We start from the raw sequence: 144,179 nt of genomic DNA on the forward strand, positions 1-144,179 counted from the left end.
GGATAAATTTGTACATCCCATTTAGGTTATTCTATGGTAACATGGCTTGTAGTCCTAATAGCGTGCATAGCCTATTTCTTTCTTCACTCTTACTCTATTAGCCCATACTGTGAAGGGTAACTTGGAGTCCCAAGTCTTCTTGTTTTCAGAAAAAATCCTTTTAATGATTTCCAACAGGCTTTTGTTACTATATTATGCCTATCCATTCCCTTCAGGATGATATGGGAATCATGTAGATATTGTAATGCTATACTTCTTAGAAAACTTTTCATATTCCTTTGATCTGAAGTAGATAGAATTAATATGTGATAATCTTTTTTGGACAACCAAATCTGATGATAAGGTTATTTAAGACAAAATCCATCACTATTTTTCTAGTTTCTCTTTTGGTGGGGAATGCTTCAACCCACTTTGTAAAATAATCCATTGCAACTAAGATCTATGAATGCCCACCACTGGATTTGTTCATAATTTCTCCGAGGAAATGAATTCCCCATTGTTGGAATGGTGTTTGCACCTCTACTAGTCTTAATGGTAAGCTGCTAGAGAACTTTATCTTCCCTATGAATCTTTCAGAAACATCACATTTCTTCACAAGTTCATGTGCATCTTTGAATGGTGTAGGCCACTAGAATCCAACCCTAGTCACTTTATGAGCTATTATTGTAGCCATAAAATGGCCTCCACATACTCAACTATGCATTTCTTTTAAAATCTTTGTTGGTTGTTCTTCATCAACACATTTTAGTAATACGCCTTCCATGTTCCTCCACCGCAACTCCCTTTTGACAATGACATATTTAATGTCTTGTAACTTCAATGTCCTCTTCTTATTATCATTCATCTATGGTGGAGTCTTCATATGCTACAAATAATGGATTATACCCTTGTACCATTCACAATCATCCATATCACACAAGTTACTTTTGCAATCATCATCAAGTTGGTTTATCTAATTTGCTTCTAAATTGGCAGTTGTCATTAGCTTTGTTAGTCATTTCCCTCTAACCAACTTCATGAGCTAAATGTCTATACTGAATTCTTGGATCCTACTAATCCATCTACATCCTCTTCCTTACACCTGCTACTAAGTTAAAATGTCTTTTATTATCGCACTTCAGGGACAAAGGCAATTATAGTAGTCCCCATGAGATAGCATTTGAATGCGTTCACAACTTTGACTAATGTATGTGCTTGTTTTTCATTTATCTCATATTTCAGTTTTGCAGCTTGCAAGGATTTACTAAAGAATTCTATGGATTCCTCAAATCCTTCTTCATTTTTTTGTAACAGTGTGAAATGAAGCAAATGATAATATGTGCATGGATTTAAATAATCAAGGGATCTTAAAATAGGGGCATCATTAATTTCTTGCTTTATTTTTGGAAAATCACTAAATGGGTCACCATCCCATTTAATTTCAAAACCCTTCTTGAGAATTTTAGAGATAGGTCTACTTATGTAAAATTAGTAACAAACCTTCTCGAAAAGTTAATCTGTCTAAAGAAAGATTGAATGTCTTTTACATTTTGTGGCCTCTAAATTTTATCAATGGCTTCTACCCTTTTAGGGTCTATTCTTACTCCTTTTCCAACAATATGTCCTAAGATTTTACCTTCAATAACTCCAAAAGCACACTTTCTTGGATTCAAAGAAATACCATACTCCAAGGCTCTTACAAACATTTTCTCCAAATGCATATAATGATCATCTTCTTTCTTTGAATATGTTCTCACATTGTCTTGATACAATACTAGGAACTTATCAATAAAGTCTACAAAGGCCACATCCATGGCTCTCTAGAAAGTAGCCCCAGCATTAGTTAAACCAAATGGCATCCTACTATACACATATGTTCCCCACGATGTTGTAGATCTAGTTTTATAATGTTTTGATTCTTTGACAACTACCTAGTTATATCTAGAGAGACCATCCATCATGGACATTAATTCTGATCCAGTAACCCTCTACAGCATGGTATCCATATTAGGCAAGTCATAACTGTCCTTTAATGAAGATATATTCAGATTTTTGAAGTCAAAACACAACCTTATGTCTCCATTTTTCTTTCTAATAGGGACAAGATTGGATACCCAAGAGGAATGTTATTGGCTTGATAATTCCAGCACCCCTTAACTTCATTAATTCCTCTTGCATTTTGGCTACCAGGGTTGGATTAGTAGGCCTTTCCTTCTACCTAAAAGGTTTGGCAGCTCTCTTCAATGGGATTTCATGATGAAACAAATCTTCTCTATAGGCCTTTAAGTCATCATAAGACCAAGAAAATGCATGCTTATACTTTCTTAACAAATTGATTAAGGCCTTTCCTACTCTAGGAGATAATCTCTTACTAATGTATACCTTTTTTGGCACATCATTAGTCCCAAGATTAATCTCCTCTAAATTTTTAGCGTCATGCTCCTTTGCATTCAGCTTAGACCTGTCATGATTATCAAAAATAGTCTCTAATACCACTGATCCTTTGGGAATCTTTTTTTTTTTAACTAAACCACTTCTTTTCCAAAGATGGTATCCTTACCTTCTATTCAACCAGTGCAGCACAATCAATTTCCTAACCCCAAAACTAGTCTTCACAATTTAAGAATCTCAAGATGTCACTGTCATCTTCAAAGACTTGCCAATTTTTTATGTTGTCAGGGATAGATGGTCAGGTGTGTACCTCTAACCTTGATATACTAGCAAATGTGATATCATCAGGATTTAGAGAAATGTTTGCTAATAAATTAGCCATCTTGTTATTACCTCTTTCCACCCAAGATGTCCCAAATGCATCAAAATTTTCTATCATGTCTCATACAACATTTATATACTGCCTTAGCCTTTTGTTCTTAGACACATAGATAGATTTCACTTGAGAGACAACCAATTTAGAGTCTCCAATTACATGCAAACATTTAATTCCATGCGTATATGATAATCTTAATCCTAACAATGAAGCTTCATACTCTACAACATTATTTATGCATGTGAAACTCAAAGTGAGAGAAAAAAATATAAGTAACTCCATTAGGGGATATCAAAAGAATACTTGCTCCAAGTCCATCCTTGTAGCATGCTCCATCAAAATACATGGTCCACAAGTCCCCTTTGTATGATTTTAAGTCAGCTTTTTCTGTAATAATTGATTCTTTCTTCAAAACTAACAGCTCAGCAATGAATGAGTTAATATTAGTGTCCACAAAGCACGTCATTTCATCATCAACATTTTGTTCAATCATATAAATACTCTTTGGTTCTCTATTAATTTTAACCAACTTGTCATCAATTTGAAATGTTACATGAGATAGGTCACACTGAAGAATTCCACCCATTATTCCACTCCACTTTCTAGATAGTAGCATACCATATTGAGGAGGAATGTCCACAACTAAAACACTCATTGTCAATTCTTTATCAGGATAGGCAAACAATCTATAAGGAAATGCAGTTATTGTCCCTATGACCAATGACTTCTCTTTCTCCATAGCACAACATCTACCTTGAGTAGTATCTACCTTCAATTCTAACTTTTCCATAACCTCAAAAGGAATTACTATATTTGGTGCACCAAAGTCTCATACAATATTTCAATGTCTTTCCATTACAATAATGCTTAAGAAAAATGGACCTATATTTCCCAAGCATTGATTTATTGTATCATCCAAGTACATAGATGGAATTTGAGATACAACACCCTCCATTTCTACCAGTTCCTTCTTTTCCTTAGAAGATTCATTTGAGTTATAATTAAGGTCAACGTTCTCACTAACACTCTCAACCCATGTTAAGGATTTATCTTTATGTTATGGGATTCTTAATAATTCTGAGAGTGGAACCTTTACTATAATCTGTGATAGAATAGACAACATATCAACATGAAGGATGGAAGGAGTTTCTATTTGCATATCTTTTGTCTCCTTCTGTTTCTCAGAGATAATAGCAACGCCATGATTCTTCTGCTCTTTATTTTCAACAATTGCATTAGATTATTTTTCTTCTCCTTTTTTCCCATCTTTATTTTGAACTTTGGGAATTTTGGAAGTATCTGTCTTCTTGGGTTCCCATTTCTTTCTCACATTATTGATCTTGATATCATAACCATATTTAGGTTTATTTGTCTTGTATTCATTAGGATTTGTCTTCATGACAAAAATACTAGTTGCTTTACCACCATCATTCCTAGATAAAATACCTCTTGTTTGTACTTGTGCAACCATGTTAACACTGATCTCATCAATTTACTCCTTAGTAGGTCTTCTCAAAACTACTTCATCTTTCGAATATGTCATGTTACAAGTTACATCATTCAATTTAGCTTCGTTTGAGAAATCATGTTGATGTACAGCATCATGAATCTGCCTCTTAACATATACATCATCATAATAAGATTCAACCATGTTACAACCTATATCATCATTATTATCTTCTCAGTCATTTTGTTCATCATTTCCACTCTGAGAGTTAGAAAAAAACATACAACAACACAATGCTCTAATGAATGGGGTAACTGACATATCATGCACCATTGAGAATCATCTGTCATGTTGACAGAGGCTCTTTGCAAAGGATCAAGGGTGAATTTCTCATTTTTTTTTTTGGGAGGAGGAAGAATAGGTTTACCATCCTTCCATTGGGTATTTTAGGGGTAGTTTTGAAGCCTACTCTGCCTATTGTAATTCCCTTAGATTTGAGGTTTATTTGTGGGAGGACCTTTGTGATTTCTATTTGTGGGGATTTTTAGATCCTTGATGGCATTAACAACTTGATCTATTTTATCTACCTCTTGCTTCTTATTTCCTAGAGGTTTATGATTTTCTTTATTATTTCCTTTACTCCCAAGCAGTCTAGGGTCATCTCTCTTATTCCCCAACTTACTAGAGATCCTCATATTGTTTGCAATATTTATTGCAATCCAAATGATGGGGACACAACCCAAGAACAAAATGGACACAACAGAAAAGGGGAAATTATATTCACTGAGAAAATAAGCTAGTACAAACAGTACAGAGAAAATGAACTTCAAAACATGACCTAAGGGCTTACAATAGCATAAATCTGGAGATAATTTCTCCTGTCAGTACCTCCTCTCAAACTCCACTTCAAACTACCTTTTACAATGCCAAAAATCTCCTTAAATAGACCCCGGAGGGTTAAGGACTAGGAGTACATTCTAGAAAGTGCTAGTAGGCATCCACCGACCAAATAGAAGGTTCCAGAAGGTGCATTAGAAGTCAGTGCAAATCTAGAAGAATCCAGAAATGGTAACCGAACTTTCAGGAGGCATAACTTTTGAACCGTAGCTCCGATTGACGAACCGTTTACATTTTCGAAAAGCTCTCGAAGCGCTCTATAGCCCTATGGACAAGCTTCGCTCGTCCCCCTTTTTTTGCCCTTTTCGAGGTCATTTAATGCCCCTAACCTGACTTTGAAGCATTCTTAGGAGGTCTCCAAAACCCAAAAAGTTGCAATATCTTTCAAACCGTGGGGCCTATTCTTTTTTTGGAATGCTCTAAATCATGATTACATTCATCTGGCCAATTCACACCTTCTAGTTTACCAAAATGATGGCCCAATTACATGCTCCTATTTTTTCGAGATTTTCAAACACACTGATAGTGGAACTGTGAGAGTTGGAACCTTTATTTGACCCAAATGGGTATCCAAAAATGAAAACACATGAAACATAAACTAAGTCTAAGTATATTTTTTTGGGGGACACAGGATTGCCCTTATACCTCTGGATGCTCCTGCATCACCCAAATGTATCTCTTAGAGTTCTTGGGTCTTTGTCTCTTAACAAGTAACCCATATTACCATCAAAAGCATTAAAATAAGGTGTAAGACACACCTTATCATCAAGTCTCATACCTTGAAACAATTTGTACATCCCCTTCTTAAGTCTAGCATTGAATTTAGGGACAGGTTCATTCTGGAGTTTCTTTATATTATTGAATTCATTCAAAATGTAACTAGCATTTGGTTTATCACCGTACTACTCCTTGAAACAATGCTCCAACTCTCTCCATGAGGATATGGATCCCTCAGCCAATCTCTTGAACCACTCCCTTGCATCTTCAGTTAGTGACATCAAAAATAATTTCATAACTACATCCTCATGCTCAACTTCATAATCATTTGGCAAGTCTAAGAAACATCTCAAATGATTTTCACAAGTAATAACATTATTGCTAGAAAATTTTGTCAATTTGTTTCTCAATTCTTGTAGAATAATATTTGGATAACCAGAGATCCCATTAAAACACAATAGCCTAAATCCCTCTAATTGAATTGGTCTCCATTATGTTCCCACCCCAATATTACCACTAGAGCTAGATGTGTTATCTCTACTAGTGTTTGAAACTACCTTAACATTAGTATCCATTTTCTGAGAAGATGAAGGAGAGACATCAAATGTAATAGTCTTATTAGCCCTTTTTTTTTTTGCAAGGAACCCTAAGGTGTACCTATTTTAGGAGTATTTATTGTCTCAACATTTGAAGAGCTTGTGAGAAATTGGATTTTTCTTTTCATTTCAGCAATGGTGGCCTCATTCTCTAATCTCCTTAATTCCTTTGCCAACTCTTCCCTCTCTTTTTTCTTCTTCTCCAAATCTATATCAGAGGCTAACATAGTAGCTTGAGCTATTATCTTTATAGGCTCATTTATTGTGATACCAGTCACCTTTTATTTTCAACTGGTATGGTTTTGTGACTTTGCACATGTCTAACAACAAGGCCTTCCTTTTCAAATTCCTATTTACTCAACAAACGTTCATACTCCTTCCTTATATCGGCAACATCATCCAACATTACAAGTTTCTAAGGAGCAACAACTTTCTCATTTTTCTTCTTCAAAGTAGCAATGTATCGAGTAAACTCTCACTTTCTTCTATCACTTTTCTTATCTCCTCCCTTTCCTTTTGAAGACACCTCACTATTTCCAATTGCTCAACAAATTGCATTCTCAATATGCTCAAATCATCTAGATTTGGCGTAACATCTTTGGAACTAGAAGTCATGTTTGTATATACATGATATACACATATTGACTCCTTATGGAGAGGATTTGAAAGAATGTGATCTTGGTGTGTTTAGAACAAATCATTATTTCTTCTTTGTTCTACATTAACTAGGTCTTGCTGTATTACCTTCTCCTAGCCTATGACTTCAGGGGTGTCATAAAAATTGTCATCAAAGAGTTGACTAATGGACTTAGAACATTTGTAACAGGATTCCTTTTTACTGAGAGAAAGATGTGACTGTCTACTAGTGCTAACTTGCTCCTAAGGGTCTAGTTCTCTTGGTGGCTCACTCTTTTTTGCTGACCAACCCTTTCTTCATGTTGGAGGAAGATCTCCCTAAAGATTTACTTCTAGGTTCTTTCTAACAAAGGCTTGTGTGTTCTTTCTTCTATCTATGGTTTTAAAAATAAAATGGCACTAGTTCTATAACCTCTGAGTTGCCGCCCACTACTTGTGGGAAATGTGAGTTAAATAAAAAGACCTTGAGAATTATCCTAAATAACTTACTACAAAAAACACAGATATGACTTTTACAAGACAATACTTATGGAACAAATTTTTGACATAAAATAATCCTGTTCTACCCCAATAAGAAAAGGACCTGACATGTATTATAGTATTTTCAATATACCTCCACAATACTCCCCAATAGAGTCATCATTTTTGTTGGTTTCTGATTTAACAAATTTTCAATTGAAACCAGGGAAAATAACAAATAGGATATTACATAGGGTTTAGCTACTTCGCATGATTGGTATACCCTATTTGGTCCTGGACCAACTTAACAAAGCACTTATGCTTGCTACACTTTAGAATCTGCTAAACCAAGCTGGGTCAACCTAAGGATTTGACATCTTTTATAAGTAATGCTCTATACTACAAACCCTTCACAATAGATTTTGGCCTTGAAACTTCTTGAAATTGCAAAATAAATGACAAGTCAACAATAGTTAATGTGAACTAGATAGATTCATGCAACAAGCAATGACCAACTTTACACTCCATTATGGTAGTAATTCTTTAATGATTTTGATTTATGAAATGTGTTCATGTTAAGGCAAGATTGATGTTGCTTGATTTCTTCAACCTAAAGACCAGTGCCTTAATCCAATGTCAAAATAAAGTCACATTAGTTATCATTTAGATCTATTTAACTAACTTGCAATTAAATGTATCAACTTTTAATCTTCAAATCCTATACTTATCATGTCCCTTTGATACCCTAAAAGATCCTATCATTCCATGAAAGAATTTACTTAGTTCTTTAAATTAAAAGAAACTTTGAAATGATATACAACTCACTTTGTTACATTCGAATAAAATGAAACTAAGCATGAAATTGGAGATAGAATTATGAGACGCAGACACCCTGCAATGCTTTCTTGTATTAACTTCTTTGAAAATAATACATGGTTTTGATATGATATTTGATGACAGAGATATAAGACTAAAACTAGACTTTTATTAATTTTGAACTTCTATAGAAAACACATTGAATACATCAACACTTAGCACAAAACCTAGGACCTACTCAAAATGATATGTATCACCACAAAATAAGAACTCGAACCTCTCTTCCTAATCTTGGAAATCCTTTTATAGAATAAGGATTGCAACAAGCTATGGATTGGGAAGACATGTGTCAAAGAATAACATTAAAAACAAAATACACAGAAGACAAAAATAGTTACAAACATTCTCTACACTTGAGAGATATGGGAAGTAGCTCAAAACTAACAACTAGCATTCTGGTATTTGGGTACAGTCTTTGTTTAAAATGTAGGCATGTCCATAGCAAGAACATGCAAAGATAAGAAACCCTATTGTGATCATGTCCTTCCTCTATTTTTTTCTTCATTACATTCATCAATTGTCTTCTAACTACTTCCCATGGGCAGAGCTTTAATCTCTCCAACTCCCTCCCATGCATATATCTCCCTTTTGGTAGGCCAGTCAATGCCTCTAACAGTCTCCAAGTCACCAACAAACTTGCTCCACCTGAAATTTGTAATGGCTCTTGATTCAACCACAAACCAGTTCATGTCAACCTCAACCTTGAATAGAGCATCAATGAATTCATAAAAAACCACTTCATCAACATTTCCATCAAATCTAATCGGATTACAAAATGGCTCCCGTGAAGGTTCCCGCTCATGCTCGAGTTCAAACTTTTGCTTCTCCCGCACATCATCTATTGATTGCTTCAAGAAATTGTCTTTGTTCCCAAGGTGCAGTTGTGGATGCTCTACCTACTGCAACTCAGATTGGTGATGCAGTTCCTTCACCCGCTACCCTTGTTGTTCCTGTTCCTCACCATTTTTCTAATGTTCCTAGGTCTCGTGCTACTGTGGGGAGATCTATTATCTCCTATATGGATGTGGTTGCTTATGAGGTGGGTATTGGTGGTCGTCCTGTTGTGAGGGAGGGGGAGGGGGGGTGCATTTAGCTATGCCTATTTCTGTAAGTAACCCGCTTGTGCTTCATCTAGATTTAGAAATTGTTGATGAGATCAATACATATGAGGTGGATTGCTCTGCTACTGCTGCTATTTTTTGTTTTAGGGTTTTTTGGCCCACTCTTTCAGATTTGCATGCTTGGATTTCCAAATATTGTTTCATATGTAGTTTAGATTTACCCTATGGCAAGAAATTTTTTTATTGTGAAATTTGTCAATGCTAATGATAGGAATTCCATCCTGTGTCATGGTTTCTCTTGGGAACAAAGGTTCCCCCTGATGGCCAAACCTTGGTATCCATCTTTTAATCTGACTATTGAATCCTTTAATAAAATTCCTCTTTGGGTAAGGTTATCGAATATTCCCCTTTGCTTTTAGCAGGATTTAGTCTTGGAGGCTGTGGGGGATGCCCTTGGGGATTTCTTGTTGGTTGATTCAATCTCTTCCAATGTCTATAGGACAAAGTTTGCTTGCATCCTTGTGGAGATGGATGTCTCCAAGGGGCTCCCTGCAATATTGAATTTGGCTTCTCCAAATGGTTCTTAGATTCAACTTCTTGATTATGAGGGTATTCCCTTCAAATGTAGGAAATGTCATATGAGCGACATCTCATTGTGTGATGCTCCTCTAACAAGGTTAGATCGTAGAAATCACCTTCTTGGTGATTGGGGGGTCAAATGATCACTATACAGTTCAGAAAGTATCCATGGATATGGATGGGTCAAATAACTCTTCTCATATTGATCTCACTTTGGCTGAGGATTCAGTTGATGTTTCTGATGATTCGAATGTTGTCCCTATGATGGTCTTGACTCAGATTGTTGATGCTGACCCGTTTCTTGTTGTTGATTCTATTGATTTGATTGCTAACCCTTTGGTGGCTTTAAGTCAGAATGTTGATGTTGTCCCTTCTACTACTAACCCTGTCCAAAACACTATTGTCAAAGCTTCTCCTACTGCGAGGCTTTTGGGGGTTAGTGGGGATTGGTAAAAGGTTGATGGGAAGGTGGAGGATGGGTGGACATCAGTTAAAGGAAAAAAAGGCAAATCCTTTAAACCTTCATTTGATATGTCTTTACGTTCTCAAAAGACTAGACCAAAATGTAAATCTTGATGGTTCATGGCTTCTTGGGTTGTTTGCCCTCTTGCTGGGAACTTTGGTGTGTCCCTCTAGTTTGTTGGGTGGTTTTCCATAGTTCTTTTAAGGTCCTCATTGTTATATCTTTCTTGTCCCTTTGTACAAGGTTTTGAGTCCTTTCAAAACATTTTTTCACTTAATCAAAACATTTCCATCAAATATTGTTACATTATTTTCCAGTGTGAAAATATGATCAAAATATCCAGACCACTCCTGCCAATCCTTTAACTTACTGTCACAATCAATAATGGAAGGAATGAATTTTTCCACACCTTCATTCATATCTTCATTTTATGATGTATTACTTGTAGTTTTCTTGTAAAAAGCCCAATCAACTCTTTAACTGACTCTAAAGCCTCTTTCACTAAGAAGATCTTGTTTGGTAACTCTGGCTTCTTAGCCATCAAAATAATCAATTTGCTAAAGAATTGAATATATGGACCCCACTGATTAAAAATAGGGGTTAACCATGTTAGGGCTTCATTGCATTTATGCTCTACACCTTGCAAGGATATGAAAATGCTTTGAACATTTTGGGATGTCCTTTTTAGTACTTCCACCCTATGATTCAGCATTCTCTTTAATACATTTACCTTAAGCTAGTTATCTTGTGTACGAGCCTCAATTTCCATTACAATAACTCATTGATCAATCTCAACGGCTTTATCTTCTGTCAAGGGTGGCATTTGTTCAATGGATCCTTCTCTTTCATCAACCCTCATTTATGTCATGCTCAACTCCATCTCGTTGAGTTGTTCTTTCAAGGAGGCAACTTCATTCTCAAGCCCTTGTACTTTTTCTTCTAGCTTCTTTACCCTTTGTCCAAATACATTGCTCTTTTTGAGTTCTTCCTCATATAATTTTCATGTGTCTATGTATTCTTTGAAGGTTTCAGTAGGTTGATCTTCAATTTGTCCTACTTTAGCCTCATTCATGCATGCAAAGTGCTTCAAAGCACTTGAAATCTCACTGCCAATGGTAGAATCCAAGGTCCATATTATAGCACTACCTTGAGTTGTGTCTTAGATATCCATAAGCCTGGGCTTATTTGTCTCAGGAGCAAAGCTCTACACAGTTAATGTCTTGCTATCTATATTAAATCCTAAGCGTCTTTGTAGGCCTTGATTGGCAAAGGCTTCCTAAGACACTGCCTTATCCTGTATTCTTATTTCATCCAGCATAAAGGTTGTTCCAAAATCCCATCCTCTTACTAATAGCATGCCACTTCTTTACACAAGGTCCTTGGTCTCATTAACAATCATAGTCTCACTGTCAAGGTCATAAGCCAAAATATTTCAATAAGATTTTTTTTTCTTCACTGTATCTAGGTTTTAGTATCAGAGTTAATTCACTATGTTTGACCTTTTCTAAGAAACTCTTGAACACTAGAGACTTGATGAAATCATCATCCTCCAAAAACTTCACATCTAGGATGATCCTATGATCCAGTCTTCCTGCAGTTAATTGTAAATCTGTTAAGTAGCTCTCTGTTGCCTTAACTCTTTCTTATATAAATCTTTGCCTCATATTAACAAAGTACTAGGTCTTGTCAAGCATTAGTTGCAATGTCCTTTCCTTTACCTTCTCAAGCATGTGAACAATTTTTTGCCTTTTTTTCTCTTTTGCTACCCATGCAAAGGCTTCAAGCTTATCTTCCTCTTCTTCCTCCAATTCCACATCTAGCTCAAGGGAATCTAGATGTGGTCTCTCGTCAAACATTAATATATTTAATTTATCTTATCTAGCCTAAAAGGATAGGCCACCTCTATGCAAAAGCCCTCAAAACTAGGATCCTTCTTCTTTGTCTCTTTCTCTACTCTCTAGATGTCCTCAAATTTCCTCAATCTATCTTCTACATCACTTTCAATCAAATTATTCCTAATGATGTCTTCCTGAGGTAGTTCTTTGTTGTTAGGGAGAGTATAATTTCTAGTTTCTTTCAATGGATTTCTAACCATACTCTCAGGATCAGATTCTATATGGTGTAGAAGATAGGTTGTAATGTCTTAGATATTCATGGATTTGGCCAATTGACTCCTTCCCAATTGTGAAATCCCCTATCTTGAGACATCTACACTAAAATGTTCCCTTGTGCAATTTGAGGCATCACTATTTCCTATCCATCATCATAAGTTTCCATAAAAATTCCATAATCCCCAACCTAAGAGGTATATACTTTGGTAAAATATGTGGGGTTGTGGGCATGCATATACTCTCATAACTAAAACATGTTGAAAGAGAAAAGCATCCCCTAGTTATGGTCTAATTTAGCATTATCATTTAACCATGATGGCCTCAATTTTATTCTCATAAATTTAGGGAGCCTATCTCATAAGGCACCTAACATCCTCATGACAACCAAGCTAAAATTACTTTAAAATGAAACAAAAGAATAATAAGGGTAATGCTTATCCCATACTTGAGCCCACAATTGCACTGGCAAGTCTCCATCCAAGTCTGAAGCTTGATCAATGAAATTAGTGCTAAAGTAGCCAACATTTTGTACAAAATGAGATGCATTAATAGTGAATAGTGATGGAATTTGAAATTCCCAAATTCCCCCCTTTGAGTAGCAACAATTTATTCTTGCATCTTCTCAATAGTGTACCTTACATAGTCATATTCAACATTAGTAAAGGGATCCTGGATGTTCAAATCCATAAGGTAGGGTCCTTCATACACCACGTATGATCGATCATTTCCCAAAGCCTTATGCATACCATATATTGTATTGTGCATGTAGTTCTTAAACTTGTCAACTAGCAACATCTTGTCCACCCTCTAAGGAATTTCTCTTGCAGACTTCAACTCATATGGAATGTGGTGAATCATCACCTTGCTAGTATAAAATCTTACACTCCTCTCAAATTTCTCCTAGAAGTCTTGAATATCTACTTCCACACTCATATGTCCTTCAAGTCTAAAAGCCTCTATGAAAGATGCATAGTCCAATGTGCATAGAATGCTCTCATCCTATTTGTGGAAAGATTTGGTTGTAGGGTTATATTTTCTATTAGGGTTTTCAATAAATCTACGTCCACGTAGACCTCAAGAAAGATGAGCTTAGCCAAGTTCCTCCTCCATGGATTCGAAGTTGGTGGCTTCTTGAATCTGTTGTTGTAAAAGAACATGAGCAACTCATACCCGTTTGTGTTTGGGCATATGGCATCTCTACAATATATGTATGGGTCACTAAAGCTATGGCTTTCTCTGCCTTGTTTTTCCTATCTTTAAAGATGATGCCTAAACAATTTCCACTTCTTGAGATTGTGCCTCATCACCTCCCACTTCTGACATTTTTTCTTCTACAACTAAGCTTTGGATGTCTGAAATCTTCTAGAAATATCTCTACAAATCTAAAAATTCAAGCGCTCTACAACTCAATGATTATTTTGGCTTTGGCAACTAGTACTTTTTTGGTTACAGAGAATGTCTTTATGTAAGAACGTGCACCATGAATTCCAATTATTAGACTAAATGCTTGCATGCATGAGGATTCAAATTTTACAATTGGAGTGTCGTTTCAAAAATTTGGTGATGTTAGCTTCCAAATTAACATTCTTATTTTATGCTAGAAACTTTGATTGGTCAAAACCCTTGTCCTTTTCATAATTTTGTGAATTATATTTATGCACTTTTTATCTTTTAGAGTTATGCTTTTACACTCAACAAGATTTCCCTTTGATCATAAATCCACAAGCTCACTTGTTGGAGACCTCCGCTCTTACGCTCAACAACTTATCAGATATAACTCTTATGTCTCCTTTTGATCGGAAACTTATCTTTAACTATCAATAACCTTCAGTGTAACATCATAACCTCCTTGAAATAGACCTCCGCTCTTATGTTGACCTTCAATCATAACTTCGGGAAACTTCATAATGGGTCTTATGATGTTATGCTTAACCCTCAATCATAGCATCGAACACCTTTGAAAATAGACTTGCAACTTTATGCTAGCCTTTAGATCGTAGCATCTTGACAACCCTTAAGACATACTTGTGAACCTACACTCTCCTTCAGAACATAAGTTCAGAAGACTGAAAACCTTAATAAAAAATCTTTTATGAACTTATGGCCAATATCTAGGTCATATCTTTGGGTGACCCTTTCAACATGCCATACGCACTTACGTTCTCTCTTTGAGTGAATCATTGTAACTTATTTTGCACATAGGCATTTTTAACTTACAATGATACGTTCAATCTTCATGTTGTAAGATTAGGAGAAACTTTTACCTTTGATAAGATAAGATAAGATAAGATAAATATATTAATGTCCAACAAAAGACCACAATGTGGGTCTATGGGACTGGAAGCTTACAACAAGGAAAAAAGTAGACAAACAGAGCACCAAACGGTGTCCAAAAAAGAAAAAGCACAACAAAAGAAGAAGAAAATAGGAAACATCATGGAAAAGATTAGGTATCCGTCTTCACAGGGAAAAAGTCCAACAGTGACTGATTTGTGCGGCTACCAGAAGCCTTGTGATGAAGTTGAGTGCCATGAGAGGAGTGTTGCTCGCAAAAAGGTCCCCTACGGGGTCTCACCGATCTAGAAAAGCCCATGTTAGGGAAACTGTACGGTCGCTTCACACCCCGAGCTGGAGTTAAGGGTGAGAAGAAGTTCGTAATAAGTTGTGCCTGAGTCTGACTCCTGGGAAATGAAAGCTGTAAAGTATGGTCACGAAGCTGTAAGGACTCACAGAGATAAAGTGCAATGCAACACTGATCGGTGTACTTTAAAAAATTTGAGAAGGATCTGCAATCTCTAAATAGACAGTAAAATCTCCCTCTAATCTCAGATTCTGCCTCTGCTAAGGTACACAGTGTACACACCCGATCCTCTCTAGCAATATGGCGATCGACTTGAATCCGAAGTTTGTGCGAGCCCACCCTAAAGGAGCCAAGGGAGATATGCAGGGCGTGAGTCCAATATCTATGTAAGTACTCAAGGCGTACAATAATCCCATCTCGGATAACTATGAAGTGCTCAGCGTAGAAAGCCATCCTTGGATGTAGTCCCCCTGGAGGATCCACCCAGGTCCGTGTGATATACTTCCTATAAATGTCAAGTCTGACATGCCTATTCAACTCCTGTCGAGAAGGGAGTAGATGAGCAGGGCCATCCAATGAGAACTAGTAGGGAGGAAGATGATCAATGTCGATCCCCACTAAACACAGTAGGATAGTAGCCTGAGCATACCAACCACGGGCTCTAGTGGCAAGATCGACATCAGCAATCGCAACTGAGGAGCAGTAGGCTAAATAAGGGTATCTGTGTTGGCCTTCCTTCGAGTCAGCAAAGCCACGAAGACGGCAAGTCAAAAATGGTTGCAAGTCTGAATGGGTGAGCACCGAACTCAGCCAAAATAATATTGTGAGGGGTAAAACTGTGACATCTGATAATCTGACGAAGGAGCATAATCTAGGTACACTCGATCATGGCCCAATCCGAGTCTAAAAGAGAAGGACCCCAAACCACCGAACCATAGAGCATTGTGGGTCTTACTAAGGAATCCAAGAGGGATAGCTTAGACGATTTATCCTGAAGGTGGTGTCTGAAGCATTGTCTCTCAAGCATGGCAAGGGAACCCAACCCTTTAAGTATCCGAGGCTAAATAGCTAATCTCAAGCTAAAATGAGATCCATAAAACTTAACCCCAAGGTATGTGTAGGATGATGTAATCTCAACTTCCCGACCCTGGAAGTGAAAATGGAGATGTGAAGTCTTCAGACCGTTGAAGACCATAACCCGAGTCTTCTCAAGGTTCACAACCAGCTGTCTCATATCACAAAAAGATGCAAGTCTATCTAAAAGCCTCTGAAGACCCTCAGGAGAGGAAGCAAGAAGAACCACATCATCAGCAAAGAGAAGGATGGAGATCAGTACCTGGTGTAGATGACAACCATCACCTGGAAGCGAGGAGACACTAAGAAAAGCCTCGAGTTCATCAATGTAGATCCCGAACAAGGTGGGCGAGAGAGGGCAGCCCTACTTCACCCCAATGGTGCTCTGGATAGGATCAGAGAGGCCCTCTGTGGTCCTAAGTCTACCAATCACCGTCTCATATAACCTCATTATAGTCGTCAATAAGATCTCAAAAATACTAATATCTCTCAGTCTCTGAAAAAGGGTTGCTCTTGGGATGGAATCAAAAGCCTTACGAAAATCCACAAAACAACAGAAGACTTTCTTCGAGTGATGTCGAGCCTCCTCGATAATAGCTCGTAGTGTAAAGATATGATTTATGGTCTAGTAGTTTGTCCTGAATCCTGCCTGATCCTTAGCCTTGCAATTCCTCCTATCAAGCTCACTGGATAAAATAGTATTCAAAGCTGTAGCATAAAGTTTGGCAAATGTATGCCCAATCATGATGGTCCTATAGTTTTTGAGATCAAAGGTCAGCCCAAACTTATGGATCGGGTGAATAATGTGTCTCGACCAAGAGTCTGAAAAACCAAAACAAACCACTCTATTAAAGAGCGTAGAGAGATAAGGGCCCAAGATCGTGGTACCGAGTTTGAAGAGCTCCGCCTGAAAACCCTCCTCATCAGCCGCCCTACTGCATCTCATAAGTCTGATGGCCTCATAAATGCTGGAGGTGGAGAATAAGTGATAATGGGGGAGCGGGTTGGGAAGGGGGGCGAGCTGACCCGGGATGTCATACAATGTGGAGATATGGGAAGCAAGGAGATGAAGGTCGGGGGTGGACTAGGGTTGGCTACACTTGGGGAACATGATGCACCAAAACAACTTGGGATACTGAATAAGCGTGTCTCAAAGGGATCTGACCTGTGAAGCAATAAATAATCGCTTCTTATGGCAAAGAAAGTGTTTGTAAGAGAGTCGTAAATTGGTGAAAGTGGGGGAATGAGTATCAAAAGCCAAGCGCAAGGAGCGGTGAAAAGTTTTACAGTCATCATCAAACCACTGATTCATGGGACAAGTATTTCATCAAGCCGATTTGTGAGTGCTAGAAATGGAGCGGTGAGGGATAGAGAGGAGAGTTGACTCCCAAATCGCGATAGCTAGTGAGTGAAACATGGTGAACACCTTACTGTGATTCGTGAAGCTAGCTATTGGGCAGAGGAATCTTCTCAAATGGAAAATGAAGAGGTCTTGATCACTATCCTTGAAACAGAAACGAGTGTGGGGGCAGAACTGGGCAAGGTGAGTAGAGATGGGTGATAAAGGGTGGGAAGAAACACAGACTGAAAGGCTAAGAAGGGCATGATCAACCAAGGGAAGACGGGAGATAGTAAAATTTTGGATGGAGGGGAGGAAGGAAGCATCAATGAGGATGTAATCCACCACGCTCGCACCCCCACTATGAGGCCAACACGTAAAAAGCTCAGAACCTGGGAAACAATAGAGGCCATTCAGAATCACCAAGTTGGAGAACTCACAGAGCTAGAGAAGGTGGCGACCATAACGAATTAGAGGTCCACTGTGATCCTCGGATAAACGTTGAAGCCCCATACTTGTAAGATCCCTCTCAGTAGTACAAATCAAATCGGACCCACGATCATATTGGGGGGTTTGGAGATCTTTAGTTCGTGCATTAAAATCTCCTAAGATGATGATGTCGCCCATAGCCCCAAACTTGGAGATGCTCTCAAATAGGTCTAAAAAAGGGTTCCCATCCTCAACACTATGAATGGCGTAAGGTGAGGTAGTTGGCAAGAAGTAACAAACAGCAATGAAGATATCTTTTTTACGATGACTGGTACCTCCAACTTGAATCCACATAAATCTGGCATAAGTGTCAGAAAGAACCAATGTGGTATTACTAAACAAAGCATCTCTAATCAAACAAGCAACTCAACCGAAACCACGCACACCACCCAAAGCTCAGACCTCCTCTCTGCAAACTGAAAGCCACTGATACCCTATATAACCTGGAAGGGGCCGAGCAAGACTCTCATGAGTCTTGGTAACAGCTAACAAATCAGCATCCCCAACTGCATCATGAAGTAAGCCTGGAAAAGACCACAGGGAACCATTGCCATTCCAACAGTTGACAAGCAAAGAGCCAATGGAGGGCTTAGACTTGCCCAACTATTGGTGCTCAGACTGTCATTTGGCTTGGGTATGTCTCTCATTCCAACCCTTGGGAGGTGAGTCACAAATAACTGCCTTTAGATTCCTTATAACTGCACATTTCCCGTTACTCCTTGCTTCTACCACAAGACTCCTAGAGTGCTTTAGTTCAGCTACCTGTGATTTTGTGAGGTCCTCATCAAGAAATATCTTTGTGGGAAGAAGGAAGAGCTTCTTCTTTGCCCTGAGAGCTTGTAGTCGATTAGCCAATGAGAGAAACCTAAGAAAAAGGGTGCCATCATGTCCAAACCATGCTCTGTCTAATGTAATAACTGAAATACCCAGTTGCTCGTTGAGAAATGAGTAGCCTGTGGGGAGAGGATCAATGGAGGACAAAGGAAGACCTCTAACCTAAAGGTTGAGTTCCCTAAAGCGCCTAACTCGGTCTTCTGCCAACTTCTCTTCGACAATTTTTTCAACCACTGGCAGAGTCGTAGTGCTGGAGTTTTTGCAAGTAGAGGCCCAAGTTTTAATTTGCTGCTATGTTTCAGTCAAAAGAGATGATTGTTTTTTAACAAGCTCGGTTTGCTTATCCTTGAGGTTTCCAATGTCTCTGAAGTCTTCGATAATGTAGTTGATATCTTTTGTAATGCCTATCGTTTGTGTGGTAAAAGTTTCAGAAAGGTCCTGGATGCGAGAAGAATTAGCTACAACCTACTGGTTCAAGTCATTTAATGATTGAGATAGGGAGTGAATAGTATCCTGGAGATTTTGATTCACTGATTCGAACTTTTGGAGCTGCACTAAGAGACCTTGGGAAATTGCTGAGAGAGAAAGAGTTGTGACTTTCAGAGCTGCATTATCCTTCTCTAATAATGCTAAGCGGTCAACAATCTACTGTAATGTTGCTGGATTGGGTGGGGGGTCCATGATTGAAAACAATATTAAACAATATATGAATAAACAATACTAAGTCGTATTTGAATAAAACAAAGAAGAAATGGTACCGGACATTCTGTCAAACAAATCATGATGCTCAACACTTAGAACATATGTTCAGGAGACATTTTACTTTAACCAAATCTTCTTATGATCTTATGATTACAACCCTGGGCATAAGATTGGAAAATAATGAAAACTCTTTTATGATGCTACGCTCACATCTAATTGTGAGATTGGGAGGGAATATGGAATAGTCTTATTTGATTTATGAACACCCACTAAGGCAAAGGATTTAGGAGACTCAAATCAAACCTTGGATAAGACATTTTGAGTAAGTCTTGGCATGATTAAAATATTTTCAAAATAAAATTGGGTTACAAACGATGATTTAGAAAACTTTCCCAACTTAGGGTAGGGGTCAAAATCTAGGGTTTCTCTACCAAAACCTTTGCAACACAACATGGAAATGCTAACTTCACATATTTCACCTTAAATTTCACAGTAGTTTTCAAATTTTAGAATGGTGAAAATATAGGCCATTAGTACGAGAGGTATTCTTATCGTCTTCTTGCAGCCAATTAATTTGAGCATTTTGTTTCCAATAAATTTATTTACGTAATTCTCAAATCCTCCACATAGTGCATGGTTCAAGATTCAGCTTTCCCAAGAAAATCTAAAAAACCATGATCCCAAATTTGGCGAGTAATATGTGCAAGACGGTCAAGAGAAATCTACTTTTTGAAATGCAGGTTACAAAAACAAGTCATATTCCATATTTTGAGGTGATACTTGACATGTTGAAGTTTCTTCATAAAGACAAACATAGTTGTGCCATAAGAAAGTTCCCCTCTTCATCTACCACTTAGCCTCTAGGTCATTTAAGGAAGAATCTCTAAGCCACATGAGCTGGAATTTAAAAGGAAGATTCTTAGGACTAGAAAATGGAGAGGCGAAGAATCTAATTGGCCAGTGCTCAGAACCTCTCTGGTCAAAAATTTCAAAGCTGGTAAATATGCCAACATGGACCCAAGAGCAACGGACAAGAAACTTATCCAACCATTCAAAAATTGCCTCCAATCTACTTGGACTATTATTCCAAGTAAAAACCCCATTAGAAGGATTAACATCTAATAATGCCGAAGAATTACCCTAAGGTTGAAAAAGATCAGAAGTCGTACCCAACCTAGGTAGGCCCCCTCTTTTTTGTATCAAGCTCAAACATGGAATTAAAATCACCTCATCAGATCCAAAGACAGTATGGAGAAAATGACTGTATATATCTTGTGTGAGCCCAAAGTTAAGTTTTACCTTGGATGTTAATAAGAGATTAAACATTATAAATAAGAGTAGTCTTGCTAGAATCCAAGGAGGAAGCAATCATGGAGATGGAGGATTGACTACATATCCACCAAAGGGTAAAAATCTTGTGAAGATCCCATTTCCACCAATAAATCTCTAGTAGATTTTATCTTGTCTTGATCCTTTTTACGACCTCTCTAGAGGGATGATCCACTGAAGCTTTCTTAAGAGGGTGTTGTTGCAAACATAAACCCAGAGAAGAACCTATCCATTTGCTAGCCAACTAAACTTCCTTAGCGAAATATGTTAAGATAATGTCATCCTACAAATGGGAGTGCAAGGGCCTCCCAACATCAACATATGAGAAGAGCCATCCTATGGTGGACCAACATGTTGACTCAAAGCAAAAAGCTTTTTCTCATGCACAACATCCATACTCATTGTAGTTGTCCCCATGAAACCTCAATTGGAATCTCGTCCTCTAAGGCCATAGTATCCAACACCTTGTACCTATTAAAAATGTTCATATGGTTGTCTATCTTTAAAGGATCTATTTTGGCCTCGCCCTTTGTCATCATGAATCTTAGCCATAATCAAACCATCCTGATCTAAATCATTTGCATCGATAGGGGCCTTACCCTTATCACCTTGAACTTCCTTTAAGGATGGAGGGGGAGGAGTGCCTCCAACAAAAATATTGGCATTGTTAGTAGTATGAGGACATTGATGTTGGAGATAGCCATACTCGTGACATACACGATAGCAAAAATGCAAAGATTCATAATTAATCTGTTGAATCTATGAAGTAGAGCCCAAGGAAAATTCCAAAGAATTAGACAAAGGACTATTTAAACCAATCTCAACAAATATGCAAGAAAAATAAATCACCTTCTTGTCCTAGGTTTGTTGAGCAACCGTGGCAAGCTTACCAAGCAGAACACCAATTTATTTTAAAATATCTTCTTGCCAAAACTCAAGCAACAGCCTTGGTAAACAAACCTAGATGGGAACCTTTGAAGGCATCTCTTCGAATGAATTAAACCAAGCATGTTAGGATTTGAAATACAAACCAACATGGTTATAGAAATAAGGCCCTCCTTCAAAAACTTGATTCACGTTGACCATATTTGAAACAACTGGGAAATAGCTATTCACAACTATCATAATCTCCAAATCACCTTCAACATGCCATGTATGACATCCATTCCTCAAAAAGTCGACAAAGAAATGTGGAATCCTAGGAGTTTACAAACCAATGCATGTCAACACCAATAATCTACATCTTCCATAACTACTTCAAGTGGAATAATTAGAACTAGACAATCATGGTTGGGTGGAAGACAACCATTCACCTTTTTCTAATTTAGAGCTCTGTTGTAAGAAAAGATTAAAATTTCTTTCCATGCACTCTAGAAAACAACCTCAAAGGAAAATTGGAGCTCGCGATCAACAAAATATTTGAGACTCCAAACTCCCCAATCAAAATTTGAACAAAATCACTAAAAAACCCACAAAAATGCCCCCTTGTAAAACTTGCACACTCCTCACCTCTAAACAAAACTCCATCCCAAAATAACCACAACCACCTACACACACAAGACAAAATCCATGTCGTAGCACTAAACAGAACCTCTGAGCACATAGAACCCAACACACCAGAATGCGAGCTAGGGCATGAAGACCTAGCACATGTAGTAAATCTCGTTGTCATCCTCAGTTCCCACTCTTGGTATCTTTATCATATGATTTGTATAGATATAACTATTTTTAATGATTCCATTATTTTCCATGGCTACTAACTTATACTCTTTAATTCTTATATTCATGATGATTATCTTTCTTTAAACAAGTTTATCATGCTCACATTTAACACACTCGTGTATTGACAAGATACTTCTTATGACTCACTAATGCAATTGTGGTTGAAAATCAAATGAAATAGTTACTAGATACAATATTTGTAAATTTAGCTTTGGGGAGATCTGCTTGACTCACCCCCTACTACTATAAAGGGTTCGCAAACATGATTGCATAACTATAGTACCACCCAACTTATCGGGCCCCTTCCCTCACCTTCACTTACATTCAAATGACGATTAACCTTAGACAACCATCAAGTAGTGAATATATTCTAAGTACACAACAAAAAAAAACAAAATTAATAATTATGGATAAAGTATAAAATGAATTTTATTAACTAGTAGAAATATTTTAGATTACAAATTGGCTACATGTTCATAAGGGGATTATAACTCATGTAAAGACTCTTTGTATTAAAAATTCTAACCTTATTTTTCTATAGCCTCACAAGTCTTAAACAATACAAATATATTCACTAATGTTTTAAGTTGATAGAACAAAATGATAAAATCCAAACTAAATGATCCATGTTCCAAACTCTTTCTACAATTTTTGGCCTTTGGATTTATTAGTTACAACCTTCATCTATCAACTACCCTCTTCAATTGCAAATAAATGCAAACCAACTCTCTTTGTCAACCAATCACTTCAAGATCTAACATTCATATTTAGAATCGACAAAAGAAATGCATAGGAGAAAACTTGTATTTCTAAATACAAATCAAGGTCTAATACACTATCAAATTAACATAATCAATCTTAGTAATTTCATGATATATTTTCTCTTTCTCAATGATCAACTTTTCTTTCTATATTAATATGGCTGATCTACACATGTGAGAATCCTTTTTTGATTTTTGCATGTAGACTCTAGAATCAACTATGCATTGGACTTAGGTTGATGGGTGAAAATATGTGTGGGTGGGTATAAATCAAAAGCTTGAGATCTAAAATCACTATGCAAGCAAAATAGAATAGAATCTTTAAAGATCTATCTATATAACTACATGACACATCTACAACAAGCAAACCTTAACAAAGACATTACTTCCAAACCAATTGTGTGAATTTTATAGGTGAGACAAGATTTAAGCTACATACTATAAATTAAGGCTAAATGGAATATTGTTTTGGCCAGGCAAAGTCAATCAACTTCCAATTCAAAAATTCACAAGCCTTTATCTATTCCTCTACCCTTCTGATGAATAAGTTATTGAATCTACAATAGTTATATTGACTTTTCTTTGCAATGCATATGTCAAAAATTTATGCAATCTCCCATTGGTTATTTTTTAGTATTTATCTTCTCCAATTCAACATTCCTACACCTATGTCCCATATTTGGTCCCATGCACATAGCAGGGATGCAAATCTTGGACATTAGAGATTGGTTATAGATTTAATTCTTTATAGAACCTCATTTCCATGTATTTCTAAGAAACAACAACAAATTTACAAGGAATAGTTTTCTTGGGTTTAAAGTTATTACATATTCCTATAAGGAGCCTTTCATTCCTCAATCATGTTGTGCCTCGCTCTTTGAGTAAATATTTTTTGTAAATTGATCCCCCCTTTGCATAATTTGTATCTTGTAGTACCTTCTAATAGTTCCATGACTTAACCACAAGTCTGCTTCATGTTTTATATAGTCTTTCGCCTTTGCCCTAATCAACTTATTATCTTCAACAACCAAAAAAATAATGACATCCTTTCAAAATATTCCATATAGCACTTGGAAAGATGCTTTCTCCACGAACCTACTCATTGAATATCAAAAATAAACTTAGCTTATACTACTATGGAGTCAAACATGTCTTCCTCTCCCACAAAATACTACTGAAAATCATTAATGCCCTCATTAACAACCTTGGTTTAAACATTTTCTTGTGGATGATATGTAGAACTATAATTTAGTTACTTGTCCAACTACTTCAATAAAGTGTGTCAAAAATAACTAAGGAACGTTCGATTCCTATTGGATGTGATCCTCTATAGTAGTGCATGTAATATCGTTATCTCCATAGAAAACAAGCCAAAAATCCATGACATATCATTCAAATTCTAACAATTAAGCAAATGCCCAATTTTTAAAAGCATTTGAACAACAATAAATTTACAATCACTACCTATCAAAATGCATGGTGTCCCAATGATAAAATCTCTAGATAGTTCCTCCAAAGGCACATAGAACATGCATAATGGATTACATTCATAATTAGAATCAATAAAAGAAATTCAAAGGAGAAAAATTGAATTTCTAAATACAAATCAAGGTTTAAGACACTGTCAAATTAACATAATCATTCTTAGTGATTTCATGATATATTCTCTCTTTATCAATGATCAACTTTTCTTTCTATATTAATATGAGTGATCTACACATGTGAGAATCCTTTTATGATTATTTGTTTTTGTATGTAGACTCTAGAATCATCTATGCATTTGACTTAGGTTGATGTGTGAAAAAATGTGTGGGTAAAATCACATGCTTGAGATCTAAAATCACTATGCAAGCAAAATAGAATAGAATCTTTCAAGATCTATTTATATAACTACATGACACATCTCCAACAAAAAAACCTTCACAAAGACATTACTTCCAAACCCATTATGTGAATTTTATAGGTGAGACAAGATTTTAGCTACATACTATAAATTAAGGCTACATGGAATATTGTTTTGGCTAGGCAAAGTCAATCAAATTCCAACTCAAAAATTCACGAGCCTTTATCCATTCCTCTACTCTTCTAATGAATAAGTTAGTAAATCTACAATAGTTACATTGGCTTTTCTTTGCAATGCATATGTCAAAAATCTATACAATCTCCTATTGGTTATTTTTTAGTATTTATCTTCTCCAATCCAACATTCCTGCACCTATGTTCTATATTTTGTTCGATGCACACGGCACGGATACAAATCTTGGACATTGAAGATTGGTGATAGATTTAGTTCTTTGGAGAACATCATTTCTATGTATTTTTAAGAAACAACAACAATTTTGCAAGGAACAATCTTCTTGGGTTTAAAGTTATTACATATTCCTATAAGGAGCCTTTCATTCTTCAATCATGTCATGCCTCACTCTTTGAGTAAGTATTTTTTGTAAATTCATTCCCCCTCTACACAATTTATATCTTGTAGTACCTTCTTCTAATAGTTTCATGGCTTGACCATGAATCTACTTCATGTTTTATATAAATTGTTTAGCCTTTGCACTAATCAACTTATTATCTTCAATGATCAAAAAAGTAATGGCATCCCTTCAAAATATTCCATATAGCATTTAGAAAGATGCTTTCTCCACCAAGCTACTGATTGAATATCAAAAATAAACTTAGCTTATACCACTAGGGAGTCAAACATGTCTTTCTCTCCCACAAAATACTGTTCAGAATCACTAATGCCCTCGTTAACAACCTTGGCTTAAACATTTGCTTGTGGATGATATGTAGAACTATAATTTAGTTATTTGTTCAACTAGTTCAATAAAGTGTATCCAAAATAACTAAGGAAAGTTTTATTCCTATTGGAGGTGATCCTCTAGAGTGGTGCATGTAATGTCATTATCTCTGTAGAAAACAAGCCACTAATCCATGACATGTGATTCAAATTCTAACAACTAAGCAAAGGTCCAATTTTTAAAAGCATTTCAATGACAATAAATTTACAGTCGCTACCTATCAAAATGCATGGTATCGCAAGGACAAAATCTCTGGATAGTTCCTCCAAAGACACATAAGACATGCATAAAGGATTACATGATGTTGTATTTTATGACACTCTTTTCTCCTTGACATGTTTGACAATGCTCAACAAACATTTTCAAATCTATATAAAAAAAAATCAAGATCTTTCTTCCAACATAGCCAATATCATGCTTGCTAACATGAACTACATAAAATGCACAACTGTAATATTTTTGAGCAAGTATATCCCCTAGATGAAGTAATCTTCATATAGGACTATTTTAAACCCAAGCTTCTAAGTAACAAGCAATGAATGCACTTATGAATAGCTTGAACAATAGCATAGAATTGTTAGTCGTAGACAATATCTAACAAGATTATATTTCATTAAACTATGTGAATTGTTTACCCTCTTGAACTATTCAACAATTATATGGAATTTATATGGATCACTATGTAATTTATCTTAGACATAATGAATTCAAAGTTTGGCATCTCCTTTATGAAACTACTCTTATTTTCGTCTGTGTATATTTTACTTCTTCAATGCATAAAGACCTATAATAAGTGTACAAGATGCTCCTCCATTATCATGTTGAATAACAATATATCACTGGCATGCATGACCACATAGTTGCCTTCAAGTGAATGTCTAAATACAATTAGATAGTGATTAATGACACACTTCTATGCTAGGTTCAACTCCTTCCCTAATTCTTGCCCACCATCTTCTCACTTTCACACATTCTCATTTATCTAATTATATATTAACTCTTTTAGCATCAATTTTCATATATATTCCACTAATTTATTACCCCAAACTACTATACATTCATTTTTTTCTTGAGATTCCAAATTCCTTGTGTAAAGTCATTTTTTATAATGTAGAAGTGATCCCATCCAATGTAAATATGACCTAATAAACAAACAAATTGTAAACTTCCCTCTCCTCATGACTATTAGTAGTTTGTTATCTCTTGGCATTTGAATAAATTAATAAGCATTTAAGCACATTTTATAATTAGTCACAATCCTAGAGCATACAAGGAGGAGCATTCATATGAATAGTTCTCTTTGAAGTACTAATTTGAATATTGTGCAAAACCTATAAATCACTTAAACGCTTCTTGTTATTTGTTGATCTTTATCACAACCATAAAATCGTTATAATCATGGTAGTAGACATTAGACAATTTGGTTTCTTCCAAATATGTATAAATATCACAAATCCTTATTATCAATAACAGCATATCTTATGTGAGCCCAAAGTTGAGTTTTCTTAAAAGGATGTTGCTTTTAACCTAAGCCCAAAGAAGAACCTATCCATTTGCTAGCCAATTGCACTTAATTAGTGAAATCTGCTAAGATAATGTCATCCTACAAATTAGTGGGAGTGCAAGGGTCTCCCAACACCAAGATATGAGAAGAGTCATCCTGAGGCAGATCAACATGCTAACTAAAAGCAGGGAGCTTTTTCTCATGCACAACATCCATACCCATTATAGTTGTCCCAAAAGAAACCTCCATCGGAATCCCTTCCTCCAAGGCCATAATATCCATCACCTCAAACCTATTAAAAGTTTTCATACGGTTGTCTATGTTTAAAGGATCTCTTTTGGCCTCGTCCTTTCTCACAAATCTTAGCCAGAATTAGACCATGTTGATCTAGGTCATTTGCATCCATAGGGGCCTTAACCTTATCTCCTTGATCTTCCTTTGAGGTTGAAGGGGGAGGAGCCTCCAACAAAAATATTAGCATTCTTAGTAGTATGAGGACATTTATGTTGGAGATGACCAGATTGATGACATACGCGATAGGAATAATGCAAAGATTCATAATCAATCTGTTGAATCCATGAAGTAGAGACCAAGAAAATTTCCAAAGAATCAAACAAAGTATTATTTAAACCAATCTCAACACAGATGTGAGCAAAAGAAATTACCTTCTTATCCTAGGTTTGTAGAGAAATCGCAACGAGCTTACCAAGCAAAGCAACAATTTCTTTCAAAATATCTTCTTGCCAAAACTCAAGCAAGGGCCTTGGTAGAAAAACCCAGACGAGAACCTTCGAAGGCATCTCTTTGACTGAATTAAACCACGCATGTAGCACATAAAGCCCAGCACACCAAAACATGAGCTAAGGCACGAAGACCTAGCACATGCAGTAAAACTCATCGTCATACTCAGTTCCCACTCTTGCTATCTTTATCATATGATTTGTACAGATATAATTATTTGTAATGATTCCATTATTTCCCATGGCTACTAAACTTATACCCTTTGATTCTTATGTTTATGATGATTATCTTTCTTTAAACAAGTTTATCATGCTCACATTTAACACAGTCGTGTATTTAAAGGATACCTCATATGACTCACTAATGCAATTGTGGTTGAAAATCAAATGAAATAGTTACTATATACAATAGTTGTAGATTTAACTTTGGGGAGATCTACTTGACTCACCCCCTACTATTATAAAGGGGTCACAGACATGACTGCATAACTATAGTACCACCCAACTTATTAGGCCCCTCCCCTCACCTTTACTTACATTCAAATGAGGGTTAACCTTAGAATATGGCAACCATCAGGTAGTCAATAGATCCTAAGTACATGACAACAAAAATCAAAATTAATAATTATGGAGAAAGTATAAAATGAATTTTATTAACTAGTAAAAATGTTTTAGATTACAAATTGACTACATGTTTATAAGGAGATTATAACTTACGTAAAAAAATCTTTGTATTAATAATTCTAGCCTTATTTTTCTATAGCCTCACAAGTCTTAAACAATACAAATATATTCACTAATGTTTTAAGTTGATAGAACAAAATGATATAATCCAAACATAACGAACCATGTTCCAAACTCTTTCAACAATTTTTGGCCTTTGGATTTATTAGATACAACCTTCATATATCAACTATCCTCTTCAAGTGCAAATTAATGCAAATTAACTCTCTTTGTCAACCAATCACTTCAAGATCTAACATTCATAATTAGAATCGATAAAAGAAATTCACAAGAGAAAACTTGTATTTCTAAATACAAATCCAGGTCTAATACACTATCAAATTAACATAATCATTCTTAGTAATTTCGTGATATATTTTCCCTTTATCAATTATCACCTTTTCTTTCTATATTAATATGGTTGATCTACACATGAGAATCCTTTTGTGATTATATGTTTTTGTGTGTAGACTCTAGAATCAACTAAGCATTGGACTTAGGTTGATGGTTGAAAAATATGTGTGGGTGGGCATAAATCACAAGCTTGAGATCTAAAATCACTATGCAAGCAAAATAGAATAAAATCTTTAAAGATCTATCTATATAACTACATGACACATCTCCAACAAGAAAACATTCACAAAGACATTACTTCCAGACCAATTGTGTGAATTTTATAGGTCAGACAAGATTTAAGCTACATACTATAAATTAAGGCTACATTGAATATTGTTCTAGCCAGGCAAAGTCAATCAACTTCCAATTCAAAAACTCACGAGCCTTTATCTATTCCTCTACCCTTTCTAATGAATAAGTTATTAAATCTACAATAGTGATATTGATTTTTCTTTGCAATGCATATGTCAAAAATCTATGCAATCTCCTATTGGTTATTTTTCAACATTTATCTTCTCCAATCCAACATTCCTACACCTATGTTCTATCTTTGGTTCTATGCACATGGCAAGGATACAAATCTTGGACATTGAAGATTGGTGATAGACTTAATTCTTTGGAGAATTGCATTTCCATGTATTTTCTAAGAAACAACAACAAATCTGTAAGCAACAATCTTCTTGGGTTTAAAGTTATTACGTATTCCTACAAGGAGCCTTTCATTCCTCAATCATGTCGTGCCTCACTCTTTGAGTAAGTATTTTTTGTAAATTGATTCCCCCTCTACATAATTTATATCTTATAGTACCTTCTAATAGTTTCATGACTTGACCACGAATCTACTTCATGTTTTATATAGAGTCTTTAGCCTTTGCACTAATCAACTTATTACCTTCAATAACCAAAAAAATAATGACATCCTTTCAAAATATTCCATATAGCACTTGGGAAGATTCTTTCTCCACCAAGCTACTCATTTAATATAAAAAATAAACTTAGCTTATACTACTATGGAGTCAAACATGTCTTCCTCTCCCACAAAATACTGTTGAAAATCAATAATGTGCTCGTTAACAACCTTGATTTAAACATTTCCTTGGGGTCCTTGTGGATGATGTAGAACTATAATTTAATTGTTTGTCCAACTACTTCAATAAAGTGTGTCCAAAATAACTAAGGAACATTCTATTCCTATTGGAGGTGATCCTCTATAGTAGTGCATGTAATGTCATTATCTCCATAGAAAACAAGCCAATAATCCATGACATATCATTCAAATCTTAACAACTAAGAAATTGCCTAATTTTTAAAAGCTTTTCAATAACAATTAATTTACAATCACTACCTATCAAAATGTATGGTATCCCAAGGACAAAATCTCTAGATAGTTCCTCCCAAGGCACATAGAACATGCATAATGGATTACATGATGTTGTATTTTACAACTCTTTTCTATTTGACATTTTTGACAATGCTCAACAAACATTTTCAAGTCTATAAAAAAAAATCAATATCTTTCTTCCGACATAGCCAATATCATGCTTGCTAGCATGAACTACATAGAATGCACAATTGTAATATTTTTGAGCAAGTATATCCTCTAGATGAAGTAATCTTCATATAAGACTATATTCAGCACAAGGTTCTAAGTAACAAGTAAAGAATCCACTTATAAATAGCTTGAACAATAGCATAGACTTGTTAGTTGTAGGCAATATCTAACAAAATTATATTTCACTAAATTATTTGAATTGTTTACCATCTTGAACTATTCAACAATTATCTGAAATTTATATTGATCAATATGTAATTTATCTTAAGATGTAATAAATTGAAAGTTTGACACCTCCTTAATGAAACTACTCTTATTTTTGTTTCTGTTTTTTTTACTTCTTCAAAGCATAAAGACCTATAATTAAGTGTACAAGATGCTCCTCCATTATCATGTTGAATAACAATATATCATTGGGATGTTACAAGATTCAAGAAGAGTTGGCAGATTAACGGATTTTCGGATGATTTATTTTAATTAACAGAGGAACAAATGTGTTCCTTATAAAGAATTACAAGGACGTTGTTTCTAAAAGAAACAACGTAGACTGAAGACGGAATTAGAAACAAAACTAGAGACAGGATAGGAAACATTCCTATCTGGACTGAAGAAAAAAGAGACAGGATAGAAAACATTCCTATCTAGACTGAAAGACGGACTACAGACAAGTAGTTGACTATTATAGAAAGTATAAGATATTATCTTAATACCCTCCCTTAATGGTTAACGTACGGATGTTGGAACATTCTAGGATAATTGAGACCCTCCCTGGATCTACAGAATGTTGAAACCAAGAAGCTTTGCCAGAAGAGTGCTATGACTCAAAATAAGTTGCAATTACAAAACTTCGTTTTTGTGGAAAAAACGGTAAAACCCAGAATCTCACACAACCTTGCGTATTACAGACAACTTGAAATGATTTTTGAGGAGAAAATCAACAAACCCAGAATCTCACGCAACCTTGCGTATTACAGACAACTTGAAATGATTTTTGAGGAGAAAATCAACAAACCCAGAATCTCACGCAACCTTGTGTATTACAGACAACTTGAAATGATTTTTGAGGAGAAAATCAACAAACCCAGAATCTCATGCAACCTTGCGTATTACAGACAACTTGAAATGATTTTTGAGGAGAAAATCAACAAACCCAAGAAAAACAAAAACAAATTCAGAAGGCAAAAAATGCAGCTTCGCCTTGATCAAGACCCAGAGAAGTCGGACGTTGCTTAACACCCAGAACAAGTTGATCGGTGTTTCGATATTCGAAGATTGCGATGATGCGCTGCTTCCAGGTTCCATAATTGCGACTATTGAATTTGGAATTATGTTCGAGCAGAATATTTGTCAGAGATGCCATGGCACGTTTTCCAATGAAAACTGTGAAAATCTGTGAAGGCACGTTCTTCGAGGCAAAAATATGAAAGACCCAAAAGAATCAGAGAATGACTCAAAAGAGAGCTTGAAAAACCCAGAAGGAATTTGCTGTCGTTTTTTGGATCCGCTGGCTCAAAAATCGAGGCACCCAGAAAAAAACGAACGACAACCCAGTTGAGCTCTCAAAAAACCCACCAAGAATCTGCAAACAAAATATTTTTTCGACCCCAAAAATTAGGGTTTCAAAAAAAAGGCCCTAGCTGAAAAAAGCTTGAAAAAACTTCAGATTTCTTGATAAAAAATGGCAGATTTTTCTTCAAGGATCGATGTGCATGGACGAATGGGGCTAGAGTGTGCTGAACAAACACAGGCAGACCCGAGTTCGAGAATTTCTCTAGGCCAAAAACCCTAAGCGAGTTTTAGAGAAATTCAACAGAAATAATTTTGAAAAAATTTAAACAAATAATTTCAAGAAGAAATTATAATTTTTTTCGACAAAATTTAAGTAATACCTCTGATACCATGTTACAAGATTCAAGAAGAGTTGGCAGATTAACGGATTTCCGGATGATTTATTTTAATTAACAGAGGAACAAATGTGTTCCTTATAAAGAATTACAAGGACGTTGTTTCTAAAAGAAATAACGTAGACTGAAGACGAAATTAGAAACAAAACTAGAGACAGGATAGGAAACATTCCTATCTGGACTGAAGAAAAAAGAGACAGGATAGAAAACATTCCTATCTAGACTAAAAGACGGACTACAGACAAGTAGTTGACTATTATAGAAAGTATAAGATATTATCTTAATATGGGATACATGAGCACATAATTGCCTTCAAGAGAACGTCTTAATACAATTACATAGCGATAAATGACACACTTATATGCTAGGTTCAACTCCGTTCCTAATTCTTGCCCACCCTCCTCTCACTTTCACACATTCTCATTTATCTAGTTATATATTAACTCTTTTAGCACCAATTTCCATACATATTCCACTCATTTATTACCCCAAACTACTATACATTCATTTTTTATCTTGAGATTCCAAAGTCCTTGTGTAAACTCATTTTTTATAATGTAGAAGTGATCCCATCCAATGTAAAAATGACCTAATATTGTATACTTCCCTCTCTTTGTGACTATTTAGTAGTTCATTATCTCTTGGTATTTGAATTCATTCACAAATATTTAAATGCATTTTTCAATGAGTCACAATTCTAGAACATACAATGAGAAGCATTCAAATGAATGGTTCTCTTTGAAGTACTAATTCGAATATTGTGTAAAACCCCTAAATCACTTAAATGCTTCTTGTTATTTGTTAATTGTTATCACAACCATAAAATTCTTATAGTCATGGGAGTAGACCTTGGACAATTTGATTTCTTCCAAACATTTATTAATATCACAAGTCTTTATTATCAATAAAGAAGGAAAAAAGTATTAAATCAAATAATATAAAAAAGTGATTGAATCAAGTAACACAAATTTATGATGTACCAAATCAAAACTTTTCAATATAGAATTGATCCATAATAATATAATTAATCTTTAAATTCAATACTACAAAGTTTTATCGTTATCATTATCATACAACCTAAATAACTGATCCCTTCACATTTACTTAATATAATACTAATTTAAACACTAATCATTCCCAATCACCATTTATACTTAATTTTGCTTACTGTATCCTGAAAATTATATTTTCTTTTATCATCCTACCTACATAGGCTAGATGCGTATCTTCATGGTTTATACCTGACCACCCTTTAAAATATAGTATTCCATCTGCTATATTAATTATTCAAAAAATAGAAGCAGCCTGCCCAGTAAACTAACTCCCTCAGACAGAAATATGGGTTAATTTCAGTGGAAAGCTACAGGTTTGTGAAAAATGGAAAGTTTGAACGGCAAGAGACGAGTGTAAATGCTCCCTTTTCAGACAACCCACAAGAACATCAGCCCAAGCTAATCCAAGTGAACTCCGAAGAATAATCCCAGCCATTGTAAGGGCAGAACGTTAAGCCTTGTCTTTGGCTAAAGAAGGATACAATCCGGTTGATCCAGAGATTATACTTAGTGGCAAGAGGAATCAAAAAAGTCCACACCGTGAAGGCTTACTAGTCTTGCTTCTGTATAGATTGGTTTTGTCTGTCTGATAGTATGGCTACTGTGGTGCTCGAGTCGAGCAAGAATCTTGATGGTGGTCACGATCACATGAAGGGCGTCAAAGATCTGATGGATGCAGGTGTTGTTGATTCAGTGCCTGCTAAGTATGTGTTTCCTCAGGACAAACGCCCATCAGCCGCTGAAATCTCACAAGGAGAGAGTATACCAATTATTGACATCTCATCCCTTGATGGATCCCAACTGGAACGACTTCAAACCATTCAATCTCTTGGGGAGGCTTGTGCAGAATGGGGAATCTTCCGGGTAACACTCTTCCTATTTTCTTCATTTGGAATTGCCGATGAAAATACATAATGAAAAATTCCAGTGACCTTAGCAGACTGAGTACTGTGAACAAGGAGTTAAGAAAAGGATTTGAAATTTTTTGTGTTTTATTCAAGTTTCAGATCAAACCAAATGAGAAAACAGAATTAGGAGGATTCCAACCCCAGCTTTTAAAAACATAGAATGCCAAAGGAGAAGTTCAGTAAGACTGCATACCTTCGATATCCTTGAAAGTTTTCAAAAATAGTACCGAGTCATCTTTAGTAGCTAAATACCCACCTGCAAGATCATTAGATTGTGACATTTGTTCACTTTTCATAATTTTAAGTGGTGCAGGTAATTAACCATGGAATTGAAGCATCTCTGATAGCCAGCATGTTAGATGTAGCCCATCAATTCTTTTTGCTCTCCTCGGAGGAGAAAATGAAGTATAGCAAAGATCTTTTGGATCCAGTGAGATATGGAACCAGCTTCGACCCCAAAGTTGACCAATTTTTCAGTTGGAGAGATCATTTGAGGCATTTCTGCCATCCTGTACTGGAGACTCCAGATAATCCCCCAAATTATAGGTAGTATTTTTCCCAACTTTATTATCAGCTAAAATAATATTATATATTTCTAGATTTTTAAATCAGTAAGGCACAGTATAGACACAAGGTCTACAAGTACAGTAGGCCAACAGAAATTTTAACTTCGAAAGATTTCAACTATTATTCTAAATAAACTAACCAAATAAAATAAATGTATATACTTCAATTTCTATCTTTTCTGGATCAGAACATCCAATAATGAAATTGAGTACCAACTGAAATAGCATCGAAATAAAAGACCAGAACTGTCTTGAAGGATTTCAAATATTTACTGTGCTCTGGATTGTTGAAAAGGAGCATGCAGCTCTGCCTAATACAAAATGCCCAAGCCAAGACTTAAGGACTCTGCCCACTACCAATTAGATTTCGCCGGCTAACCCAAACCACATTTGCGTAGGACATTCATTTCTAAAGACTGATCATTTATATTTTTCATTTATCTTTATTCTATTATTTTCAGCATTCTATAAAAGAATTATAGTCTAATTAATTGAATATAAAAAAAAAAATTTGTTTCGGAGGGCATCCGGACTCCCGTTCTTCCCACACCCTCAAACCAACTTGCCTAACCTGTTGGGGCAATTGAATATAATTATTCAAAGATGTTATGTTCCATGTTTCTTGATAACATCATTTATCAAAGTTTAAAATTTCTAGAAATATGATATAAGTGAAGAGGCGGGATCAATTTTAGTAAAATAGATATTTCTCAATTTTTAACTTTTATATGAGAAAATATCAATATTATCTTATTTCTTATACTGAATAAGAAAACGAAGTTATAATGGATATAAAATCCTCCATCAGAAAATGCAGCATCCCTCCTCTCATGCTCAGGTGGAGAAGCTAAATGGAAATTCTATAACCAGTCCATTAGCATAGGCCATCCTTTTATGAGTACTGGGGTATTGTAAATGTCAAGAGAAACTCAACCACGGCAGAGCCATAATTTAAAAGCTCAGACAAAGACAGCAGTAAACCAAAATCAAATAGACCCAGTACGAAAATTAGTTACCAGGGGCTAATGCTCAGAAGTAAAGCACAAAGGAGGTCCTTCACTAGAGGAGACTACGTGGTAATTTTGTTTGAACAAAATATATCTATCTATTTTTCCTTTGGTGAATGATAAAGAAATTCTTTATCTAATCTATTTTTCTTTGGGTTAATGATAAAGATATTCTTGTAAACCCATGTATGCAACTGATCAATTATTGTAATTTTCATGAAAGTAGAGATACTGCTGGACTGTACTTCAGGGAGACCAGAAAATTGGGTTTAAAATTGATGGCAGCGATATCTGAGAGCTTGGGATTGGAGCCAACTTACATAGAAACTGTCTTCGGAGAGGGCCATCATGTCGGTGTCCTGAACTTTTACCCTCGGTGCCCTGAGCCAGAGCTTACAATGGGCTTTGCACCGCATTCTGATCCTGGAGGGCTTGCCGTACTGTTACAAGATGAGGTGGGAGGCCTGCAAGTGCGCCATAATGGCCACTGGATGGCAGTGGAACCAGTTTCAAATACCTTCGTTGTCAATGTTTGCGACCAATTGGAGGTATGAGTTTGAAATCTCACAGATCTAAATAATTTGATTAGCTAAATCGGTGCTGCTGAGAATAGATATATGATTTTATTTTTCGAAAACAGATTGTAAGCAATGGAAGATACAAAAGTGCAGAGCACAGAGCATCAGTGAATGCGGAACGAGCAAGAATATCAATTGTGGCAGTCGAGGGACCTGCTTTGGATGCTTTGATATTTCCCGCTCCACAACTAGTTGATGAAACTCACCCACCCATGTACAGGTCCCTGCTGTATAGAGAGTTTCGTAGGATCCGGCACAGCACGCAACTTAAAGGTAAAAATGCCCTAGAACAGCTAAAGATTGCAAAGCCAGAATAATGGATCTGAACTTTTCAAAAGGGGTTACACTAATTACGGTGTAGACAAGGCAATGCAAGTTTTCGGATTTAGTACTAAGATTTGTTGGCTTTCGAGCGGTGTACAAGTTTACTTCTTCTTGCCGTGCAGTGATGCCCCTCGTCCTCTCCCTTTCTGCGTGCTCTCTCCGTCGCCGTGAAGCTTATCTTGAATGTAGTGATGCATTGGAATAAGAGTTTGCATTAGCTTATTGAGAGTGATATGTTAATATTTTAGTAGTATTTATATGTATAAAATTTCAGAAATAATATAATAAATATTATTATTTTTCATAGTAACGTGGAGATGCATCCTCTTTTTTTTGTCCTACGTCTTGGAAACTTGGATGCACCAAGGACTTGGGGTCCCCAGTCCCTAGTGGTGCCACTGGATTCTGCCACCTCCATTCATTCAATGTTGAAAGTATTTACTCTTTTACATCTTTATATCTTATATTTCAATACATATTTTAATAACTAGCATTTAAAGTACCATATGTATATATACACACCCCCTCCTATCCCCCGCCACCATCCCCTCGCCGTCCCCCCCACCGTCCCCAAATTAAGACCCCTCTATCCCCCTATCTCAGAAAGTTGTCCCCCTGTTTCGCTGTCCCCCGTCCCCGAGGTAGTGTAACTATGTGATTTTTACAAAGTTAATGAATGAAAGAAATTATATTTGAAAATAATCTTCAAAGATTTATATACAACCTAAATAACTGAACCCTTCACATTTAAATTCTTAATAATATGATACGAATTTACACAATTCTCATTCCCAACCACCCATTATACTTGTTCGCTTACAGTACCCTGAAAATTATATTTTCTTTTACAATTATATCATCCTACTAACATAGACGCGCATCCACATGGTTTATAACTTCTAAACTTTAAAATAGTACTCCATTTGTAATATCAATTTTACAAAAGAAATAAACAGCCCGCCCAATAAGCCGCTCCCTCTGACAGAAATATAGTTTATTTTCATTGGAAAGCTACAGGTTTGAAAACTAATTGAAAGTTAGAATGGCAAGAGACAAGTGGGAATGCTCATTTTTCAGTCTACCCACAAGGACATCAGCCCAAGCTAATCCAGGTGACCTACGAAGAATTATCTCAGCCATTCCAAGGGCAAATATTTAAGCCTTGCCTTTGGTTACAGAGGCATGTAATCAGAGTGACACAAACATTATACTTAAGTCGCAAGAGGAATCACAGAAGCACTCCAAATAGTGAAGGCTTACTAGTCTCACTTCTGTATAGATTGTTTCTGTCTGTGTAATAGTATGGCTACTGTGGTGCTTGAGTCAAGCAAGAATCTTGATGGTGGCCACGATCACATGAAGGGCGTCAAAGATCTGATGGATGCAGGTGTTGTTGATTCAGTGCCTGCTAAGTATGTGTTTCCTCAGGACAAACGCCCATCAGCCGCTGAAATCTTACAAGGAGAGAGTATACCGATTATTGACATCTCATCCCTTGATGGATCCCAACTGGAACGACTTCAAACCATCCAATCTCTTGGGGAGGCTTGTGTGGAATGGGGAATCTTCCGGGTAATGCTCTAACTATATTGCCGATGAGATCTTGGTTTGTAGAAAATGCATAATGAAAAATTTGAGTGACCTTAGGAGACTGAGTACCATGAACAAGGATGTCACAGTATATATGAGAGAGAAAAAAAAAGGATTTGGAAAATTTGTGTTTTGTTCAAGTTTCAGATCACACCAATGAGAAAGTAGAGTTAGTAGGATTCCAACGTGTGACTTTAAAAAACATAGAATGCCCCAAATGAGGAGTTCGGTAAGACTGAATACTTTCAAGTTCCTTGAAAGTTTTCTTAAAAAGTACCGAGTCATGTTTAGTAGTCTAGACTCTAAATACCCTGCTGCAAGAGCATTAGAATGTGAAGTTTGTTCCTCTCACTATTATTAATATGCTTCAGTTTTTCTTATCCGTAACTTGAAGGGGACGGTGCTCATTTGTCTTTTAATTTTAAGCGGTGCAGGTAGTTAACCATGGAATTGAGGCATCTCTGATAACCAGCATGCTAGATGTAGCCCATCAATTCTTTTTGCTCACCTCCGAGGAGAAGATGAAGTATACAAGAAAAGAACTTTTGGATCCAGTAAAATTTGGAACCAGCTTCGACCCCAAAGTTGATCTATTTTTCAGTTGGAGAGATTATTTGAGGCATTTCTGCCATCCTGTATTGCAGACTCCAGATAATCCCCCAAATTATAGGTAGGATTTTTCCTGAAATAAACTTATATATTTTGAGTTTTCTAATTAGTAAATAGTAGCGTTTTAAGTTGTCACACATTTCAGTTGTTCAAGTGTAGGCATATAGGCTTGTGAACACAATAGTCCAACCAAAGTTTTTACGCCTTAATAACAGCCTCACAGCCTCACAACGAAATGTTTCGACAGCTGTTTAAATAAATCACCTAAATTAAAAAACACTTATATTTTAATAATAAAACTGATTAACAACTAAAATGACATTGAAATGGAAAACCTAAAACTGTCTTCAGTGATTTGGAATCTTTATCGTGCTGTGGATTATTAGAAAAGAGCATGCAACTCTACCTGAGAGAGTAAAGGACTCTGCCCACCTTCAATTAGATCTCATCAGTCAACTCCAAACTAACATTATCGTAGGACATTCATCTCTAAAGACTGGCTATTTATATTACTCATGTTTGTATTTAAATTAAATTTATTGTAGTATATTATTAAAGGATTGTAGCTCTTTGAATAAAATTAATAAGAAATGATACTTTCCTTGATAATGTCATTCATAAAGATTTAAAACTCTTAAATATATAATATAAGAAAGGAATTAAATATATAATACAAGAAAAGAAGTGAGGATTGTATCTTTTAGAATTTCAGTAAAATAGATACTTTTCAATCTTTTATTCTTACATAAAAATATTAAATTCTTATATTCAAATAACAAAACAAACTTATATATAAATTTTTAAAAATGTCAATCTACTAATAATATCTGTATAGTTTATATTATAAGACAGCCCCCATTTTGGTTACTTCTTTTACTATCAAAAACAAAACAAGCATATAATTATATAAAATCTTCCATCAAAAAATGGAGCATCCTTCCCTATCGAAGTACAATAAGCCCAGATGGAAAAGCTAAATTTTCAATTGAATTCTATAATCAAGACCATTAGCATAGGCCATCTTGTTATGAGTACTGGGATATTGTAAATGTCAAGAGAAACTCAATCACAGCAGAGCCATAATAAAGAGCCAAAATCAAATAAAAAGCCCACAGGAGAATTAGTTAGCCAGGGACTAATAGTTCAGTAGTAATACACAAAGGAGGTCTTTCACTGAAGGAGCCTACGTGATAATTTTGTTTGAACTAAATATACCGAATCTATTTTCATTTTTATTTAAGTTAAAGATTTTAGAATTTCTTTTCAACCCATATATCCAACTGACCAATTAATGCAATTTTCATGAAAGTAGAGATACTGCTGGACAATACTTCAAGCAGACCAGAAAATTGGGTTTAAAATTGATAGAAGCGATATCTGAGAGCTTGGGATTGGAGCCAACTTACATAGAAACTGTCTTCGGAGAGGGCCATCATGCTGGTATACTGAACTTTTACCCTAGGTGCCCTCAACCGGAGCTTACGATGGGCTTTGCCCCACATTCTGATCCTGGGGGTCTTGCCATACTGTTACAAGATGAGGTTGGAGGTCTGCAAGTGCGCCATAGGGATCATTGGGTTTCAGTCGAACCAGTTCCAAACACCTTCGTTGTCATTGTTTGCGACCAATTGGAGGTATAAGATTTTTAAGTAAAACAGAAATCTATATCATTTGGTTTGCTAAATAGGTGATTTTCTTTTTCGGAAACAGGTTGTAAGCAATGGAAGGTACAAAAGTGCAGAGCACAGAGCATTGGTGAATGCAGAACGAACAAGAATATCGATTGTGGCAGCTGAGGGGCCTGCTTTGGATGCTTTGATTTTTCCAGCTCCGCAACTAGTAGATGAAACTCACCCACCCATGTACAGGTCTCTGCTGTATAGGGAGTTTCATGGGATCCGGCACAGCGCACAGCTTAAAGGGAAAAATGCCCTAGAACAGCTAAAGATAGCAAAACCAGAATAATAGATATGAAATTTCAAAACGGGGTTAACCTCGTTACGGTGCAGACAAGGCAATAAACATAAAATAACTGCTATCCCGATAAAGGAAAAAGCACTCGGATTTGTTGGCTTTGAAGCGACCGAGACGTTCACTTCTAGGCGCAAGAATGCACCTCATCCTCTCCCTCTCTCGTTCGCCATGAACTTTCTTTTCGATGGACTGATGTATTAGAATGAGAATTTGGATTAGCTTTAAGGTCCGTTTGGTTGCACGCGTAGGAATAGAGAATTAGAATGGAAATTTGGAAGTGTAGGAATAGAGGAATTAGAATGGAAATTTGGAATAGGAATGGAAAGGGAGAATTGGAATTGGAATACTGTTAAGCTTATATTTTAATATATTTTATCTGTTTTAATATATTATTATATTTGGTTAATCATTTCAATTTATTGTAAAGAAAATATTTTTTAAAAATTCTGTTTTATTTAATAAAATTAATAAGAAATTATTCTTTTCAACATTTTGTAAATGAATAGATATAAACATAAAAATGTTATACACAATAATATACTCGTTAAATTAGTAAAATTTGCTCATTGTTTATGTACAAAATCGTAAAAGGTTTAGTCTCCATGATCATAAGTTCTTTACAACAAAATGGTCATTTCATTACTAAAATTAGAATCACCATCACCGATGGTGTGTTTATAAAAACTAGAATAGAATTAAGTCTACGTTGAAACGCGATTTCAGCTTGTGCCATGGAACCAATCACCCTAGCAGATGTCTCCCACACAATGCACAACTTGCAATCTTTCCTTTCTTCTTTTGTAGATTTTGATGTGGTTGATGTAGATGAGCCATCTTTGACCCACTCAAAGAAATTGCAGCCATTGTCTCCCTGCATTACAAAACTACATTATAGCTTGCCACAATAATAAAATAAAAAATAAACATATAAAAAATTAGTAACAACCTTTTTTTATTTGGACAACACAAAAACCTATGCCCAAGATTTTTCTCTGTACGTGACATTTTCATTGCTACATGTCGAGCACCACATCAACACATTGGAAAAGTTGTCATATCCATCGACCATATATAAATAATGAACAAACATAATAAGAAATTACTACAAAAGTGTAAAATATATTTTCATATTTCTATTCAATGGACTATGTTGTGACTTCGCAGTCCAATCCTGCTAGCGATGCAAATACCTTGTGACTTACAACTTTTGACACATGATTATTAGTTTTCTAAAATACTATCCATGGCATGCTCATTTAAACTTATAATATTCTAAAATAAAAAAGGAATGAATTTGTAGTTTTTTTAATGTATAAAGAACCTGTGAACTCAAATTTATAATCCTAATTTATAGACAATAAAGACATACACATTTGCATTTGTAATCACGACTCACAATCGACCTATGACTACCTATAATCAATATAAAGTTATACAATTGAAATGAGTAGATATGTAACTTTTCCCAACACATACACAATTAAGCAGCATAATAAGAGAGGCTATATCCCAAAACAATAAAATTGATTACATTCATAAAAGATAGATCTGAACCTTTAATATGCAGTCAACAGGAGAAAAAAAAGTGTTACGAGGGGTCGATAGCATTAGAAGCCTTACACATAACCATTGCAAAACACATAATTCTATCATACACAATACAACACACTGTCATTCCAAAACACATACACAATGAAGCAACATAATAAGAGAAGCTATATCCCAACACAAAAGAATTGATTGCATTCATAAAATATAGAATTGGACATTTAATATGCAACCAACAGAAGAAGTGTTAAGAGGAGTGGATAGCATCACAAGTAAGATAGAATTGAACCTTTAATATGTAGTCAACAAAAGAAGAAGTGTTAAGAGAAGTGGATAGCATCACAAGCCTTACACTCAACCATTGCACTCTTACGGCTGATAGAGTTGTGTGGCTAAACAAAAATACTAAAACCATCTATCAATCAATAAAGTTTTGATTTGGAATCAGTTATTTTATGGCACTATTTATGAGTCTAAATTTGTGGAAGAGAATCGTATTCTGTATCTTGTGAAAAAATAAGAGGGATAGTGGGTTGTGGTTTGCTCCTGGTGAATGGAGAGAATGCAGATTAGCTACTGAACTTTTGTTGTATAACACTGGGTTAAGGAGTTGGTAGAATGGACTATTCCTACATTGAGCAGAGAGAGCGTTGGAGAGGGGTGGAAGGGATTTGTATATGCATTAGAAAGTTTGTATGACAAAAATAGTGCATACAGCTGAACAGAGAAGTGCGTACAGCAACAATATGAGTTATTTTGTACGTAACAGTAGTGCATATAGCAACACATCACAACTAGGGGAATACAAATAGCTATTGCAAGTAATCCATAAAGCATAATTCAAGCATTACTTAGTAGTAAAACAATGCCATTGAAGCTGAAGCAAACATAGAAAAGATTGAGAATATGGATGTTCACAAGTTTGAATCACTAAACAAGATCATTATATCTGTAAACATAGAAACAACTATTGCAAGTAATGTAGAAAATATAAGCTATCAGGATTATAGATATGGCTTCAAAAAGAGAATAAGTTCACAAATAGTCTCAAAAATATTTTTAAGCTCATAAAGATTGTAATATATCAAAGAGCTCCTCCAAACTTATATCTAATGTCCGCTTCCCTCTCCTCTTCAATCATCTCTACGAACGCCCAAGCTTTCATAGGTTTAGATGTAAAAAAGTCATATGCCACAATGCTTGACTTCTTCCTCTTTTGTCTCCTTGTTGTTGGCATAGAAGGATTTGGTCTTATGGATGTAGTAGAATTGTTTGATTGAAGGATCTCTTCATCAAACTTAGTAGTATTGAAGCCCCCATCCATAGGCATATTGAAGCCCCCATCATCATCAAGATCAATAGCCTCTTCAAATAGTTGTCTATCTTCTTCAGTCTCAATAGTTGTTGTTGTTGCATTTCCTTCAGTTATGTCATTCCCAAAAATGATTGCTAACTCATTGACGTAGAAGAATGGTTGCCTCTTGTACACTCTAGAATTTTTGAAGCAACTTCTCTACATGATGTAAAAATTAAGGAATTAGATGTCTTTCATTACAATTGATTGAGAGATAATTTACTGACATTAAAATATTGTCTAGAAAACATTACCTTTAGCAACTCGTCCCATACACTATCCTCAGTATCGACATATTGAGTCATCTCATTCCAAGTGAAACCACTCATGTTTCACAACTATTTCATAATTATAAAACCTTGTTTCCAAGTCTTTAACTTGTTTTTAAAGTTGTCCCTTCCAAGATTCATATGCATATCTTCATTGAATTTCTTTTGTATTGTTGTCCAAGCTTGTTTTTTGAAGCCCCCATCACCTTTTCTTCCTAATTGAATCTGCTCAAAAAGAAAATCGAGAAATTTTCATTCCATCTCTCTTGCCCACACCACTTTGGCATTTTTAGCCAGAATAGCAACCATGGTCACATGTACCTCCTCATCCATTCTTGTTAAAATATTAGTGAATGACATTTGAAGCTATCAATGCGTAGCTATAGAACTTCCAAAAATCAATCAGCATGTAACATAACTCTTTTACCAACATTCACATCAAATATAATGGTTGACATAACAAAATAATTATACAATACTACTCTATGATATGTCAGTAGTATAAAAGGGTATCTAGTAAAAATACAACCACCATGTTGCACTTGCAAGTTAGCTTAAACGCAGAAAATTTAGTAAACAAGCTAATTATAGTAGCAACTCTAGTAACAAATAACAATAAGGAGATTTTTAGTATAGCAGTTACGCATTTCCCATTACAATTTTACATTTTCTGCGGACTTAAATTCATGTGGTCTTAAATAAAATAAAAAATTTATCCAACTTTAACATTGCCATCCCCAAACTGATGAGCTAGATGTAAATACCGTGGAAACAAAGGCAACAAATATTTCAGCAGTGAGAATTAAGTATCAGACAAATTACAAAGCTAAGAATTCTGAAGAAAGAAAACTTGGAGCCACACATCAGAAGAAAAAGGAGTCATAACAAACTAGTTTCAAGATTCCAACAAACGTGTCATAATAGACTAGTTTATAATAGACTAGCTTCAAGATTCCATTAAACATGTCATAATAGACTAATTTCAAGATTCCAATAGTATTGAATGATAAAATACAATCATGAATAGGTTATGATCCATGACCAATATGCTAAAAGGTGCAAATAAATGTCAATGTTTTGCAGTACAACTAAGTTCGAGAGTTGTAGTCTTCCCACATCCTTTGGGCTATTTCATCTTGAAATTTCCCCCAATCATCTCTATCTCGTTGATTCATTCCATAAATCTCAAGACTTGGCACATTTATCCCAGCACGATAATCATCCTCTTCAATATCCACTTCAGATGGAAGACCATCCTCTATGGTTATGAAGTTGTGTAGTATGTCGCATGCCAAAACAATCTTTGTTTGGGTATATATACTATAGGACATTGCATGCTTCAATATAGGAAAATGTTTCTTAAATATACCAAATGCCCGCTCTATCACATTCCTAAGAGAGGAGTATTGGTGGTTAAATAACTCTTGGGGAGTGTTGATTGGGTTTGCTCTACAAAACTCTTTTAGGTGGTAGCATGTACACTGATAAGGGGCAAGAAATCCTGGTACATTTGGATACCCAACATCAACTAAATAGAATTTGCCTACACAAATGGAAATAAAGATATAGTCAAAATACAACATAAAAGTTTTGAATTAATATAATGACAATATAATCACATCAAATATGAATTAATATACCAAGAGGACCCACAAGTGGATCTACTCTAGACAGAGCTGAAGCAAGCACCCGACTATCTGCTGTAGAACCTTCCCAACCAGTAAGAATGTATTGAAACTTATAGTCGAATGCATAGACACCCAAGACATTTTGTGACAAATTGCCTTTTCTATTGCGATATTTTGCTTGAACGTCCACATCGACAATAATTGGCATATGGGTTCCATCAATTGCACCAATACAATCTTATAACAAGCAATATTAATTTCTAATATAAATTAATAATCATAACTCTCTAGCAATGAAATACATGCCACTAGGATATTTACCTTGAAATACGGATCAAAATAGTCCTTCCTAGCTATTTTTGGAGGTGTAGTTGCAACAGGTGGTAAAACATAATCTCTATGAAGCCCTAAGATAGCCTTTAGGACCTTGTGGAAGTGTGGATTCATTATCTCTCCTGAGTGACCAAAGTTATTGCCAATCTTTCGATTCCTTAGATTGTGCCCAAGGGTGTGGAGGAACATCACTATTTGTTCTTCCAATGTTATGTTTGTCGTATCTTGAATGCTCCCTTTTTGCCTTAGAATATTGGCCAACCAAAAGAAGGCTACTCTACTCATTCATATTTGGTCATGGCAATTTGTGTTATTGGAATGGATAATACACTTATAAAAAGGACATGGAGCTCTTCTTCGCTTACACCTATGTCTTCTAGCCTCTTGTGAAGATGCTACTATGTATACTGCTAACGTGGCAAGCAAAACAAAAAGTATTCGCATGATCTTGATCTTCCTAACTATGGCTCTATGAACCTCAATATCATCAATAAGATCCATCGAATAACCTACAACCACATAATGGAGTTACTATTAGATTTTTTTTTTGCAATCTCCATGAATAGCATTTGATATTGATGAGTGATTACTAAGAACATGGAAACAACATGGAAACTCATATGTAAACAACATGGAAATGAGTCATATTTATTGCCATTAAATATTACAAAAAATAATTGTAGCAGACTCACAAAGATGGCACATCAACAATAAACAATATTTTATAGAAAGAAATGACAATGTACTGTTGTAGCTCAATTTTTTTAATGTACCACTATGCAGACACTGTTATTAGTCATGTTGGACTAGCAGAGCAACTATTAATGTATGCCTTGCACTATGTACTTTAGTTTATTTTAACATTAGGAAAGTGTATGAGAAACTAATGATGTATAACCAGGGAATCGAAGGAGATAATTTTGTAGTTTGTTGGTGTGAGAAGTAGCTCTCTTTCTATAATGTACCACTATACAAACATCTTTGTGTAGCATTGTCATGTAATCTCTTCCAATAACAGTTTTGGCTTTTACTCTTACAGGCTTGTTATATTATTTGGTAGCCTCAATTTTATTCTGAGTCTAGGATTGTATTTCTCTAAATACATATGTATTATCAGTGTGTATTATGTCCAAATATGGCATCAACTAGTTTGTTCTTGAAATATTCCAATACCAGTTTGTCTTAGAACAAAATTTAGTCATGACATCATACAAGGACATTGGGAATTGAATCCTCATTTCAATGAGCCCAACATAATTATGGCTAAACATTGTGTCATATTATGTTTGCCATTGCTAACTAGCTTTAGTATTAATTAGAAAATGTACTTGTCTAATTAGTTATTATAATTACAAATGGTGTAATTCTCCATACCGTTTAGAAGTCAAATATAAGAAAGCTAAAAATGTGTTTGTGAATGAATAGTTGTTTCTAAATGCAAAGTTGTAAGCTCAACTGAGATTCAGAGACATGGTAGTAAGCTAAACCAACTCAACTCTAATAGTAAGTGTTGTCTCTACTATTTATTTGTTGAAAATTTATCATCATAAGCTGTAGAAGCAATTGGAACTTTCTTGATATTCAACAAAGATAATTATTGATGGCTAATGACATTTGGTTATGGCTTTAATCAATGTATTAGAAATGCCACATAAAGAGAAATAATGTAAGACATTTAAAAGCTAAGAAATATAATTTATTATTCTAATTAGATGAAATTATCTATATACAATTATAAAACACTAATACAATCAAGTAGCATGGCAGTATAACTGTTGGAAGTAGCAATAGCAAACCAGCAAAGTCTATTAGAAAAAGAACAGCAATAGCAATAAATTCAAATACTTATGAGGGAAAGTATTGGGATTCATCAATTAAACCCTAAATAAAACACATATTCATCATATGATTGAGGTTAACTTCTTTAGACATTGGTAACTAACTGACCCAGTTTCGGTTTTGTTGACCACATGTAAAGATTGATTACTCCAAAACCATTAATGGGACTTTAAAGATTGTTCCATCAAACACAGTCACCACCTACTTGTAGCAAATATAGAAAGGAAAGATGCTTCGTTCATTTGGGTGCATGCTTGCAGTGGATGAGAAAACGTTTAAAGTGATTGCTTATAGTGAAAATGCCCAAGAAATGCTCACAGTGTCTCCTAATGTTGTTCCCATTGGTGGGGAGCAAGACATTTTGAGAATTGGAATTGATGATACTACCTTTTTCAATGTGCCTAGTGTTGTTGCATTGCAAAAGGCTACGACGTATGCAAAGGTGAATTTTTTGAATCCCATTCTGGTTCGTTGCAAAAATTCAAGTGAGCCCATCTATGTTATACTTCATAGGGTTGATATGGCCCTGGTTATGGATTTTGAGCCTGTTAGGGCTTCAAATGTTGCTATGACTACTTCCAAATCACTACATTCTTTAAGCTTCCTTGAAAGGCTTCCTATAGTAGAGGACAAGAGATTACCTAGAGAATTGAATTTGTGTGGATCAACATTGAGAGCACCTCATGGCTTCCACGTACAATACATGATCAACATGGGCTCCATAGCATCTCTGGTGATGGTTGTAGTCATCAATGAGAAAGAAAAAGAGGAAGGAGATGGTGAGGGATAGTAGCAATAGAAAGGAAGGAGGTTCTGGGGACTTGTAGTTTGTCATCACTCTAGTCCACGATTTGTACCATGTCCTATGAGGTATGGTTGTGAATTCTTAATGCAAGTTTTTGCAATTCAACTAAACAAGGAAGTTGAATTGGCATCTCAATTGAAAGAGAAGCACATTTTGTGAACCCAAACTTTGCTTTGTGACATGCTACTTCGAGATGCATCAGTGGGAATTATGACACAGAAGCCTAACATAACGGATCTTGTTAGGTGTGATGGTGTTGCACTTTACTATGGTAAAAAGATGTGGCTTCTTGGAACAACACCTACTGAGGTTCAAATACTTGATATTGTGGATTGGCTTTCAAAATACCACATCGACTTCATGGGTTTGAGCACAGATAACCTTGTAGGGGTAGGGTATTTTGGAGTTGCACTATTAGCCGATGCGGTTTGCGGAATGGCTGTAGTGAGAATCACATCAAAAGACATTTTCTTTTGGTTCCAATTCCATACTACAAAGGAAATCAAATGGGGAGGTGCTAAACATGATGCCAGTGAAAAAGATGATGGCAGGAAAATGCATCCTCGATCTTCATTCAAGGCATTCCTCGAAGTGATCAAAAGAAGTATACCTTGGGAGGATGTTGAGATGGATGCAATTCATTCTTTGTAGCTCATACTGAGGGGTTCTTTCAAAGAGATTGATAATAGTGATGGAAAGACAATGATACCCACACAAAACAATGACTTGAGAATTCTCAGAATGGATGAATTAAATGCAGTCACGAATGAGATGGTGAGACTAATTGAAATGACAATAGTGTTGATCTTGGCTGTTGATGCTTTTGGTCAGGTAAATGGATGGAATACAAAATTTGTTGAACTCACTGGGTTGTCAGTAGAGGAGGTTCTTGGAGAGTCTCTAGTACACCTTGTTGAAGTGGACTCAATTAAGACTGTTAAAAGGATGCTATGCTTGGCTTTGCAAGGTAATCAAATCATTCAAATATTATTTTTGTCATAGAAATATTTAAACACATTCGTTTTAGTTAGAATCCATTCCCACCGTTGATTTCAAAAATGATAGCTCGAATAAGTTAATCAATTTGTTAAACCTTGATTATTTTTCAATTCAAAAGTTCTTGTATCATGAGAGTGACTGTGACAATATTATTAGATATTTCTATCCTTTCTATTTTGATTGGGTTGAGTGAGTCTTACAGAGTATTTGAATAAGTGTAGGGAAAGAAGAGAAAAACATTGAAATCAAACTGAAAAGGCATGGCATACAGGAGGAAAAAGGTTCGGTAATACTAGTTGTTAATGCATGCTCAAGTAGGGACCCAAAGAACAATGTTGTGGGTGTGTGTTTTGTTTCTCAAGATGTGACAGGAGAATAGGTTGTTATAGATAAGTTCACTTGTATTCAAGGTGATTATAGGGCAATAGTTCAGAATCCAAATCCCTTGATTCCCCCTATATTTGGAGCAAATGAATTTGGGTGGTGTTTTGAGTGGAATTTAGCTATGAAAAAGCTATCTAGTTGGAAAAGGGAGGAGATAATGGATAAAATGCTAGTGGGAGAAGTTTTTGGTGTTCACATGATTTGTTGTCGTCTTAAAGGTCAAAATGCTATGACAAAGCTCATGATCATGCTCAATAGTGCAATGGTAGGGCGAGAGACAAAAAAAAATCCTTTTGGATTTGTTGATCATCATGGAAAATATTTAGAAGCCTTACTTTCTGAAAACAAGAAATTAGATGAAGAAGGAACAATCTAAGGCATTTTCTACTTTTTGCATATTACTAGCCCAGAGCTTCAACAAGCATTGCATGTGTAGCATATGTCAAAACAAATAGCTATGAGAAGACTCAAGAAATTAGCATATCTTCGAATGGAAATAAAAAACCCACTTCATGGAATCATGTTTAAAGGAAAGTTGATTGAAGATACTAAAAGTCTTTCTTGCCAAAAAAGTTATTGTTCCTCATTAAAAATTACATTCTTCATTGTATGCATCTTACGAGTGATTTATGCATCTTACATTTCAATATTCAACAAAAACTTTGTGGAGACATTATCAAAGCATAAATTTAATTCGATATTTTGGATTCACTTTCATTATATGCTCAACAAATTTCTAAACTGCAAACATGTTTGTTCTGCCTTTTTTTAAAACAAAACGAAGAACAAATCCATTAAAATCTACTTATTCCCAAGACAAAGGCTTGATATACATATCAATAAACAATATTATTTATGATCTTGGACCATTACAGTGATGGATATTACGTGTTGAAAAGGGGGAATCACCTTGACCTTCAAAACAAAGCATGACAGAGACAAAATGGTAGAAAGGGGGAAATCACTACGAGGTTTAATATTGCAAACATAATAGTGAGAAAGATAAGGTAAACTAATGCGTCACAGCCTCAGAAATTGCTAACCTCAAATTCTAACGACACCTCACAAAGAATGAAACCTTTGAAAATAGGTGAACAAGACCTCAGAAACCTTTGAAACCTGTAGGCATGAGAGCTTTCAACCATGTAGCACCTTCAACCCTGACAACTCAATCTAGTAGAGCTCACCTTCAGCTATAAACCCCAAAACAAGTGAAACTTTCACTGGTAAACCTCAAAACAAATGGAGCTTTCACAAAGAGCAGAATGAGTGGGAGTTCAACTGTAAACCCCAAAAAATATCAATGCCTACTATAGACCCGACAAGATTGTGAAATATGATTAACTAAGACTGAGAATAGGAAGGGGCATTCCAATTACAAGTATTTTTGGGATTAGACAAAAGCTCATTTTGGGCTATTTTGGGAATTCGTAATCCTATTCTACATTCCAATTCTACCAACCAAACAAAGAATATAATTCGTATTCTAATTTCCAATGCCAATTCTTGTACTATTCCAACATCCAAACGAACCCTTATATAAAGTGTTTGTTAATGAGGTGTAATGATCGAGTGCATAGAAACATATTTTAAGGATTCGTTTGGCTGTGTGATCCAGGTGATGAGAAGGAGATTATGATCTTGGAGACTTGATGATTATTCTTGCACATTGGAGAGTAATGCTGCAATTGTGCTTGAAGGGAAGATCTTGAACACTTGTAATTGATTTTGGAGCAAATTGGATCGGTCCCTCTATTGGAGCAGGACCCGAAGATGTAGTCCGACCCGCGAATGAACTCCTTTATCAATCGTGTTTTGTCTTATGTGTCTCTACTCTCTTTCTTTCAGTCATTACCTTTTTATGCTTTGTTCATTTCAGCATTTAAGTTGTGTTAATTTGCTAATTAAAGCTTTGAAATTTTACTTTATGAAATAATGTTAAGCATTCCTCTGTAATAGTCCTAGATCCTAATCAAATCAAATTTGGTATCAGAGCTTTTGTTGGACTAGTATTGCAGATTTGAATGCTAACAAGATCCAGGATTGAGAAAGGCGAAGGAAATCTCGAGGAATACAATCCTGAGATTGGAAAATGAAGGACTAAACCATCATCACAAATGGCAGATGAAGGTGGTGGACAAGCTTTTCAAGATAAGAGTATTCAGAAGACTCTTCAGAATTTGCAAACAATGGTAGAAGTTTTGGTACAAGAAAGAGAAGAGAAGATGCGAAGACGTGCAGCTCGAAAGGACAAAGGGAAAAAGAAAGGCACTGATCGTGATCCGCCAAAGACTCCTCCATCTTCTCCTTCTTCTCCCTCTTCTCCTTCTTCCCCCTCTTCTCCTTCTTCTACCCATTCTGAGTCTTCTAATATTTTTAAGGGTGGACATAAGCCTCGAATCAAGTTGGATGTAAAATTTGACTTGCCAAAATATTGTGGGGAGTTAAATGCCGAGAAACTAGATGACTGGATTCAGCAAGTAGAAGTCTACTATAGAGTTCAAAACCTTGTAGATGATGTTGATAGAATTCAGTTAGCCACTCTTCGGTTAGGTGGTGTAGCCTTAACTTGGTGGGAGAGTAGGTCTCGGGATGAAACTTCACATCATGGTAAGTTTAATTTGTCTTGGTCAGAATTTGTTACTGCTTTAAAGAAGCAATTCTACCCCCTAGGCCATATGCAGTAGTTAATGATGAACTGGCAACATTTTGGGCAAGGGAAAGGTCTGTCTGTCTAGGATTCCACCCATGAATTTCGTAAAAAGGCTATTTCATTAAATGTCCCATTATATACCCAGGACACTTTACTCAAGTACATAGGTGGTCTTCATTCTTACCTAAGGCATTCTATTCTCATCCTAAATCCTTGTAATTTGGATGAAGTATGTGTCCAAGAAACACATTTAGAATCAAGGGGTAAGGGCACTTTCATTGATAAGTTTGATTAAAAACCATCTAAGTCTGAAGAAAAGTCCAAAGGCAAAGGAAAGGGTAAAAAGACAGCAATAGTAAAGAAAGAGGGTGAGAAACCCACATGCTCACATTGCAAGAAAGAAGGGCATGATGATTCTAAGTGCTGGAAGTTGCATCCTGAAAAGACGCCAAAGCGATATGGTGGAAACAAAGGCAAACAAAAGATTGTTGCTATAACTCAACAAGATCTTGGATCTGACTCCGGAGATGAGACAAAGATTGTTGCTACCGGGATTCAAGGTAAAGGAAAAGGTATATCTCTTTCATCAGCTACAAGTTCTTCTAGTATAAGTGCAAGTACAAGTAAAGAATCTTCTCCTAAGAATGATAAGCAAAGGAATGAATTATTTCACATCCGAGTTTTTATCAAGCATACTAAGGTTGATACATTATTTGATACGGGTTCTCAAGTTAATTTGATATCTGAAGAAGTTGTTAAAAAGCTTAATTTGACTACAACACCTCATCCAAAACCATATCCTCTTGGATGGGTTTGTGATGATGCACAGTTACAGGTAACTAAACAATGCAAATTAAGATTTGCTATCACTGCAAACTTTGTGGATGAGATAGAAGCTGATGTAGTCCCTTTAGATATTTGTGGTCTTGTACTTGGGAGTCCCTTTTTGTATGATCGACAGGCTATCTTCTATAGGGGGGAAAATAAATATCATTTGTTTAAAGACAAGATTGAATACATTGTACGGGTACATAAGGTTAAGACTAATCTGGCATTAGTCAATGCTGGTCAAATGAAAAGGTTAGTCAACTCTAGTAAGAATTTTGTGTTAATGCTTGTAAAAGAAAAAGAAGATGAAACATCTGAGGCATTTAAGGGATGTGATCCAAAACATAAGGCTGAAATGGTCAAAGTTGTTTCTGCTTACGATGACTTGTTTTAGGAACCAAAGGGATTTCCTCCTAAGAGAGAGATACAACATGAGATTTAGTTGCAGCAAGATGCACCACTTCCTAATATTGGCATGTAGAGCTTATCAGTGTTGCAGAATGAAGAAATCAAGAAGCAAGTTCAAGAGCTGGTCGAGAAAGGAGTTATCCATCCTAGTACTTCTCCATGTGGTTCTCCTATTGTGTTGGTTCCAAAGAAAGATGGGACTTGGAGAATGTGTATTGACTACAGGGCTTTGAACAAGATAACGGTAAAGAACAGGTACCCTCTTCCTAGAATTGATGATTTACTTGATCAGTTGAAACATGCAATTTATTTCACTAAGTTAGACTTACATAGCGGATATCATCAGATAAGAATTGTAGAAAGTGATATTTGGAAAACTGCTTTTAAGACAAAACAGGGACTTTATGAGTGGTTGGTTATGCCATTCGGGCTTTGTAATGCACCAGCTACATTCATGAGAGTCATGAATGATGTCTTTCATCCCTTTATTGATGATTTTGTCATAGTCTATTCAAATGATATTCTTGTATTCAGTAAGTCTCAGGATGATCATGTAATTCATGTAAAGAAAGTATTTGATATACTGAGAAAAGAAAAACTATATGTAAAGATGTCAAAATGTGAATTTGCAAAGACATCTTTAGTGTACTTAGGCTATGTCGTAGGGAATGGTCAATTGAAAGTAGACCCTGCAAAGGTTGAATGTATTGTAAAATGGCCTAAGCCAAGTACAGTTACAGAAGTCAGGAGTTTCTTAGGTGCAGTTCAGTACTGGAGGAAGTTGATTGCAAACTTCTCTTTCATTGCATCATCGTTGCATGCATTAACCAGTACCAAGGCAACTTTTCAGTGGGGAGGTCTGCAACAGAAGGATTTCGATACTTTAAACGAAAAGTTGATTACTGCACCAGTTTTAGCTCTACCTGATTTACATCAACCATTTGAGATTGAGACAGATGCGAGCGGGTTTGCCATGGGAGTTGTACTCATGCAAGGAGGTAAACCAGTCTGCTACCACTCTGAAACTTTTTCAGGAGCAGTAAGTAACTATCCTACATATGATAAAGAACTTTATGGTTTAGTTTAGAGTGTTAAAAAATGGAAACATTACTTAATGGGAAAAGAAACTGTAATCCACACTGATCACCAGCCATTGCAATATTTGTACTCACAATATAAGTTGCAACAAAGTAGGCACTTTAGGTGGATGGGTTTTCTACAACAGTTTCATTTGGTAATTAAGTATAAGAAGGGTTCCCATAACAAAGTAGCAGATATGCTATCTAGACCTCCTATTCAGAATGCTTTGATAATCCTTCAAAATAGTTCTATGGTTCATGAAAGTTTTCAAGAACAATATGCTAATGATGAGAACTTTAAGGATATCTATGCAGCTTTAATCCAGGGTAAACATGTAGAAGAGAAAGATTACTATGTGCAGGATAATTTGTTGTACCACTTGGGAAAACTATGCATTCCTAAAGATGAGCAGGCACATGTAATCCGTGAAGCACACACCTCTTTGATTGCAGGGCATTTCGGGGTAAGTAAGACATTAGCTCAATTGCAAAAATATTGTTACTAGCCCCATATGTAGGAAACTGTCACCAAGTATATAAAAGGATGTGTAATGTGTGCAACCAGCAAACCAAGTACTAGGAAATTGGGTTTGTACACACCATTACCTATACCATCCTGTCCATGGGAAAGTGTGTCTATGGACTTTGTGGGAGGTTTACCTATGTCTAGGAAGGGTCATGATTATTTGTATGTAGTAGTTGATCGGTTCAGCAAAATGTGTATTTTAATGCCTTGTAAAAAGCAAGTTACTGCTAAACTGACTGCTCATTTATACTTTCAAAATGTATGGGTTCATTTTGGGTTACCCACTTCTATTGTATCAGATCGAGATTCTTGATTCTTAGGGGAATTTTGGTCATCTTTGTGGGGACTCATGGACACCAAGTTGAAGAAGAGTACAGCCTTCCATCTGCAGACCGATGGACAGACAAAGGTAGTGAATAGGACAGTCGTGCATCTACTTAGAGGCTACTGCAGTAAACACCCTAAGTTGTGGGATGAAAGTCTTCATTATGTGCAACATGCTTATAACCATGCGGCACACTCTTCTACAAAGAGGTCTCCTTTTGAGACTTGCTTCAGTTACTTGCCTAAGACACCAATGGATTTTTCTTTTGGGAAGGACGATGTTGGAGATGGACGCCATGATGCAAAGAAGGCTTTAAAGTTCATCCAGAAGGTCCAAGCAATCCATCAGGCAGTAGAAGCACAGTTGGAGCAGAGCCAAGCAAAATACAAGGTTCGCCATGATAAGCATCGTATTGATCACCAATTCCAAGTTGGTGACAGAGTTTGGTTACATATCAGCAAGGAAAGAATGCAAGGTGAAGGAAGGAAGCTCAAGCCTATCAGGTATGGTCCTTTTGAGATCTTGGAAAATATTGGTACCAATGCTTTTCGCCTTAATCTTCCTCCATACATGCAAATTTACTTAGTTGTCAATGTTGAGAATCTGAAGTTGTATGAGCCTCCAATGATCTTGGATGAAGACATTAGTGTTTAGGTTCCATCAGTTGATGACCTTTCACTAGAGTACATGTCATAATTGTCACAAGATGTCATCCTTGACAGGAATGTCATAACTTCACGAAGAGGACCAGTTGAATACCTCCAAGTGGGATTGAAGGGGATGCATCCAAGCAAGGCAAGATGGATGGAGATTGGTAAAGTGAGGGAACTATACCCTCACCTTCTTTCTGAGTAATCCAAACTTTCAGAGGTCCGAAAGCTCTTCAGTGGGGAGGCTTGATCCAAGTGATGAGAAGGAGATTATGATCTTGGAGACTTGATGATTATTCCTGCACATTGGAGAGTAATGCTGCAATTGTGCTTGAAGGGAAGATCTTGAACACTTGTAATTGATTTTGGAGCAAATTGGATCGGTCCCTCTATTGGAGCAAGACCCGAAGATGTAGTCCGACCCGTGGATGAACTCCATTATCAATCATGTTTTGTCTTATGTCTCTCTACTCTCTTTCTTTCAGTCATTACCTTTTTATGCTTTGTTCATTTTAGCATTTAAGTTGTGTTAATTTTCTAATTAAAGCTTTGAAATTTTACTTTATGAAATAATATTAAGCATTCCTCTGTAATAGTCCTAGATCCTAATTAGATAACTGCGGGAATATAAAAATGGGAATCAGAATACTTATTCTCGAATAGAAAATGGGGTTATGTATTCCTATTCTTGTTTGGTTCACCTAGAATTTGATGCAGAATTGATGGACTCAAAAATTTATGTTTTCTAAAATTAAAAAATATTGGAATAGGAATACGTATTCCAATTCCACCTATTTAGATGGAATAACAAATGCTCATTTTTGGGCCAAAATTGGAATATGTATTCCAATTTTTTTCCTATTCCAATTCTAATTTGGTGCATCCAAATAGAGAATTCAAAATTTTAAGTACATATGCCTATTCCACTTGTATTCCCATTTCCAAATGGGCGAATATGTTTAATTATTTAAAAGGTTCAAATTTTGATGGTCAAGACTTGATTCTTGGTGGGTTATTTGTGGGCCATTCAACTTCACCAGTAGATCAAGGGCCCATTGACTACATTTACTTATTTTATTTTGTAGTCATGGAAAGATTTTAAAGAGCTTAAATTTGATTTAATTTATTCTAATTGAAATTTATGTAAGTACCATGATTGAATTTTGGTACTGGGTCCCTTTATTAGCCATTGTACTTCATAGAGATATACGTCAAGCTTTTATTGTTGTTTTCTTGTTCATTTCCCTAGGTTTTTCCTAATGTCTTAATATTTATTGGAAACTTTGATTTGCAGTTTTACAAAAAATTGTAATATTTTTTATGTTGAACATGAATTATACTTAATGTTTAAACTTAACATTGAAAAAATAAAAACTAATACAATATTTGATCCTTTCCAACATCTAGAGTTTTAGTATATGTCAACTTTCAATTTTTCTAACATCAACATTATTCAAAATTAAATGAAGAAAATGCAACCACTTCTAGTAAACCCAATAAAACAACTTGTCACCAAGTGAAAATTCCATGAGATTCACATTATGCAAAATATTTATTTTTTTAAAATCTTGGACTCTTATGTTCTGGTGCAGGAGCATCCTAGGGTAGTTGGCTATCTTGCATATTAAGAAATTTTAGTGGGGTTGAGTGGACCTATTTGGGTTTTGGGTAATTAATTTTGATGTATTTAATGTAAGGGATATTTAATTTGTAGCTTATTAGGCTGACTTGTGGCTTAGTTGGGTATAAGTAGGGAGTATTGTGAAGTCTTTAGTCATTATTCATCCATCTTGGAGAAGAGGAGGTGATAGAGGAGCAGATTTTGAGAAGGGCTAATAGTTGAGGCTTGGGAAACAAGGAGATTGCTTGGTGGGCTTGCGAGCACAAGTTTAGATCTTACTTGGTGGTTTCCACCAGAGTGTGAATCTAGACTAGCTAGGGTTTGGATGGGATCTTGTAGAACTATTACTTGCTTTGTATTTGGTCATAACAGGAAGGCCTTACAACCCAACATGTTGCATGTAATCAGTTATTTTATGAATAAAGAGTTGTGATTTCGAATCAGATCTTGCATTATTGTTTTGTTTCTATTGTGTGGTTATTTGTCGGGGGGTAGGGCATCTCCTTTAGGGATTCTCCTACCTTGCACTGCATCAAGTGGTAACAAAGCTAGGTTACTTCTGAGTGTGTAGATTGAGCGCCAAAGTTGAGGCAGTTTGCACCAAGATCTTGATCTTGGAGGGTTTGCAAAAATCTTGGAATATGCCTCCAAGAATATTGGACCCTAGGGAAATTAATTATCTTAGTGATGTGGAAGAAAAGATCTTGGAGAAGACTAGAGTAGATTTCAAATCCAAGATTGCATTGATGAAGACTGACATGATTGCTAAAATTGTGAGTGATTTAAGTGGTGTACCTAGGCATGCTAGTACTAAAGATGGTTATGAAGAATTTGTTGAAGACTTTGAAGTTTCTGGATCGAATGGTGAGGATAGAACTAATTGTGTGGAGGGACCTATGGGAAATAGGGTTGGTCAGTTTGCTAGACTTGGATCTTAGATGAAATCAAAGCATAAGATGGAGGTTTCTAATTTCTCAAGTACTTTGAATCTTGAAGACCTGATTGACCGGATTGGTGAATTGGAAGACTAATTTGAGCTCGAGGATATTGAGGATCCACTCAAAGTACATTTGGCACACACTAAGCTGAAGGGACATGCTACTCTTTAGTGGAAAGAACTACAAAGAGAGAAAGAAGAAGAAGGGCAAATGAAGATCACTAGATGGAGATTGATGGTGACTAAGTTGAAGGTTAAGTTCATTCCTACTGATTATGAACTTGATTTGTTTAAGAGGTTGCAGAATCTAAAATAGAAAGTTATGTCTTTGAAAGATTATACTGAGGAGTTCTACAAGTTGACTATTTGGTCTAGGCATAGAGAATTGTCAAAGGAAAAGGTAGTTGGGTACACTAATGGTTTGAGATTCAATATTCAGAATAAGGTTGGTATGCAGAATATTTCTTCAGTTGAGGATGCTTATTAGTATGCTTTGAGAGTAAAGAAGAAGCTGAAGAGGAAGAATCAAGGTAGTTCTCAATGGGAGGAGAAGCAAGACTACTCAGCAAAGGCTAAACCAACTACGGAAGATGAAGCAAAACCTATTGAGTAGAAGAGAAGGATAGATAGAGGTTATTTTAAGGGTACTTGTTTCAAATGTTATGAAGAAGGACATAGATCTTATGGGTGTTTGTAGAAGGCTAATGACAAAAGAGTTGATGTTGTGAATGAGGTTGAAGACCATGAACCTAAGCAAGGAGAGAGTTTATTGGCTCAGTGAGTATTGGTTGGTCAGAGGACACTAGAATCTTGTTAGAGGATTAATATGTTCATGACTCATTAGAAGTGTAGTGGTAAAGTCTGCAATGTGATTGTGGATGGTGGTAGTATTGATAGCCTGGTTGCTGAGGAGATGGTTCAAAAAGTTGGTTTGAAGAGAGTGAGACATCCTTATCCTTATTGGATTAGCTGGTTGCAAGGTGAGCATGCTTTAGAAGTGAGGGAGTAATGTCTTTTTGACTTCTAGATTGGGTAGTATGATGATCAAGAGTTGTGTGATATTGTGGACATAAATAGTTGTCATGTGTTGTTTGGTAGACCTTGGCAATATGATTACAAGGTTGTGCATGATTGTGTCAAAAATGTCTTTACAATTGAGGAAGGAGGAAGGAAACATTCCCTGATTCCTTTGTAGAATGAAGAGGTTGGTAGAAGGAACATGAGTATTGGTAGTCGAGATGAGTTGGTAGATTTTGAAAGGGTTAGCGATCAGTGTGGACAGAAAACCTATGGAACACTGAGGATGGACATGCAAAAGTAGAAGTAGAGCAAGGGAAAGATTTGTGCAATTTCAAGACTTGGAGGGCATGTATGTGAAGAACTAGTTTGGGATTTGTGAGTTGAATCTCGAAAGATGTTCTTCTAGCTATCGAGAACATCTTTTCACACCTAGGGAGACTGATGCAGGAGCATCCTAGGGTAGTTCACTATCCTGCATGATTAAGGGATTTTAGTGGGGTTGAGTGGACCTATTTGGGTCTTGGGTAATTAATTTTGATGTATTTAATATAAGGGATATTTAGTTTGTAGCTTACTCAGTTGACTTGTGACTTAGTTGGGTATAAGTAAGGGGTATCGTGAAGTCTTTAGTCATTATTCATCGATCTTGGAGAAGAGGAGGTGATAGAGGAGCAAATTTTGAGAAGGGCTAGTAGATGAGGCTTAGGAAACAAGGAGATTGCTTGGTGGGTTTGTGAGCACAAGTTTAGATCTTCCTTGGAGGTTTCTACTAGAGTGTGGATCTAAAATAGCAAGGGTTTGGATGGGATCTTGAGGGATTGTGTAGAACTATTACTTGCTTTGTATTTAGCAATAACTAGGAAGGCCTTACAACCTATCACATTGCATGTAATCAGTTATTTTATGAATAAAGAGTTGTGATTTGGTATCAGATCTTGCATTATTATTGTATTTCTATTGCGTGGTTATTTGTTAGGGGCTAGGACATCTCCTTTGGGGATTCTCCTACCTTTCATTGCAACATGTTCCCTTGTTTCTCCAATAGTTGAGGTATTCATGCAAGGTGAGCACATATCAACATGTGAAAATAAATCACATTTAAGGTACAAAAAATTGTTCATGAAAGGTGAGATGTGCATTCTTGTGCAATGCAGTTGTTGTAAATGACTTTCTTCTTTCTTTTAGATTAGTGTATATGGATTGTTTTGCATTTTAGAACATTTGTTTAAAGAAATTTTTGGTTCAATATGAATTCCATCTAATGATTTCACTCCTTGATATGGCTATGGATGTTAAGCCTTGTCCTTTTATTTTTTTTGTGTATTAGAATTTATCCTATTGGTAAAATATAGTTTGTAGGTCACAATTATTATGAATTGGTCCCATACGTTAGATTTTTCAAGTGTGCATTGTACAAAGGTTTTTCCATTATGGGTAGTAATTATGCAAGGTCACCAATAAGAATTATGGGTATTCCTCCAAAGTTTATAGTCTACCAGTTGGAAAAAGCCTCACATAACCTATTGTCTATCTTTAGGAGTAACTTTTCTTTGATAAACTCATCTCAGCAATGAGAATGTATGTTACACATTTCATTTTTTTTTAATATGTTGTTAAGAATACAATATTAGATACTTTCCAACATCTAGAGTTTTAATACCTATAACATTAGAATCAATCAAAATCTTGTGAAGAAAATGCAACATCCACTTTTAGTAAACTCAATAAAACAACTATGCCACCAAGTATATACACATTTTTGTGATTAGTCCATTAGATTTGTATAATGAATAATATGTGTTTTTTTGTTCTTGGACTCTAAAATTTCCTTATTTATCTAGTGGTTGAGGTATTCTTGCAATATGATTTTATGTCAGTGTGTGAGAATATGTGAGATTTGAGGTACAATAGATTATTCATGAAAGGTAAGATGTGCATTGACCTTTTTCTTGTGCAACATAGTTATTGCAAATGACTTACTTCATTCTTTAAATTTGTTGTCTATAGGTTAGTTTGCATTTTAGAATATTTGCTAAAAGAAAATGTGTGTTCAATGCAAAGTGTGTATAATGATTTCACTCTTCGATATGGTTGTGAACATTAGGCCTTGTCCTTAAAATTTTTTTACTTGATTTAAAATTTCACAATGTTGGCAAAATATAGTTTTTAAGGTTACAATATTGTGAATTGGTTCAATAGTGCCAGAGTATTTGAGTGTGTAGAGATTTTTCTATGATAGGCGATAATGGTGCAAGGTTGTCAATAAGCATTATGGATATTCTTCTAAAGTTTACAGTCTTCCGATTGAAAAAATCCTCACACAACCTATTGTCTATCTTTGGTTTGATGAAACTTATCTTATCAATGAAAATATACTTGACATGTTTCATGTCTTCTTAATATGTTGTTAAGAATATGATATTGATTATTTCCAACATCTAGAGTTTAAATACACATCGACATTCAATTCTTTTAATGTTAGCATTACAATCAAAATCCAGTAAAGGAAATGCAACATCCACTTTTAGTAAACCTAATAAAACAACTATGTTACCAACTAGATACACAATTTTTGTGAATAGCCCATGAGATTTGTAATCATTGATTTGATTTTTGTTCCCCTACAACATGAAAAATCAAATATCTAATTTTTCAAGATGAAACATCAACTACTCAATCCTATCTTGATACAAGATCATCTCTCATGCTAAGATTACAATGTAAGATTGTTAAATGACTTCAATGTTCCTTTTGTTGTGGAGACTCACTTAGTGCAATGTTTTGTTGTCAAGGATGACCTACAAAAACTATAAGAACTTCATCTAAGACCTAAGATTACATGGAGTTATCTCCTAATTGTGCATATATTAGATCAAGTCAGTCTATATGGTGTAGATTAGGTAGACTATACAATATAGACTCCCTCCTCTATATAGTGTTTTCATGTAGGCATACAGTGAGTTATTGTATAGAAAATGGACATTGTATGATGATGGACCCAATTGTGCATAAGATCTATCTTTCATACACCTTCCCTCTACTCTTTGACAATTAATGTCATCCGGTGGTCAACCAAGACCATACAATGATGTTGATCATCATATGGTAGTAGTTTTTGGGTCAAGTTTGTGCAATGTTGCTAATTGTTACCTTCAATAAGAGTTTGTGTGAACTTATAGTTATGACTTCTAAGTGTTATTGAGATCATGTAGAGACCATTGTGATAATAATATTAGCACAAGTATGGGAAGAGAATATATTTGTACATGAGATGCAATAATGCTCAAGACTAATAGAATTTCTCCAAAGATGGCTCATATAAATCATTATTCTAATAAAGATATTGCAACATAAATAATATTTGTAGATCCAATAACACTACAAAATCACATAGGCATCAGACAAAACCAAAGCAGATACAGAGAAATCATTGATGACGATGATTAACAAATCTTATGCACAATTGAAATATCTATATTATATCTCCCAAAATAGAATAGGGTGGCATTGAACCACTAAAACTATGACAATATGATGCAGGGTCATCTTGGGTTTCCTTGCAATCTTGTATCTTGATAGCTTGGTAGTGTGCTCAAGTACCTTTGGGTTTGGTCTTCTCAACAACTATTTGGCAAGATCGATGGATTGCTTAGTGACCGTATTGTTTGGTTTTTTTCACCAAGGTGGTCAGTTGTCATTATTGTTGTTGTTGCTCGGTTCCTTACTTCACCGATTGCTTATGTGTTGGATTTTTCTTTTTGTCCAAATTGTGCATGTAATTTAGGTCATCATTAAATAAAGGGATCTCTCATTGGGAAGTGTGTGGACCTATTTTGGGTCATTTATTTCACCTACATTGGATCTAGAAGGTTCTTTGGGTCATTTCATCTAATATAAATAGTGAGTCATGATGTAGGTTTAAGGGATCTCACATGTATGAGGATAGTTTTGTGAAGAGTTCATTTTGTATTAGTTGTAACTAGAAAGGCCTCATAGCCCAACATGTATCAAGATGTTCAATGAATAGATGAATTAGATATGTATTGTGTTCTCTCCTCCCACTATGTTTGTTCCTTTGTTTGTGTTGAGCAGGATGATGCCCACATCAAGTGGTATCAGAATGGGTTTGGATCTAGGTTTGCAAATCTAGGTCTTATAGGTTCCTTCTTGTAAACCCTAGTTAGGGTATTTTTTATGGGGTAGTAGATTGTGATCTAACCTATAATTATAGAGGGTTTCAAGATGGTTCATGGTAGGAGGGATGTAGATTTAGGATTGGTAGATATGCTAAGGTAGATTGTTGTATGGTTAGATATTTTTTAGATAGCCCAGTGTCACGGAAGACATCTAGGTGATTTTAGTGATGAGGAAATTGAAATATGAGAGGAGGTTTCACCTACACCCTTGATGGATCAAGGGGTGGAAGGTTATTGAAGGTATTAACAAGTTTGAAATCTACACCATAGTTTAACCCTCCTTAGTATAGTGGAAAGAGTTGCAAGATACCTGAATGGATTGAGGACTTCTATACAAGAGGAGATAATCTTGGTTAAGATGGAAAACATTGAGGAGGCTTATCAGTTTGCCTTGAAAGCTGAGGATAAATTGCATAAAAGACATGACAAAAGATAGAGAGGACAAAGTGGTAGATTCCCTACGGGAAGAGGAAGAACTTATGGATAAAATAGTAGATTGAATCAAGAAAGGACAAATCATGACAAAAGAAAAACTGAGTGGAAAGGTGAATGTTCATCTTGAGGAAGACGTAGTTATTACCGAGGTGGCTATAACAGAGAAGGATTTCAAGGAACTTATTATTTTTTTGATGAAGAAGGACATAGATCATTTGAATGTAAGAACTTGAGTAAGAAGGTCGATAGTGGTTAAATAGTTTAGTGCATGAAGATTCACCAAATGAACCTAAGAAGGAAAGTAACTTGATATGTAGAAGATCATTATGGAGTGAGAATAATATAGATGATCCTATGAGAAAATTTTTTTTCAAGACCAAATGTAGAATTATAGATAAAGTTTGGAAAGTAATCATTGATAGTGGAAGTGAATAAAATTTGGTCTCTAAGGAGATGGTTTCAAAATTGCGGTTGGAAAGGTTGAAATACCCTAAACTCTATCAAATTTCATGGATCAAGGATGAGCACACAAATGGTAAGTGAGAAATATTTGTAAATTTGAAAATTGGAAAGTACTATGACAAGGTGTCGTGTGATATTATACCTATGGATTGTTGTTGTATTATGTTGGGTAGACCTTAGCGATATGATAGACATGTTGTACATGATGGAAGATTGAATAAGTATACTATTTGGATTGATGGGAAGAAAAAAATATTGTTGCTATTAATTAAGGAGTTTGTTGATGAGATATGTACGTCTGTGAAAGTTTGTTTGATGGAATGTAAGAAATTTGTTAAGGATCTAAAGTAGAAAGATGTTCATTTTGTAATAATTCCTAATACATTGAGTGAAAACATAAAAGACCAAGTTCTAGTAGAACTTGAAGAATTTCTCATCAAATTCAAGAAGATGATTTTAGATAATGTGCCTGATGGTTTACCACCGATGAGAAGTATTAGTTATTGTATGGATTTGATTCCTGGAGCTAGTTTCTTGAATAAAGCATCACATTGACTGACACCAACCAAGAACAAAGAACTTAATCAACAAGTTCAAGAATTGTTACAAAAATGATTGATAAGAGAAAGTTAGAGTCTATGTGTAGTACTAGCTATACTAGCACCTAAGAAGAATGGAGAATGTGCTAATACCTGAGCCATAAGAAAGATAATGGTGAAGTACATGTTTCCTATACTGAGAATGGATGACATACTAGATTGTTTGAGTGGAGCAAGATATTTATGAAGATTGACTTGAAGAGTGGGTATCATCAGATCATAATCAAAGAAGGTGATGAATGTAAGACTACTTTAATATAAGAGAAGGTTTTTTTAGTGGTTGGTTATGCATTTTGGTTTTACTAATGCACCGAGTACTTTTATGAGGTTAATGAATGAATTTCTGAAGAAATTATTGGGTAAGTTTGTGATTGTATACTTGGATAATATTATGATATTTAGTAAAACTAGAGAAAAATATTTGTTTCACATTAAACAGGTATTGTAGAGATTGAAAGAAGAAAATTTGTTGATTAATTTGAAGAAGTGTACTTTCATGAAAGAGGAACTTGTGTATCTGGGATTTTTTTATTTCAACTAATGGTTTAAAGATGGATCTTGAGAAGGTTAGAGAAATTATGGATTGACCTACACTTGAGAATGTTAATGGGGTAAGATCATTTCATGGTTTGGAAAGCTTTTACATAAAGTTCATCAGAAATTTCAGTTCAATTTGCAATGCTATGACTGAAACAATAAGAGGAGACAAAAAAGAATTATACTGAGTTCATGGAGCTTATAAGAGTTCTAAGACTTTGAAATAGAAGATTGTTGAATTAACCATGTTATCTTTTCTTTATTTCAATAAGGTATTTCAAGTTGAATGTGATGCAAGTGGTAGTGCAATAGGAGTTGTATTGAGTTAGTAAGATCAACATACTACTTTCTTTAGTGAAAAGTTGAATGATGCAAAGAGAAAGTATTATGTGTATGATCAAAAGTTATATGTTATTGTCCAAGCCCTAAAGAAATGGAGATATTATTTTATGCCTAAGGAGTTTGTCTTGTTTACTGATCTTAAGGCTTTATACTATTTGGGTACTTGTCATAAGTTGAACAAGAGACATATGAAATGGGTTGAGCATTTACAAAGTTCCACATTTGTGATAAAGCATAAAAGTGGAGTGTCTAACCAAGTTGTTGATGTATTAAGTAGGAGAAGATCTTTGATGTTTGAAATAAGAATTGAAGTTCTTGGTTTTGATGATATGAAGAATCTATATGAAACTAGCCTTGATTTTTTGAGTTGTGGAGAATGTGCAGAGCAACGAGTGTAGTAGTACCTACTTAGAATAACTAAGTAAGTAGGAATATTGTTTCATTCAAGAAGGTATGTTGTTCAAAGGAATTCAGTTATATATACCTAGAGGATGAATGAGAACTAATATGATAAGAGAGATGTAGGAGTTGAGAATCCGACTCCGATGAAGCGCCAATATCACCTGCAATGCAAATAACTTGCTGAAGAAAACCTAAGGAGCAAAGAGCTTGAAGCAAGACCGCAGAAGAATATTTCACAATAGAAAATTAGAATTGCTATGTGAAAAATAGAATGTATTACAATGAGAGAGAGACCGTTTAAAAAGGCCTCATGGAAGCTTGTAGAACAAGCTGGAAGGAGGTAGAGGACAAAAATGACAACTCAGCACATATCCACAAAAAGTGGAATATGCTAAAAAAGGAGCAAACTCCCGAGTTGTCAACAACTAACCACTACATGCATTAAATACTAACTATTAAATAAATGCATTAACCTAAGTAAGCTTAAGTAATAGAATAAATAAATAATTATTAATTATTTACTCTAACACCCCCCCTTAAGTGCAACTTAGGGGAATGCCTTAAGCTCCCAAAACTAAGATGAAATGCATAATGGGTCCCAGCAACGAGGCCATGTTAGGTACCCATGTACAATGCAACCTCTGTAAAACGAAGAAAGAGGGAAAACCCTATGGGAAAAACCCTCCTCCAAAAAGAGGTAAAAACAACATGCTAAAAAAAACATGAAGGAAGGAAGGAAGGCCTCAACCAATCCCCCCAAGGACAACTTCCATTAGAAAAGAGTCAAGAGACCCGCTCAAAACCATAAGTAAAACCAACCCCCCCATGAGAGATACTAGAGCCTCCCTAGAATAAAGGAGCCCCTAAAGGAGGGATCAAACCAATGCAACTCCAATGTGGAAGAAATAAGGGTACATAACAAGGGAATCCTTGAATGAGAGGCAAAACTGGAAAGCCTAGTTGAGGCCCAGGGGAGAATGTATGAGGATCTGGAAATGGAATCCCCAAGGCAGGTGTGATGACATTGTCATGAATTTCCACTGTAGTATCTGCAACAAGTGTATCTGAAGTCTCAATAAATGAAGCTGGAAGATCAGGTAGAGCGGAAGGAGAATCTTGCAGAGAAGAAAAGCCCTCAACTGGATGTGGCGTGGTAGTCAAAATAGGGATCTCAGGAACAATACAAAGGTTCAAGTATCCTAACTGCACCACATGATGCTCCTGCAAAAGAGAAGTAGTGTGCTTCAATAATGGAGATGGTGGACCAAAGTGTGAGAAGGTGTAGAGATGAGTGGAAAGATCAACTGCCCCTTTAACTTTGAGAGTATCAAAAAGATACACTCATCATCTGTTTTGTTCTTCCCACATCCCTGCAAAAGTGTACGTAGAGATTTGAACTTCATCAAGAAGTCCTCAATGGTGGGAAAGCTATCAGGTGTCAAAGAAGTCAACTCTGTATCTAGCTAAAGTGCCCGAAACTCATTCACTTGGCCAAACAAAGTCTGAAATTTGAGCCAATAAGCTCGTGGAGTAGTCAAACCATCCAAGTAGAATAGTAGATTGTCTGAAATGTTCAGTGCAATCAATCCCATGGCCTCATCCATTTTGTTCCTATGCTGAAGAACCTCAAAAGCTCGTGTAAGAACAGGTTGATTCTCATCCAAACATGACCATAAACCCCTTGACATGAGAAGTCTAGTCATTTGTGCCTTCCACATGTGGTAGTTGTGTGGTGTGAGACGGGATATAGATGGATCCGCCATTGAGAGAAAGAAGAAGACGGAAGTAGAAGGGTCTTAATTGAAGTAAATTATAGAAAAGAAAGACACCCCCCCACAAACATACAAGAATATCTCCCAAATACCACAAAAAAACAACTAAAGAAAGCAAAAAACTAGAAAGGAACCTGGATTTGTTGATGCAGAATAAGAGAAAATAGAAGCCTCTACTTTGACACCAAAAATGGAAGCTCAAAAAAATTCAAAATCATACAAAACTAGCACCAATGTCTTCATCTCTAAGTCATCTTTCCAACGCTTCTTTTGGATTGAAAAAAGACCTCCGTATCCTCAAGTTATAGCCAAAAAACTGACTACTGCTCCAAAAATGCACTTGCTGGAAAATTACAGACAGTGGCCTAAATTTGACGGCCATATGCCCGTCACGAGACTGTCACCGAAAATTTTTTTTGGTCGCTGGAATATGACGTCAGCTGGCCGAAAAGTGACATTAGTGCCGAAAAGTGATGTTAGCACCGTGAATTACGCCAGCTGTTAGAAAGCTGACGTCAGCAGGACAGGAATGCCGCAGAGCAGCGTGGGAGCAATCTCCGCTAGTGGCGATGGTGCTCGGGAGGAAAAACTCAGTGGGGCTACTGTGCTGCACAGTGGTGGTCGTCGGTGGGGGCTGCAACTCCGCTGCGGTGGCGGAGAGCAGGTGGCGTCGGCAGACCCCGCGGCAGTAGCGGCGGGCGGGCGGCGTCGGCGGATCCCGCGGCGGTAGCGGCAGGCGGGCAAAAGAACTGGCCGATGGCGTTAGCAGTTTGTGGTTGTAGGGTGGCCACTGGGTGGTGCTCTGGCACTGCTATGGTGGTCATCCTTTTTTTAAAAAAAAATTGCCCTTTTCGTCCGTACAGTCCGTACGACAGTGCCCTAGAGGCTTAAAAAAATCTCCAAAAATGCCCTGTGTCCGAAATCAAAAATTTTTATATGATTTCTGACTGTAAACGGCCTTTCAAATTCAATGGTGGCATCTGTTTGGGCTGAAAATGCTTCGGAAAATTGATCTACTCCTAATTTGAAAAAAAAATTTCACAAACAAACTAGGGTTTGTGACATCAAATCACGGCTTCAAAAGCCTTCGAACAAGAAGCAGCAGGGAGGCTCTGATACCATGTAGGAGTTGAGAATCTAACTCTGATGAAGCGCCAAGATCACCTGCAATGCAAATAACTTGCTAAAGAAAACCTAAGGAGCAAAGAGCTTGAAGCAAGACCGTAGAAGAATATTTCACAATAGAAAATTAGAATTGCTATGTGAAAAATGGAATGTATTACAATGAGAGAGAGACCATTTAAAAAGGCCTCATAGAAGCTTGTAGAACAAGCTGGAAGGAGGTAGAGGACAAAAATGACAACTCAACACATATCCACAAAAAGTGGAATATGCTAAAAAAGGAGCAAACTCCCGAGTTGTCAACAACTAACCACTACATGCATTAAATACTAAATATTAAATAAATGCATTAACCTAAGTAAGCTTAAGTAATAGAATAAATAATTAATAATTAATTATTTACTCTAACAAGAGAAGCCTAGTAGTTTTGATTGGACATTTTGGCATTGATAAGACATTGCATTTTCTTAAGGAAAGGTACTTTTGGCCTCAGTTGTATAAGGATGTTTAGAAATTTATGAAGAATTGTGGAGTTTGTCAAGTTGCAAAATGAGTGAGTTAGAATAATAAATACACCAAATTTTTGTTCTTGAGAAACCTTGGAGTGATATCAGCGTGGACTTTTTTCTTGGATTATAAAGGACTACAAGAGGTAATGATTCCATATTTAATTTTGTGGATAAATTTTCAAAGATGGTACATTTCATACCAAGTAGAAAAACATCAAATGGAGTGCATGTAGAAGATATTTTCTTTAAGGAGATTGTTCGATTGCATGGTTATCAAGGAGCATCATCTTTAGACCAAGATAGTAAGTTTTTTGGTTATTTTTGGAAGACTTTGTGGAAGAAGTTGGTCATTGAGTTGAATTATAGTTCTACATTTCATCCACAGATTGATGGACAAACAAAAGTTGTAAATAGGAGTTTGGGTTTGTTGACATGCTTAGTTGGAGACACACCAAGTAATTGAGATTCAATATTGACACAAGTAGAGTTTGCATACAATAATTCTATGGATAGAAGTATTGGTAAGACACCTTTTTAGATTGTTACTAGAATGAAACCTAGAGGTATATCAGATTTAAGGGATGTTGGAGAAGAGAAGAGAAATTTTGAAGGAGAAAGTTTTATTTATTTTATGAAGAAATTGCATGAAGATACGAAACAAAAGTTGTAGCAGAGTAATAAAAAATACAAGGACATTGTAGGCATATCAAGGAGACATAATATTTTTGAAGTTGGTGATAAAGTAATGGTTCATTTGAAGAAAGGCAGATTTCCTATTGGAACATACAACAAACTAAAGATGAATAACCCTGCAAGATATTGAAGAGATTTGAAAGTGGAAATGCTTATGAAGTAGAGTTACCTGATGACATGAACATATCACCTATATTCAATATTGTAGATTTATATGAGTACCATGAGCTTGATGAAGAAGTGATGGTATTGAGTGATTATTGTAAGAAGAAAATGGAAGAAGTTGAACAAATTGTAGAACAAAGAGTTTGTAGAGGCATACGAGGAAAGGACTACATAAAATACCTGGTAAAATGGAAGAATAGACCTATTGAAGATTCTACATGGATTTCTCAACTTGAGTTGGATTCAGCTTGGGTTGAACCTCCTACATGACTCAAAGAATCATTTCTTTTCAACCTCAAGGGTTTGATCTAGGAGCATCTTAGATTTCCTTGTAATCATGTATCTTGCTAGCTTGGCAGAGTGCTCAGGTACATTTGGGGTCAGTCTGTTTAGTAATTGTTTGGCATGATCGATGATTTTTCAATCACTGAGTTATTTGGTTGTTGTTTTCACCCAGGTGATTAGTTCTCATTTTCACTAAGTTGGGTTGGCTTCTTATGTTTGTGACTATTGTTTCCTAGTTCCTTGTTTCACTGAGTGCTTCTATGTTGTATTTTTCTTTCTCATTTGACTATGCATGTAATTTAGATTGTATTTAAATAAAGGGATCTCTCATTAGGAAGTGTGTGGACCTATTTTGGGTTGTTTCTTTCTTGTACGTTAGATCTAGAAGGTTCTTTGGGTTGTTTCATCTAGTATAAATAGGGATTCGCATTATATGTTTAAGGCAGTTGGGAGAAGATTGAAGAATCTAAGCTTAGAATCTCGAGATTGTGGTCTCGCATGTATGAGGAAAATTCTATAAAGAGTTTATTTTGTATTGGTTGTAATTGGGAATGCCTCACAACCCAACATGTATTAACATTCTCAATGAATATATGAATCAAATTAACAATATTTTCCTTTGTTCATATTGAGTAGGCTGATGCCTACATCACAATTAGAATAGGGAGGGTCTTCCACCTCCTAAATTGTCCAAAACTTCCTCATCCTTTAGCCTCTAAAAATACAAAGACAAGTCACATTCCATCCATGATACATTATCATGCCCAACCATCTTGTTGTAAGGGCCTCCAAGAAGTATCTAGAGATTTACAACATACTGACTATATTAATTATTTTATAATTTAATTAATTTGGGCTTCATATTTATTAATTAAAGGCCCTTTATTATTTTATTTTATTTTGGGGACCAAATAACTAATGAATTTAATTTAATTATTTCATTAGTGAAATGATGTAATTTTTTGATAATCACTTGGAAGCATTGCTATTCATTCAATGGATATCAAGTTATTGTCCTTATTATTATTTAGTGTCATAGTGTACAACAAAAATATAAGTTGATTCTCCAACTGCCACTTCAACTTAAACTTATCTTTTATTATTTCTACTCCTAACTATAAATGCAAAGAATCATGGATGACTTAGACTCTACTAGACGCAGCTTTACCACTGACTCCACCCACCTAGTGAAAGTTTCTAAGAAATGCTCAAATAGTTTTCACATTGGCATCTTCTTTTCAATCCCATTAAATGGATGCAAACTAAAGAATCAAAATCAATTGAAGTTAAGTGTATTTAATCATCGACTTATGACACAAGGCATTCCTACCATTAGCAAGAGGCTAGTGGCCCAAATTTGTTCGAGTCAAGCAAGTCAATATCTACAATAACTTTCATTTAACTAATACTTCAACACAACAATAAACCTACTACAATTGAAAGATTGAGGACACTATGCAACACTTCAAAGAAATATTAATTAATCCACCATGAAGAACCAAAAATAAATTATCACTTACTTTGACAAGCATTACAACAACATCTTCATTTATTCTCTACCTTAGCTAACCTATTCTAATCTTCTACCCTTAGAATTTCATAAACTTATAATTTTCATGAAATATAATTTCTTCTAGATTCCATCTCCTCTTGTGATTGCAAATTATTGGTTAACTTTGAAGTTTAATTTTTTTATTAGTAAAATAGGGGTTTATAATTCACATACACATAAACAAGATAGAATTTATAAAATATTCAGGAAAATATTTTATTTTATGCCTTAGTGATTTTCTCATTTCCCAAAATTTTAAAAGAACTTTAAAACAAATCCTCTAATGAATTATTTTTTAAATTCTAAAGCTAATTTTGTAGTAATTAGGATAAATTTATCTCTTTGGTTACTTAATATTTGATAGCTTTAATTAAGAATTCAAATGAAAAAATTATATCACTCCTCCAATCATCTAATAATGTTCAAAAACTTTTGAAAGGAAGAAGATTGGAGTCTTAGTCTAAATGACACCCTCAATGATATTTTGATCATTTACCAAAGAAAATCAAAGCTCAAAGTGATGTCATTTCAATTTAATTTAATTTGAGTTAGTTAAATACTTCAATTTAATTAGATTCCTTAGCTTTATTAAAGATGTGAAAGCTAGCAATCGGGTTCTCAATTTGTTTCAATTAATTAAATTGAAGGGCACTTTCACCAAGTAGCTTAATTGTAATAAAAAAAATTGTATCCCTTATAATTTGCAACCCCCTTAGACTAGGGTCACGTGGAGGAGCTTAAGCTTCTATTTTTAAGGAAAAAGGGGGCTCATAAAAAAGAAAAAAAATTGCTACAAGATCATTTGGAATATTCTCCCAAAAAATAGGAGCCCCTAGAGTATAGGGTTTCTTATTTGAATAGAAAAAAAATGATGGGGCTAGAATTAGCTCCACCAACTTAGAAAAATATTTCTAAAATTTAAATTTATACTCCAACAAAATTTTAGAAGGAAATTTTATAAGTACCAAACTTCTTTCAATTTTAGAAATTCATGGGGCCACCAAGTTTAAAATATTCCTACAAAATTTCTGTAGCATCCACTCAATTTTTTTAGGAAGCCCTCCTCCATGGGACCCCACCCTTAGAAAGGAGGGAAAAAAAATAAAAAATCAATCAAAACTAAGAAAGCACTTTGTTTCATTTACCTAGGGGTTTGAAACCCTAAGCATTTCCCTCCTATTCAACACTGTGAGAAATTTAAAAAGGAAGCTTTCAAAAAAAAATTATAAATTATTTTGTATTATATAATATTTAATTCTTTAAATAAATAAATATTACCACATTCAAATGTAAAATAATTAAATATCAAATTAATGTAAGATAACATTAATTTTCCACATAATTAATTCTATAAGAAATAAATTAGGTAAGTTGATGGGGGTGGATTAAATTTTAAAAAGAATGTTCAAATAATTAATTATTATTGTAATGTGCATGTAAAAATAAAGAGACATTAGTGGGGTAATTAATAGGGGGAACTATTGGATAAATTAGTGAAAGGAAGTTGTGGGTGACTTGGGTATGAATTGTTTAAAATGGGAAAATACTATTGTATAGGAGTTCTTCTTTTCTAGAGTCAAGATGCTACAAGGAGGGTGCAATATTTGTTGAATGTTATTATAATAGAGAAAGGGGGAGGAATTTATGAATTCCTTTTTCATATGTTGAGTATGGTGTAAGGATTAGAATGCTAATGTAGTCATGCTAGATTATATTTGTAAATAAAGGAATGCATTACTTTGAATCAATTGGTTTGAATTAATATTTTTTGACTGTAAATGATTATTTGTTATTGAAGTCTTTTTCTTAGTACGTCTTGCTCCATTCATCAATAATTTGTGTGAGTAATGAAATTAGGGGGTTTTATATATTCATGCATGCAAAGATAAATGACAAGTCTTCCTATTGTCTCTCTATAGGTGAGAAGACCATGCAAGTAATTTTTTGATTGTCTATTTGTCTTTCTCTCAATTACTCAAGTTGTAAATCTAATAATTACATTCATTCCATGTTTATGGGTGGATGTTAGCATACCTTCATCGCTTCTGGTTAAAGAGATATCAAGTTCTTTTATTCATTGCAAATATGAAAAAGGGAGATGAGCCTTCATATCAAAACTCAGAGAGCACTTGCACATAGCCATTGCAAGTGACTCAATTGTTAGTCATAGATTGTGTCTTGTTATTAAACCATTCTCAAATCATTTTGTAAACATTTATGAAAGGGACAAATCTATTTACTAACATATTTTTGGCAGCTCTGTTGGGGGATAGAGTGCCTTGTATAGTTCATTTCCAAATTTTAGAGGTACCTCGCATAGGATGGAGGTTGGTGTATCTATTGAAGATGAATACCAGAAGATACTTTGAAGATACTCAAAAATTTTAAAATATTATATTCCTACAAGAAATGAAGTGTAGATATCTTTGTCTTTATACCTCCATTTATAGAGAATTCAATTAGAGAGGCCCAAGAGATTTGGCAAAATAAGTTGGATTTCTAAAATCTTTCTATGGTGTTATCCTCATCCAAAAGAGGTATTCTGTGTAGGAGCCAAAAAAATAAAGAAAGTGTGTATAAAAAAAGAAATTAGAGGAGTGATAGATGAAAAAGCAAAGGATCTTGAGGAGGAATCAAGTAGGAGTCAACAAGAAGAAAATGATCAGTGTACTTTTTAGCCCCTTGCAGACCTTTTCCCCTCTCTACCTTTGGATGAAATGGTGTAGAAATTCATACTAGAAAAGTCACATGAGAAATCAAAAAATAAAGGGACTCAAGGTATGGAGAAATTTGTTGACATGTTGACTTTCTTTGTGAAAAGAAATGCTAATATGAACAATGTCGAAGAGATATTTGAACTTGTTTTCTTTTTCCTCACATGCACATCTCTTCCTTACATGAGACAAAAATCATGTTGGTCTTCTTGCTTACTTTCAAACAAATTATTCCTTCATTTTACCAAAAAACAATTCGAAAAGGCTCATAATTTTTCCAACTTGTAAATGGTCACATTTAATTTTTAGGGTCTTTTCCATTTTCCATTATAACTAACCATCCCAATTTTACAATTTTGGCATGTGTTTATTTTTTTTTGTTTAGCTTGTTGTATGCCTTCAATAAGGTTGTGTAAGCTTTGATCCTTCCCCCTCTCCTTGAGTCAATCCATGTTTTGGAAAAATAAAACAAATAAATGCCCTATGTAATTGATTCAGAACATCTTGCCCTCATCTAGTTTCATTGTCCAAAGTCCCTAGTTTCAATGTTTTTAAATTTCGTTATGTATTTTAGAGCCATATGTAGAAATATAACAATAACACAGTAAAAGGCACACTATGACATGTAGGGTCTTAGACAAAAGTGGAATTTTGTTTAATATATGAGCTTTAACATGTGAGTTTAAAGAAAATCTAAATCTTTTATTACATCAAAAAAGGTGGTTCTTTTAACTAAAGGAGAAAAAATATTCATCCAAGGTGGCTTTTCAAATATTTATGCACACAAGCTCCAAAATTTTCTACATTTTCTTTTTGAGGTATTAGGGCTTTGGAAATATTTATGGTTGGTGTCATTGAGATAGTGTTAAGTCTTCAATTTCATTCATGGTTTCTTCAATGGGTCATGCGTATTGGTGTTACCTATGCAAGAAAGTAGCAAATATTTTACCCTACGACATGCCCTGCCTGACATGTGGGATCTTGTCAAACTAATTAATGATTAATCTCCATGATTATTCATCCTCTTCAATGATGATGAGTGTGACAAAGGAAATAGCATATGGAAGTATTGACTTTACTCCTATTGGAAACCCTAAGCTTGTATTCTAGAAAAATGTGATATGACAAGAATCTCTATTGATAAATCTAGTTTAAGTTATTTGTATAGTGGTCAATCCATCAAATGAGAATTGGGTATTGATATGGTGTATCTGCAAGATGTGAACAACCAAAATTTTCCAAGTAATTATTGCCTCTCTATTTTGTCCACCATTTGATAGCTTGGGACCTTTTACTAAGCATGTTTGTGGAGAATGAATTTTGAAATATTGATAGATTAATGGGACATTATTTGAGATACTTAGATCAGGTGAAGTTAGAGACTAGGCAAATAAAATTCTCAAGAAATATTGTCCAATACAAAAAGGGAAACTAATTTAAAAATTACTAATGGAAAGGGTGGTATCTAATATGAAGTTGTATACAAGTAGCATAGTTGTCCATGGTAGAATTGACTTGCATAATTGATTACCTCAAGGAGGTATATACGCCATTAGTCTGATGATTAATGCTTCTATCCATAACATCTAGTAATAACAGCATAGGTTTACATATACAAATTCCCTCTAATGTCACTACCTATAGCCCTTCTAAGGTCTCATGATAAAAATGTAAACCCTAATTTGGTTTATAAGTGTGAGATGAAGAGGAAATGTGATGGTAGGAAGTGAAGGCTAGAATCCAAGAAACAACATCAAAGTTGGAAGTGCCCAAAGCCAATGTAGGTATGGATGATATTTGTTATTGTAGGCTTCAATTTTTTATTACTACAAAACTTGCCCAAATTATTCTTACAATCTCTACATCATATGTTGTCAAGAGTTTTGAGAACTCTACAAACCAAGATATGAAGAAGTCAATATATCCCATCAACATCCCAAAAAACAAAATTTTAAAAAATTGGAATTTATGTGCAAGATATGTCATTTGATGAACAATACATTCTTTGATTGATGGATGAGAATGAGATAATTGATTTACACTAGATTGTAGAGGTGAATGGTATCTAACTCTCATGTTACAAAGTAGGATATGTCCTTGGTGCAATAATGTTCATGATTGATATTGTGGGGGAGCATATATTATCTACTAGTGGTTACTCCCATGAAGAATATCATCACCTTCATGTAGCTAAGAGTCCATAATTCTTCCCCTATATTTCATAATTGAGACAACACATGGTGCACAACTTCATTAACATAGAGTTGTCTAAGAGAAAAGAGTCACTACTTTTGTACACAGTGTTGTGTCATGGGGTGGAAGCGTTCCCATTCTTGCATTTTCATTAGTTCATTATCAAGAGCTTCTATTGATCCTTGATGAATATTGTGCAGAAAATATAGAGCTCCATAATATTCCCAATTATTATGCTTCTACTTTTGCAAAAGAGTGCATGGTCCTTTCTCAAACATACATCAATGCAATGAATGATTGAATTCATACTCGCTTTGATAATTGAAATCTATTTGATTTTAAACACATTTTTCCTTTGAAAAGCTTTGAGAACTTTAAAGATGACGAGCCTTCAATAGTCATGGTTAATGATTCATAGAGTGGTTCAAGATGAAGTTGATGCACATTTTGATTTAAAAGAATAGAAAATATTATCATTTTTGGTGTAGGTCAAGCTAGACTACCGAGGTTTCAATAAAGGAGTTCACATTGAGAGGAACATCATATTTTATTTGATGGGCCAAAAATGATAAATGAATTGTGCCAAGTGGAAAAATGATAGAGCGAATTTCACTAAGGTGGACAACATATTGATTAGTGACTCTATAACCCAATGGATTAAGCACTGAGGTGTCCCATAGATTCCAGAGTTCTCTACATCTTGACACATAAAGCAGCCCCCAATCAGAGAAATTGTTACCTAGGTTTTGAAACATTAAGTATTCCTCTCTCACTCAACAATGTGAGAAATGAAAAAAAGGAAACTTTCAAAAATAATTTATAAATTATTTTGAATTATATAATATGTAATTCTTTATCACATTCATAGATATCAAATTTATTTAAGATAGTATTAATTTCTCACATAATGAATTCTATAAGAATTAATTATTATTATTGTAATGTCAAATGAAATAAATTAGGTATATTGACAAGGGTGGATTAAATTTGAAAAAGAATGTCAAAATAATTAATTATTTAAAAGAATGAATTATTATTGTAATGTGCATGTAAAAATAAAGAGACATTAGTGGAGTAATTTAGAGGGGGAGAAACTATTAGAAAAATTAGTGAAAGAAAGTTATAGGTAGTTGTGAACAACTTGGGTAGGAATTATTTAAAAAGGGAAAATACTATTGTAAAGGTGTTCTTCTTTTCCAGAGTCAAGAGGCTATGGGGAGGGTGGCATATTTTTTGAATGTTATTATAATGAAGCAAGGGGGAGGAATTTATGAATTCTATTTTTGTGTGTTAATTATGGTGTAAGGATTAGAATGCTCAAGTGGTCATGCTAGATTGTATTTCAAAATAAAAGAATGCATTACTTTGAATTAGCTAGTTTGAATTAACCCCCAAAATGAAGAGTCAACACTTACTAAATACCTTTAATTTTGATGTTAAACTAAACATCATGTGGATGTAAATGATATATTAGTTATTGAAGTCTTTTTCTTAGTTTGTATTGCTCTATTTATCAACAATTTGTGTGGGTTATGAAATTAGGGGTTTTTATGCATTTATGCGCATGAAGATACATGATAAGTTTTCCTCTTGTTTCTTTGTAGGTGAGAAGGGTAGACAAGCAATATGTTGGTCATCTATTTTTCTTTCTCCTGATTACTCAAGTTGTAAACTTGATAATTGCATTCATTCCATGTTTATGGGTGGATGTTAGCATACCTTTGTGTCTTCTCATTAAAGAAATATCAAGCTCTTTTATTCATTGTAAATATGAAGAAGGGTGTTGAGCCTTCATATCAAAACTCAAAGAGAACTTGGGCATAGCCATTTCAAATGACTCAATCATTAGTAATAGATTGCATCTTGTTATTCGTGCATTCTTGAGTCATTTTGTAAATATTTATGAAAGGGAAAAATCTATTGACTAATAGATTTTTGGCAACTCTATTGGGGGATAGAGTACCTTGTATAGTTGATTTCCAAATTTTAGAGGTACCTCCCCCAATATGGAGGTTGGTGTCTCTATTGAAGATGAATACCATGAGACATTTTAGAGATATCCATAAATTTTGAAATATTGGATTCCTTCAAGAAATGAAGATGATGTGGATATCTTTTTATTTATACCTCCATTTAGAGAGAATCCAATTAGAGAGGTTGTAGGAGTTTTGGCAAAAGAAGTAGGATTTCTAAAATCTTTCTATGGTGTTATCCTCATCTAGAAGAGGTCTCATGTGAAGAAGCCAAAAAAAGTAGATCAAGTGTGCGAAGAAAATGAAATTGGAGGAGTAGCAGATGAATAAGAAAAGGATCTTAAGAAGGAATCAGGTTAGAGTCAATAGGAAGAAAATGATCAATGCATTTTTTCAGTCCCTTGTAGACCTTTTCCTATCTCTTCCTTTGGATAAATTGGTATACAAAAATTCATACAAGAAATGTCACATGAGAAATCAAAAAATAAAGGGACTCAAGGTATGGAGAAAGTTGTTGATATGTTAACTTTCTTTGTGAAAAGCAATGCTGATATGAACAATGTTGAAGGTACATTTGAACCTTTTTTTTTCCTCCCATGCACATATCTTCCATACATGAGGTAAAAATCATATTGGCATTCTTTCTTACTTTTACACAAATCCTTCCTTCATTTTACAAAAAAATGATTTGAAAAGGCTCATACTTTTTCCATCCTCTAAATGGTCACATAAATAATTTTTAGGGTATTTTTTGTTTTTCATTTTAAATAACTGATGAAGGTACACTGTGATACCACTTGATTAAGGACTACACAACCCTTACCAAAATACAATTAAAAACACAACAATATGGAGACAAAGAGAAGATAAAATTGTTGGAAACTTACAATTGGAAAAATTATTGTTTTGTCAGTGATGTCAAATCTACTGGTGAGACATATTTCTATCTGATCCAAATGTCATAACTATTTGATTGATGAAGAGGATTTGAGAGGTTTATCATAACAATAGCACCTAGAGGAAAGGTTGAGTTATGAAAAGGAAGCTACAATGGACATTTGATTTAGTTAGACTTTGACAGGATAAAGTGATTGTTTATATCAAGAATGTAAAACTAAGTTGAGCAATAGAATAAAAGATTGAGGAATGTCGAGTGATACTAGTGTCAACCAAGCCACAATAAGTGCCAAGAAAATATAGTATTGACCAAGCATTAATATCAACTGAGCAAGTTAGTTGATGCCGAGCGAAGAAGTTCTACAATGAGAGAGTGATTAGTGATGACCTAGTGTCAGAACTTAGTGATTACCAAGTAATAATATTTTGAATGTATTTGAGGAATCATGATTTCTAGTTGACTCAGTTTATTTCTTGGGATATATAAACTATGTTGAAGATGAGATTAATGAGTTGGGTCATTAATATCAAGGAGAGGATTAGGTATAGTATCTATGATTGAATTCAATGGATGAGAAGTTTCTATAGGATGATCAAGAAGGTGGATAGATACAATGAATTTGATGGACTAGATCTTAAACCCTAAGATCTACGGTGATTATGGAAAATGGAAAAGCAAAAAAAAATGTTTAAGGGTGTATAAAGTCGAACTTTAAAAGATGTATGTGCACAAAGAAAGGTGGAACAAAGACACACATGAGTGAATAAAATTGTAAGTGTGAGGAAAAAGTAAAAGGAATTGCTTACACTTATATTGTTGATGTTGATAAGTGAATCTAAGCAAAAGGCTTAAGTTTTGATGTCAAGGGGGATGACTAATTGAAGAGTTTCCAAGTGAGTTAAGAGATAGAATTGACAAGGGAACTTATCAATGAATCAACACATGAACCTAATAATGATATGAACCTGTAAAAGTGAGCTGTAATCATAAAAATCAAAACCTTACTATTATCTTTCTAATCATTGTAAACAATTTGTATTGAAATCCTTTTAATCAAAGGTTGACCTAACAGTCTTTTGAAGGACTTAATATTCCATGTAAATCTTCTAGCAAGGTGGCATTCTAAATGGAATGATCAAAGTCCTTTGATAAGGCCACTCTTAACAAGGTGATTAAATCCTCTAACCAGGTCACATTTAATAGTGTGTATTGAAACCTTTAACAGGGTTGGCTCCTAATAGAGCTCACTTTGAAAATGTGAAAAAGTGGGGACATGTTGCTGGTGATTTTTCCAAAATTGAGTTACCTAGTGCCAAACTTGTGTTGAATGTTTTACATTTGATTAAGTTAATATTCAAAAAAATATTTTATGTTTAGGACAATAAATTTTTTTATCAGTACAATAGAGACCAAGCAATAATGAGATAAGAAAAATAGTAAATGTTTCGATGTTTAAATGTTCAAATGATACTTATGGACCTTGAGTAACTGATTCACGCCCCCCCTCTGCCCCCAGTTATTCTAAACATTTCCAATAGAAATGCTTCATAAAGCACGGTTCTATTATACTTGAAGAACCTTACAATATTCTCCAAATGAGAGAAATCCAAATTCTTACAATATGAGAAACCTTCAAAAAAGAAATATTCCATAAGAAGAGCTTACAACCAAAGATATTCAACACTCAAAGAGCTTCACCAAGAAGAACTTCTCAACTAAGATCTTACACACTAAGATCCTTCACATCCATAGCTTGATTACAAAAGCTCATATGCCTTGCTTATATAGGCACTTACAATCCAAGATATTACAAACACAACCAATGTGGGATAAAAGGTAAATGCAACTACCTTACAACAAATATTAAACTCCTACCCAAATACAACTAAGCACCAGCATGTGGGCCAATTAGAAAATTACATTACCTTTGTGGATCACAACAAATATAAAATACACAATTTAAGGAACTTTCCACAAACTTCTAAGATGCCACTCACACACCTTGATAAATGAAATGACAACCTATTTTCTTGTTTTTCTTTTTATGCCACCCACACACCTTGGTAAATGAAATGCATTTTTACCCTCTTTTTCCATTTTCTATTGTTTTTTAATTTTTCCTTCAATTTTCATCACTTTCTCTCTACTCCATTTTAAAATTTTTTTATTTATAATTTCATTTGTTTTTTAGAGGCATGTGTAGAAATATAACAATAGAACAGTTAAAGGCACTCTATGACATGTGGGCCTTACGTGAAAGTGAAATTTTATTAAATATATGGGCTTTAACATGTGAGTTGAAAGAAAATCTAAATTTTTTGTTACATTAGAAAAGGTGGTTCCTTTTATTAAAGGAGAAAAATATTCACCCAAGGTGGCTTTTCAAATATTGATGCACAAAAGCTCGAAAATATTTTGCATTTTCTTTTTGGGGTGTTAGGGCTTTGGAAATATTTTGAAATGGTGTGGTTCAGACAATGTTGAGTCTTCAATTTTATTCATGGTTTCTACAATGGGTCATGTGTATTGGTGTTACCTGTGCAAGAAAGTAGCAAATATTTTACCCTAGGAGATACCCTCCTCGATGTGTGGGATTTTGTAAAAGTAATTCTTGATTGAACTCCATGATTATTTGGACTCTTTAGTAATGGTAAAGGTGACAAATGAAACAACATATGGTAGTGTAGACCTTACTCCTATTGGAAACCCTAAGTGTGTATTCTAGAAAAATATGATATGACAAGCATTTCCTCTTTCTAGTTTAAGTTATCTATACAGTCATCAATCCACCAAATGAGAATCAAGTATAAATATGGTGGATCTACAAGAAGTAAAAAAACCAAAATTTTGCAAGTTATTAGTGCCTCTCTATTTTCTTCATTATTTGATTGCTTGGGATATTTGATTGAGTGTGTTCTTGGAGAATGAGTTTAGAAATATCAATAGACTAATGAAACATTATTTGAGATACTCAGATCGGGTGAAGTCAGATAATAGGCATATAGAATTCTCAAGCAACATTGTCCAATGTATGCAAGGGAAACTATTTAAAATATTATTAATGGAAAGGATGGTATTTAATATGAATTTATATGCAAGAAGCATTTTCATCCATGGTAGACCTAATTTGCATAATTTATTTCCTTAAGGAGGTATATAGGCCTTTTTTTTTATGATTAATGCTTGCATCCATAGTAATTTTAGTAATAACACCACAAGTTTGAAGATACTATTTCCCTCTAACATCACTATGTATAGCCTCTGTGAGGTGTTATGTTAAAAATGTTAATGTTAATGTGGTTTATAAATGTGAGATGAAGAGGAAATGTGATGGCAGGAAGTGGAGGCCAAAATCCATGCAACAACATCAAAGTGGGAAGTTCCCAAGGCCTATGTAGGTATGGATGAAATGCTTTATTGTGATAATTTATATGCTTCAATTTTTTATTACCATAGTAGCTTCCTAATTATTCTTATGATCTCTACACCATATGTTGTCAAGATCTTGAAGAAGTCTGCAAACCAGGATATGAAACAAAAAAATCCCATCAACATCCTACAAAACAAAGCAAAAAAATCTTGAAATTTTTATGCAAGATATGTTATTTGATGAACAAGATATTATTTGACCAATGGATAAGATTGAGGTAATTTATTTCCACAAGACCATGGAGGTGAATGGTATCCAACTATAGTGTTACACATCAGGATATGTCCTTGGTGCAACAATGTTTATGATTGATATTGTAGGGGGTATATATATTATTTGTTGGTGGTTACTCCCATAAAGAATATCGTCACCTTCATACAAATGAGACTCCATAGTTCTTCCCTAATGTTTGCATAACTAAGTTAACATATGGTGTGCAACTTCATTGGCATAGAGTTATCTGAGAGGAAAGAGTCATTGCTTTTGTACGCAATGTTGTGTCATGGGGTGGAAGGGTGCTCATTCCTACATTTTCATTGGGTTGTGATCAAGAGATTATATCGATCCTTGATGAATATTGGGCAACAAATATGAAGTTCCATAATATTCACATTTATTAAACTTATTTTTGTACAAAAGGGTGCATGATTGTTTCTCAAACATACATCAATCCAATGAACGATTGAAATCCATTTGATTTTAAACACAATTTTTATTTGAAAAATATTGAGAACTTTGAAGATGATAGGCTTTCAATAGTCATCATTAATGGATCATAAAGGGGTTCACGATGAAGTTGATTCACATTCTTATTTAAAAGAATAGAAACCATTATCATGTGTACCTAATGAAGACCTATTGTGGATCACCCTCTTGTGTCCATGAAACTTCTTTTGATCTTGTCGAAAAGTTATCCTTTCTCTTGGATCATATCATGTTTATTCTGGGCATGTCAAGTAACATGTGGTTATTTATTTCTGTGAGGTTTTTGTTAGAGTAAAGTGTTATTTTAATTTCATTTATTAAATTACCTTTACTCCCTTCTTAAGATTTCACTTTATGCACTTTGCATTTCTATTTAATAATTAATTAGTAATTATTAAATGTTCTTTACCTCTTAGGTTTCCCTTTTTAGGTTTTTGATCTCCTTTTATAAGGATTGATCTTTTGTAATTATCTCTTAATTCCATTCATTTCTGATAATAGAATTTGCTTATTCTTAGAGAAAACCCCTTCCCTCTTCTTTTCTTTTTCTTCTTTGTAGCAAGTTCTTGCATGCAAGTATTCTTAGGGCTTTATAGATTTGTTTTGCTCAAATCCTTCATGGTATCAAAGTCGGATCTATTGTAGCTTGTTCAATTTTTGGAGAAAAAGAAGAATGAGGGTTTGATAGAATAGATCTGGTGTTTTTTGAATATTTTTTGAGAAAGTAGGGGGGTTTCTAATTTTTGGAGCACTTTGCGGCCAAACAGACCTTACAATTGGATTCAAAAAGCATCAAAACTCGTATTTTTATATAAAGTTTATTGATTTTAGACAACGTTGACCTAGGAGGAAAAAAATTTCATACTAGGGTCTTACAACCTCTAATACATAAAACAAGATAGAAAAATAAAAAAATTGCAAAAAATATATAAAAAGGCATTTTTTTAATGCTAGCAATTTATTTTTTCACTGCAGTGGTTAGCTAACTGTTGGGATTTTGCACAACCACCAGTGGTCACTACCTATGGTGTTATAACCCGCAACAACACTCCACTGGTAGTTTCCTCCACTCCATCACACGACCACCAACTTGCCACCACTGCCTACCTCCAACAGTGCTACCCTCTGGCCACCAGCAAGCCACCACTGCACCATCACTGTGGTGTGAATTTCTTTCATGTTTTTATAAAAAAATTAGAAAAATTATTCTCATTCCAGGGGCCCTATTTGTTTTTTAGCGATATCTTGAGCATACGAGGGTCTTTTTTTTATCCAAAAGAAGCATCAGAAAGCTGGTTTAGAGATAGAGACAATGGTGTAGGTATTTTTTTGGATATTTTTCCAAAATTTTAACCTATTTTAAACTTTAAGTCCATTGATGTCTTTCATCTTCTAGGGGGAGTAACTTGTTCATTATATCTCCATTTTTTGATCCAGAAAGGGCACTGGAAATTTCTTCTTGAGAAATTTCTAGATTATTTGTTATTTCACTAGTATTTTATATCAGATATATGTGATTCACATCTGAATCTTTTTTTATTTTTTCTCGAATACACATTTCTTCTGTAAGTTGGTGTTCAATTTTTTGCATTGTGAGGGGTATTTTTATATTACTTTATGTTATAATATCAACATATCTAAAAACTTCAAAAAATGGCCAAGACCTCTTCTTGTCTAATATTTCTAAACCCAAAAAACTATCATACATGGAAATCCCATATGCAGTGACTTCTCCATTCAAAGGGTTTGTGGTTTTGTCTAGATATAGTGCAACCAAATTTTCAGAGTCAATAACAAACTTTGGAGGACATGAATAAGATGGATGAAGCCATGGGTCTGATTTCTTTGAGTGTTTTAGATAGCTTAAAATTTCATCTTGATGAGTGTTCCACTCCTCAAGAAATGTGGGACAAGTTAGCAACTTGTTTGTCACCAACAACTAGTTCAGAGCATTTCAGATTGAGTTAGAGCTTACATCTCTTGTACCTGATGCTTTCCCCTCAATTGAGGAAATTCTTATGAGGTTCAAATAGTAGAGGACTTTGTTAGAAGGATTCAATAAAGAGAAGACAGATAAGGAGTGCATCTACCTAATTCTCTCCAAGCTTCGAGGAAACTGTTAGATTTTCTCTTCTACCTTCCATTCCACTATGGATGTCTTAGGTCCCAGATTTGTTATGCCCATTTTTGAAGTCTTTTGTGATTGCTTGACTAGAGAGCAATCCAAGATTATCTAGTTGGATACTATCACCAATTAAAAAGCACAAGCATGGGTTGCTCAAACATCTATAGAAAAGTCAAAGTTGCAACTGAAGCACAAGTTAGATTCAACAAGTAGAGAGAGTTCCTCCAAGCCTAATCCTAAATCAAATGGTTAGAAACCCTCTCAAAAGGGTAAATCTTCTAAGTTTGGTAAGTCTTCCTTCAAGACTAAGAAGTACATAGGTGATCCTTGCAATTTTTATGGCAAGGAAGGACATCCAATTTCCAGGTGTTGGAAATGTCTTAAGGCTTTAGAGGAGGCCATACAATACCACAATATTGCTTCTCCAAAGCCACCACCCCCTCCTTTAGGGAAAGGACATGCTCTTTCTACATGACCATTTTCTTCTATAGCTACTTGGATACTTGATTTTGGGGCTTCACATCATATGACACACTCACCTGATTTGGTTACCTCACTTGCTCATAATGTTACTACACATATTGCAGTTGGTGATTCTACACAACTTTCAGTTATATTGAGCTATCATTATGCATGATGCTAAATGGTGAGAATTCATACAAACTCCTCTCTTGAAAAGCTAATCTGAGGATCAACTCCAAGGTTTCGGGTGATCTTGCGACCTCCTAGAATTCACTCAATTGAAGATAACTATGAATGTTCATGAAGAGGCCTTTGCTGGTTCATTTTGATTTTGGATAAAATGAAGGATCTGCACGCTGCTTCAAAATAAAAACACACAAAAGAACTATGTTTTTGTATTTTTATGTTTTTCTATGAATGCAATTTAACAATGCAACTAAAATGAATTCCTATTCTAACAGGGGGTTAGTAAAGCAAATAACATGAAGTAAAATCCTAATGGACATAAGCTATGGAAAACAACACGTTTTCCAGTTAAACTTTCAAAGAAATCTATAGGTAACCAATGAAAGAAGGAGCAACACTTCCTTGATTCCACTGATGCAATCGTCAGTGATAAACTTAGTGATCATATGATGTTTCGCCCTTCATCAAATCGCAAGGCCACGGAAAGTGCACTCATGTGAGCACCAAAAGCATAATTTTATTGCAAAATAATGGTGGCCCCAATTACATATTATAATGGAGTATTTATAAGAAATCATCTCCTCAATTTGTGTTGAGAGTGAGAGATATATTCATGCAATAAAATGCTTTTAATTTAATAAAACAAACTAACAATCTAACTAGTGCTAAGCAGGACTCCATCCATTTTTTATTCATTAATTGGATGCATGAGCCTTTACATGTTAAAAAAATAAATAATTTATGAGAAGAGAAAGAATATGAAAGCCTTCATTCAAAGTGAAAGCATCTAGAAGTGCCAAAATTGGAAGCCAATCCTTCACTTGGTGTTTGTCAACGTTAAATTGCCATCAAAACATGTTTTTGATGCATGGAAAGCTCTATATTTAGAACTGGTAGTTAACTATTGGTGCACCTCTGGAAAAGAAGACCTATGCACTTATAGACCTGCAGAGCTACACACCTCAGAATGGTCTAAAATCTCAAAAAATTACTGAGTGTCAAAATTGAAATGTTGGCTTCTAGGTTTTGTTCCCCTTCATCCCAAAGCTATGTCTAGATGTTTTCCCTTGAATTTCTTTATAATCTCAATAATTTTAGCCACATCTAATAAATCTAGAGCATCATATTTGTCTTTGACCTTCTATCTATAATTGTCTACCTCAATTCAAGTCTCAGCAAAATCCTCAAGCTTGGTATCCAATTCTAATAAGGCTTCTTTTGTTATGAAAGCTTGCCGAATGTCCTCATAATTGGAAGCTTCCTCAAAAAACTTCTTAAAACTCACCAATACTACCTCTATAGGCAACAACTTCTCCCATCCGTCATCTTTAGAAATTTCTAAGCATGCATCACTGTAATGTTGCTCTACTTCCAAAATTCACTCTCAGGCTTGGTCTTTGAGCCTATGGATCTCCACGTGTAATGTTTCCATTACTTTATTACTATCAGCAATCTTCTCTATCCAATCATCAATCAAATCCAACTCTTTTGCTGTATAAACATCTACCAAAATCCTATACCTTTGCCCCTTTATTACTTGCAAAACTTGTAAGTCCTTACTCCAAGCCCTTACTTCATCCATAATGCTGAAGTCTTGCTTCAAAATTGCCACCATTTTATTCCCGTTCTCTTGTGTAGCATGCAGTAATTTTAGGTTCCCTTGGATGATCAAAATTCTCTTCTCTTCAAAACTTTCCCACCACTATTGACAAGCTTTCAAAAATGGGTCCAAATGCACAACTTCCCCTTCTCTAAGTATAGTGTTTAAGATCTCCTTGGGGTGCTCAAGATCTAGAGGACCAACCACTTCGGCTAAATATCTTCTTAGGATCTTGTTTTTCCCTTTGAAGTGTTTAGAGTTCAACCTCTTCCTATTCCATGTTCTTGAAAACTTCTTTGATCCCCATGGTTACCATTAATCTAGCTATATCCTATGTGCTCCTCCCAAGCATGACCTCTTTGATTTGATAATCTTGAGGACTAAGGCTTTCTGTATCTATATTAGTAGGAGGGGTGGCCACTTGTGCGAACAAATCCTGATCCCATGTATTGTTGACAAATTCCAACAATCTTGCTTCATGTGATGGGGATTCAGGTTTGTTCAAGATCTTGACCAACTCAAAAATATCCTCCTCATCAGCATGTAATTATGGTTTCATGCTCCTCATTATTTCTTTCCTGAGCCACCTTGGGATCTGTTCAGCTGAAGACCTACCTCTCAAGGATGAAGGAGTATGTTCAGCTACCTCCTTTCCCTTATCACTCCTCCTCAGAGTACATTCCCTTTGTGAGGGCTCTTCTTCTATGCCTCTATCTCTGTAGACATTGTAGTTTGCACCTCAATGTCTTGGGAGGCTAATTAAGAATATTCTACCATTTGTCCCTCTTTTGACACTTCATTGGTCACCATTTGTTGTGGCTCCTCCTCTTGTGAAAGTTCCTTCTAAACTTGTTCTTCTTTTGAACTTGAGGGTGGAGGAGTAACCAAGCCTTTATCTACCACCATGACTTGTGGTGGAGATGGGGGAGCAAGATCAGGACCCTATGATTCTAGTGGCATCTGTATCCATTATTCTTATTGGGGTTCACCTGTAGGGGTATCCCTGATCTTTTCCCTAGTATGAAGTCAAAATCTAACATCTTAAACACATTGTCGCCCTTGGCATCCTACTCATCCACCCATTGTTGTACCTCATCTTCTAAAGAAGAGACTTCCAAGGGTTCCTCTGGGGCAGATGGCAGTGTCATTGTAGAACTTCTTCTCCTTTGCTATTTTGCAGCTCTAGCTAGCCAAGTTCTTCCTTGTAAAGGCACATGTTCCTCCTCTTCTTCTTCTCCCTCAGGAATAGTTTTAGGGATAGATGGGCAAGGAACCATTATTTTAGTCACCCTTTGCCTCTTCTTCATGCAAATCTTAATCATTTTCTATTTCATGGAGGTAGAAGGGGATGCATGTTCTATTTGTAGAGGAGGAATAGAGACTTGTTGAGTTTCTTCTTCTATTTGGCTCAGGGCAAATGGAGGCAATTGAGGATTTGACTGGATTTGAGTAGATTCAATATCCTATGACCCTTGCACATCTATTTCCTACTGCTGAGGTGGTGCTTGCACTTCACCCTCTTTTGTTTCAGCCCTTTGAGAAGAACTCCTCTTTCTTTTGCCCTTTCCTTTCCTCTCTGGAGGGTGATAGTATCCAACTAGGCGGTCAAGTTGGTATACTATTTCTAGCTTGATAGGAGATTGGGCCACAAAGGTAGGAATGGTAACTTTGTTTCCTCTACGTTTGTCTGGGCAGGCTTGCACATGAAAAATCATGGTGTTAGGTATTGGATCAAGTTGAAAGGGTTTCCTGATCCAATCCTTTGTCATCCTGATGACATGCCTCACCTGATGATTAATATCATCACCGTCTTCCTTGTCAACCTCGATGTTCATTATGGGTCTTTCTCTAATCTTCTCTAAGTTGAACAGAGGATCTAGTAGCTCCCCATAATCTTGCTGCATTATCTCCTTAGGAATTCTTATTTTAAGAGCCTTTTCCACCAAATACAAAGTTATCCTACAATAGTATCTAATATAGACATCATAGTCATTTGTTGCATTCATCCAGTGGTCCTCAATGGTCTCTTTATGGTGGAATTCTCTGCCTACTAGATTCTAAACTTTGCTAATATTATCAAAATATGGCCTAGGAGAGTTGTACTCTTCAAGGGGATAATGTTCCCACTCCCACTCAAAAGACAAAATATCTTGTTTCCACTTCACTTGATATGGTCCTGTGACTGGGGGCCATGTCCAACATGTTCTTTGTTGTTTTCTAATCCTGTTATATGTAGACTCAATTTGTTGTACAATATTTAACAAAACCAGTCTATCACAAGGATATCTAGGGAGCTTTTTTGGGTTGATAGTGGCACCAAATACCCTGAGATACATGAATATTTTGAACTGGATGTAGTAGGCTCTGAGAGCTATTATCTACACTATTGCATCATCAGATAACCTCTTCACATAGTCTCCCTCTATGAATCAGATGATTGCAAATATGAACACATCATTCACAATTATGTACTCTTTGCTTTGTCTTGAGAGCTTCTTCCTCACCAGTTGAGGGTAGATGATGTAAGGCCAAGCATTGGGATCCTACATGTTGCCCCTCTTGTATAGTCCAAGATAATTTGTTGCCCTTGTTGCTAGTAGATACACTATGTATGAGGTCATATAGAATTTTTTCTTGTCCTTGACCGCCCCAAATTGTTCACATAAGTTCTCACTCAATGTGGTGACCCAGTCAAGTGGCATTCTTGCTATCTTGATTATCTCAATGAAATTGATCATGAACACATTAAGGTGTGTAGCTCCTGGTAGACCCATGAACCTACTTAGAAGAATGATAGAGTAGCCAATATCCTCCTACATGTACCCCCTTGTCATGTCCACCTTTCCTATTATCTTCCCAAGAGGGGCCTTCTCAATAAGATAGGAAAATTGGATGATATATGTTGCCTCCATTGGGTGTTCCCTATACCACCTTTTTGTTGCCTCATAAGAAAGTTTGATGAATTGATCCGCTGTAGGGAGCTAAAAGACCCTCTCAATATTGTCAAGTTAAAGGTCAAGAACAACTTCTCTAGTTGCACTCTTCACCACCCTTTCCTCAATAAAAAAGTGTTGTGCCAGTGTCATGATCAACTCTGAGGATTGCACTAATGTTGGGTATGAAGCTACATTCACTAACCCTGATCAGATTAATGTAGATACTAAATCTGATCTCTTTGTAGGCTTGTTGTAGATTCTTAGAAATTCCCCCAAGTCAGCATGTCCTAAAACAATGTCTTTTATTTCTATGAAGTCATCTTGAAACCTTGATTTGGATGATGATGAGGCTAATATTGCCTCTATTTCATGCTAGTTTTAAAACACTTTGTTAATACTCTGTTTCATTTTCATCAAGACATTTGTGAACTTATGTTTACCTAAACCAATGATTAACCTATGGGTAGATAGTATGTTGTCTTTTGCCAATATAATATATATGATGCAATATTCCAAATAATTATCAAAATATTTGTTCTTATATTTGAATTTAATTTGAAAATGCTTATTTGCAATTATCTCTACATTATAACTAACCTGTTAGCAATGAAGCTGAAGATGATTGGAAGAATTCAAAGATGAACGTTGAAGATAGCTAATAGCATTCAAGGAGAAAAGAATGTTGAAGTGTAGCCATAGTGGAGAAAAGTCATAATGGTACCAAAGGACATGGCAACAAGTATTGAAGAGCTATGGAGACTTACTGCATTCTCTACATTTATTATTATGGCAAGCAGTTGTTTAGACTTTATTATTCCCACCTTGAGCCGTTATCTCTTCTTCCCACTTTGATTTGTGTTATTTTCCTTCTTTCTCTCCTACGGATTTATAGGTAGGTTGTTTACTTTTCTATTTCAAAATAAGCGTTGATCTCCTATATATAGGGATCAGACCAAGTGTGTTAGTTTAGTTAGAAGGAGAAAGTTTATGAGAACAGTCTGTTAACTTTTTGCAGTGAGTTGTGTTTTTATAGTTCTATGTGTTGTTTCTATGTAATGAATTTTTGAAATGTAATGAAATAGATTTTGGTTTCTATCTTGTGTTAGTAGTTTAGTTGAAGCCAACCAAGGGGGCCCACTTGGGAGGTGGATTAGATTAGGATAGTGTAGATTTATTTCTAAGCATTTTTAGTATTCCAAGTAGAAGTTGTAAGTTCCTTCCTGTAGTATCATACTACATGAATGTTACTGCAACATTTGTGAGAATAGTTATAGTAGATGAACTGAGTTGGAATATGTGTTAGCCTTTCATTGTATTTCCAGTATTCATAAAGTTAAGTGTGTTAGTTTCCTACAGCAATAGTGCAAGTTCTTTTCCTTACATTTTACTTTCCTGCAGCATAAGCATAGTGACTCATTAAGAGACCTAGTGCACATACTGTGCCTACCATTTCAAGTATATGTCCCTAGGTTGACAAGATTAAATGCACCTCATAGTGGGAAAAATAATCCTTAGATTGAATACATTATTCCTAAGCATGGCCTAGAGCATGATTATTATATACCTATTGTGAGGTGGATCATTTTTGGCACTGTTTCCGGGGATGGTGTCAAGCTAGGATCATTTTTGAGTCATAGTTCTTAGACAAAGTTTTTTAGAAATTTCTAGTTTTAAAGCTTCTTTCACCAATGTGAAGAGTTTAATTGCATACATCGAAGAGGAAGATGACGAGATGAATATGGTAGATTTCTTCCATGGGAGTCTATTAATTTGAATGAAGAAATTGAGAAGAAGAAGTTGAGTTGTCTTTTGAAGATGCAAGCCCTATTTTTCCTAATAGCATCATCTTCAAGAGAAAAACCAATAGATACAAGTGGTCTTCAACCTTTTACTAAAGTTTTGGCTAGTTTCCTTGATAATACTTCTTTAAATCCACCAGTTGTTAATCATCCAGTACCTAATGTTCCTTTTCAAAAACAACCTCATAATATCATACCTCCAGTAATGGCACAACCTACTTTTCCATTTCCTCTCCCAAGCCTCATAAATACTAATAATCTCAAGAATATACTTGCAGCTGCTCTTCCAAAGCTCTATGGCCTTGTAACCAAAGACTCTGATACTTTCTTGTTTGAATTTGACATACTTTGTCATAGTTTTGACTACAACAGTAATGCCCATAAGCTCAAATTGTTTCCAGCAACATTGAAAGAATCAGTTCTACGATGGTTCATGGGCTTAGGAGCCAATGCAACAGGAACTTGGGATGAAATGCAAACTCTATTTCTAGATAAATATAAAGAGTATTCTAAAGCATTTGGCTCAAGAGGAGATGATGTCTTCAGTATATCATAGGAGGAAGAAACACTGGAAGACTATGTTTCACATTTCTTATATACACTATAGAAGAACCCTCAACATGTGTTGTCCGAGAATTCACAAAAGCTAGTCTTTCTAAGAGGTGTGAATGATAACTGTCTAGAAGCACTAAACATGATGGTTGGTGGTGATGTATATCAAGCTTCTTAGGAGGACCTCAAGAAGATCTGTTAGAACTATTCAAGGCCAACCATGAAGAAAGGTCGAGGACCTCGTTCCATAGTCACTAAAGGAATTAGCCAAGGTATGTCAAAGCTTGAGATATCTAATCTATTGTCAGATTTCAAATAGGACATCATCAATGATGTCACTACACATCTTGACATAATGAATGCAAAGAAGAAGTATGTAGAAGCTGAGTTACAACTAGCTGAATACTACTGTCATTGCCAGGAGCAAAAGAAGGATTGCCAATGTAAACTAGTTGCAAGCATGGAGAACCAACATCTTCCAATTGAGTACCTCAAGATAGATGGAGATTGTTGGTGTTTGAAAATGTTACCCATTTCCAATTTACCCTAATGAGAACAAAACATATCTAGGGGCAGCTAACTCCCATTATCAACACATCCATTCAGACACCAGGCCAACTATAAGGCTATACTCCTTCTGCACTTCAGGCTCTGCAAAACCTAGGTGGGTGAACCTCTTTAGATCTGACTATGTGACTAGTGCAATAACCATAATCAGGATCTATAAAAGTAGATGAAACCCCTAATCCTTCTATGCTTAACCAGGAGATCACAAGCATGAAATAGCTAAGGACATGACTCATGAAACTGGAAAGCTAAGTGCAGGTTATACTTTGAATACCTTTCAACAATAAAATTAAAATGATTTAATAGATTGATATCAGCAAGACCCAAGTATGAGCAACAGAACTTAATGATCCTATCTCTGACCAGTGCCTTATGTGTTGGGCAATTAAATGAATCATAACCATACATCTCTTGGAAACCTCAGATGCATCTCTACATCAAGATCCCTAATCTATCTTTCACCTTGTGAATAGACATCTGCTACAGAATTAATCTCATACTCAAAACATCCTATCATGAAAATCTGCAAACCCTATGACAAATATCAAGCAATTACATGGGTCTTTGTTCCATAAGCAAGACATTTTAACCACATACATTTCAAAATGAAATGCAACCTAATTCATGCTCTTTGATCACAAATTAGAAGAAATAACAGAGCCATAATCAGGAGACAAGATTCAGATTGAACTTCAAACTTTTGTTGCACTTTATTCATTTTCCTTGAAATCAAATACATGAAATGTACAGAAAATAACTCATAGATCACCTAACAGAATAGAACTATCTGCATAAAACTTAAAAATGCTATTCAATACAAGAAGAAATGTTGAAGAATGGTTTCTCAGTGCAAAAAAATGGAACCCTTACAATGATAGAAAGAAAGAATGATATAGCCTAGATGAACTCCCGAATCTGATTTCAGAATGACAAGTGTCCACTTGAAAATCAATCTTCTGGCAACTGAAAACTTCTTCTTTCCTTATCCAATCTTGATCTAATTTTGTTTCATCATTTTTTTAACTGATTTGCACAATATCTCTGTTGAAATGATGAAACATTGCTGAGCCACCACAATATCTGATTTACCCATTGAAATGCTTTGGCAAAAATTGGGTTAAATTGAGTGAATGTGAGAACCGTGAACTCCAACCGCATTCTTACCAAGTTTTACTGATCCCCTAACTGGATTTTCAATTTTTTACCCATTCCACTGAGGATGCCACAAAATTCATGTTTCTGGCTATAGCTCAAACTAGGAAGCACCTGTGTAAAAAATGACTTCAAAAATGGAAAATTTGGATTCTCATGATTCCAACAGTATATGACAAGGCATATCTAGCCTTTGGGAAACGCCTAAAATCTTCATTTGAAAAATAGTCCCCTTCACTAGAAACTCATGTCTGCACATTTGATTTTAAATTTTTTGAAAAATTTAAAATTACTTCTAAAGTCAAAACTTTAGAATATGCCCTTTTTCAAATTTAAAAAGAAAACCTGAACGTGACTTGAAAATTGGGAAACAATAAAAAAAATTATTTTATTTGGCTTCATATTTCCCTCTCCTTCCATCCGGGTCAACTCTAGGTTTGACCAATGCCACGTGGTGCATTCTAATTGGACACTTGATTTGCATCATCTGCCACGTGTTGTCTCTTCGCTACCTCGCCATGCTTAACTGGTGAGCAACTTTGGTTAGCAAGGTAACGTGAACCGTTAGATCTACCACGTGGCACAATCTAGTGCACTCCTGCCATTTGCCTACCACATCACTGTCCATTTACTCTGTTACCGCCACTTGTCACCATCTGATTCGCTCATGGAATTGCACATGGTACCCATGTTGCATTATGACCCTTGCCGTATTTCAAAGATTTTTCGGCGACCTCACTATCTCGCTAGCCAGATTTTTCAAGATTTTTCGACTAGCGAGGTAGCGACCGCCGGATTCTTGGGTTTTCTGACAACTTACCCTACTGACGTCATCACCTTTTTTGGCACACATTTCTCCAAAATTTAGCACATTCTAGCTAACTTGGTCGGATTGGTGGGCCTACCTACCACATACATTGGCCTTCACAAAAGGCCTGTGTCTTACGACACCACATAATGCAAATGGAAACATATTTAAAGAACATTAAAGGTCACCCACGGACAATGTGGGATTATAGGTTTTGAAAAACCTTTGCTTTGTGATAACATTTTCTTTTCAACATTTTTGGCTACCACCATTTTAAAAAATGTGCATGCTGCTCCTGCGTTGACATGGTTTCTGCACCACTTTAAAAGTTCTTTGTCGTTATAACTAGCGAGATCTGCTTGGCATTGACTGCCAGCTTCTATTGCGTGAGGCTATTCTTGCTTGCTATTTACCATAGCGTCTTCCTTCCCTGAAAATGTTTGCTGCTTTCCTTTATTAAAGCTATGCTGGGACGTTTTTCATTTTGCTGCAAACTTTGCATGATGCGGCTTTTGATGCTCTATGGTTTTACTGCGGATTGGCTGAGGCTTCTTCTGAAGCATGGATTGAAATGTGAATTGAATTGAATTGTGAATTGCACACGGCTCTGCACGTTGAGCTCTTCCTCCTTTTGCAATGACCACCCTGCTCTCAAAACATGGACCCCTTATTGACTCATTCTCCTCTTTGAATCTGCTGACTTGCTGATTCTTTTACCTTCTTCTACAACTTTCTACAGGCTGGGTGATGGCTTTTCCTTGTGCAGGGGCTACTTCCTTGCTATTTTGCATGAGTTTCTTTGTTTGATGCCTAGAACTGCCCTTGAGTTTGTCCTCTTTGGGCTGGTGTCTTCTTATAATGCGTATCTTTTAAGAAAGCATGGGCTTTGCTTTTCAGTCTGTGCCCCTTTTTTAAAACGCATTGAGCTCCCTCAAACATTCCACTAAGCATGCCATTATAGTTTTTATTTAGCATATGCCTCATAGTTGCTCTTAAATCTTGCGTTGGCATTCCACTTAAATGATATCATCTTCTAATGTGCGGACTGTTGCTTGTCTTTACCTTTGACTGGTAACAAGTCCCCTTTTCTTTATATAAGGACATATGAACATATCCATCCTATTCTTTGAATAATCTGAAGCTTGGATTTCTAAAATAATCACATATTAAGAATAGGTCATCTTTTATCAGATAGCAACACCCTTATGATCTTGAATCAACCCTTCAACCTGGAGCATTCAGTCGGATCCCAAAGCGGGTCTGACTAAAAAAAATTTCATTTTCGAACAACTGAAATGCTGGAACGATCAACTGCACACCTTGAACTGATCAGAACCAAATTTGACCATTGACTAATCAAATAAAACTCACTTTATCATTTTCTTGCAGACTGTCAAATTTGCGCCAGGAGGTCCGTTGACTGCCCTTGAAAACTGACCAAAACACCTAATCGGGCTCTGAGAGCTAGCACACTAAATCTTTGTCCCGCATACTTTCCCCTTGTCAAATCTCATTTCATGACGAATTTGGAGTCAAAAGATATTTGTCTTCAAAGTTGCCTGCTAAGAATCACCTGCAGATAAACAAGTCAGAAAACACTAAACTGGGTTTAGAAACGGCTTGGAAAATTGGGTAAACGGGCACATAGGAAGACGAAAATTGGGACATTCATTCTTTGTCATGAGGATATTATGGATCTATGATTTAGGCTCATGATGAATCACAGGACGCAAATGGAAGACGTTCAAAGTGGGCTACTCAAAATTTTGTAAACTGGGCATGCTGATAGAAAGCATTTTTTGCGAATGGAATCGACCTGAAAAAATGTGCAAATGGATTTGTCATAACTTGAAAACTGGCACACTTAAAGTACTTTCCGTATAGAACACAGGAAAACCAACCATTTGATCACACCTATCACAGATCAGGAGATATGATGTCTCGAACAGGGGTTACAATCGATCTGCAATTACTAACACCAGTTAAAACTCATAAATTGCCTTTGGAATCACACTTGAAAACTGACCAAATAGATTCTTCATAAGCTGAAACTTGGAACATAACAAGTATCTGACATCTACAATACAACGCAAAAGGAATTTTCTCATTTGGGTCAATTGGTCAAAAGTTATTGCACGTCAAACAGGGCTTCCCAGAATTAGGTGGAAAGTGCAAAAGCCTGAAAACAGTAATTGACCAACTTTGAGGGATTCAAAACCTATTCAAACGGACTCGAAATGTCTTGAAATCTGAAAAATTGGTTCTTAGGTATGGACACTAGACACTCCCAAATTGGTGGATCACAAAACATTTCTGGGTGCGAGATATTCTTTTACAAACAAAGCCTCCTGTCGTTGTTTGACACTTCGGTAAAATTGCAATTTTGACAAATGTTTGAAACAAAACTTCGCCAAATGACTTGGGATGACAATTGATCTTCATGAAACACTTAGACGCACTGAATGAAAGGTGCTAGAAGCATTAGATACCTAAGGGGTCTCGAATGGATAGCCGGGTACAACTAGGCACATATGCATTTTAAAAGCGTTTTAAGGGCTTGATTTTTTCAAACGTGGTCAAATTTGACCACACAATTTTTAGTGCCAACAGAGATGATGAGAAAGTAATTTTTGTTGCTCAATGTCATCCATGAGCCTAATGTTAAGGTATGCCTTAAGAGCCTTTGCAAAATTCAAATTCATATGGTAATCAATGGCAAAATTGTAATCCCCAAGGTCCTCCACAATATAAAACGAACTAGAATAATGTTGGGAAAAATAACCCACAACAATCCCAATGACCTTAGAATTCTCAACCATCCTAGCCCAACTGACAGAATAACCATTGGTAGAACTAACAGAACTACTGACAAAACCAACCTAACCAATGACAACCACCCCAAGTGAATTGGTAGTCTACGAACCAATGGAGGGGACCTCAATAGTGGCCTAACCAAAATATTAGTACTCCACAATTACCACCTCGAGTTCAACAACATGCTCTAATGCCACCACCTACAAATCTTGGACCTCAAAAGCAGACACAGTTACCTACACAACCTCACCCAAATCTAAATAACCAACAACCACAACAACCCATGTATAGTTCTGATGCTTAATAATATCCTACTTATGCTCTGAGTGTTGTAGATATACATCTGAGATCTGGTACAACTTTACCAGCACCTAAACTACCTCTTATAATTGAAATACCAGATCCTCCTACAACATTAGAACCTTCAATTATTGAAACGGTTGACCCAACCAATGTTACCATGTCAACCCAAGCTCAACCAATAGTGGAACCTCCTTTTCTAGAAAATGTTATACAAAGCAAACCTATACAAGAAGAGGAACAACCTTTTGATATTGTTAATCAGTTGAAGAACATAAATGTCCAAATACCCCTATTCCAAGACATTAAAGATGTTCCAATCTATGGAAAAGTCATCAGAGATGCTTGCCTATAGAAGCTTGGAAGGAAGAAAAAGGACCCCACCATAGTTCATGTTGTGGGACAATGGGCTAACATTATGTTAGGAAAATTGATCACACCAAAATATTCTGATCCAGGTAGTCTAGTAGTGAATGTTAGTATAAATGGTCAGTCTGTTAAAAATGCTTTAATAGATCTTGGTGCTGCTATAAATGTCATGACCAAGGACACTGTGAAGAAGTTGAAAATAGAAGGATCAAGGGCTACTCCAACAATTCTACAACTTGCAGATAGTTCTACTGTCACCCCTGATGGGATGATAGAAAACATAGTTGTAACCTTAGATTCTCTAAAGTATCCTCTAGACTTCATGATTCTATCCCCCAAAGTTAATCTATCTGGTTACCCTAACATCCTAGGTCGACCATGGTTAGCCACAACTGATGCAAATATAAGTTGTAGATTAGGGAATATGACCATATCCAATGGCCAAGCAACAAAAAAATTTGATTTATATCCTCCCACACAACCATTACTAGATTTGAGTACATCTGTTTGGCCAAATTTAGGGGATGAAGAAGAAGAGTTAAATTATATAGCATAACTCATGATGTTGCATAAACAATCCTTTCTAAAGTTGCAAGAGGAAGATTAAATACTTCAAAGTATCCTTACTAACAGTTGTGTGGTAGAAAAAGATGTATCTGAAAGTTCTGTGTTGGAATTAATCACATATGAGGAATGTGATGAGAATTGTACTCTACTCAAAGAACTACTCTACTCAAAGAACTTGACATTCTTCATCCACTCTTACTGTGTGAATTAGAAGCAAGTCCAATCTGTGAAGTTTCTATGATAGTGTCTACAACTACTGTTGAACTGTCTAAAGGTCATAATCTCCATGTTAATCCCAAATTAACACCCACATAGATGAAACAATTAAAAGAGTTGCTTCAAAGGCATGAAAAGGCCTTTGCACGGGACTATAGTGATATGAAAGGGTTGAGTCCTACATTGTGTACCCATAGGATATACATCAATAAAGGTTTTCTACCACTCCGTCAACCCTAGAGAAGGATAAATCCAAGCCTTAGAGAGATAGTTAAAACTGAATTGCAAAAATTGCTTGATGTTGGTTTTATTTATCCTATATCTGATAGTAGATGTGTGTCACCCCTAGTCATAGTGCCCAAAAAGGGAGGAAAATGGAGAATTTTTGTAGATTACAAAGAATTGAACAAGGCCACCACAAACGATCACTTTCCTTTACCATTTATAGACCAAGTTCTGGACACTCTACCTGGAAAGAAGTATTTATCTTTTCTAGATGGGTATAATGGTTATAATCAAATCAGTATTGCTCCTGAAGATCAAGACAAAACCAAATTTACATGCCCATGGGGTACTTTTACATACTTTTTTTTACCATTTGGTCTATGTAATGCTCCTCCAACATTCCAACGAGCTGTTATTAGCATTTTTGTTGATATATCACATGATTATATGGAAATATATATGGATGATTTCACAACATGTGGAGTCACTTTTGAAGAAGCAATGATGAATCTTGAAAAGGTTTTGGTAAGGTGTCAAGAACATAATATGGAACTTAATAGTGAAAAATGTTTCATGCTCATGTAGGAAGGCGTGGTACTTGGTCATTTCATATCAGCTATAAGAATACAAGTGGATCTAGCTAAGATAGAGGTAATTCAAACATTGCCCATACATACAAAATTGAAAGATGTAAGATCTTTTTTAGGTCATGCTCGATATTATAGATGTTTTATAAGAGATTTCAGCAAAATAGCTAGTCCCTTATATAAATTACGGACAAAGGAAGCTGAATTTAATTGGACATCTGAATGTAATGAAGCCTTCCTGTAGCTTAAGAAACTTCTCACTATAGCCCTAGTTTTACAAGGCCCTGATTAGAATTTACTTTTCCATATATATATATATATATATATATATATATATATATATATATATATATATATATATATATATATATATATATATATATATATATATATATATGCTTCTGACTATGCCATAGGTGCAGTTCTAGCACAACAATCTCAAAATCTTGAAAATGCAATATATTTTATTAGCAAGAGCCTTCATGGACTAGAATTAAACTACATAGCCAATAGTGGCATGTTGTGATGGTTAAGTTGTTGCGTTGTTATCCTTGCCATCAAGGTTCAAATCTCATGGGGATGAGGTCCCCTGTTTGTGGCCTCACTGGTTCATAGCTCCAGGTCAAAGCGTTTACCCCTCTTTAAAAAATTTAAAAAAAGAATTAAACTACACAGTGACAGAAAAAGAGTTGCTAGCAGTAGTTTATGCCTTGAACAAGTTTCGGCATTACATAACTGGCTACCCCATATTTGGTCATACTGATCATGTAATAATTAAATATCTCATGACCAAACCTACTATAATAGGCAAGTTAGCAAGATGGTTACTGTTGTTACAAGAATTTGATATAACTATTGTTGATAAGCCTGGAAGAGCCAATGTTGTAGCTGATTATTTATCAAGAATCCATCATGATGATACTAACACTACTTTGGTAGATGATGCATTTCTAGATGAGCATTTATTTCATATTTTTGTTCAAACTCCATGGTATGTAGACATTTCTAATGCAAAGAAGCTTCTTGTAGAGAAAAGTTTTTGTTTCTCTTGGATAAATAATCTCTTGTTCTACACTGGACCTGATCAAGTTATGAGAAGATGTCTGAGAGACGATGAGACATATGACATTCTACATGCATGTCATAATGAACCATGTGGAGGACACTTTGCAACAAAAAGAACAACCTTGAAAATCTTGACAATTGGTTATTATTGGCCTACACTTCACAAAGATGCAACCAACTATATAGGAAAGTGTGATAAGTGTCAAAGGATGGGTTGACCAGCAAGAATAGATAAAATGCCTCTTAACCCATAGATGGCATTAACACCATTTGACAAATGGGGCATGGACTTCATTGGTCCAATTGATCCTCCATCTAATGGGAAATCTTATATTCTTGTGTGCACTAATTACCTGAAAAAATGGGTTGAAGTTAAAGCCATGAAGCATGCTTGTGATGAAAAAGTTGCAAAATTTTTGTATGAAGAAATTTTTACTTTCTATGTTGTACCCAAAGAGCTAGTCACTGACCAAGGTGCACAGTTTACCTCTAATCTGATCTCAAAATTGATGAAATAGTATAACATTAGGCACCAAAAATCAAGTCCTTATCACCCTCAAGCTAATGGACAAGCAAAGGTCACAAATCGTGAGTTGGAGAACATCCTAACAAAAATGGTTCATCTACACCGTAGGGATTGGACCAATAGATTACAAGAAGTTGTTTGGGCCTATAGAACAACATGGAAGACTACCATAGGATTCACACCATTTCAGCTCCTATATGGAAAAGTAGCAACACTCCTTATTAAATTTGAACATTAAAATTTGAGAACTGCACTGTAGTTAGACATTGAACTTCCTGTAGCACAAAGACAATGTCTTCTACATCTTAACTCTTTCGATGAAATGTGCAAAGCTGCTTTAGAATGTACTGAAATTATATAGAAACAAAGAAAAAAGTGGCATGACTCCCATATTATCAATAAACAATTTTAAGTTGGTGACTGGGAACTATTATATGATTCCAAATTTAAAGATATGCCAGGCAAGCTACAGACAAGATGGCTGGGTCCATATGAAATTAGTCATGTCTTTGATAATGGAGTTGTTCAATTAACTACCATTGATCCAATACCTTTCAAATTGTTAGTCAATGGTCATAGACTCAAGTTATATAAATGGACCTAAACCAAAGAGGACTTCCTGCAGTAGTTCCAATGGCCAAATTCAAATACAAACTAGGTAACTCTTCTTGCAGCCTAAGGTGTCAACCTTCCACCTATCATTCTTCAATACTAATTTCTTTGTACATACTCATAATAAAAACTTTATGCCCGCATAAAGTTCCAAATTTCTCCATTCACTTTCTCATTCCATCTGATTCCTTTACCTTCCACACATCTACCTCATCTCATTTCTTTACCTTCCAACCACCCACTTTCTATGTCATGATTTTCTAATGCTTTCAATAAACTCAGCGAGTTTACTAATGGATGCTATCCCTACTAATGTAACTTCTGCCACCTTTTGGTATGTGTGACAATGAATTAATAGGTATAAGGTTTTCAAATTATAATTCATTTATAGTCCACAAATTTCATTAATTATATTTAATACTACATTCTTTATACTATGGTGGCGTTATACCAGTTCCGCACCCCGTACTAAGTCTGACAAGTGTGGACACTTTTCCATATTTCATAAGGGGCAAGGAAGGTTACTAAAACCCAATGACTACATTTATTCATAAAGATTTTTCCAAATCTTCATATTTCCTGAAGTACACAAGTGTCTAGGTGTCATACCACTTATTTTTGAATGATTTTATTGTTAGGTTGTGATGTGACTTGTGTTTAAATTTTAAGTGATTTGAATCTCATTTTTAGACAACTTTCACACACTTCCATGATTTACTCTCATTAAAGCCATATTATTGCTCATAACAAATCATTATGACATTAATTACTTGTTAAATGAAATGTGAAAATGGATTGTAAAACAACAAAAGAAGCCTAAATTTGTAAGGGGGAAATAGTGCAAGTAGTGCAGATAGTGAAAGTGTTAAGCAGAATGGGTGGACAATTGTAGAGTCAAGAACCAGTGGAGCATATCATTTCTCTCTTAGATGTAGAAGCTGTGAGGAGATTTAATGCATGTAGCTGGTTAGGGTACTTTTTAATTTTGACTGCATGTGATGAAGAAGTAGCCACATAATTTACAAGGACATTTGATGAAGGAGAAGCTTTTGTATGGGGCTTAACAATGGTTGCTACAAAGGAACGCATAGTAGAAGTTATTGGGTTATTGGCAATAGGAGAACATTATCCCAACACTCATGATGCATGATCAGCCAGAGCTTAGTTTTTCATACCAACTGACCCTCAGATGGATATTACCAAGCAAGGTTGTAAAAGAATGTCTCTTCTATCACTATACAATGAACTGGCCATGCACATTATCAGGTACCTCACATGCGAAGGTAGATTTTCATATTTACATGCACATCATTTTAAATTGCTCAGTTGTATAAGGCATAATCATCCAGTTAATCTTCCCAATTGCTTGTACAATATGTTTTGTATTAGTGTGGAAGAAACTCAAAAAGGAAAAGACAATTCCATCACCTGTCACTCCCTAATTAAATTACTCATAGAAAGGTCACTTAGGGATGTTTCTCTCCTGTCATTAGCAAAATTTGTCCAAGCTCAAACTTTACAACCCCAAGCTACCCTTCATGAACAACCTAGTGAGGAGAATGTAGTTCCCATTAATGAACCTACTGAGCAATGCACTCAAGAAGCTAAAGCCAAAAATTGCAAAGCAATGTACAAGAAAATGTGGAAGAGACTGTGCCTTTACCTATTCAAGAAACCCAGAAACCTACCTCTAGTTGAGAAAAGAGAAAATGAAAGTTGCAAGAAGAAATATCTATTCCAGTAAAAGAAGAGTCAAACCCTACAGTCATGAGGCAAAAGACAACTAAGAAGGGTCCTGTAGTAGTTACTCCTATGATAGAGACACCAAAAGGAAGAGGTAGGCAAAAGGCTATGATACTAGAAGAAACTCCTGTAAGAAGAAGTCCTAGAATGAGAGGAAAAATTTCCAAAGAATCCCTCTCATCTAAGCCATCTACTAAAGAATGCCCTGTACAGATTGTTCCTAATCACTCTCCTCCTCACCCTAAAACTGAAAACATTCCTGAAAACCCTAATGAGGAATGTAGGGTTGAGGTTAATGAATATCCAAATGATACCCCAGTAGGCCAACCAGGTACTTCAAGCTGTAGGGATGAAATAGTTCCTAAACAAATTTATCCAAACATTGCCCTAGTTCTCTATAAATCAACATGGTTTATTGTAAATCAACATTGTTTATTGATATTGTTGAACAATTATGGAGGGAATAGAGAAAGAGGAAAAGAAATCATGAAGAAAACAGTGGTTCCATTACCCTATAGAAACTCATTTTCTAGTTGTTTGGACAACATATGTTTGCTAAGGCCTTATGGGAAGTGGAGAGGAAAAGAATGAAGAAAGACATAGTGTCTCTAAGTGCAGAAACTATAGATTTGAAAAAACAATTGGTGAATCAAAAACAAAGGATGGATCATGCCCTCAAATTGGTTGATCAAGCACTTGCCTATAGACTACCACCATGAATTTATGCTCTCTATTTAAAAGAACAATTTCTCTTGTTCCAACTCATGCTAACCCTTAAGAATATAAATGCAAAATTTAAATCTGTCTAGGAATTTCATGGTTTATATCAGACTCTGCCATCCTGGTAGCAAAATTTTCTCTATGAATCATATGTAGATAATTTTTTTATCCTTTCAGAAACCCAATGGAACCCTTTACTCTATAGAGGGGATATACATTTAAGAGCTTTGATATCTTGGATGTCTAATGAAGAAAATTATGATTGGCAACTAAATAATTATAGAGATGAGGAAGGGATAATACCCTTGCCATTAAGAACTAAGATTAGTAAGCCAAAAGAAGTTCTTAGGGACTAGTTTAGGTTAACTTATGGGGATAAGAACAAGGGAGTAAGGGATAGAATCTTCACTACCACAGCCAAGGCCTATGTTGATTATGAGAACTTCTCCTACTTTGTTTTCTAGAGAGCTATGCATGGTGCTAGAAGTAGATGGGCCAGACTACCTGAGTCACTTAAAAGGTTAGAGCCACATAGTCCTATCAAATTGGAAGCTTCCCTTCACCAAGCTCCAAAATATTCAGAGTTAGGAAAATAGGTTAGACCTGAGTTATGGTGCCCACTCACTATGCAACCTCCAATACTCATGTTGCCTTTATATACATTAATGTTGATAGACTTGACAAGCTACAGGAGGACAATAGAAGGAAGGTTTGGGAAAGAACACAAGGATTTTATTATACCTTCAAGAGAAACAAGAAAGGAAGGGCAGAATTGGGGGAATTTAGGTCATTGACTAGGAAATGCCATGCTTGAGGACAAGCATCAGTTTACCAGGGGGCAGATGATGAGGCTAATTATTGCCTCTATTTCATGATAGTTTTTAAATGTTTTATTAATACTTTGTTTCATTTTCATCAAGACATTTGTGAACTTATGTTTACCTAAACTAATGATTAACCTATGGGTAGATAGTACATCATCTTTTTACAATATCATATATATGATGCAATATTTCATATAATTATCAAAATGTGTGTTCTTATATTTGAATTTAATTTGAAAATGCTTATTTGCAATTATCTCTGCATTATAACTAACCTGGTAGCAATGAAGCTGGAGATGATTGGAAGAATTCAAAGATGAATGTAGAAGAAAACCAATAGCATTCAAGGAGAAAAGAACATTGAAGTGTAGCCATGGTGGAGAAAATTCATAACGGTACCAAAGGACATGACAATGAGTATGGAGGAGCTATGAAGACTTACTGCATTCTTTGCATTTATTATTATGGCAAGTGATTGTTTAGACTTTATTATTCTCGCCTTGAGCCATTATTTCTTCTTCCCACCTGAAGTTGTTATTTTCCTTCTTTTTCTCCTATGGATTTATAGCTAGGTTGTTTACTTTTCTATTTTAGAATAAGCATCAATCTCCTATATATAGTGATCAGACCAAGTGTGTTAGTTTAGTTAGAAGGAGAAAGTTTATGAGAACAAACTATTAACTTTTTGCAGTGAGTTGTGTTTTTACAGTTCTAAGTGTTATTTCTATGAATGAATTTCTAAAATGTAATGAAATAGTTTTTGGTTTCTATCTTGTGTTAGTAGTTTAGTTGAAGCCAACCAAGGGGGCCCACTTGGGAGTTCGATTAGATTAGGATATTATAGATTTATTTCTAAGCATTTTTAGTATTGCAAGTAGAAGTTGTCAGTTCCTATAGCATCATACTACGTGAATGTTCCTACAACATCTATGAGAATAGTTATAGTAGATGAACTGAGTTGGAATATCTGTTAGCCTTTCATTGTATTTCCAGTATTCATAGAGTTAAGTGTGTTAGTTTCCTGCAGCAATCGTGTAAGTTCTTTTCCTTGCATTTTACTTTCCTGCAACATAAGCATAGTGACTCATTAAGACCTAGTGCACATACTGTGCTGACCATTTCAAGTATACGTCCCTGGGTTGAAAAGATTAAATGCACCTCATAGTGGGAAAAATAATCTTTAGATCGAATACATCATTCCTAAGCATGGCCTAGAGCATGATTATTATATACCTATTGTGATGCAAATCAAATGGGGCCCCTTGGAACTTGAAATCCACGGGCTTGGGTGCCATTTTCTCACTAGATGACAATGCCATTATATCTGCATGAAAAAAGGGAGATGCCCATCAGTTTAGAATTAAAATTATGAGATTATGAGTAGATAATACTTAGTAGAACCAAAAAAATTAAATATGCAAAATCAACTCTATCCTTTTTTCTTTTGAAAATTAAATTAAAAAAAAAAGGTGCACACCTACGCACCTATTCAAGTGCACAAGCAAACACCTCATTTTATGGTGTTTTGCAATGTACTTTTAGGGGCTTTGGTTTATGTATGGGGTGTGTGGCAATGTGGTGCATGGCAACGGAGTGTGCGACAGTGGGGTGCAATGCAACGGGGTGCATGGCCACATGCCCTACCCCTTTTGTTTTACATCTATTTGTTTTTAAACTTTGTAGAGGAGCTAGTTTGGGGGGTGCGATTTGGTGTGCACTTGTGCACCATGTTTGGTGCACAAATGTGCACCAAATTTGGTGACCATTTTTTTTTGTTTTTAAGTCTTTCAAAGTGTATACAGAGGGTGGGGGGGTAGGTGCACTTCTATGTACCCTTTTTTCTTGAAGTCTTCTATGCACCTTAGCTAGTGTGGAAGTGCTGTGTTTCAGAGAGGTCGTGAGCTTGTCAAGTGCAGAGTGCAGCGAGTGTGAAGTTCACCAAGGAAACAAGAAAATATATTGAGCATGGAGGAGGGTGGGGGTTTATATAACTCCACCCCCTTTGGTGGCGCGCAAGTGCAACCTTGTGCACTTGCATAGGTGTGCATTTGCGCATCACCAAAGGGTGATGTGCTACTATGCACTAGATTAGGTGCATGGTTTTTTTTTTGACTTTTCCAATTTTCTACTTTTTAAATTTTTTTGATTTTTAATTTTTTTTGACTTTTCAAATTTTTGAAAGGACACGTCCTTTCAAAAATTTGACTCCTTAGCAAGGACACAATTCTGGGGACTAGGTAAGACACTATTAATCTCCCCAAATCCTGAATTAAGAATCTCAGATCCAAAAGAACATAGTAAGGGGGCCCCATTCCTACTAGGGAATGGAGCATGCATTGTGGAACCACAAAAAGTTATAGGTTTAGGAATTATCTTTGTATAAGATGGTTCATTACAGGATGTTCTCTTAGTTCCTGCCATTTCTATGGACCTCCTATCTATCTTTCAGATTTGTCATTCAAGCTCTAGAAAGATAGTTGAGTTCTCACCGCATGATGTTCTTATTTGATACCTCCATGATCCTAACTTGGTTGTTGCTACTGGGAATGTTGATCTTTAGTCTTGCTTATATCAATTTAATGGCTTTGAGAGCTCTGATTCTATAGGTGTTTCTCTCATTGCTCATGTAGACATAGTGAGAAAACTTTGGCATGAGCTTTTTCGCCATGTCAACTATAGATATCTACAAAAGATAAGTATATAGGAGCTAGTGATTGGGTTACCTCAAATCTCTTGTACTAATGGTGTGTGTCAAGGTTGTGCACTTGGAAAACATCACAAAGATGGTAAAGGGGGAAGGCACCATTGGAGTTGATACACAATGATCTTATGTCATTTCTCACTCCTTCTTTTTCAGATGCTTGATATATGCTAACCTTAATAGATGACTTCTCTAAAAAAACATGGGTGTACTTTTTGAATTACAAGTCTTATGTCTTTGATTCATTTTGAATCTTTACAACATTTGTGGAGAAGCAGTCTGGTTTTTCTGTTAGGTGTATATGCACTAACAATGGGGGGAATATGTGAATTAGTCTTTCAAATATTGTTGCACTAAGCATGGTTTACAATATTAGTTCATAGTTCCCCAAACCCCTTAGTAGAATGGGGTTGCAAAGAGAAAGAACAAGACATTATGGGAGATGGCCAATTGTATGATTTAGTCTTGTGCTATGAGTTCTTTGTTTTTGGCTAAAGCTATCAATTGATCCAACTATATTTAGAATTGAATGCCTCACAAGGCATTGCAAGACTTGACTCTTGAGGAGGCTTGGACTCATGTCAAGCCTGATATTACTACTTTCCACATTTTTGGTAGTGAGGCTTGGGCTTTTATTCCAAATGCTCAACAAAAAGCCATGGAAAAGAAGAGTCAACCACTCATCTTTGTTGGCTACTATGAGGATATGAAGGCATATAGGTTGTTTGAGCTTGATTATAGAGATGTCTTTTTTTGATGAGATTTTCAGTTTGACGAGCATTATCCTCTAATAGACCAACCATCACCAACTTCTTCCTCACTACCTAGTACTTCCTCTACTCCTCCATAGGATTATGCATCCTCTAAGGAATATCTTGATATTTATCCCCCTTTACCACCTCCACCAATTGTTTAATGAGTGCCCAAGTGGGCTTGTGATATTGTTGATACCATCAGACCTCTAGTAGGTGATCCTACTAATCCTCATTGCACTCGTGCTTAGGCTATAGATATTGGTCTCTTGAGTCATGCCATTTTAGATGATCCATAGATATTTCCATAGGAGATAGGACACTTAGAGTAAGATAGGCCTATGGATGAGGAGTACTCTTCTTTGATGAAGAACCACATATGGGATCTTTGTCCTCTTCCAAAAGGAAGAAAGTTAGTTTGGTGTTGGTGGGTGTATCATAGCAAGTATGTTTCAGATAGTTCTATTGATAGGTACAAGGCACATCTTATTGCAAAGGTTTTTTCATAGGTTGAGGGTATTGATTACTCTAAGACTTTTTCCCTTGTTGCCAAGATGAATTCTATTCACCTTGTACTCTCTCTTACAACTTCACAAGGATGGACAATTTATCAGATGGACATGAAGAGATCATTTTTGCATGGAGATCTTCATGAGGAGATCTATATGGTGCAGCCTCATGGTTTTGTGTATGACTCTTCATTAGTATGTAGGATTTAGAGGTCTTTATATGATATCAAATAGGGCCCTCAGGCTTGGTATGAGAAGATGGATTCCTCCTTGATTGCTTCATAGTTCACTTGGTATCATTCTAATCCTACAATATACATTCAACATCATGGGGCTGACTTACTAATACTTGTGCTTTATGTAGACGATCTCATCATTATAGGTAGCTCATCCTCCATGATGTAGAGTATTCAGTGAGCATTGAAATGATAGTTTGACTTCTACACTATTTTTTGGGCCTACAAGTTGTTCAGTCTTGGGATGGGATAACCATACTCCCGTAGAAGTATGCTCTTGATATGCTTCAGAGATTTAGCATGCTTTATTGCAATCCTACCCCCACACCTTTTTAGCTAGTTGTTTATTTATCTATTACTTGCACCACTCCTACAGTGGATTCCACTTTATATAGATAATTTGTGGGTAGTTTATTGTACTTGACACACACACATCCTAATATTTCCTTTGTAGTTGGACTTGTCTCTTGATTCTCCCATGATCTACATGAGAATCATTGGCAATTTTCCAAATGTATCTTGAGGTACATTTTGGATACTACATGTTATGACATTCACTTATATACATTAGGGGATCCTCAGATTATTGGTTACACAAACTCAAATTGGGCTGGTGATATTGATGATCACAAGTCTACTTCTGGATATGTATCATGTCTTGGTTTTGGTCCAATCACATGGTCTTTCAAGAAGCAACATGCTAATACATTACCATTTGTAGAGGCAAAGTATAGGAAAAATGTATTGGTTAGTTAGGAGGTTTCGTGGCTTTAATAATTGATGACAAGTTTGGGTTTCCTCCTAATAGTCCCACCCTTATATCATGTGACAATCAAAGTTTTATACATATTTCACACAACCCGATTGAGCATCAATGGACCAAGCAAATAGAGCTTCACATAAACTTCATTAGGCATCTAATTCAAGATGGCACTTTGATCTTGGAGTACATTCCTACTACTGAACAGGTTGTAGACATCTTCACTAAACCTTTTTCATCCCCATGGTATCTTCACCTACATTCTATAATTGGGTTGAAGGAAGTTTTCCTTGGGGGGTCTCAGTAATGATCCCTTCCTTCCTTCTTTTCTTGCTATCTCTTTTTGGAGTAGAGTTTTTCCCACTAGGTTTTCTCTATTTCTCTATTTCATAGAGATTTGTTTGTGATTAGGTACCTCATCAGACTTTTTTGTTAGGACCCAAGTTTACTTTCTATATTGCATTATAATTTCTTTTCTTTTTATGTATTGTTTGTAGTTTCATTGTTTTCTCATCTTATGTGGGGGGATGTTAGAGTAAAGCTTTAATTTATTAAATTACCTTTACTCCCTTCTTAAGGTTTCACTTTATGCAATTTACATTTCCATTTAATAATTAATTAGTAATTATTAATTGTTCTTTACCTCTTAGGGTTTCCTTTTTAGGTTTTCGATCTCCTTCTATAAGTATTGATATTTTGTAATTATTTTTTAATTTTATCCATTTCTAATAATATAGTTTGTATATTCTTAGAGCAAAACCATTTCCCTTTCTTTGCTTTTTCTTCTCTGTGACAAACTCTTACATGCAGTTATTATTTGGGCTTTTTGGATTTGTCTTGCTCAAATCCTTCAATTTTTCGTAACACCAAGGATTTTTGCAACATTGGGAATCTCTCCATGGATCACATGTGGACCTATCTTTGTCCCCACTAATGTTATTTTTCTTAATTGTATGGTTGTTGATTTCTAGTTTGGAGCAAGACCTATATTTTGTAATAAATTGCTCGATAGTCCATTTTGTGGTCTTACTAGCTATATAATTTGAGATCTAGTATAAGAAAAGTAATAATGAAGTTAGGTATAAGGAAGAAAATAAATATTTGGATCTATAAACCTAAGCTTCCAAGCTCACTAATTTTAACTTGAATGTATATGGCTGCAAGTAGGTAGGCCTTATGCATAGTATACTAAAAGAAGGTTGTCTCATCATATCTCCATCGAATTCAATATATTTCTTGTTATTTAATCAATATTGTGTTGGATTATGTGTGCATAATCAAGTAGGGTGGTCAGTGAATGTTTCTTGTGTTCATTTCTACATCCCAGCTCCCACATCAAGTATTTTATTAGAGAAAAGGTTCAGTTCCTTGTAAAGTCTTGGGATCATGGAAAACCATGTTTGGAATTTCTTGTAGCATGATAGAATAATTTTCTAACCTATAACTTGTAGATGGTTACCATTCTTGTAGGAACTATTGTCAAAATGGTTCAAGGCAAAGGAAATGTAGAATGCTATAATGGACATGTTGAGACAAATTGCAGCTAGGCTTGGAGTTGTTAAGACAACCCAAAGAAGAGGAGTGCATCTTGATTTTATTTGTGATGAAGAAGAAGAAATTGTACCTAATCCTAATCCTAAGGTAGAACATGATGAAGAAAGACTCTTGAGGACCTTGAGTAGAGTGAATTCAACACCTTCTTTTGAACTTTAAATTTATTGTGGCAAGCTTGATATTGATGCTTCGTTGGATTAGATCACTAAGACTAAACAATATTTTGAATATGAAAGTATCTTTGAGGATAGGTGTACCATCTTAAATTGAAAATGCTCCAGTTTAATGAAGGGTTGACACCTGTTTAATACAAGATTATCAATCTCCTTCTCTCTTTCATCTCTTCTTCCTTTTTACGTCCTTTCTCCAAGGTGGAATTGGAGTAAAGCCTAATATACCCTCTTTAAATCTCCCATTTTCATGGTCTTAATATCAAGGCAGGTTATATTTCCCCTAGGTCCCTTCTTTTCATGTAGCCATCCACTTGGAATATACTTCTCAAATTGAAACAAGATATCCTTAGAATCTAGACTTGATTTTAGAATTTCAAGACTTGTTTTGGATCTCTGAAACAACCTCGAGGGTTTCTATACCTGATGGACCAATCACAAGCGAATTTCCCCCCTAATGAGGCCCTATTTTGTCCCCTCTCTTTGGCTCTCATATTTTGGGATGTTTGGGAATTAACTTCTAGGTTAGTCAGCCTCTAGGACTGTGTTAATTCAAAGCCATTTATAAACCCTTCCATTTTCTCTATTTCTCATCCATCAAGTTCAAGTTCAAGCACTCTCTCTCAATCTCTCAAGTTCTCAAGCATTCTTCAAATATTTGAGGTATTCAAACTGTCTCCATTGAAGATCAATTATTCATGCATTCAAGGAGTTTATGCAAGATCTATCATTACAATTCAAAATCTCCCTTCATACATCTAAGATCCTTTGTTGCATCTTATACATGCATCCTCTCAAGATCTACATTCATCTACATGCATTCCTTTGTTAGATTTCAAACACATGCATTCATGAAGGTTTTGATGTCACTTTGATTTCCTTACTAGGGTTTTGAAGTTGAGCCAAAGCTATTACATCTACATAATTGATTACATTTCAAATTCAAGAGCATAGTCATAGATTTATATTGCTTTAGTTATATCTATCACTGCTACTTTCTAGTATTTCATTTTAATTATTTTAAGTCAAGGTTAATTCCTAAACTGGGGTTTGACTAAGGCAAACCCACCAAAATAATAAATAAACAAATATTGTATTTTTAAGGTTTTAGATCTCAAATTGATAAACAAGTTATAGATTTGGATACCCTTTTTTTCATTTGTCAAAACTACAAAATTAGAATCATTGTTTTACATCTTTCATCAAGGGTGAACTTCACCCTTGATGCTCAATTTCACCCCCAATTCAAAAGGTTTCCCCTGATTTCTTGCAAAAAAAATTATAGGTTTTGTTTGTAGTGCAATTTAATGTCTAGATCTTAAGAATCAACCCTTTTAGAGGTTTTTTGACAACCCAATTTCAACTTTGTATCTCACAAGGTGTTTCATTTTCCTCTCTTTCATTTCTATATACTTTATCATTTTGTCACATCTTCATATCTCAACTCTATATTGCTCATGTTCTTGCTTAAACCTTCTTAAGGTGGAGGTGAGAGGTAGTTAAACCCAATTTATTCATCTTTTTTTCATAAGGGTTTTGCATTGATACTCCCTCTTGTATCAATCAAACCTAATAAAGGGGTGGATCTTGGTCTTTCTCCTTCTAAAAATGTTAGGGTGGTTGCTTCACTTTTACCCCTGCATAATAGAAAAGTAAGGATTAAATACTAAACTAAAAGGACACGCTTATCTTTGGTGGGAACACTTGAAAACTAATACACAAATAAGAGGAAAGGAAAAGATCAAGACTTGGGTGAAAATGTTTGGTAAATTGAAAAAGAAATTCCTTCTTGTTGATTATCAAGTTAATTTGTTAAGAAGAATGTAAAATTTAAGATAGAAAGATATGATTGTGAAATATTACGTTGAGGAATTCTACAAGTTGAAAATTAGATCTAGATATGTTGATGATAAGGACGAGAAGGTTGTTAGGTTCTTGAATGGTTTGAGGACTTCAATACAAGATGAGAATAGTTTTATAAAAATGGGAAAGTGTTGAACAAGCATATTGGTATGCCTTGAGAGTTTAAGAAATATTGGTGAAGAAGAAGAAACATAGAAAAAGAACAAGTGGAAGATTTTAATAAAGTAGAGGGAGATCTTATGGATAAAGTCATAGATCTTATAATACATCACATGAGAAGGGAAAATCATAAGATAATACGAGAAGAGGAAGAGGTAACGACATGAGAGGTAATTATTCTGGTTATTCTAGGAATAACAATATTGGCAAAAGGGAAGAAATGTCTTGGTTTAAGGGTAGTTTTTTTTAATGTGGAGAGGAAGGAGATATAGCCTTGAAGTGTACATTTTCTAGAACGAAGATAGGAAGCACTAGTATAAATTATTTAATTCAAGAAGAAGATATTGATCCCCCTAATGAGCTTGAAAATGGAGAGAACTTGGTGATTAGAAGAACTTTTTGGAATGAGAAATTGGATAAGGAACATATTTTGAGGAAAAGTCTTTCTGAAACTAGATGTAAGGTTGAAGAATTTTTTTGCAATTTGTTCATTGATAGTGTTAGTTCAAATAATTTGGTATCTAAGGAATTGGTTTCTAAATTTCAATTGCAAAGGTTAAAACATCCTAACCCTTATCACATTGCATGGATCAAGAATGAGCACAAGTTACTAGTAAGTGAATAATACCTTGTAAAATTTAACATTGGTAATTACTTTGATGAAGTCTTGTGTGATATTATGCCTATGGATTGTCATCATATTATTTTGGGAAGACCTTGGCAATATGGTAGAAAAGCTTTTGCATGATGGTAGATAGATACTATTTGGGTTAATGTGAAGAAACAAGCATTGTTACCTTTGATAGAGAAACTTGAAGAGAATCATTGTACCATAGTTAAAGTTTTATTGGTTGAAGGAAATCAATTTGTTAAGGATGTGAAGAAACAAAATGTATGCTTTTCTTTGATTCTTAGAAAGATTAAGAGACAAGATGAACTTGAGCATGCCCCTAAAATTAGATCCTTGTTGAAATTTTTTTAGGATACTATTTTAGATAATGTACCTGATGGTTTACCTCCTGTGAGAAATATTAGTCATTTTATGGATTTGATACTTGAAGCTAGTTTTCCTAATAAAGCACCACATAGACTAACACTTATAGAGAATGAAGAATTGAACAAAAAAGTGCATGGATTTATTGAGAAAGGTTTGAGTCCTTATGTACTACCTAGAATATTAGCACCTAAGAAGAATGAAGAATGGAGAATCTGCACTAATTATACACCTTTAAATAAAATAACACTAAAGTATATGTTTCCTTTGTTGAGAATAGATGACATAATGAATCGTTTGAGTGGAGAAAAGTATTTTACCAAGATTTATTTGAAAAGTAAATATCATCATATTAGAATCAGAGAAGGATATTAATGGAAAACTATTTTAAGACTAATGAGGGTTTGTTCAAGTGGTTGGTTATGCCTTTTGGTTTAACTAATGTACCTAGCACTTTTATGAGATTGATGAACAAAGTTTTGAAGAAATTATTGGGTAAATTTTTAATTTTTTATCTTGATAACATACTAATCTACAATAAGACCAAAGAAGAACACCTAATGCATATTAGACAAGTGTTGCAAAGATTGAAGGAGTAAAAGTTATTGATAAATATGAAGAAATTTTCTTTTATGAAAGAGGAACTTGTATACTTGGATTTTGTGATTTCTACTAGTGTATTAAAGATGGACCTTGAGAAGGTAAAATCTATACTTGATTGGCCTGTACCCAAAATTTTTGGAGAAGTTAGATCATTTCATGGATTGGCAAGTTTCTATAAAAAATTTATCTAAAATTTCAATTCAGTATGAAATGTGATGAAAAAGACAATGAGAGGTGACAAAAATAAATTCAAATGGACACATGGAGAAAATTGAAGCTTTAAAAATTGAAATAAAAGGTGGCACGATTACATGTGCTTATTTTTCCTAATTTTACTAAAGTTTTTCAAGTTGACTGTAATGCTAGTAGGAATGTAATTGGAGTTGTTTTAAGTCAACAAGGTAAGCCTATAGCTTTCTATAGTGAGAAACTGCATTATGCTAAGAAGAAATATTTAGTCTATGATAATGAATTCTATGCAATTACTCAAGTTTTGAAAAAATAGAGACATTACTTGATGCCTAAGGAATTTGTGTTGTACACTGATCATAAGGCCTTCAATATTTGGGAAGTATGAGTAGGTTGAATCAAAGACATATGAAGTGGTTTGAGTATATGAAAAACTTTACTTTTGTGTTGAATCATAGAAGTGGATAGAAAATAGAGTAGCATATGCATTGAGAAGAAGAATAAATTTGTTGACATAGATGATAGTTGAAGTGCTTGTATTTAATGATTTGAAGAACTTGTATGAAATTGATACTAATTTTTCAAAACCTTATAAATCTTGTAAGGATCACATAACAAATGAGCAAGATAAATGGGTTAATAATTTAATCTAGTAATATATTTTGTTCAAAGGAATTCAACTATGTATACCAATAGGACCTATGCGAGATTATATCATTAAGGAGAAACATAGTGGTGGACTTGCAAAACATTTTGGGATTGATAAGACAATAGAGTTGATATCAAAAAGATACTTATGGCCATATATGTACAAAGATGTTAATATGTTGGCAAAGAGTTGTTTAATTTGTCAAGTTGCTAAAGGGACTAGTCAAAATGTGGCATTGTATACACATTCTCTTATTCCTTGTAAACCCTAGGAAGATATTAGTATGGACTTTGTTCTGGGATTACCTTAAACTTAGAGAGACAATGATTCCATCTCTGCAGTAGTTGAGATATTTTCTAAAATGGCATATTTCATACCTTATAAGAAGACATTAGATGTAATGCATATAGAAAATCTATTTTTCAAGGGAACTGTGAGATTACATGGATTTCCTAGGACAATTGTTTCAAACCAAGATACTAAGTTTACTAGTTACTTTTGGTGAACACTTTGAAATAAGTTGAATACCAAGCTTAAGTTTAGTTCTTGATTTCATCCATAGATAGATGAACAAAATGAAGTTGTAAATAGAAACTATTTGGGCAACTTGTTGAGATACTTAATTAGAGATGAACCTACTAATTGGGACTTGATTTTGGCACAAGAGGAATTTTCATATAATAGTTCAGTGAACAGAAGTACTAAGAAGACTCCTTTTGAGATTGTGAATAGAATACATTCTAGAGGTACTAAAAAATTGAGGAACTTGAATGCTAATTTGAGGCATAGTGTTGAAGTTGAGGAATTTGTGGACTTTGATGAAGGATTTACATGAAGAAGTGAGAAATAATTTGAATAACAATAATCATGAATGTTAGGAAAGACAAGATAAGGGGAGAATAAATTTTAAAAAAATTAAGGTTTAAGATTAAGTGTGGTACATTTGAAGTAGAAAAAATTTCCAATTGGGACACATAGTAACTTGAAGATGAAAAAATTTGGCCTTGTTAGATCTTGAGGAAGTGTGATAATGGAAATGCCTTTAAAGTTGAATTGCCCAAAAACATGGATATTTCACCTATTTTCAAAACATTTTTGACATAAATGAATACTTTGAGTTTAATGAAGGGACATCTAATAAATCTGATTATCCTAAGAAGAAGACAAAAGGAATTGAAATAATTTAGAATACCAAAATTAGCAAGAGCACATGAAGAAAATATTACAAGGAATACTTAGTGAAGTGCAAGAATAAACTAGTTCAGTGAAGTTCTTGGATCTCTCAAACTTATTTGAATCTTTATGATAGAATATTAGGGATTTTTGATGTGGACATCAATCATTATTTATGCCAAGTCTCTGATTTATGAGCATCTTGGGTTCTTTGGCAATCCTGTATCAACCAAAAATATACATTTTGTTATGTGTTCATGTCTACTATTCATGGAATGGCCTTTTTAGTTTGTGGTATTTATTTTTGCATAGTTGTGTACCTGATGAGGACCTATTTTGGATCACCCTCATGTTAGAGTTTTAGGTGACTCTACAACACCCCCAAGATCAAATGAAAGACCACAACAACTTCCACAAGAGATTGGCAAGACAATTGCATGAAGATGCAAGAATGATATGAGTAATAATGGACTTGATTAACATGGATTGATTTGAAATGTACATAATAGGCCTCCTTATTTAGGAGAGGTGATAAGAGACAATGATAAGGAGAAGATAAGCTATCACCCACATAAGGTGGAATCACATGTCTAGGAAAGGTGGATCATCCTCCATTATGCAATGAAGTATGTGCAATGATGAGGATGATAATGTGATAAGTACACTAAAGGTGGAATGTGTTAGGAATAAGGTGTCTCAACCTTGGATAATTCCTATTCTTTTTTTTTTTTTGTAAAATCTATTCCTTGCAAATAATGTTGATGTGTTGGCATCTTGAATTGTGTATAAGGAGATCATAGCTAAAACGGTTATGACAGATTCCTATGACACATAAGAGCTATGTTAGGAAGATTCAATGACAGGTGAAGACATGTGGCAACTAATAATTTTGAGTACTGTACACTCTACCCCAATAGTGGAAATTTTTTTGGGGTTCCTATTTTCTCAGAGAATGGTAAAACCCTAATACAGTTACCTTTGGGAGTAGCCCTAAAAGTGAAGCGCATGTTATAAGCATTTTTAGGGTTGCAAAGAGGAGGTATGTGAAAAAGTGTATTGTTGGTACTATGAGTTGCTACTAGAGTCTTCTATTGTTGCTATTGAACTTGCATTGCAAGTGTATTGTAACCTTGTGTTGAAGATAATACATTGTGTAGGTTCTAGAGGGGTGGGATTGTTTTACCGAAAGGTTTTTCCCCATCAGTAAATCTTTGTGTTATGTGTTTCCTTCTCTATCTATTTTCTTTATGCTTGCTTGGCTGAAATATTGTTGTTTACATGATATTGAATCTATAAGTGTAAAAGATTTTAATAGGATTTGCACCATACTTCTCTTAAGAGATTAGTGTAGGAAGTTGTTTTCGCACCTGAGTTTCCTTACAAGTGGTATCAGAGCCTGATCAACTTTTGATCCTAGTTGTTGGGTAGGGTTTTTTGAGCTAATCTCAAGTTGAGTGGGAGTCTTTTGCAGAGCATCCTAAATCTTATTTGTAGATTGAGATGGCAAGTTCATCATATGGAAGAATGGAGGTGGAGAAATTTAATGGCACTAATTTTGAGTTGTGGAAACTCAAGATGGAAGACATGTTGGAAGATCGTGACCTATGGGAAGCGACTTCAAATGCTACAAGACCAGCAATTATAGCTCAAGAAAATTGGGATATCAAAGACTGTAAAGCTTTTGAATATTCAAGATGAGAAAACTGCATATAGTTTTTGGGAAAGACTTGGGGTCGTGTATCAGGCCAAATCTTTGGTGAACAAGTTGTTCTTGAGGAAGAATTTGTACTCTCTATGAATGGAGGAAGGTGGATCCTTAACGGATCATTTAAATGCATTTAATTTGCTAGCTGCATAATTGACATCAGCTGGTGTCAAGTTAGAGGAGGAGGATCATTGCTACACACTTTTGTGTTCTTTACCAGATTCATGGGACCATCTTGTGATGGTTCTCGAAAGCACATTAGTCACTTTCAAAATGGATGATGTGGTGTCTTCACTACTATTAGAGGAGATGTGGAGAAAGGCTTTCGTTTCAAAAAAAGAAGCCCTTACTGTTCATGGGAGATCCACGAAAAGAGGGAAGAAAAATGACAATGCGTCTGACAATAAGGGTAGATCCAAATCCTATTGGAAGTCAAAGACTTCCAATAAGTCCAAGGAAAAATGTTGGAACTGTGATAAACCTAGGCACTTCCATAAAGATTGCAAAGAGTTGAAGAAGAAGAAGAAAGGTTTAGATTCAACTTCAGAAAGATCTCAAGAAGATGGCAATGCATTCATCATAGCTTTGGCAGCCCATGCATCTAATGATGTGTGGTTGGTTGACTTGGGTGCATCTTTTCACATGACCTCTCATCGAAACTGGTTCTCAAAATATGAAGAGTTTGATGGTGGAAAGGTGTACTTGGGTGATGATTCTCACCTAAAGATAGTTGGACGTGGAAGGGTCACTATCAAATTTCCTGATGGACGAGTAAAGGGAATCAATGGAGTTATGCACATTCTAGGTTTGGCACGAAACCTATTATCTGTAAGTATGTTGAATGATGTAGGTGTGCAAGTTGTTTTTTTGAAAGAAGGATGGAAGATGATGAGAGGATCGATAGTGCTTGCAAGGGGTACTAGGATAGGTTCCTTATTTTAGCTAGATGCATGTATTCCTCTATGTAATAGTTCTTCATCCTCACCATCTGAATGAGCAATGAAGAATACTGTGGTTATTGGTTCTGATGGCAATGTAAACACTTTGGAAGGTAAGCTTCCTACAAAAAAGACAATGTTATGGCATTTGAGATTTGGTCACATTGGTGAAAAGGGTCTCAGAACCCTAAAAAATAAAAATCTCATCAAGGGGTTAAATGATTGCACTTTGTGTCTATGGTAAACAAAATCGTGTTCAGTTTTACTCTAGTTCTCACAAATCTTTTGATGTTTTGGATCTTATTGATTCTGATGTATTTGGTCCTGTAAAAGTTCCTTCAATCTCCAAGTCTATATTTTTTGTATCTTTCATAGATGATTATAGTAGAAGGACATGGGTTTATTTTCTTAAAAGTAAGACACAAGTATTTAGTCAATTCAAAGAATTTAAAGCCCTTATAGAGAATCAGACTAGTAAGAAGATTAAGTGTGTGAGAACTGATAATGGTGGTGAGTTTTGCTCAGCAGAGTTTGAACAATTCTGTAAAGAACAAGGTATCGAGAGGCATAAGACAACTCCTTATACCCCAAAGAAAAATGGAGTTGCAGAGAGAATGAACAGGACACTGATGGAGAAGGCTAGGAGTATGCTTAGTGGAACTGGTTTAGGAAAAAGGTTTTGGGCTGAAGCTATGGCCACTGCTTGCTATCTAGTTAATAGATCTCCTACATCAGCCCTTGTTGGTAAGACACCCATGGAGGTGTGGTTTGGTAAGAAGCCTTCAATTAGACATCTTCATGTTTTTGGTTGTGAAGCTTATGCACATGTTCCAAAGGAGAAAATTAAATGTATTTTCATCAGATACAGTGCTGGTGTGAAAGGATACAAGCTTTGGGATCATGTGACTAGTAAGGTGTTGTATAGTAGAAATGTTATTTTTAGAGAGCTAACATCTTCTCCTATTGTGCTACAACCAAATGAAAAAGAAAAGGAAAAAGATGTTATTCAGTTGCCTCCTACCCCTAAGAAGACTAAATAGAGAGACCATGTTGGGTCTAATGATGAGGAGAGCTCTAGCAGCTATGATAGTTCAGAAGAAGAGGAAGAACAACCTCAACCGTAGCCCTTGAGGAGATCCACAAGAGAAAGAAAGTAACCAAAAAGGTTTGGTTATTCTATGTTAGATTCTAGTTGTACTTTTTCTTTGATTACTAACACCGATGAGCCTAGATCTATGAAAGAGGCTTTGGGCATAGAAGATGTAGGTTCCTGGATTGAGGCTATGGATGATGAGATGGCTTCATTAGAGAAAAACAAAATTTTGGACCTTGTACCTTTACCTAAAGGGAGAAAATTTGTTCACTATAAATGGGTGTTCAAGAAGAAATTTTGTGCAAATGGTAGTGTTGAAAGGTACAAAGTTAGATTGGTTGCAAAGGGGTATTCATGAGTAGAGGGAATAGATTATGGTGAAATATTCTCTCCTATTGCAAAGTTGACATCCATTAGATTTTTGTTATCTCTTGCTACATCATATGACTTAGAGATAGAACAAATTGATGTGAAGACAACTTTCCTTCATGGTGATTTGGAGGAAGAGATTTATATGTCACAACCTGAGAACTACATTGTTAAAGGTAAAGAATCCTTAGTTTGCAGATTAAAGAAATCTCTATATGGTTTGAAGCAATCTCCTAGGATGTGGTACCTTAAGTTTGATGCCTTTGTGTTGTCATTTGGATTTGTAAGATCGAAATCAGATCATTGTATTTATTTCAGAGTTGAAAATGATCGCCTTCTTATTGTTGCATTATATGTTGATGATATGTTGTTGTTTGGGAAGGGTAAGGGTATGATTTTTGATTTTAAATCTCAGTTGTCAGCACAATTTGAGATGAAAGATCTTGGTACAGCTAGGTACATCTTGGGTATGGAAATTAGTAGAGACAGGTCTAACAGAAAACTTTGGTTGAGTCAGAGTAAGTATGTGAAGTCTATGTTGGACAGGTTCAGCATGGCAGATTGTAGACCACTATGTGTTCCTATTCCCATGGGAACAAAGTTATCTGTAGATGATTATCCAAAATCTCCTAGTGAGATGGAGGACATGAGTAGAGTACCTTATGCTAGTATAGTTGGTAGTCTTATGTATGCTATGGTCTGTAGTAGACCAGACATTGCCCAAGTAGTGGGAGTCCTGAGTCAATTTATGGCTAATCTTGGACGAGTACATTAGGATGGAATTAAGTGAGTATTCAGATATTTGAGGGTTACATCAAATTACTCCATATGTTATCATGGTAACTCTTCTAGATCTCTGCATTTAATTTGTATTCATGGGTTTGTGGATTCAGATTGGGCAAGTGATATTGACTGCAGGAGATCCACCAGTGCTTATGTGTTCACTATGTTTAGTGGTGCTATCAGTTGGATGAGCAAGCGACAACCTGTGGTTGCTTTGTCCACTACAGAAGCTGAGTACATGGCTGCTACTCATGCTTGTAAGGAAGCGATTTGGCTTAAGAGATTGTGTTCTGATGTTGGTGTTGATGCAGAACAGATTACTATTTGGTGTGATAGTTAGAGCACTATTTGCCTTGCAAAGAATCCAACTTTCCATGCCAGAATGAAGCACATTGATGTACAGTTTCACTTTGTGAGAGATATGGTGCAAGGTGGAAAGGTAAATCTGGAGAAGGTAGATATTGTGAAGAATGTTGCAGATGCATTAACGAAACTAGTGGGCACTGAGAAGTTCAAATGGTGTTCGGAGTCTATGGGCCTTTTGGCCTATAGCGGTTAGTTCCTATTATGTTGTTGTTGCTCTTACAAGGTGTTCAAAAAGTGGGAGAATGTTAGGAATAATTTGTCTCAACCTTGGATAATTCCTATTCTTATTATTCATTTTGTAAAATGTATTTCTTGCAAATAATGTTGACGTGTCAGCATCTTGAATTGTGTATAAGGAGATCATAGCTAAAACAGTTATGATGGATTCCTATGACACATAAGAGCTATGTTAGGAAGATTCAATGATAGGTGAAGACATGTGGCAATTGATAATTTTGAGTACTATACACTCTACCCCAATAGTGGGGTTCGGGACATCACCCCCAAATTTTTTTTGGGCTTCCTATTTTCTTGGAGAATGGTAAAACCCTAATACGGTTACCTTTGGGAATAGCCCTAAAAGTGAAGCCCATGTTATAGTCATTTTTAGGGTTACGAAGAGGAGGTATGCCAAAAAGTGTATTGTTGGTACTTTGAGTTGCTACTGGAGTCTTCTATTGTTGTTGTTGAACTTGCATTGCAAGTGTATTGTAACCTTGTGTTGAAGATAATACATTGTACAGGTTCTAGAGGGGTGGGGTTATTTTATCGAAAGGTTTTTCCCCACCGAAAAATCTTTGTGTTATGTGTTTCCTTCTCCATCTATTTTCTTTATGCTTGCTTAACTAAAATATTGTTGTTTACATGATATTGAATCTGTAAGTGTAAAAGATTTTAATAGGATTTCCACCATACTTCTCTTAAGAGATTAGTGTAGGAAGTTGTTTATGTACCTGAGTTTCCTTACAAAATGAGATAACAACTATGATCACCTAGAGTGGAATTCTCCTACACCATGTGTTTGATTAAGGTGAAAACTCCCAAGTGTCTCAATCAGAAACTACTATGCAATGCATTATCCTAAGTAAGGTTAAGTAAGTGTAATTAGTGAATATTTAATTACACCAACACCCCCCCTTAAGTGCAACTTAGGGGAATGCACTTAAACTCACATTGCAAGATGGGTCCTAGATACAAGGCCATTTTAGGTACCCACGTACAATATGAAAATCAATACATGAAATACAATCTCTCATAAAGTGGAGAAAGATAGAAAGCCTCATGGGAAAAACCCTCCTCCAAAAATAGAGATGAAAACAAGATGCATGGATGGGTGGAGTACTCAAGACCCCCCAAAAATTGCATACATCATGTATATACAAAGAATGACTCCCCCATAGGAAGGAAATATGGAGACATGATATACCCCCCATAATGAAGAAGCTCCAATGTAGATAAAGAGTACTTGCAAGAAAAATATAATCCAATGCCTACAAGAAACATGTCTCCCCTTAGGAAGAGATAAATACATCAAATGATGGAGAAGCCACTCCATGTAAAAAGTGAGGAAGGAGGAAGGAGATCTCCATGTATACATCTCCGAAGACTGAATAGGTGTCTCCAAGCTCAAAGATTTTGTCACACCACCAAGCTAACCTATGAGATGTGAAAACCCAAGAGAACATGAAGAGTTGGGAAATCCAATCTCCAAAGAAGGTGAAGAAGTATCTTGAAAAGAAAATGCCTCAAATGTATTAACCAAATCTGCATTATGAGACTCATCTGAAAGAACATCCAAGAATTCATCCCACACTATAAGATTTGAAGAAAAAAGATCATCCTACTAAACAATAGAACTCATGTTTGAAGAAGTAGGACATGGAGGAGCAAGAAGTTCAACACTTGTCTCAAGAACAAAATGATTCAAGTGTCCAATTTTCTCCTCACATGAATTATTCACCCTTGATAAAGGGTTAGGTACATCATGAATATCATCATCATTATCAACAAAATATGCAAACGAATACAAGTGTGATGTATGATCAATAACTCCCATAGCTATGACATCTCTAGTCTCCATGTCCCTAATACAGACATAATCAGGAGTGAACTCAACAATTTTACCTTGTGCCCCATGAGTAATTTGGTAAATGGAAAGGATATTAGTGGTCAAGGATGGTACACTAAGAACATCATTATATGTACCATGTCCCATAGGAATAGAACCTTTACCACAAACCTTCATGTATGTATTATTACCCATCAATATAGGTGGAGAATTACAAGGCTCAATAGAAGAAAACGTATCTATAGAAGATTCCATATGATGTGATGCACCTAAATCAAGAATCCATTTACCTTGTTCAGGATGTTTGGAAGCAATGAGTGCCTTTCCTTTACCTCTAGATGATGATGTAGATGTAGTAGCTGCCTGATATTGAGAAGAAGGAGAAGACACTAATGAGGCTAACTGGATATTGTTCTTTTGAAGAATGTGAGTAAGCTTGTCAATCTTCTTATGGAAACATTTATGCTCATCATGTCCCAACTTTTTGCAATAAGAAAATTTATCTCTCTTTCTTCTAGATGTTTCCTCTCTTGAAGAGGACTTGGATTCAATATTATGTTGTGGAGGAGAGTCATCACCTTTGTCATGTTTCTTAGGATCCTTATGTTGCTCATTTCCCTTTCCTTTGGGAGCCTTTGGATAGGAGTCATTTGTAACCAACACTTGATACTTGGAAGGCTTCAATTGACCCATGTGTGCTAACTTTGCTTGTTCCTTTGTGAGCTGAGATGCAAATTCATCAAGAGAAGGCATTTTGTATGCACTACCAAGAGCATCCATAATAGCATAGAATGTGGAAACAAATATTGAATACTTAAGACCTAGCTTGGAAAGAATAGATAATATCAATTTCTCATTATCTTTAGTAAAATCATAATTAGAAAGCTCCAATCAAATGGAATTGAACATAGAGAACAAGTCTTGAATATTGTCAAAATCACATGGACTTAGACCTATAAGCTCATTCTCCAATTTGAATTTTCTTATTCTATTAGGTTTACCAAAGATCCCTTCCAATTTTTTCCATGCATCATGAAGATGTGTGCAGGATGCAATATGATATAGCAAATCATTGGAGATGGTAGATCTAAGAGAGCCAAGTGCTTTATCCCTTCTATCAAACCATTTTCTTCTTTTTGCAACACCTGTAGCTAGTTCTAGATCCCGTCCAAGAATCATTACAAGCAATCCAATACTCATCAACTGATTAGAAATTACTTGTTTCCATTCATGATAGTCATATGGAGTGAGTAATGAAACTTTAGAAAAATCTATAATGAAATCAAATGATGACTGAAATCAATTGATAACTCCTTCAAATTATTGACTCAATTAAGAAAATTGAAATCCATGTATTCACCATGTGCATATTTAGCCAAAAAATAGCTATTTCTAAAAGTGATTTGCCCACTCCAAATCACTAAAATCTAATTATAGATCTAGAAAGTAGAGGAAAAATCATGCACTTTCAAAAAAAATTGCACCTAAAAATGTTACTAGATGTGCCCAAATAGAGCCTTGAAAGTTGTAAAAAATGGGATTTGTGATTTTTAGAAACATTTAGAGATAGAGATCCAAAATCAGCTGTAGCACTGTGTAGATTGTGAAATTCTACCCCAAAACAAAATAAAAATTTCTTGAAAAAAGGATTCTATATGAGGGAGATATTGTTGTTTGAAAATTGCCTCTGAAATTATTTTTTCTGATTTGTCGCCATCGCACCTTTAAAAATCAAATGGCTCTAGATTTGGCCTTAGATGTCCAAATTTCCAAATGCTACACCAATAACGAGTCAAGCCAAGATTGCACTTCTTAAGAAGAAGTCTTCACACCATGAGAGCTCTGATACCATGTTAGAGTTTTAGGTGATTCTACAACACCCCTAGGATTAAATGAAAGATGAAGATAACTTCCACAAGAGATTGGCAAGACAAATGCATAAAGATGCAAGAATGCTATTATTGATAATGGACTTGATTAGCATCCAATGGATTGATTTGAAATGTACATAATAGGCCTTCTTATATAGAAGAGGCGATAAGAGACAATGATAAGGAGAAGATAAGCTATCACCCACATAAGGTGGAATCACATGTCCATGAAAGGTGGATCATCCTCCATTATGCAATGAAGTATGTGCAATTATGAGGATGATAATGTGATAAGTACACTAAAGGTGGAATGAGATAACAACTATGACCACCTAGAGTGGATTTCTCTGACACTATGTGTTTAATTAAGGTGCAAACTCCCAAGTGTCTCAATAACAAACTACTATGCAATGCATTATCTTAAGTAAGCTTAAGTAAGTGTAATTAGTGAATATTTAGTTACACCAACAATGTGTTCCTCAAACTTCTTTTGATCTTGCCAAAGAGTTTCCTTTCTTCTAGCTTGTAACATGTTCATTCCTGACATGCTGAGTAACATGTTATTTTCTTTTGTGAAGTTTTTTGTAACATCAAGACTTTCCATGGACTTTGGAATATCTTCATGGATCATGTGTGGACCTATCTTTATTCTTGTAGATGTTAACTTAATTATGTTGTTAATGATTTATCCTTTAGGGAATGACCTATATTTCTTAATAAATTACTTGGTAGGTTGACTTGTGGCTTGATGGCTATATACTGTGAGATCTAGCATTAAGAAAGTACTAATGAAGTTTAATAGAAGGAATACAATACATATTTTTCTATGTAAGCCTTATCTTCTAAGATCACTAATTGTAACTTGATTGTATATGGTTGGAAACATGTAGGCTTTATGCCTTGTACATTATAAGAAGGTTGTCTCATCATATCTACATCAAATTCAATATATTTCTTGTGGTTTCTTTAATACTGTGTTGGTTTTCATGTGCATACTCAAACAACGTAATTGGTGAATGTTCCTTGGGTTCATTCCTCCATCCTACCTCCTATGTCAGTGAGATGCGAGTAAGCTAAATGAGTGCACAAAGTCAGTTCTCAAGTGCTCAAGAATCAAAGAAGAAACATAACAATTAAATGAGACATAAGACAAAGAGAGTGACGAGAGAGCCTCCTTTTAAAGAGATTTGGACATTTATAGATTAAGAGGCAAAATCAACAGTGTAGGTTTATTCTCATTTTGACTTTGAGATCAAGATTCTTAAGAGGAAAAGTCAAAGGCCATGTTTAAGAGGTGAAAGAATTAGTGGAGGAGATTAAAAGGGAAAAAGGATATTCCATCACCTTGGAAACCATGCATTCAATGTATAAACAAAGTGTCCATTATTCCTTCTTTTAATCAAGGATAAATAATTGATAAAGGGAATTTTATTTAATTAAAACAGGGCATGTTATTTCATTTAAATAAAACTTAGGATAGGGTGGTCAAACCATAGGATAAAATAAAATAAATGATTATTTGATGACTTGATTAAGGATAAATAATTGATAAAATATGCAAAATTGATCAAGCACGTAGTGTAGTCTAGCATAAAGATTTAAAATGTTAAATAGGGAGCTTATAGTTTACTAAACCATTTTTTGGGTGATTAAATTTAACCCTCTTTGAGTCAACACTTGAGTGAACTAGGAACACATTTGTCGACATTAAGGTTAGTTTGTCTATCAATGACTCAACACTTAGTCAAATGGTTATATTTCTACTGAGCTCTATAGTTGCTATCGGGCTTATCATTCAATTTCAAATGTTAACCAAGTGATTTAGTTGTTCCTAGGTGAAGTAGTTTGACTATAATATCTACTGAGCACCTAAGTTAGTATGTAGTGACTATTGAGCTAAATTATGTTTACCAAGCTTTAGAGACAATGTACAGTACGCACCGAGAATAGCAGAGGCTACTGAGCTATTTAGTGGAAGTGAAGAAGATCGTAGTGTTAATTGAGTTATGGTATGTTAACCAAGTTCTATTGTATTTACCAAGCTCACAATGTTAACAATCTGAATCTAGTGTTGACCAAGTTATGCAGTGTCAATTGAGTGATTCAACAACTATCGAGTTTCTCATGTGTACATCGAGTCACACAGTGTTGATTGAGTTCAAGCTACTTGTAAGTGATTAGTATGGACTAAGATTCAAGTTCAATTGAGTGACAAAGATTGTCAAGTGTTGACAACATTTTTCATGTATTAGAACATCACCAAGTTTGTCTTCAAAACCCAAGTTACAACAATTCGTTGGACTTTGTGAATTATGATGAAATTGGTATTGTAACTGACTCTAGTAAGTTATGATTTGGATTGGTATAAATGTAATACATTTTATTATATCCAAGAAAGTGTGAGGAATAATATGATGAGCATGAGTGTGAATTAAAGGGACAGTAGAGATTTATCTATCATAGTCAGGTCATCATTGTAATACAAGGAATGTCATTTAGAAAACCAAAGTTGTAGATCAGAGATCAGCCATTGGTTCATCCTAATAGGTGCATTAGTCAAATTCTTTAAGAAGGTAGACTTAAAAATCTTTTACTAAATCTCTTAATCGAGTGCATACTTCATTGCATGTTTGTAAATCCTTTAACAAGGTTGACCTCACAATCCTTATTGCTCCTAATAGGGTAGATCACCAAAAGTGGTCAATTGTAAGCCTTAATAGGTTAACTTTATACTATAATACTAAAGCTTGAGGGTATCATCCCCACCCCCATTTTACTTTCTATTTGGAAGGTTTTTGGGTCACCACATCTTGTATCAAAGTGTTATGAATGTTTTATTGCTTTCACTTTCATGCATGTAATTAGATGTAAATATTAAATGAAGGATTAATTGGTGAAGTAAGATAAAGTTTTATTGGTTCTTGATTCACCCCTCCCCTCTCAATAACCTTGCCTACCTTATATTTTCAACAATTGGTATCAAAGCTCATTTGGGTCTCACATTAGAAGTTTAAACAACTTGAGAATAGATTAGAGGCAATAGAGGTATACAAGCTAGATAAGGCTATTGAAAATGAAAAGTTGGATAAGGCTATTTAAATAAAACTTAGGATAGGTTGGTCAAACCATAGAATAAAATTAAATATTTGATGATTTGATCAAAGGATAAATAATTGATAAATTATGCAAAATTGATCAAGCACATAGTGTAGTCTACCATAGAGATTTAAAATGTTGAATAGGGAGCTTATAGTTTACTAAACCATTTTTTGGGTGATTAAATTTTCCCCTCTTTGAGTCAATGTGTGAGAAATCTAGGAACACATTGAGTCAAAGAATGATGATGCCAAGCAAGAGACAACTAACCTTGAACTAGTAGTGAACACAAGTTATTAAGGTTGATAAGACAATAAAAAAACTAATGTGATGCAATGAGAACTGATATGTCCAAGAGTGCTTAGATTGGATAAAGCATCTATAGAGTAGAAAATATTTTGAAGGATCTCAATTGGATGTGAAGCGATGAAGCCAAGATGAACCTAGATATCGATAGCATAGTGAAATAGATTTGTAGTGTTGAAAGATTGACGATAGATTATTCATGCCCCCTTGAGATAAAAATTGAAATGATATAAAGGAGATGTAGAAACTAGATAGGTTTGATCAAATCAAGCTAAGATAAGGTCCATGATTATAGATGATTAATGCAGAGATCATAGATCCAAGTTTGATTACCAAGCATTGAGAATGTGCCCAAAAATGATTAAAATGATAAAATATAAGAATTAGGTTGAATGAAAAATAAATGAGATGAAATAGAAAAGAGGAGATGATGAAGAGGTAGAAATGATGAATAAATTTGATAAAATAATGCTTGAGTCAAAAGATGTGAAAGATTTGCCTCAAAAGGGCTAATCAATTGTATAGAAAAGGAATGAATTTTAAATCACAATTTTTATGGTCAAGATAAAGCTATATTTCAATTTTGATCTTGAAAATGGATCCATGACATCAAAATTAGGCCAGGGTGCAAGTTTTGTAGAAATTTGAGATGTTTGAAATTTAGGTCAATATGTTATATAAGGGGTTCATTAGGGTCATTTTCAATCATTTTTTCCTTTTTCATTTAGTGATTTTAGAGGCTTCAAAGAGAAAAGATGCATGTCCAAATACACAAGAATTTATTTCAATTGAGACAACTACATAACCAACTAAGAGACTTTCCCACACTGATAAGTGATAAAAAACTAGACTTTTTTTTGCTTTCAATTTAAGACTTTTCATGCCTTCTTAGTCCATAGGGTTCAAAATTTATACAAACTATAATATCATATGTAGTTAAGTAGAAGATAGTATAATATTTCAGATATCATATGATATGGTACAAAATATCACATGGAGAAGAAACATCATATGACCTCAAGCAAAAGATCATACAATACAAGGATACCTTATAAAATATTTGGTGCAGGAGCACCTAGGTAAGGCTATCTAACAACTTGGGTTTCCTAAATTGAGTTTTGAATTTTTGTGGCCTTAGAAAAATCACTAGTCTAATAAAGGGAATAATGAGTCCTAATGAGTATCTTTGCCATAGGAGGTCCTTAGGACTATGCAATATTACATAATTGCCCAAAGTTGCTAGGTGAAATGCAAATATTGTCATTTTTTCTAAAAGTGAATTTTGTGAATTTGGAGGACTATATTGAGAAAGGAAGAGGTATAATGGTGGTTTTATTTCCTAGATGACATATTTGAACAATTCTCAAAGTTTTAGGAGGCTTTGACCAAGCCTAGTCCATATAGGAAAAAAGTTGTCATGACAACTTTTGTTGGAAAAAGAGAAATTTCATTTAAATGTTTGTATAAACACCTTGAAGTTGTTGGAGTAGGTTCAATGGATCTACTTAAGGCCTCCCTTGACCTGTAGCATGGGTGGGATGGCATTGTGAAAGATTTTTGGGTAATGAGCAAGCACATCTTAGTGTTATTTTGATCATAGTATGACATTTTTTCTTCTTGAAGGTGTTTGATGGATTGATTTCCATATTGTACCTTATTCATGTGTTGGTATATGTTGTTAGCTAGTTTTGTGTGTAATTAGGTAGCTTTTGAATCCATTTAATTTCCTTTTTGTAAATATTTTGGCATTTTTAAGTTGTTGTCCTAAACTAGATAATTTGGGAAAATGGAGTCTTAACTCACCTTTCCACCATGGAAATGATACAGTCTCTTGGAATGTGTGAGAAGACTCCCTATACTATAGGAATGCAAGTTCTTGGGCCCTAGAAAGAAATTTTGGCCAAGTTTTAATTATGCCCTAGGCAAGCCAAGTGAGCATGGTTAGGGATCACAGAGTTTGCAACAACAAATGAGGGGATTGAATGAAATGAAGGCTTTAGTACAAGTGGATAGGGATAAGGATATGGGAGTAGAGAATCCATATGCAAAAGGATACCTCTTGGTGACATTTTATAATAAGGACTTGAAGAAACCCTAGGGATTTATGTTAGCAAATTAGAAAACCCTTATTTTAGGGCTTAACATCAACATTCCACTATATAGATAGGATGGGGAATTAAGTCCAGGTGAATCTTAAAGGTCTCCAAAAAGGGTATTTAGATATGAAGTTATTTTCCACTCCATTAAGGTTTTTTTTTAGTTAAGTGGGAGAATGTGAGCTTGGAGGCCTAATTCTTTGTAGTCCTTTTAGGTCTAAATTGGAGCAATTTCTTAGAATTGATATAGATTTCAATGAATTTTTGATGGATGAGTGTTGTAATGGCCTCAAAACCCTAGGGACAATTCTCTCCCTTCTTTTTAAGTAGATTGTGTCCATATGTGGGTATTTGGTATAGGTGAGCCATTAAAGCATCTAAGGAGCATTGCTATAATGAAGCTAGGTTCTACTGTGGTGTAGATAAGTTGAAAGGGGAAAGAATTTTAGTTGTGATCCTTCCAAGTTAGGGTTAGTGGAAGAACCATGTTAGGCTAGAGAAGAGGCCTAGAGAGAACCCTAAGAGAAGTTAGGGTTAAGGGGAAAGACTTTTCCTTACATCAGAGTGGTATTAGATCCCCAAAATATTTGCGATTGTAGATAGATGTTTTAGACTACATAAGAGTTAGTAGGTGAAACAAACATGGTGACTAAAGAAGACTTAGCCAAGGATATGGGTAAGAAAAAGGAGAAAAACATGATCATTGAAGAAGCCCTAGATGAAATGAAGAATAAGCTTGAAGAATTTGTGGAACCAGCCAAGAATAAAAATGAAGAAGGTGGAAGCAATGAAAAAGGAAAGGAAAAGGTTTTTGAGGAGGACATCATATCTAAACTAGACCCTCCATTGAATAAAGAGTCATTCTTGAAGGCCATCAAAGCACTAGAAGGAAAAACCCTAGAATGAATTCCATTTTTTAATGGAAAAATGGACATTGACATAGTGATGGGATTGATTTAAGCAATGGAGAACCATTTTGAATGTAAAGGTGACACAGAGGCACAAAAAATGAAGGTTGGAAAATCAAGACTTGGGGGACCAACATTAACATGGTGGAAGTAATTTCGGGATGAAAGTTTTAGCATGGGAAAGAAGCCTATAGCTAACTAGAATGCTATGATGACCAAAATGAAAGAGAACTACCTGCTAGAAGACTATGAGATACAATTGTATAGAAAGAGGCAAGGCTTGAAGAAAAAAGGCTTGGATGTGGCCTCTTATATAGAGGAATTTCAAAAAATATGCTTAAGGTCCAAAATCCAGGAAGAGGAACCTATTAAGGTAGAAAGATACTTGGGTGGAATTAAATGGAGAATCCAAGGGAAGCTAAGCCTATGGACCCTTACTACTATTTAGAAACTATGTCATCAATTGGCACTTAAGGTGGAAGAGAAGAATAGGAAGAAGGGTAATTCAAAATTCAAAGATAGAGGCAAAGGAAGAGACCAAAGATAGCATAGAGGTGGATACCAAGATAGAGGTAATGATCAGAGAAATCAAGGTGAGTCCAAACTAGCAACGGAGGGTAGTGAAATTGCTCTAAGGGGAGGTTATTTAAGAGGAAGAGGAAATCAAGGAGGCTCAAATAGAGGTAGGTCTACAAGTAGGAGAAACTCATATTTTTCAAGAATGAAGTGTTACACTTATAGTCAATTGGGCCATCCTACATATAGATGTCCTAACAAGCGTACTTCTTTAATCGGTGATAAGAGGGTTTCCTATGCTCAAGAGGACACCATGAGTTCAAGGGTATCTGACATAGACTATATTGATTCAAAGAAAGGAGAGAGCTTAATGTTTAAGGGAGTGTTGATCAGACAACTAACTAAGGATGAACCCAAGCATAGGAGGGCCTTGCTCAAAATTAAGTGCACGATTTTGGACAAGGTATGCAAAGTGATTGTAGATTCAGGTTTCACATACAACATTATATCAGAGGAAGTAGTAAAGAAACTCAAGTTTCAAAAAAGTACCACATGTTAACCTATAGAAGGTGACATGGTTGAACAAAGGGAAGAGTGTGTTGGTGAATAAGAAAACTTGTGTAGAGTTCTCAATTGTAGGCTACAAGTATAAGTTGCATTGTGGAATTTTACCCATGGATGCATCTCAAAAACTATTGGGAAGGACTTGGAAATATGATAGAGGTGTTTTATATGATGGGAAGGAGAATTCTATTTCTTTCAAGAAGGATGGAAGGACTTTCAAGATTCAATCCTTATTGGAGGAGGATGAATCACAATCCAAGACTTCTAGTGTGTTTTTGAGTAGTGGGAAGGAGTTCATAAAGGCTTGTAAACATGAAGATAATAAGGAATATGTCATTCTCCTTAAGCCTAAAAATGAAGAGAATACTAAACAAGAGCCCTTACCCACTAAGATCCAAGAGATGCTTGAGAAATATAAGGACATAGTGAGTGATGGGACACCTACAACTTTTCCTCCAAGGAGAGTGATAAGTCATCAGATTGAATTTGTGCCTGGAGCTTCATTTCCTAATAAGGAAGCCTATAAGCTTACCCCATATTAGAATAGAGAGGTAGCTAGGCAAGTACAAGAATTCCTAGGTTAGGATCTAATAAAGGAGAGCATTAGCCCTTGTGTAGTGCCAGTAGTTTTGGCATCAAAGAAAGGAGGAAAATGAAGGCTCTATACAAATTCAAGGGCCACCAATAGGATCACTATAAGGTATAGGTTTCCCATATCTAGAATTGAAGACTTGATGGATTGTCTTGGAGGAGCTCAATATTTCACCTAGTTAGACCTCAAAAGCGGGTACCATCAGATATGGATAAAGGAATGTAATGAGTGGAAGACAAATTTTAAGACCACAAATGGATTGTATGAGTGGCTTGTGATGCCATTTGGGCTCTTAAATTCTCCTAGCACATTCATGAGACTCATGAATAAAGTGTTGAAGGATTACACTGGAAGGTTTGTGGTAGTGTATCTTGATGATATAATCATCTTTAGCAAGACAAGAGAAGAGCACCTAGAGCATGTGGATATGGTGCTAAGGAAGATACATGAGGAGAAGTTGGCAATCAATTGGGAAAAGTGTGAGTTTATGAAGCATGAGCTTGTACACCTAGGATTTGTGGTATCCAAAAGAACTTTGAAGATGGATCAAGACAATGTTATAGCTATTCTCAACTAGCCACCACCTACTACAACAATAGAGGTAAGAAGTTTCCATGGTTTAGCTCAATTTTATAAGAAATTCATTAGGAATTTTAGTGGTATTTGTGCACCATTGTGAGGTCCTATTAAGGGTGGAGTGAAGACCAAGTTTAGGTGGACTCCTAAAGAAAGAAATGCATTTGAAAATTTAAAAGAAAAAGTAGCCACACAACCTATCCTAAAATTGCTTAATTTTGATAATTTGTTTACCCTAGAGTGTGATGCAAGTGGGACAGTAGTAGGGAGTTTGTTGAGTCAAGAAGGTAGGCCAATAGCCTTCTCTAGTGATAAGTTCAATGAATCCAAGAAGAAGTATTATTCCTATGACTTGGAGTTGTATACCCTAGTCCAATCACTTAGGAAATGGAGGCTCTGAATTCTACCCAAGGAGTTTGTGGTGTTTACTGACAATCAAGCCTTTAGCTACATCAATACCCAAGACAAGTTAAGCAATAGAGATTTGAAGTGGGCAAAACATCTTCAAGCATTCACATTCACCATCAAGGATAAGAAAGGGTAGATGAATAAGGTTGTAGATGCACTAAGCAGGAGGATGTTGACCATTCAAGAAGTTCAACTCCATAGCATTGGTATAGAGAGATTCAAGGAACTCCACAAGGATGATGAATACTTTGCTGAACCTTACAAAGTATGCTCTAAGTTTCAAAATCACTTTCATAGATCCTTTGTTGACTATACATTACAAAGTGGACTGTTGTTTAAAGGGAATTAATTGTGTGTTCCTAAGGGTCCTATGAGGCGTAACCTTATCCAAGAAAATCATAATGGAATCCTAAGTGGATATGTTGGCATCAACAAGACCCTAGAGTTGGTCCAAAGGTTTACTATTGGCCAATGTTGTCAAGGGATGTGACAAGATATTTTGAATAGTGTGTAGTGTGCTTGAAGGTAAAATGAGGAGCTAGTAATGTAGGGTTATACCAACCTTTACCAATCCTTAATAGACCACAAGAGTTTGTTAGCATGGACTTCATTGTGGGACTACCCAAGAAAAAACATGGTTGTGATAGCATCTATGCTGTGGTGGATATATTTATTAAGATGGTTCACTTCATACCTTGTAAGACTACCCATGATGCTATTCATATAGCACATTTCTTTTTTAAGGAGATTTTAAGGATTTATGGGCTACCCCTAAACATTGTGTTAGATAGGGATGTAAATTTTATGAGCCATTTTTGGAAAACCCTGTGGAGTATGTTAGGGACTAACCTATCTTTTGGATCAGCTTACCATCCTCAGACTAATGGTCAAACTAAGGTAGTCAATAGGACATTAGGTAATTTATTAAGAAGGGATAGACATGGGATGTGATTATTCCTCAAGAAGAACATGCATATAATGACAATTTGAACATGACAATAGGTAGGATCCCATTTGAGGTTTCTTATGAGATGCATCCAAGAGGTGTGTGTGAACTTAGAGACCTTGGGGCTATGGAACATAAGATTGGATAGGCATAAGATTTCACTCAAACCATGAAGGAGATTCAAGAACAGGTTAAGGAGACTACAAGAAACTACACAAAAGTTGAAGGCTAAAGTTAATGAGAAGAGAAGGGATGTTCAATTTGTAGTAAGTGACTATGTCATGGTACATTTGAACAAGTCTAGATTGTAGAGGGGAGTACCTACCAAACTATAGATGAAGAGAGTGGGACCCTATAATATCATGGCTAAATATGGAGCCAATGCATATAAGGTGGATCTGCCTAATGACTTAAACATCTCACCAATCTTGAATGTTGCAAACCTAACCAAGTTCAAGGGAATTTTAACTTAAGTAGACAAGAACATACATGAGGTAATCAAGTATGTGGCATCTGATGTCCTACCTCCCAAGGTGTAGCTAGAGGCATAGAAGGTACTGGACTCAAGAGTCAAGAAGACTACCATACACACGGTGTACATGGAACACCTCATCAAGAGGAAAGATAAGCCAAAGTTAGAGGAACACATGGGTTTCAACTATAGATTTCAAGAAGTTTGGAATAGATGATGACATACTAGCTACTAGAGTGGCATGATTTGCTCTTGTGGGGAGCATGGTGCAAGAGCACCTAGGTAAGGCTATCTAGCAACCTAGGTTTCCTAATCTAAGTTTTGGCTTGTAGTGGCCTTAGCCAAGCCACTAGTCTAATAAAGGGACTAATGAGTCCTAATGTGTGTCTTTTCTATAGGAGGTCTAATTAGGTCCTTAGGACTATGAAATATTACATAATTGTCCAAAGTTTCTAGGTGAAATGCAAATATTGTCATTTTGTTAAAAGTAACTTTTGTACATTTGGAGGGCTAGATTGGGAAAGGAAGAAGTAGAATGGTGATTTTATGTCCTATATTAAATATTAAATAAATTCTAAAATTTATGGGAGTATTTTACCAAGCTTGGTCCATATAGACAAAATGTTGTCAAGTTACATGACAACTTTGTAAAAATTACAAAAGTTGTCATGATAACTTTTGTTGCAAAAAGAGAAACTTCAATAAAATGGTTGTATAACCACCTCAAAGATGTTGGATTAGCTTTAATGGGTCTACTTAAGGCCTCCCTTGACCTATTATAAGGGTGGGATGGCATTGTAAAATATTTTTTGGTAATGGCCAAGCACATCTTAGTGTTATTCTGATCACAATATGACATTTTTTAATTCTTGAAGGTGTTTGATGGATTCATTTCTATAATGTGACTTATTCATGTGTTGGTAAATGTTATTAGCTAATTATTTACCTGATGAGGTAGATTTTTGCATCCATTTCTTTTAAATTTTGTAAATATTTTGGGGTTTTTTAGGTGTTGTCTTAAACTAGACAGTTTGGGAAAATGGAGTCTTAACTCAAGTTTCCACTGTAAGGAAACTTGGCAACAAAGAATATAACCATTTCCACATAACCCATAATAGATCTAAAATAAATACGAAATTAAAATCCACATGCAAGAGAGTAGACAACATACCCACAAAATTGTGACACAAGATATACTCTGGGAAACCCTCATTGAGGGAAAAACCCAGCCTCCAAAAGCATCCATCATCATGTATTATTCAGCAAAAATACCATTGCCATACAACCATGGAAGCCTTCATGGCCATAGCCACAACTGAGCAAACTATGTGAACAAGCATGAATCCACACATCCCATTCCATGCTTCCAACCTTCACAAATGCTCCCTTGGCTAACCTGTCAAGCCTTGTCCCGCTCGACTCTTGCCTTTTGTCTTCTCCTTGTCTCTCTTTTTCACTCTACAACAACTACCCTTGTGGCTGCTTATATAGTAGCAAGTCCCACAAAACCACCAAGTGGTATTACATAAACCATGTGCTAAAACCATGTGCTACCTAACCCACTAACCCCACATTTAATATTGGGCATTTAATTCTTTTCCCCAATATTAAATAATTACATAAAATATTTTCACAATGTTACAATACAACTCATCAAGTATATTCCATGGGAATCTTTACATGTTGCACGTCCATCTAGGTACAACATTACATAATAAAAAATAAAAAATAAAATAACAATATTATGCAATGTGTGCAACACCCATTATCTCAACAATCTCCCACTTGTTGTATACATTGCATAGGGTCAATCCGTAGCCACATAAATGAACAAGGGAACAATCCCTCCTAGCACATCCACCATCATGGATCAAAATACACCAAGTGCTCCATCCTGGTACCCAAAACAAAATAAAAGTATCCAGTATCTCAAACATGAATGATGTCACCTCCTATTATGCCACTCCCACTAGACATACATAGAAGCCATCCAAAGAGAAAACCACCCAACCTGTCGCATTAGAAGATCATAAAATCCTGTACCAACTAAAATTCCAAGCACAAAAACCTGATCCAAAGGTAATCACATGTATCCATAGTTGTCAAAATATCCATAGCTGAAATAGCACCCACAACAAGTGCCAAACCCATCCAACTATCCATACCTCAAAGGTATAACAAGTGAATCTTATATCATCGACATATCCAATCTGCAACCTGCAATCACAAGCCTCAAGAGAAATACCTGCCACATATTTACCAAGAAGCTCCCACTGCAAAAGATAATGTTAAATCTATAACCAATCCACTCAACACATCTCAAAGAAGTGAATCCATGTAGTATCAAGGACATCCACAACACGTAAACTGATATCCTGCAAGAACAACTCTCATAAAAAGTCTCCAATAGTCTCCCAAATTCTCCACAACCAACAGAGGAAAAGATAAAGAAATAACCATGTCATCTCTCACATAACATACATGAACACAAACCAGTGATCACAATCTCTAACCAATCTCAAATCCAATGTAAGCAAAACTAAACATCCAAGAAGATAACCAAGACCAGAGAAACCATGCAAATTAAACCTGTATCATGTCCTTCTACACACACCTCTAGATGTAAACTGTGCAAGTATGATCTCCTCCATAAAACCCCAACAAGAAGCCTCAACAACACCCAAACCATACCATATAACTAATCATGGATGTAAGCCTCTCACAAGAAGATCAAACTCAATAAAACCATTCCTAAACCAAGGAATAACCATTCCTAATCCAAGGAATATGCCCAATATAAAACCATCTCCCAAACTCAACTAGCATAACAACATATGCACATGGAGATAACAAATGCTAAACCATCTCTCAAATGAACTCTCTAGAACTAACTCATGTACCATAGCTCAAGATCCATATCCATGAAAGACAAGCATAAATATAATGCAACTGAGAGAAACAATGGGCTATACCTCTCAAGTAGCAAACCGCCGAGTAGACTAAGAGTGGGGAATGAGAATGCTCATCAAGATACCCAAGTCTCCAACCAAGACTCATCTAAGAACAATCTCCTCTCAAGTCCATATCAGGTGACTGCCCCCTCAGACTTTTTGCTGAAACCATCAACCATCCCAACAAATACTTCTCTAATCCAAGAGAAATCAGCGTCACCACCGTCTCTAAGTATCCATGAGCACCTATAACCAATCAATCCATGCCAACTCCAAATGCAACATAGCAATATCATGAAGTGTCTAGCTTATGATCAGTGTACTCAATACCAAGAAACTAAACCAAGATCAATGTCAAAGTTCCAACCATGGCCTCAGGAACATAAACATGACAACATGATCTTACCATCTCAACTAAAGAGATAACATGCTCCATATGAACACACCATAACATGTCACAACTCTAAACGCGTATCAAGAGTATACCATGACATAATAATGAAACCATCCTCATACCAAGGATAACATGCCAAATAAAAGCATAAACCACACCTTTGTCAAGAACCCTATGCGTCCCCAAAATGCAACCATCTTCACACACCATGAAGAAAAAAATCTCCACATACCATGAAGAACCATCTCCATACACCA

At 35.4% G+C, this 144,179-nt stretch overlaps 2 protein-coding genes, 2 long non-coding RNA genes and 1 pseudogene across 4 annotated transcripts; 3 read left to right on the top strand and 2 right to left on the bottom strand.

Moving 5' to 3' along the window:
• Positions 1-24,013: 24,013 nt before the first annotated feature.
• LOC149536346 (uncharacterized) lies at positions 24,014-41,393 on the bottom strand. Its single transcript, XR_016356771.1, has 2 exons — positions 41,080-41,393; positions 24,014-24,437 (listed from the first exon to the last, which is right to left on the bottom strand). It is a non-coding gene; the product is annotated as an uncharacterized LOC149536346 (long non-coding RNA).
• LOC149536347 (uncharacterized) lies at positions 34,045-36,826 on the bottom strand. Its single transcript, XR_016356770.1, has 2 exons — positions 35,193-36,826; positions 34,045-35,039 (listed from the first exon to the last, which is right to left on the bottom strand). It is a non-coding gene; the product is annotated as an uncharacterized LOC149536347 (long non-coding RNA).
• LOC149536348 (flavanone 3-dioxygenase 2-like) lies at positions 34,686-37,784 on the top strand. The gene is given in 4 exon segments (XM_089803544.1): positions 34,686-34,955; positions 35,271-35,545; positions 36,799-37,120; positions 37,213-37,784. Coding segments are annotated over 4 exon segments (1,122 nt in total). The 3' UTR covers positions 37,468-37,784.
• LOC149536349 (fe(II)/2-oxoglutarate-dependent dioxygenase 4-like) lies at positions 38,777-42,034 on the top strand. The gene is made up of 4 exons (XM_089803542.1): positions 38,777-39,046; positions 39,499-39,734; positions 40,986-41,307; positions 41,384-42,034. Exons 1-4 carry the CDS (start codon positions 38,777-38,779, stop codon positions 41,636-41,638), a joined length of 1,083 nt encoding a protein of 360 aa, XP_089659668.1. The 3' UTR covers positions 41,639-42,034.
• A 6,813-nt stretch (positions 42,035-48,847) lies between these two features.
• Positions 48,848-70,328, top strand: LOC149536350 (phytochrome pseudogene; annotated as a pseudogene).
• Positions 70,329-144,179: the final 73,851 nt, after the last annotated feature.

The sequence above is a fragment of the Cupressus sempervirens genome, chromosome 10 (assembly GCF_028749045.1).
Source record: "Cupressus sempervirens isolate cs-2001-9-10 chromosome 10, ASM2874904v1, whole genome shotgun sequence".
Classification (NCBI taxonomy): domain Eukaryota; kingdom Viridiplantae; phylum Streptophyta; class Pinopsida; order Cupressales; family Cupressaceae; genus Cupressus; species Cupressus sempervirens.

Bases quoted from the DNA above. Each gene is read 5' to 3' on its own strand.
- LOC149536349 (XM_089803542.1), top strand. From the start codon at position 38,777: ATGGCTACTGTGGTGCTTGAGTCAAGCAAGAATCTTGATGGTGGCCAC. The intron at 39,047-39,498 runs GTAATGCTCTAA...TAAGCGGTGCAG, and splicing joins TGGAATGGGGAATCTTCCGG to GTAGTTAACCATGGAATTGA. The intron at 41,308-41,383 runs GTATAAGATTTT...TTTCGGAAACAG, and splicing joins TTGTTTGCGACCAATTGGAG to GTTGTAAGCAATGGAAGGTA.